Genomic DNA, 116,990 nt, shown 5'->3' with positions numbered 1-116,990 from the left:
CAGCGTCCGGTCAGCTCTATCGGAGCGTCCGGTCAACATTTTGACCGTTGAGATCAAACGTTCGCAGTTGAACGCAGGAGACACGTGGCCGCCATCGGGCGACCGGACGCTGAGGAGCAGCGTCCAGTCAGTTGGGCCGGAGTGTCTGGTCAGCCCGTGTTATGCCCAGTGAAGGGGTATAATGGCTCTATTTCGTGGGGGCTTCTATTTAAGCTCCATGGCCGGCTATAGCTCACAACCTTTGGCCATTTTCATTGATATAGCAACCTTGTGAGCTTAGCCAAAGCCCTCCCACTCATCTCCATCATTGATTCATCATCATAGTGAGATTGGGAGTGAATCCAAGTGCATTGCTTGAGTGTTTGCATCTAGAGGCACTTGGTGTTCGTGTTTTGCTATGGGATTTGCTTGTTACTCTTGGTGGTTACCGCCACCTAGATGGCTTGGAGCAGCGAGGATCATTGAGCGGAGGGTGGTGATTGTCTCTGGCTCCGATCGTGGTGATTGTGAGGGGTTCTTGACCTTTCCCTGGCAGAGCGCCAAAAGGTACTCTAGTGGATTGCTCGTGGCTTGTGTGATCCTCATCTTGTGTTGGTTGTGTGGCACCCTATTGAGGATTTGGCATGTGAAGCCAATTGGCGCGTGAACCTCCAAGTGAGTGAATCGCCACAACAAGGACTAGCTTACCAGCAAGCAAGTGAACCTCGGTAAAAATCATTGTGTTCATCATTGATTCCGAGGTGATTGGTCTTCATTGTTATTCATCCTTGTGATTGATTGGTTTCTTCATCTACATGGTGGTATAACCTTCTTGATCACTCTCTTTACATTACCAAACTAGTTGTCAAGCTCTTTAGTGTAGCTAGTTGTAAGAGCTTGCATACTTGGTTGGTGTGGCTCTTTAGTTAGCCTTTGAGAGCACATTAACATAGGGTAGTGTCATAGCTATTGTGTGAATAGATACTATCGAAACTAGAATTGTGGTAGGTGGCTTGCATTTTGAGTAGGCTAGCGCAACACTTGCTTCGCCTCATAATTGTCTAACCATTTTGTTAAGTGTTGTTGTAGAAATTTTTATTAGGCTATTCACCCCCCCTCTAGCCATTAGGACCTTTCAAGTGGTATCAGAGCCGAGGTCACCGTTATTTGAGGCTTAACAACCTTCGGTGTTAAAATGGCTCAAATCAACAACACCAAGAAGCCACCCCAATTTGATGGCTCAAATTATTCTTATTGGAAGTCAAAGATGACCACACATATCAAGTCAATCAATAGAAATGTGTGGAAGGTGGTAGAAACCAAAATTAAGATTGAGGATCTGGAAAATCCCACCGTGGCCGAAGAAGTGCTTCTCCAAAATAATGACATTGCTCTAAGTGCCATTCATGATGCAATTGATGTGAGAACATTTGAGCAAATCAAGAATATTGAGATGGCTCATGAAGCTTGGAAGAAATCAGAAGAATCATTTGAGGGCACTCAAGCCATGAATGGTGCAAAGGCATATATTCTCAAAGAGAAATTTGCAAGCTTCAAGATGAAGGAAGATGAGAGTGTGTCGGACATGTTTCATCAGATGGAAGTGATTGTCAATGATCTCAAAGCACTTGGTGAGAAGATAGAGGACAAGGACTTCTCCAATAAGTTCTTGAGATGTTTTCTCGCAAGATTTGGTATGTTGGTCACCTTACCAGTGAGGACCGGTTTGAACACAATGACACCAAACCAAATTTTGGGAGATATCATGACTGATGATGCATATAGAGATGATGATGAGAAGGAAGAAAAGAAGGAGAAGAAAGATGATAAGAAGGATGACAAGAAGAAGAGCATGGCATTCAAAGCCACATCATCAAAGGGCAAAGCTACGCAAGAGACATCAAGTGAAGAAGATGAATCTTGGGATGATGATGATGATGATGATGATGAGAAGATGGCTCTCTTTGTCAAAAGATTTGGCAAGTTCATGGTGAAGAAGGGCTACCGTGCAACAAGAAAGAAATCTTCATTCAAGAACAAAGAAGAGTCAAGAAGGTGCTTCAAGTGTGGAAGCAAAGATCATCTTGTTGCTCAATGTCCATACAATAGCGACAATGATGATGACAACAAGAAGAACAAGAAGAAGGACAAGAAGGAAAAGAAAGAGAAGAAGGACAAGATGGCATTCAAGAAAAAGAAGGGTGGTTCATATGTAGTCACTTGGGATAGTGATGCTTCCTCAAGTGATGATGATGATGATAGTGATGATCACAAGACCACCAAGAAGAAGGTTCTTGCAAGCATTGCCATCAATGAGAAGCCTTCTCTCTTCGAATCTTCATCATGCTTCATGGCTAAGGCCACTAAGGTATAATATTGTGATGATGAAAGTGATGAAGAACATGATGATGAAAATGACCATGAAAATGAAAATGATAGTGATAGTGATAGTGATAATGATGAACCTACTAAGGATGAATTATTTGACATGCTAGAAGATGCTAAAGAACACTTTGACATTAAGAGAAGAGAATGCAAGAGCTTGAATAAGGAGGTAAAATCCCTTAAGCAATCCCTTGATGAGCTCAAAGCAACTCATGAGAAGCTAGAGGAAGCCCATGAGAAGCTTGGCAAAGCTCACAAAAAGCTTGAAAAAGCTCATTCTTCTTCGCTTAAAGAGCTAAATAAAAAGAAGCATGTTGAAACTTGCAATGTAGGTTTAACTTGTGATATAATTGATGAATCACTATCTATGCCTATCATTGTTGCTACTACTAACCCTTCTTGTAGCACTTCCACTTCTACCTCATCTAGTAGTGATGGTCTCACTTGTGATGCCTCACTAGTGGTTGAGAATGAGAACCTCAAGAAGGAGGTCACTAAGCTCACTCACACCTTAGCTAAGGCTTATGGTGGTGAGGACCGCTTGCTTATGTGCTTGGGTAGCCAAAGAGCTTCTCTCTACAAAGAAGGATTGAGCTATATCCCCAAGAAAGGCAAGGCAGCCTTTGCTCCTCACAAGACTAGTTTTGTGAAGAACAATGGTCGGTTTTGCACTAGTTGCAAGCAAGTGGGTCACAAAGAGCAAGAATGCAAAAAACAAGAGCAAAAATACTAATGTATCCTCCATTAAGCTTGATTCATGCTATATGCTTACTAAGGGTACAAATGGTGTGAAGGCTAAGTTCATTGGTAAACCATGGATGGGCTCAAAGAAGAAAGCCATTTGAGTACCAAAGAGCTTAGTGACTAACCTTCAAGGACCCAAGCAAGTTTGGGTACCTAAAAGAATTGATCTTCTTTTGTAGGTCAATTACAAAGCCGGAGGAAGGCATTGGGTTCTTGATAGTGGGTGCACTCAACACATGACCGGTGATGCAAAAATGTTCAACTCAATCAACACCAATGGCAATGATGGTTATGATAGTATCACATTTGGTGACAATGGCAAAGGCAAGGTCAAAGGGCTTGGTAAGATTGCAATATCCAATGACATGAGTATATCCAATGTGTTGCTAGTAGAGAGCTTGAACTTCAATTTGCTATCCGTGGCATAATTGTGTGATCTTGGATTCAAATGCATATTTGGGGTAGATGATGTAGAGATCATAAGTGTAGATGGCTCTAACTTGATCTTCAAAGGCTTTAGATATGAGAATCTATACTTGGTTGATTTCAATGCTAGTGAAGCTAGATTATCTACATGCTTGTTCACTAAGTCTAGTATGAGTTGGTTATGGCATAGAAGGCTTGGTCATGTTGGAATAAAACAATTGAATAGATTGGTTAAACATGACTTAGTTAAAGGCTTGAAAGATGTTGTGTTTGAAAAGGATAAACTTTGTAGCTCTTGTCAAGCCGACAAACAAGTTGGAAACACCCATCCTAAGAAAAGCATGATGAGCACTAGTAAAGCATTTGAGTTATTGCACATGGATTTGTTTGGGCCAACACAATACACTAGTATCGGTGGAAACAAATATGGCTTTGTGATAGTGGATGATTACACTAGATACACATGGGTATTCTTTCTAGTGGACAAAAGTGATGTATTTACAACATTCAAATCATTTGTCAAGGGCATTCACAATGAGTTTGAAACAACCATCAAAAGAGTTAGAAGTGACAATGGTAGTGAATTCAAGAACACTAGAATTGATGAGTTATGTGATAGAATTAGACATCAATTCTCGGCCAAGTACACACCACAATCAAATGACCTTGTTGAAAGGAAGAATAGGACATTCATTGATATGGCAAGGTCTATGCTTAGTGAGTACAATATGAGTCAATCTTTTTGGGCTGAAGCTATCAACACGGCTTGCTATTGTAGCAACCATCTCTATTATCACAAATTGAAAGAGAAGACACCATATGAGCTCTTGAATGGTAGAAAGCCCAATATTGCATACTTTCGGGTCTTTGGTTGCAAATGCTATATCTTGACGAAAGGCATAAGATTGGGTAAGTTTGATAAGAAATGTGATGAAGGATTCGTACTTGGCTATTCCACTACAAGTAAAGCATATAGAGTATGGAATTTGGATAGTGGTACTCTTGAGGAAGTTCATAATGTTGAATATGATGAAACCAAGGGTTCACAAGTAGAGAATGAAAACATGGAAGATGTTAGGGGCATTCAACTTTCAAATGCCATGAAGAATATGGATATTGGTGAATTGAGGCCTAGGCAAGTGAATGATGATGAAGATGATCAAGTACAAGTGCTCTCCAACTCAAATGTGCAAGATGATACAAATCAAGCTAGTACAAGTGGATCTCATGACAATGAACAAGATCAAGTGGCTAGTACATCATCTCAACCCAATGATCTAGCAAGTGCAAGCAATCAAGTTCCATTGCTCCAACCAACAAGTATTGCAAGAGATCATCCTTTGAATACAATCATTGGTGATATTTCAAGAGGTGTGCAAACAAGATCAAGATTGGCATCATTTTGTGAACACTTCTCATTTGTGTCATTCATTAAACCAAAGAAGATAGATGAAGTATTGAAGGATGTTGATTGGGTAAATGCTATGCATTAAGAATTGAACAACTTCACAAGAAATCAAGTATGGCAGTTGATAGAAAGACCAAAGGGACACAATATGATTGGAACCAAATAGGTCTTTAGAAACAAGCAAGATCAAGATGGGATAGTAGTAAGAAACAAAGCAAGATTAGTAGCACAATGCTATACACAAGTTGAAGGTCTTGACTTTGGTGAAACATATGCCCCAGTTGCTAGATTGGAAGCAATTAGAATCTTGCTAGCCTATGCTTGTGCCCACAACATCAAGCTCTATCAAATGGATGTCAAGAGTGCATTTCTCAATGGTTATATCAATGAAGAAGTATATGTTGAGCAACCTCTCGGTTTTAAAGATGACAAGAAGCCCAACCATGTGTACAAGTTGAAGAAGGCATTGTATGGCTTGAAGCAAGCACCTAGAGCATGGTATGAGAGATTGAGGGATTTCCTACTCTCTAAAGGGTTCACAATGGGTAAGGTTGACACCACTCTTTTCATCAAGAAGATTGGAAAAGATCTATTTGTTTTGTAAATCTATGTAGATGATATCATATTTGGATCAACCAATCAAGACTTTTGTGATGAGTTTGGAAAGATGATGGATAATGAGTTTGAGATGTCCATGATTGGAGAGTTAAGTTACTTCCTTGGTCTTCAAATCAAGCAATTGAAGAATGGTACATTTGTAAGTCACAGCAAGTATATCAAGGATATGATCAAGAAATTTGGCATGTGTGATAGCAAAGTCATTAGCACACCAATGGGAACCAATGGCAACTTGGATAGTGATGCAAGTGGAAATATGGTGGATCAAAAGTTGTATCGGTCCATGATTGGAAGCGTACTCTATGTGACCGCATCAAGGCCGGATGTCATGTTTAGTGTATGCATGTGTGCAAGATTTCAAGCCTCACCAAGAGAAAGTCATTTGAAGGCTACAAAGAGGATATTGAGGTACTTGAAGCATACACCAAATGTTGGTTTATAGTATCCCAAAGGGGCAAAGTTTGAGCTAGTTGGTTACTCTGACTCGGATTATGCGGGATGCAAGGTTGAAAGGAAGAGCACCTCGGGCACATGTCAATTGTTGGGAAGATCACTTGTTTCATGGTCATCAAAGAAGCAAAATAGTGTTGCATTATCAACCACCGAAGCCGAATACATATCCACCGGTAGTTGTTGTGCACAAATACTTTGGATGAAGGCCACTTTGAGTGACTTTGGAATCAAGTTCAAGAAAGTGCCATTGCTATGTGACAATGAGAGTGCAATCAAGCTAACCAACAATCCGGTGCAACATGCAAGAACAAAGCACATTGATGTCCGCCATCATTTCATAAGAGATCACCAACAAAAAGGGGACATTTGCATTGAGAGTATAGGCACCGAAGATCAACTTGCCGATATATTCACCAAGCCATTGGAAGAGAAAAGGTTTTGCAAGCTAAGGAATGAGTTGAACATATTGGATTTCTCAAATATGTGTTGATGCACCCCCACTTATATGACATGCCTCTCCTTCGAGCTATTCAAGGTAAAAGTTGATTGACATGACATACATCTTTGCTAAGGACATGATTAGTGCATCTAGTCACATTTTTAATTTTATTAGGACCTTTCAAATGGTTCTATTTTATTAGGCTCATTCATGAAAATCAAATGATTTTGATGTCTATATGGTATCACTATTGCTTCTATGCTTGACTTGATCTAGTGGTAGCATATGACATGTTTATGGGCTTGTCAACCTAGTGTTTTATCTAGAAAATGAGCTCTAAGTGTTTAACTCAACATGGTACAAGATAACCCTTATTTGGAGGTGTGAAGAAGCTTGTCCTTGGATCAAACTGAGTTAAATATCTTTGGCAAATGATCTAGATTGGACCAAATTTAGAAAAAATTATTCTCACCTCATTGATTGACATTGATAATCTCGACCCTACAAGTAATACTATCTATATTTAGAATCTTTGTGGTCATTGATGACAAAGGAGGAGAGAAACAAAGATAGTAGCAAAGATAGTGAAAAAGGGGAAGAAATAGTGAAAAAGGGGAAGAAATATCATAAAGGGAGAGAAACATAAAGATATCTTGATATATGACATAGGGGGAGAGATATGACAAAGGAAAGGGATCAATTAGTAGGGGGAGCAAGCTCATGAACTTGGATGGTACATTTGAATGTGCATTTCATATGTTTGCTTGCATGGCACAAGAATTAAATTTAAACATCCATGCTTGTGTGATGTATGTTAGTTGTAAGATTGAATGATGAAATGAAATCACTAGATAACTTTCATTTCAAGTGTTGTTTCCAAGTGGTATCAAACTAACCATGGTGCTAAGGATGGTATATTGGTGCACTCCGATTGGTATCACGCTTTAAAGGTCCATCTTTTATACCTTAGCATCATTTGGTAGACATTGACTCCTATATTTCCTATCTAAGCATATGTGCAAGCTACAATCCAAACTCTTAGCACATATGTAGGGGGAGCAATTGTTACCATTTGGAGTTCATGAAACTTGTTCATATCCTTTTACACATGGTAAATATGCTTGGGCAAGCAACATGGATTCAATTGAATTTTATTTCATATCTTTGTATAAGGGTTGTCATCAATTACCAAAAAGGGGGAGATTGAAAGCTCTAGCTTGGTTTTGGTGAATTGATGAAATCCTAAGTGCTAACCTAGTTTATCAAGTGATCATGAGATAGGTAGCACACTCCAAGTGATGAAGCAAATGAAGATCATAGCATGATGATGATGATATCATGATGATGATCAAGTGCTTGGACTTGGAAAGAAGAAAGAGAAAAACAAAAAGCTCAAGGCAAAGGTATAAACCATAGGAGCTATTTTGTTTTGGTGATCAAGACACTTAGAGAGTGTGACCACATTTAGGTTTGATAGCCGTACTATTAAGAGGGGTGAAACTCGTATCGGAATATGGTTATCAAAGTGCCACTAGATGCTCTAACTCATTGCATATGCATTTAGGATCTAGTGGAATGCTAACACCCTTGAAATTGTTTGTGAAAATATGCTAACACATGTGCACAAGGTGATACACTTGGTGGTTGGCACATTTGAGCAAGGGTGGAGAAGTTAGAAGTGAAATAGAGTTGGTCGCAATGATACTGGCGTCAATCAACTGACCGGACGCTGGGTCGCTCTGCGACTGGACACTGAAGGGCTGCGTCCGATCGTGTTGTCGGTCAGCACAGTGATTAGGGTTAAGCACCGGACGCTGGGCTATGTCCGGTCAAGCATGACCGGACGTGTCCGGTCAGCAAAAACATGTTTTGGACCCTTACTGTAAATGACCGGACGCTGAGGGTCCAGCGTTCGGTCAGCTCTGTCGGAGCATCCGGTCAACATTTCGACCATTGAGATCAAACATTCATAGTTGAATGCAGGAGACACGTGGCCACCATCGGGCGACCGGACGCTGAGGAGCAGCGTCCGGTCAGTTGGACTGGAGTGTTCGGTCAGCCCGTGTTATGCCAAGTGAAGGGGTATAACGGCTCTATTTCATGGGGGCCTCTATTTAAGCCCCATGGTAGGCTATAGCTCACAACCTTTGGCCATTTTTATTGACATAGCAACCTTGTGAGCTTAGCCAAAGCCCTCCCACTCATCTCCATCATTGATTCATCGTCATAGTGAGATTGGGAGTGAATCCAAGTGCATTACTTGAGTGTTTGCATCTAGAGGCACTTGGTGTTCTTGTTTCGCTATGGGATTTGCTTGTTACTCTTGGTGGTTGCCGCCACCTAGATGGCTTGGAGCAGCGAGGATCATTGAGCGGAGGGTGGTGATTGTCTCTAGCTCCAATCGTGGTGATTGTGAGGGGTTCTTGACCTTTCCCTGGCGGAGCACTAAAAGGTACTCTAGTGGATTGCTCGTAGCTTGTGTGATCCTCATCTTGTGTTGGTTGTGTGGCACCCTATTGAGGGTTTGGCGTGTGAAGCCAATTGGCGCGTGAACCTCCAAGTGAGTGAATCGCCACAACAAGGACTAGCTTGCCGGCAAGCAAGTGAACCTCGGTAAAAATCATTGTGTTCATCATTGATTCCGAGGTGATTGGTCTTCATTGTTATTCATCCTTGCGATTGATTGGTTTCTTCATCTACATGGTGGTATAACCTTCTTGATCACTCTGTTTACATTACCGCAAACTAGTTGTCAAGCTCTTTAGTGTAGCTAGTTGTGAGAGCTTGCATACTTGGTTGGTGTGGCTCTTTAGTTAGCCTTTGAGAGCACATTAACATAGGGTAGTGTCATAGCTATTGTGTGAATAGATACTATTGAAACTAGAATTATGGTAGGTGGCTTGCATTTTGAGTAGGCTAGCGCAACATTTGCTTCGCCTCATAATTGTCTAACCATTTTGTTAAGTGTTGTTGTAGAAATTTTTATTAGGCTATTCACCCCCCTCTAGCCATTAGGACCTTTCAAGGTGGTGCGACCCCGCATGGCAGGAGAATCACAACGCTTGTCGGGAGTGGTGTTTGTTGATGCCGGGTCCAACACACCATCAAGGCAACCTCAACCTCTCATAATACGCGACTAGATGGGTACACAAATTTATTTTTTTATTCTAAGGCTCAACTCTGCATAATTTCTAATCATATTGTTTTTTTGCAGTCGGCGTCACATGGTGGCCAGCTGAAAGCTCTAGTTTGGTTTTGGTTAATTGATGAAACCCTAAGTGCTAACCTAGTTTATCAAAGTGATTATGAGATAGGTAGCATTACTCCAATTGATGAAGCAATGGCGAAGATCATGATGATGGTGATGGCATGGTGATGATCAAATGCTTGAACTTGAAAAGAAGAAAGAGAAAAACAGAAGGCTCAAGGCAAAGGTATAAATATTAGGAGCCATTTTATTTCGGTGATAAAGATACTTAGCGAGTGTGATCACATTTAGGTTAGATAGTCATACTATTAAGAGGGGTGAAACTCGTATTGAAATGTGGTTATCAAAGTGGCACTAGATGCTCTAACTTATTGCATATGCATCTAGGATCTAGTGGAGTGCTAACACCCTTGAAAGTATTTGTGAAAATATGCTAACACATGTGCACAAGGTGATACACTTGGTGGTTGGCATATTTGAGCAAGGGTTAGAAACTTCACCGGTGCCCTATACAGAAAAGACAGGGGTTCACAGAGTGACTGGACGCTGGTGGAGCAGTGACTGGACGCTAGGTTCAGAGTCCGGTCAGTAGCAGCAGTGAGCACGCATCTCGGTCTTGTGACCGGACGCTGACGTGAAGAGTGACTGGACGCTGGCTGTGTGCGTCCAGTCAGTGCTAACATATGCTGACGTGAGACGCACAGAGGAAACGTTGAGTGATCGAACGTCGTGTGAGTCCGATCGAGCATGATCGGACGCGTCCGGTCGTGGATTTCCATGAATGGTTGCTTACTAGAAATGACCGGACGCTGGGGGTCCAGCATTCGGTCACTTCACAACAACACATCCGGTCATCACTTGATCGTTGAGATCAGGCGATCAGTGTTTGAAGCCGATGACATGTGGCAAGCATCGGGCGACCGGACGCTAGGGTCCTACGTCTAGTCAAACTGACCGGAGCATCCGGTCACCCCGAGTTGTGCCCAGTGAAGGGGTACAACGACTCTATTTTGTGGGGGCTTCTATTTAAGCCCCATGGCCGGCTCAAGCTCACTCCCTTGGATATTTGCATTGACATAGCAACCTTGTGAGCTTAGCCAAAGCCCTCCCACTCATCTCCATCATTGTGAGATTGGGAGAGAATCCAAGTGCATTGCTTGAGTGATTGCATCTAGTGACACTTGGCATTCGTGTTTTACTGCGGGATTCACTTGTTACTCTTGGTGGTTGCCGCCACCTAGATGGCTTAGAGCAACGAGGATCATTGAGTGGAGGTTGGTGATTATCTTCGGCTCTGATCGTGGTGATTATGAGAGATCTTGTGCCTTCCCCGGCGGAGAGCCGAAAGGTAACTCTAGTGGATTGCTCATGTCATTGAGTTACCTCACTTGTGGGTAGGTTCTTGTGGTGTCCAATTGTGTGGATGAGGTTCGCGCAACACCTCTTAGCCACCGAACCACCAAGTGTTGGTCGACACAATAGGGACTAGCGTGCCGGTAAGCACGTGAACCTCAGGAGAAAAATTGGTTGTCTCTTGCCCTTTGGTATTCTCCCAGTGATTGATTTAGTATTCATCTTGTGATTGGTTCACTCCTCTACACAGCGGTATAATCACCCTACTCACTCATTTATATTCTTGCAAACTAGTTGTGACAAACTCTTTAGTGTAATTAGAATTGAGAGCTTGCTTTGTTATTTTAAGTTAATCTAGTGGAGCTCGTTAGAGTAGTAAGTTTGAGAGCTCTTAGTGAGTAGTAACATTGCAAGTTGTGTGCCTAGTAATCATTGCAACTAGAATTGTTGGATATGTGGCTTGCAACCCTTATAGAGCTAGAGCAAGTTTGCATTTCGCTATTTGTCATACTAATCAAATTGCTCTAGTTGATTTATAGATTTTTTTAAATAGGCTATTCACCCCCCTCTAGCCATATTAGGACCTGTCACCAGCCCTGCACCCAGTTCGTGGCATATGCTTTGGCCAACAAGGGGAAGGCGACGTCCGACATCGCCTACAACCTGGAGGACCCGCCCTCGGCGTACAACAACGAGTCCGTCCACAGCCGTCTCAAAGGATACACATCGATGCCAAGGCAGGTCCGTGGCCCAGAATACGATCCAAGCGCCCATGACCTTGATGGAGAAGTGGTCATGAGGGTGGAAGGAGACAAGAAGCATGGCCGGTTCTAGATTGGCGATGGCACCATCGATATGGCCAGTACTCCCACTCTCTCCTAGATTCGAGCACGGAGCACGGGTTCTAGTCCGGCGATACGCCCACGACAGGACTCTACACGGTTCCAGATGAACGCACTCCAGGTTATTTCTGTTTTATTCATCGTTCATTGATTTTTACATACTTTTGCATTGCATTGTAACATTGGGATGAAATATTGTAGGCTCAGCTAGAACAAGAAATATTGTTTGATTTAGTGCGTGATACTATTCCTGCTTCAAGCTTCAAGAAATATTTTACTTTTAAGATCATTTTCCTTCTATGGAAATAATATTTGGCATTCAAAATAGGCTTTCTCTCCCCCTAATACCAATATTAGATCTTTAATAGCATACTTCAAAAGATATCCCCTATCATGGGCTTAAAATGATTCAAATTTATATATCTCCGACTACAAGCGGAGGCACATTCATGTATGCTATGATAAAATTTTATGGGAGATATTCACGCATATGTTTAAACATTGGGGTTAGTATTCATTAAATGCAGCGAGCTAGAATACATAAAGTGGATTTAAGAATGTTCAGCACATATCATAGTTACAAAAACTATTTTATTGTCTAGCTTCTTTATTGTTTAGCCCAAAATTTTAATCCAAGTACTCATACATAAAAAATGGACCATATACTTGAAATATATAAAATACGCAACATTCAAACTCGCATGGAATTCCTTCTAGAATTTTCTAATTGCCATTAATGCAAAATTCCCCAAATGCTTTTTATTCATAAATCCCAAATCATCATAAGTGTGTTATCGACCAACTTAATTTACACTATAATCTAGCCCATTCAATTGGGTCACTTCTCCATTTAGCCAATTTCAGATTAACCAACTCCCCCTGATCTTTAGGCTATACTTGGCCTTAGTCCAATCTATTGTTTATGCATGCGATGCATTGAAAGCAAAATATTCTTTAGTTCAACAAGAACTATATAGACATAACGTGCTAGCTAGTCAATTTAATTATGAGGGAAGTGCAAAGGTAGCTACTAGCTATAACTATAGCTTCATTGGTTGTAGTAACCCTGCAGGTCTTTGATGCTCAGCTTTCACTCTTTGACAAGTGTCACACAAAGCCACATATTCTGCCACATCTCTCTTCAAACCATACCACCAATACTTTTCTTTGAGATCCAAGTACATCTTGGTACTTCCGGGATGTATAGAATAAGCAGACTCATGGGCCTCTTGCAGAATTGCATCACGGATAGCTTTTACTTCCGGTACACATATCCGTTTCCCAAACCAAAGAGTTCCATTCTCATCCATTCTGAATCCGGGTGCCTTTCCAAGCACTACATTCTCTGCTATCTCTTTAAGTTTTTCATCCTCCAATTGACCTTTGCGTATCTCCTGCTCCAGTGTAGGCTCTATTATCAATTCCATTGCATTAGTGACCAGGCTCAAGTTGAGATACTCCATTTCAGCACACAACTCTGCTGACATAGATGTTGTCTGAATTCCATTGGCATAGCTCTTTTTGCTAAGTGCATCAGCTACGACGTTTGCCTTTCCCGGGTGATAATGCACTTCCAAATCATAGTCTTTGATCAATTCCAACCAACGAAGTTGTCTTAAATTCAGATCTGATTGGGTGAAGATATACTTCAAACTCTTATGATCAGTATAGATATCACTCTTATGTCCAATCAGATAATGTCTCCAGATCTTCAAAGCATGAACCACAGCTGCCAATTCCAAGTCATGAGTAGGATAATTCAACTCATGCTTCCTTAGTTGTCTGGATGCATATGCAACCACTCTTCCTTCTTGCATAAGCACACATCCAAGACCCAAACGGGATGCATCACAATATATAGAGAAGTTCTTGTTTAAATCGGGCAAAATTAATACTGGAGCTGTAGTCAATCTCTTCTTTAGCTCTTCAAAGTTTGCCTAGCATTTATCCAACCATACATACTTAGCATTCTTTTCCAACAAAGCTGTCATAGGCTTGGCTAGCTTGGAAAAGCCTTCAATGAACCTTCGGTAATAACCAGCCAATCCCAAAAAGCTACGAATTTCACTTACTGTAGTTGGTGGTTTCCAATTCAGTACATCTTGTACTTTGCCTGGATCCACTGCTATTCCACCATTGGAGACAACATGACCCAGAAAAGAGACTTCCTTTAACCAAAACTCACACTTGCTCCGCTTAGCGTACAGCTTATGTTCTCTAAGCTTTTGCAAGACCATCCTTATGTATTCTGCATGTTCTTCTTCAGTCTTGGAGAATATTAGTATGTCATCTATGAATACTACCACAAATTTATCCAGAAACTCCATGAACACCTTATTCATCAAATACATGAAGTATGCAGGTGCATTGGTCAATCCAAAAGACATAACGGTGTACTCATATAATCCATACCGTGTAGTGAATGCTATCTTGGGTATATCTGAGTTCCGAATCTTAAGCTGATGATAACCAGATCGGAGATCAATCTTGGAGAACACATGAGCTCCTCTCAACTGATCAAACAAATCATCTATCCTAGGCAAAGGGTATTTATTCTTGATGGTAACCTCATTAAGTGAGCGGTAATCTACACACATCCGTTGACTACCATCCTTCTTATCCACAAAGATCACAGGTGCCCCCCAGGGGGAAGAACTGGGGCGTATGAAACCTTTTTCATGCAACTCTTTTAGTTGTTTCTTAAGCTCTTCTAATTCATTAACTCCCATTCTATATGGACGTTTAGCTATTGGTGCAGTTCCAGGTAATAATTCAATAATGAATTCAATGTCTCGGTCAGGTGGCATACCTGGCAAGTCATCGGGGAAGACATCCGGAAATTCCTCCACGACACGAACTTGTTCATTGATTTCACCATCTAGCTGATTCACTGTGGCTGTAGGCTGAGCTTGCACTACTACTTCTACACAGATTCTATCCCCATTGAGTGATGTCACAACCACAGATTTCTCCTGACACTGAATCACTGCCCGATGTTGTTTCATCCAATCCATTCCCAGGATAAGGTCAATTCCCGCTGTTCTCAACACAATAGGCTTCACCTTGAAGTCTACCCCCCTTAAGGAAATGCTAGTTGAGGGGCTCCAATAAGAAGCGGGCATACTACCTCCCGGGGAATTCACTAGTATTGGGTTTTTCATGGCACACAAAGGTATGCTATGCATTCTAACAAAAGCTTGGGAGATAAAAGAATGCGAAGCACCAGAATCAAAAAGTACGGTAGCAGAAATAGAGTTGACACTGAACGTACCCAACATGACCTTAGGCGTCTCCTGAGCCGCATCAGATGACACATAGTTCACCTTCGCTGTGAGAGGTGGTCGGGCGTTGAACTTCTGATTGTTGGCCTGGTTCTGAGGTGCTTGCTGGTTCTGCTTCTTAGGACACTGATGAGCATAGTGACCTACTTCTCCACATCGGTAACAGGCATTGGGATTGTTGGGTGCACCACTCTTCACAGGAGCGGCATTCCCTGGCGTGTTGCAGGATTGCTAGTCTGTTGCAGAGGACGCTGATTTCCAAACTGTTGCTGATACTGGGGGCGTTGTTGGAACTGGTTCCGCTGAGGATACTGACCACGGTTTCCCTGATGAGTTGGTCCTTGATTCCTCTGCTGGAAACCTTGCTGGGGATAAGCACGCGGGCGAGTGTTGCTTCTAGAAGCTTGCCCTTGGAGCCTTCTCTTCTTAGCTTCCATCTCCTTGCGCTTATCATCAATCACGATTGCGCGATTCACCAAAGACTGGAAGTTAGGATAAGTATTAGACATCAGCTGGAGGTGCAGTCCATCATAGAGTCCCTTGAGGAAACAGCGTTGCTTATCCTTGTCATCTGCCACATCATTAGGAGCGTAGCGAGATAGTTGTGCGAACTTGTCCCGATATTCCGCCACAGTCATTGATCCTTGCTTGAGAGATCTAAATTCTTCCTGCTTCAGTTCCACTAGTCCATCAGGAATATGGTAAGATCGGAAACTGTCCTTAAATTCCTGCCAAGTGATATCAGGAGCATTGTTGGGATGTCCAAACTGGAATGATTCCCACCAATCCTGAGCAGCTCCTTGGAGTTGCCCGGAAGCATACAACACTTTCTCCAGGTCGTTGCATTGTGCTATGTTCAGTTGTTTCTCCACAGCACACAACCAATCATCGGCCTCCATAGGGTCTGTGGCATGTGTGAACACCGGTGGACGACCTTTCATAAACTCTCCACGCTTATATCTAACCTGGACAGGCGGTGGACCTCTTGTAGGTTCATTGTCCAAGCACTGCATCATAGCTTGTATCAGCTGCGCTTGCATTCCCAAAATCTGCTCCATGGTCACAGGTGGTGGTGGTGGATTCATAAGAGCATCACACCCACGACCACGGCCTCTGCCTCTTCCTCCTCTTGCGGCCATCTGTTTTCCAACAAATGTGCAAAATTTAGAGATTTTTCCAATTATAGAGAGCTTACAAGAGATAAGAACAATGCTGAAAATTTTCTGGGCAAGATTTAATTTCAGTAGTTCAGTAAAACTGTTATAACTCAAGTTTACGAGATCCAACAGAGGTGCACCAAGATTCGTTAGAAAGCTTAGGACATCGGCTACAACTTCCATTTAGACCACTTTTACAGATTCGAACTCACACATAGTCAAAAATAGAGCTAAACCGAAACTGTTCTGAGTTCCAGACAGCGCAGGAACATCAACTTGTGCCAATTAGATCTCCCAAACCTGAATAGTTATTGACATGATTCCAAAGACACTTGAAAGATACAGAGGTCTAGTTATCTCCACAAAAATTTTAGAATTTTTATCATCCCAGATTTCGAGTTACCAGATAAAGAACACAGGCTGCTCCAGAAATCAGCACAGCAGAGATAAGATAAAATGATACTTCTGCATTAAGATTTCATTCTAAATTTAAAGTTTCAATCTAAGGAAGTTGTGGACATGCCCACAAACTTCCAGCAATCAAGCAAAATACCAACTCAACCAAGTTCACAAATCAAACATCTAATCATCCAAGTTCACAAGACCAACAAGACTAATTAAGGACACGAACTAACGACGTGATAATCTAGATCAAGGCACCTAACACCTATGGAGCGGTGTCAATCATGGTGAAGGAACGTCGCTTCTTCTTGTAGATGGAAGGCTGTCCCAGCTGTGCTCGAAGTTCATCCACTTGTTTCTACAGACGTCTCTGCGCCCTCTGAGATGCACGCAGTTCTCCTTTGACCTCATCATCCACTCCCTGCATAGCATGGACATGCTGCACCGTTGCCTCCAGAGTTGGGTCATTCTCTGGTGGAGCCAAAACTTGCCAAACACCCTCATGATCATTTCGAGGAAGGAACCTGAAGCGATCCTCCCTCATGGCCTCGAAGCGACGACCATGGTAGTGGATGTAGGCACTCTGTGCTGCATCCTCCATGCCATCCAAAGCATGGGCTCTCCTAGCAGGGGCACTGTGGATAGTCTCCACCTCATGTCCATTGATGATATCATTCCATGCGGTGACCACCAGCTCTACCTTCCAGAAGGTAGCCTCCAGTGAGTGCTTGTACTCGGCGCAGTGGTAGCTGATGGAGGCGTGCAAGTCGGGGAAGTAGTCGTCCAGCACGCGGGTGAGGAGAGTGTGGTAGTAGGCTGTCTCTGGAGCTGGCTTGAAGTAGTACTTGCACTTCCAGCCAATCTCATCGTCCTCCACAGGGGCAGCTGGGGCGGGTGCAGGTGTAGGGGAAGTAGCCGTCGACTCCTCAGGTGTAGCTACCACAGGGTAGACGGGCACGGCGACTGGTGTAGGAGTAGGTGTAGGCATCGGTGTAGCCATCTCCTCATCGTCGGAGATGATCACAATCTCCCTCTCCGCTGGTGGGGCACGCGGGGTGAACATGGCACGATAACCGGCGGTGCTGAGTCGAGTAGTCTTCGGATTATGAGACATCTATAGATTTAAAGTGAGATAGAAATTAGAATCAACAATTTTAAATAATAGATTAAGGTATGAAAAACATAAATGTTTTAATAAAATGACAAGGATAAGTCAGTAAGCAAGAAACCAGAGGAGCAAAGCTGCTAAAACGACCTTTTTCTAACTAGGCTTGCGTCCTACAGTCAACACGGCTTTGATACCAATTTGTCACACCCAATTTTAAGGATAAAATTGAATGCACTAAACTCGTGTGTGCCCAGGAATCAATCACACACACAAGCTGACAAATTACAAAAGTATCATCACAGTGTCTCATACATCAGAGTTATAATAGAACTTAGTCTCATACACCACAGCGGAATAATAAAATAGAATGAACTCTTGTGGCCGTCATCACAGGGAAGGTCAACTGGTTGACCACAAGCCTAATAATCCTCCGGGAAATCCTCATACCCGTTGTCATCTGTTACCCATCCGGGATTTTTATCCAAGTAAAGAAAATAAACAAGTGTAAGTACATTCCGTACTTAGCAAGCTAACATGGGGTTATGAAGCTCAAAAAGGATAGACTCTGGTTTACTGCAGTTAGCATTTTTAATAGGTCAAACTTTTATTCTCAAGTATTATCAAGTTATGCTTAAGCTCCCATTTAATTCCCATAAGAACATATAACGGGGTCAAGTTTACCATAATTCATCATAGAACAACTTAATTGATCATCATCAAGCATCCAGTTATTTTGTGAGTTTTCCGGGCCGCTCGTAACCGTGAGCACGGCTGTTATAACAGTTTGTTACCCTCTGCAGAGGTGGTGCACATTCACCGCGAGTCATGATCCCCATATGCCCGGGTTAATTACTCCCATGTCACTTCTAAGGTGAACGGGCAGGGTACACTATGAAGCCATTTCATAGGTTTCCCCAACAAGTTAGGGCCGCTAGGTTTCCTTGGCAGGCAGATGTAGGAACCCCCCTTTCCTATGGCATAAATCCATCGTGGCTATACTCATAGGAACAGAGGCAGCCCTATACCCAAAGTGGCAAGCCCCATTTGCGCCAAAAAGGTAACCTCTAACTAGTTAGGAAAGATCCTATTACTGAGCTAAAGTCAGAGCCATATGACTCTCCCGATTGCACTGTCAGTCCCAGCTTTTACCGACAGATAAGTCCTTATGGAGGGCCGGGAGCAACATGAACAAAGGTCATTTGCACTTTCGCCCTATGGAATAGTTGTTATAATTCATGTTACTCACTTTGTTCCATAGTATCATTCATCAATATGTATATCAAGTTCAGTTAGAGCACTAGCAATCTACCCATATGCATTTAACCCATAGGAGACAAGGAACAGGATAACAATCACTAGGATGTCCTTACGGGTATCAAAATTAGACACATGCAAATGAGTAATTGCTTAGAGTAAAATAGGACATCAAGGAAGGCCCATGTTATACTTGCCTTGGTTCACAAACTCGTGCTGGTCCTGCTGGTCGTCGAAGAGTTCTTGGTCTCCAACGTTTTCCTCACCGTCTGAACGCGACCAACACGGCAACATACAACATTCCAAAAGCATTCATGCAAAGCAAACACTCCTATCATTAGAACAGTACACCAACAGTATTGAAATCAAAATAAAATGTTTGTAAAACTAATCTACGTTTCGCTACGATCACGTTAACGCGAAGTTCATGAAAAACGGAGCTAAAATGCGAAAGTTATGATTAAAACGGGTTTTCCAATAGTCCTATATTTAATTAAATCTAATCATGAAATTAAAAAGTTCCAAACTTGACTATCAGTAGCGTCATCATGTAGCTTATGAAATTACGAAGCTAACGCGATTTGAATGGATCAATTCGGAGTTAAAACGACAATTATATAAGCGAAACAGTTCGAATGGCATTTCTGTAAATACTGAAAGCGTACTTTTGACTTAAACAGTGAAGTTTACGCTTTCTAAACGGGATTGCGCATTCGGGGAAATACGCTAAGGACGGCGGGTTAGGACTTAGAAAAATCCAGGGGCTCTTTAGCAAATTTACCCCCGAAGGGGTATCTTCTATTTCAGGCCGTTGATCGCGCGATGGGCGGCTAGGATTAGACGTGGGGGGGGGGGGGGGGTTGGCCAGCCGGAACAGAGTCGTCGGCGGCCAGGCGCCATGGCCGGCGGCAGTGGCCTTGCCAGAGCGCGCGGTTAGGGCCTATGGTCCACCAAAATGACCACCGAGGACACCCGTGAGATCGCGGGGGGGGGGGTAAGGGGGTTCGCGGCCATGCCGTTGCGGTGGCCGGAAACAGGGCTAGCGCGGTGGCCGCCATGGCCGGCGACCATGGAGCTCATGGCGCTCGTGGATTGGGCGCTATAAGCCATGAAACGCGAAAAGAAACGCATGGGGAGAGAGAGGGGACCACGGCGAGCTCACCACGGGCGCAAAATCGGAGGCGGAGACGGCTCAGAGACGACGGCGACGCGGACGGCGAGGATGGTGGTCGGCGGGGCTCCTCCGTGTGGCAGTTGCGGCCAGGACGAGGCGAAAATGGAGCGGGGGCAGCAGGGGGCGCGCGAGGGGGGGCTCGGCTGCCTTTTTGTAGCGGCCGAGGAGCGGGGGGGCGCGCCCACGATGCGCGAGTGGAGCGCGGGCGGTTGCTGCATGACCGCCGCTGCGGTTGCAGGACGCGCGGGAGGAAGGGGGCAGCTCCGACAGGTGGGCCCGGCTGGCAGCGGTTGGGCGCGGGGCGAAGGCAGTTGCTGGGCCGCGCGTATCTGGGCCGGCGGTTGCCTGGTGCGGGCGCAGGCGCAGCTGCTGGGCTGGGCGCGGCTGGGCCGACGCGGAGCGCGCGACTGGGCTGCTGGCGCGAAGCTGGGCCGAGCGGGAAAAGGGTGGACTGGGGCGCTGGCTGCGGTGCTGGGCCGCGGGGAAAGAAATGGCCATGGGGCCGAATGTGAGGAAGGGGAGGAGATGGAAGGAAATTTTCTTTTTCTTTTTATAAATAAAATTTTCAAACTTATTTTCAAAAGGTTTTTAAAATCTTTTAACATTTGAACAAAACCAACCGTCACAGAAAATAAATACGCAATAGCATGAATGCATCAACATGTTTCTATTCTTGTATTTTCTTTTAATTTCATAAAAGAAATATTATTTCCTAAATTTGAAATGCACATATAATTGCATATTTAAATCAAATTTACTATTTTAAAAAGAATTCAAATTTTAGGGTGTTACAGTTCCTCCTTAGCTCTTTCCACGGCATCAAGATGGCCTTCATCATTATAGTTTGTGGCTACCTGATGGAGATCCATAGCTGGATATAGCACTCGGAGTGTACCGAGTACATTTCGGACACAGACCTTGGCGGCTCCATGCACATAGCTCTTGAAGCAGTTGGGGATTTCTTTCACTATATCCATCCACCTTCTTTCACCATCTTCTGGCCTACGAAAGAGAAGGGCAAGTGGCTTCATAGCTTCCTAGAGCATGTTGTGCTTCGTCTGCGCCCTCTCCAGCTAGGCCTTCATGTCGATCATCGACTTTAGAGCCTACATCAGATCATGATCAACTCCTCACTTTATCAGCTTAGCTCGAGCGAGTTCTTCACTCACTCGTTCTGTTACCTCTTCAGCCTGATTGTGCTGAGTCCTTAGGGCTTCATTGAGATCCTTCACCTCACCCTCCAGTCGTCGAGTCTTGACCTGCTCGTCTGCAAAGAGGAACACTTATGATCATTATCATGATCACCAAGTACTACATTCAAGAGTTACAGGGAAGCTGTACACTTCTCTTACCTTTCAACTTAGTATCACAGAGATCGACCTTCTCTATCATCTTCAATAAAGATTCGAAGGCGTCGCTCTTCCTTTTCTCGGCAACCGCTTTCTAACGCTCGGCTTCACCAATCTGAGAACGAAGGATACAGAGGGCCCTTTCATGGTGCTTTTGTGCAGATTACCACTCAGCCTCCTTCTTGACCTACTCCTCCTTTAGTTTGGCGACCTCTGCCTAGATTTTTTGGACCTTGACGGAGGCCTTCAGCTCCGCACCCTAAGCGTATGACTGTTTCCAGAACAAGAATTTAGAAGATATCAACAGCCGGAAATGACAAAGTGCATTTACTTACCCTTAATTGGCCATCAAAGACAGAAGCCTGGTTCAGCAGTTCGGACTAGGACCTCATCAACCCGGTGAACTCCAGACTATACGCCTAGAGCTAGGTACCTAGTCAAGTAACTAGGACGACATCATCCTCCTCTACTTGTTGGGCGCTCATCATCGGCACATCTAGGGCAGGAGCACTCGACGCAGCGGTGCTTGGGTCAGCCTTCGCGCTCCGCACATCTTCATCAGCAGTGGCCTCCATAGGCTCTGGCCTAGGTAGATGGTGCGCTTCCTCATCAATAGGCACCACTACCTGTGGTTGCGGTGCCTCCACACCCTCTATAGTACCCGGCTATGCAGGTTGCTTTGCTTCTCCATCAATAGACGACGGACCCTATGCCTGTGGCTTTTCAGTGGACCTGGGTGGTGATATAGGCCCGCTTGCCTAGCCTTCTTCCATCCAGTCACTATCTGTACGCGGGTTCTCTTCAACCTGAGGCTCTTCACTCTGCGCCCGGGTACTCAGTGTCTTTTGTACCCTGGTATGAGTAGCGGTCAAGTGATGTCCTGGGAATAAAGTAACATACAGAGGAAACTTCAACACCTACTTAGCATTGGATTTCTTCTTCAGGGTGGGCATCCCTAGTGATACACCACTAGACGATCGACCCAGCTCTAGGCTCGATACTAATGCTGATAGTATTGAGTCCTCTTGATGACTCACAGTGCTCGCATCTTGTCCAAGTGCAATCCCGTCACCCTGAGTTGGCACTCAGGTGCTCAATAGGTCTGGTGGTGGCATTCTGCTAAGAGCGATTCAACGTCAACAAGTATATTGTAACACCCTAAAATTAGCTACTTTCTAAAAAGAGTAAAATGATTTCTGTTAATTGTTTTGTGCTCATAAAAATATAGGTAAAAGAAATTTTTCTTTAAATTAAAATCCAACGTAAGGGTAACAACATGTTTGCGCATACATGGCGTTGCATTGATATTTTTGTGATGAGTGGTTTGGAAAATAAATTCAAATCTCAATCTTTAAAATATTGCTTTCAAGTAGTGGTTTAAAAAGAATTTGAAAATTTGCAAAAACAAAAGTTAGACAAGATGCCTTATTTTTAAAATCTAAAGGCTTGGAAAAGGTTTTAAGACACGTTAGGACGATGCCTCTCTTTCCGGGAATCTTTCCGGCCTTTTTCGGGAATAAATTCATATTTCTTGGAGCTTTATCTTTTTCCTCGATCAATGCAAAAGTCTTTTTCGGGAGATAAACCACTTTGGTTGTGTTCCTTATTCTTCCATCTATCCCTAGGAATTTTTCTAGTATTTTTCAGAGCTCAGAGATATTTTTCGGAGCCTAAATAGTAATTTCTGATTTTCTATAATTATTTTAATTCCGAAAATCAATATTTACTAAAATATCTCGGATTTCCAAAATATCCAAACCCTGCATATATATATATATATATATATATATATATATATATATATATATATATGCCGGCGTAGCCCTCGATGCGAGGATTCCAGAAGTACAGCCTGTTTTTCGAGCCGCCACTCGTAGCCCCGCAGATCGGACGCCGAAGTTCTCCACAGCTAGGTTTCCGGCGAACCTTCGGCGAGCTTTTTCGGCCACCTTGGACGTCTCCGGCGAAAACCGTCACCACCACGAGATAGATCTCGTCGTTCTCTACGCCGTAATGTCCTTCTTTGCATCCATCCATCATCTATTGATCATATTCTCTTCGTATCTTTGTTTCCCGGCGAGGTATTCCGGCGAACTCCATTGACGCACACGAAGCTCCTTCGTTCTGGCCGTCCTAGCCCTTGGCCGCGTCACCCCATTCCGAAGCCCTACGCCTGGAGCCACGCCTGACCCCGTGGTCGCCTCGGGGTCGTGCCGCCATGCCCTAGGTCCCTTCTGCGCCTCCTGCTCCGAGCAGGCAGGGTAGGCTGCCGCCGGTGGCCATACCTTATGGGCTAGGGCTCCTGCCGTGGCCATACCGACGTGTTCGGCGCCGCCCCGCCGCTTTCTGGTCGCCTGACTGGCCTGCTGCAGCTCCCTGGACAGCGAGCCCCCTTGGACTTGGCCATGGAGACTACGATCTGCTACAGCCCGATGAAGAAGACAAGGTAGAAGATGTGCTTATTTACAGTTTTTGCCACCATACGAGATTAGCAATAGTTTATCTGTTTTAATTCCGTTTTAGGTGGTTCAAATTGCGTTAGTTTCTTGTCGTCGGGATCTACGCAGTAGAGTTATTAGTTTTTATATCACATGTTTATGAATTTATTTTATTAAAATATTAATTGTGTCTATAATTAATTAATCGCTGATTAATTAAAGTCGATTTAGGTTTTTGATTTCGATTTGATTGCGCGAGTTTCATCGTAATGTGTGGTACGTGTTAGCAGCGATGTTTAACATGTCTTACGTCTTGGAAATTTATAAGTTAAATATTAATCTGATTAACCTACAACCAATTAGTTTTCTAACTTAAAAGCAATATATATATATATATATATATGTTACACTTTAGTATTTAATAAATGATATTCATATGATTAATTATTAATATAAATGTATTCCTAAATTATAGTTTGATTAGTTTAAACACACCTTGCATATATTAAACTTGTTAGATGCTCTCACGTGCATTTTACTTTTGCAAAGTTAAAGTTTATTTTGGTTAAATAATACATGCACATCCGCTCCTTAATACATTATTAATTATTCCATTGATAAATCCTAAACTGATGTAATGCTTACATCATTTTGGTTTTCCTTTTAAAAATAATAAATGCAAGGGCTTATACGTGCTATATGTGTTTTGAATATATACTCTCACTTGTTATTATATCTTTGTAAGTCAAAATTTAATTTGCATAAATGATATCAAAATAACTATAATTAAGATATGAATAGTTTATCTTAGTTTTCTAAATCTAATAACTCAAGTATAAAATGACTTAACTCAATTTAGATATTTCTCTGAGATATCTTATACATGTTTTATAATCATTAAAATAAATAAAACATATCGATAGACGTTTTCGTTTCACCATAGGTCTGATTAGTGTGTCTTTCGCGTCTGTGTGATCGTAGTAACATGTAGATTAGATTTAAAACCTTTTCAATTGATTGGTGTATTGTTCTAATCTACTATGTTTGCTATGCATGTTTGTTCGGATGTTTGTGTGGTGTCCTGTGATCGTGTGTCCAGTCGGTGAGATATACGTGGTGATCAAGAAGAAGAAGAAAACGTTGAAGATTAAAGCTTACCGAAGGATCGGTATTTAAGGCAAGTATAGTTTGGGTTTTCTTTCTGTGACCATGATCTTGAAACCTGATTAATGAATATGCTATAAACATAAAAGATGACTTGTTAGCAACAATAGGAGGGTTAAATTTCCTCTCCACAAGGTCTCATTTGTAAGTGATCATCCGGGACTTACAGTACAGCTGTGAGGGCTATATGGCTCTGGTTTTAGCTCAGTATGAGGTCTTTTTCTAGCCGGCTTAGAGGATACTGTGAGTTGGGTATAGGACAGCCTCTGTCCTGTTGAGCCTAGCTATGGTAGCGGCCTTTTTTGGAAGGGGGGTTCCTATATCCGATGACCCTGCGGCCCTTCCCAGTTAGACGGAATCTTTGAAAGGCTTCATAGTGAACCCTGCTGGCCTTCCTTTGTAGAGGGTTAAGAGGCTCGCGACCTTGGGCGAAAGGGCAAATCACGACTCACAGTGAAAGTGTACACCTCTGAGCAGAGTTTAATAAACTGATATATCAGCCGTGCTCACGGTCACGAGCGGCCAAGGGATTATTACGCCAAAGATGAGCACTTGTTAAATCATGCTTAACTGAGTTATTTTGAGCTATTTATTATTCAATTATACTTGATCATGTGGTTATGGAATACACTACCTTGTTGCTATATTTGCGGAGTTCGACATGGACTCACCCTTGCAATTTCCCCCACACCTCAGGCTGGATGATAGTCTGTCAGAGACTTGAGAAGTTGGGCTTGTGGTCAACCAATTAGTTGGATCCAGTGGAGTGAAGTCTGCACCCAGAGATCAGAGTTGTCTATCCGTTGATTGCTTTCTAAGGTTATCTCTTTTGCTAAGTTCGCTATATATTAAGCATTGTGAATTGATACTGCCCCTTCATTTGTAGCTATATGTGAGGTTTGATTACTAGGGCTCATATATGGTGTGCATTCGGCTTTGTCCTTAAAACCAGGTGTTACAAGTGGTATCAGAGCAATGCTGACTATAGGATGCAAGCCTAGTAGAAACTGGTCGTTCGAAGGTTTACAAGTTACAGCAAAAATCATTGTTCTATAAACCTTGATATTTTCTTCCCTACTACATTCTTACCCTTGATATCCGTCCCCTCCTTGATGCTTCTTTAAAAGCTTTTTGTTCCCATCTACTCCTTGCTTTGATATGCTTTTAGAATCTTGTCTTACCACCTTCTCGCGCAATTTGAAGTTAAGCTATAGGAACTTTACCCATAATATGAAGAAGACGATAGTATCGCAAGTGTAAGTCAATGATTGAATTGTGCACCTTAATTGGTTGTTGGCTTGTCATTATGATTATGTTTTGTTTTGAATCTTTGTAATGAGTGCAATGATTTTGTGGGATTTTTCACAAATTCATTTAGTTTATAGGCATAAGACATAAGGATTAATGAATAGATAGTTGGGTTTTGGTTTTCTCCTGTTTTCCTATCCTATCTTTCTGGAGCAACCTGTCATCTTTGGTTTATATCTCTGTTTTTGGGCAATCAAAAATCATGGTAAACTTTTAGAGAATACTAGACTTCAACATGTTTCTCTGACCTCAAGAATCACCCTGATAGCTATTATGGTTATGAAGTTATGAAAATCATAAGAGGATGTATCTGTGCTGTTAGAAATCTGGAGCAGTCTGTGGTATTCTAGTCATAACGCAATTTTAGTTTGTGGAGTTCGACATGGACTCACCCTTGCAATTTCCCCCACACCTTAGGCTGGATGATAGTCTGTCAGAGACTTGAGAAGTTGGGCTTGTGGTCAACTAGTTAGTTGGATCCAGTGGAGTGAAGTCTGCACCCGGAGATCAGAGTTGTCTATCCATTGATTGCTTTCTAAGGTTATCTCTTTTGCTAAGTTTGCTATATATTAAGCATTATGAATTGATACTGCCCCTTTATTTGTAGCTATATGTGAGGTTTGATTACTAGGGCTCACATATGGTGTGCATTCGGCTTTGTCCTTAAAACTGGGTGTTACATATATCTATGTCAGAATTTAGTATAGAATTTTACTCGGAAAGAATACTTACTGTCTGACAGAATACGAGGTGTCTTCCTCCTCCTCTTCTGGCTGTTCCTCCATAGCGTCATGTGCAGTAGCTGTTCAAGACTTGGATTTAACACAAGGTAAAATTCAGACTACATAGAGATAGTTCAGACATCTCTTACCTGGTCTCAACGTGTAAGTTCAATAGGGCCACTTGGGCACCACCCCACTCGCACTAGCAGTCATATCGCCCTCCAACGACCGTTTCTGTTGGTGGCTCCATGCCTTGCACTTGGGTTAGCCTGGACTATAAAGTTGTCCGAGTTCCCCATAGAATCATTGTCGGCCTCTTGATCCACATGGATGGCGAAGGCAGTGCTTCATCCTTCTATTCCACAAATGCAGCTCTGCTTCCACCGACTCCCCCAAAGTCGACACGTGGGGGAAGAGCAGGCAGGTCATTGAAATTTTGCCCCAAATGCTGCATCAAAAGTTATTAACTTACAATAGTCAGTTTCCACAATATCAAGACACTTCAAAGTCACAAATGTCAGTATACTTATGGCAGCTGTTTGGATGTTCTTGGTCATGTTTAGGGAACTAGTACGGTATAACTAATACTGCCTGGAGTATATCTTGAATCCTCTCTAGGACCTCATCCTCTGTCAGTTCATTAGTTGTCACTCGGGCTGGATCCTTTGGCCCAATATATTCAAAGCCATAGTGTACCCTCTCTTTAAGCAGCTGCACTCGGCGCCTGATAAAGCTGGCGACTACTCTAACTCCATCTAGGCCTTGATCCTTCATGGCCGAGAGCTATTTGAGGAATGGACAAATTCCTTCAAGCTCTATCGCGTTCATTGCTTCCTTCTCCTAGCAAGCGTTGGGCACCGGTGTGGCGTTACTATAAACCTCCAATGATGGCCACATATTCCCTACATAAAACCACTCGGCTCTCCAATTCTTTATAGAATCGACCAGGGTATAGTGGAGATATTCTTTCTTCTTCCCCATCCAGAACTGAATACCGGCACCTCCCAAAACGCTTGGATTTGCTGCATCTGGATGCGGTTTTAGTTTAAAGAAATAGCGGAACAGAGTGATGGAAGGGGGATGTCAAGGAAAGTTTTATAGAGATGGACAAAGATTGATAAATGCAAGATGGAATTTGGGTTCAGATGGTTGAGGGCTATGCCATAGTAGTGCAAAAATCCATGCAGAAAGGGACAAGCTGGTAACCCTAACCCATGCTGTATGAATGGCACAAAAAGAATGATCTCACCAGGCTCAAGGTTTGGAATGTGGTGTTCTCTAGGCGCCTTCCATTCACCAAGCTTATGGCTCGGCAAATAGCCCTGCTCGTGGAGTTTCTTTAGGTGCTTTGGCTTCATGCTTGGCGTAGGCCAGATCTAGGCGATGACGGCCATCTCTGGCACTTCTAGCGCCCTCTTCTCAGTAGTCTTCTTGGTGGTGGCGCTTGAGTTCTTGCCCTTACCCATCAAATAGAGCCTTTTATAGAACTAGGGTTTGAGGTGGACCACGCTCTCAGCAGGCACGGGGGCTTAAGTAGAAAACGAAATGAAGCAGAGGAAGATGATGCTCAGAATTGGTTACCTTTTATACAGGATTCCCACTACCGTGTGGCTCGATAATCACACCAATGCATGCGGCGCTTCGGTTTCCCTATCATTTTAATGATGCCACGCGGAGTGATATGATGGTTGCACACCTTTTCATGATTTCCAACGTGTCACCCTACGTTCAGACTTATCCTTTGGGTTCTTACCTTCTGGGTACATACCATGATATGACCATTGACTACATGGCCACATTATGAACTACTCAGATGATTGATGCAGTATTCAGATAATCGCTTGACAGTATGAGTTAAACATCACAATACTCGGATGAAGATTTTTATTCAAAAACAGTTCAATGGATACAAGCATTGGATACAAGATCTTTTCAGAAAATAACAAAGTCAACACCTACTCGGCTATGACAGAGTACTCATACTCTAAGTGCTTCTCAGTAGATACTTTTGTACTCGATGCACCTAGATTCAAGAGGAGAAGCATAGTGCATCTGGGTAGATAACAGAAGTGTAGTATGTCCTAGCCTAAAACCTTGGGTAGGTTGTCCGACTACAAATATTTGTTGGCCGACTACCCTTGGGAGCATAGCTGCTATAGGGGGTAGCCTATTGGCTAGTATGTAGGATGAGCTATTTGCACATCTTGCCACCCAGCCAACGCCATCTATACACATTTGGGTAAGAGTATGACCCTTCATGGACAAACATCGATAGGCACGCTTGAAGAACTGACATGGGACTGCTGGAGATGCCACTCTACCAGCCGTCATAGGACTTATTCTAGTTGTAGCTCTAGGCTACTCTACTGTGCACAACTACGGGTTTAGCCTACCTCTAAACCCTATCACAAGAGTTCTTCTAGTCACTACAGCTCTTGGTTATACCAATCGAGTACTCCCGAGGGCTGGTCTACTTCGCTCACCACCATATTTGCAAGCTTCAAACTCTGACCTACTTTGCTTCTTCTATAGCTGAGATTCAAGTGCTTGCTAGGAGGGTTTTTATAGGCGTCTCGGTGGTGTCTATGGACCAGGTTCACACGGAATACATGAGCAAGCTACCGACTCCTACACAAGTTCACGTGCTACACTACATGGGTACAGTGCGTCCCTGAAAGTGCATCTAGCCCTTTAGTGGGTTTTGGATGATTGAATGACAACATGATTAAAGGTCTAACCCATTTGCTTTGTGTGGACAGGTAATGGGTTATCTCACAGGTACTTAATGAAAACCAAAATAATGTGTTGTTGTATAAATAATCTAGTTCAAGCACAAGACAATAATGCAAATGGAATTCATGCAAAGGCTTATTTATTGTGGGATTTCCATGTACTATGTGAAACCAAGCCCGGTAGAAATTAGTTGATGAGACATGATGGATTGCATATGGAATGGTCTCATATTTGAAGCTTGCTAAATTGAAATAAAAAAGATAACAATACAAATGAATGGATGATTCAACACAAGATGTGACTTGATGGGTTGAGATGGTGAAGATAGCAAGGAAAAGGCTTCGAGGTACTAAGTAAGGGTGAAGGGCAAGCGACGGCTTGGTAGTCGAAGAACCTAGCTAGGGTGAAGAAGAAAGTACTTGCATTTAGTTGAGGTACTAATCAAGCTATGATGGTCATATTGATGTGGAGGATCAAATCTATATTGGACAAAGTGTTAGAAGTGACTTGATGTATTTGGAGTTATTCATATTTAATGAATGGAATCAAGTCACATGCTCAAGATGGCTATGCTCAAGTGATAAAGATCAAAGTTGACATGTTGGCACCCTCACTTGATGAAGATTGGAATACACGACATCAATTCGAAAGAGATCAACTAAAGCAGTATAAATTCATTTTTCATTGGATCTTGAGTTTAATAGGTATGTCGTACTATTAAGAGGGATGCATCATGTTGATAGATAATGTTTTATAAGTGGTCAAGCCAACCCATGTGAGTTTTGAGTGTTTGAGAGACAAAGTAGCTAACCTGTTTCTTACTGGTCTGGCAATACCGGACATGTCCGGTATTTGCCCAGCAATGGTAATATTGTTGATCTCGGGTTGGTTCATTGGGAGTTCTGACGGACGGGAGTTCCAGCAACGGTCGGGAGTTCTGACGTCTCACGCTTAACTGACTTAGAGAGTTCACTATGGTGGTCATATCGGATGTGTCCGGTATGGACGGCCAGAGGCCAACGGCTAGTTTTCAAATGCCTTGAGGGTCGGGAGTTCCGACGTAAGTCGGGAGTTTCGGCATAAGTCAGGAGTTTCGACACCTCACATACTTTAACTCAGTTACCGTAGTTCTCAAATGTGTTGAGGGTCGGGAGTTCTGACGTGAGTCGGGAGTTCCGATGGTTGGGAGTTTTGGCATTCATCGAGAGTTCCGACGCCTCAAAATGTCACTGCAACTTAGTTACCGTTGGGGCAGTGTAAGTCATACCGGACGTGTCCGGTATGGCAACGGCTATAAAATGGATAGTTTTTCCAAGGGGGCTATAAATACCCCCAAGCCTCCACCTTTGGAGGCTGCTGATTCTGCTGATACACATACATGTTTTTGAGCCTTGCCAACTCTCCCAAACCCTCTCTTAGTGACTGTGTGATCCAAATTACCAAATCAATTAGTGGGTTGAGAGAAATTCAAAAAGAGAGCAATCCAACCACTTGAGCACTTGTGCATATTGTCTATTTCATGATTTGCATTTGTTACTCTTGGACTCTTCGGTCCTAGACGGTTAGGCGTCGCCGGAGAGAACCTGAGAGAATGTGGTGTGCCTCGAAAAGTTTATAACGGTCGATTCTGTTGCCTCAGAATCAACTAGTGGAAGGAGGAAAAGGAGTTGGAAAAGACTCTAGCTAGAGTGACCTTTGTGGTACTCTCTAGGGCTGACCTTCGCTGGGTCGCCCGCAGCCCCCTCAATGGAGAGTAGGACTCGAACGAGTCCGAACTTCGGTAAAACAAATATCGTGTCTTAATTCACATTTCATTTGATATTTGTGTTGCTCCAACTCTTGTGTAGGTTCTCTGTGTATACTATCATCTCTAGTAGATACCTACAGTTTGGTTTGAAGATAGAAATCAAAAGGAGCAAATTTGGGGCTGCTCTGCAGAAACCGTCCATACTAGACACGTCCGGTATTTCCTACCTGTGCTGAAAATATTTATTCTCTGTTCTAATCGTTTCCATTTTGGAAACTCCCTTTTCTAATTGTTTCCGCATTTAAAGGTGTTAATTTTTAGAAACACCTATTCACCCCCCCTCTAGGCGACATCCTAGGTCCATTTAGTCCCACTACACCTTTTTAGTGTACAGACAGTGTGGTAGAACCGTACGAAATAACACACTTACAGAGGCTCTTGTCTTCAACTAGACACCAAGCACCCCGAGAGCGAGCTACATTGGGTGGATTCTATCTAGCCCACCCTAAGGGAGTAAAAGGTCATAATGGCTAGAGGGGGTGAATAGCCTATTAAAAATTTTTACAACAACACTTAATAAACCGGTTAGACAATTATGAGGCAAAGCAAGTGTTGCACTAGCCTACTAAAAATACAAGCCACGTACCATAATTTTAGTTTATATAGTTTCTATCCACTCAATAGCTATGACACTACACTAAGTTAGTGTACTCTCAAAAGCTAACTAAAGAGCCACACTAACCAAACTAACAAGCTCTCACAACTAGCTACACTAAAGAGCTTGACAACTAGTTTGCAGTAATGTAAAGAGAGTGAGCAATTTGTTTATACCGCCGTGTCAAGGAAGGACCCAATCAATCATAAGAATGAATAACAATAAAGACCAATCACCTCAGAATCAAATGATGAACACAATGATTTTTTACCGAGGTTCACTTGCTTGCCGGCAAGCTACTCCTCGTTATGGTGATTCACTCACTTGGAGGTTCACGCGCTAATTGGTATCACACGCAAAACCCTCAATAGGGTGCCGCACAACCAACACAAGATGAGGATCACATAAGCCACGAGCAATTCACTAGAGTACCTTTTGGCTCTTCACCGAGAAAAGGTCAAGAACCCCTCACAATCACCACGATCAGAGCCAGAGACAATCACCACCCTCCGCTCGACGATCCTTGCTGCTCCAAGCCGTCTAGGTGGTGGCAACCACCAAGAGTAACAAGTGAATCCCACAGTGAAACATGAACAACAAGTGCCTCCAGATGCAAACAATCAAGCAATGCACTTGGATTCTCTCCCAATCTCACAAAGATGATGAATCAATGATGGAGATGAGTGGGAGGGCTTTGGCTAAACTCACAAGGTTGCTATGTCAACGCCAATGGCCAAGAGAGTGAGCTTAAGCCGGCCATGGGGCTTAAATAGAAGCCCCCATGAAATAGAGCCGTTGTACCCCTTCACTGGGCACAACACGGGGTGACCGGACGCTCCGGTCATATTGACCGGACGCTGGACCTCAGCGTCTGGTCACGCGATGCATGCCACATGTCCCCTCTCTTCAAATGTTGATCGCCTGATCTCAATGGTCAAGTGACGATCGGACGCAGCAGCTCAAAGTGACCGGACGCTGAACCCCAACGTCCGGTTGTTTCCAGTAAGCATCCAGAGATGACTTTTCACGACCGGATGCGTCTGCTTAAGCTCGACCAGACACACCCAGTGTCCGGTCACTCGGCGACTCCTCTGTCCACTGCCACATCAGTAGGATCGGACGCACCCTGTCAGTGTTCGGTCACTGAGTGATACAGCGTCCGGTCAGAGACTAATGCTACACGCCCTCTGTTGCCACTGACTGGACGCGCCGGTCCAACCGAGACCAGCGTCCGGTCACTTACAGTGACCTCCGTCTTTTCTATCTAGAGCACCCGCGCGCGCACCGGCGATGGCACTGGGCGGTCACGCCGGCCACCCTAGCCCCTCCCCACCCTCGATAGCGAGCCGATGCTCACCTAGATGCAAACGCGAAGCGGTGGGCGGTGAAGCGATGAACGGAGACGCGGTCTAGAGCTCCCTCCATGGCGGCGGACACCCTACGGCGGTGGCAGCCATGTTCCCGTGAGCCAAAGCACAAACGAAGCAAACGAACCAAAGGATGGGCATCAACAACTCACCCCAAAGCTACTTGTGGCAGTGGCTTGACTAGGGACAGACCGGGTGAGTCTGGCCACGCGCACACGACAAGCACCGCGATGGGCGACGGTGGCATGACCCTGTCAGCGGCGCTGGGAAGGCAGTAGCAATGCAAGTGGGGTGCACACATCGAGAAGGACTACGAGGTGAGTCTTGGGGTGCAACCAATTGGGCTCGGGAGGACCAGGTGGGTAATGCCCACGGCAACGGCGGCTAAGCCTTTAATGGCGCGACGGCGGACGTCTGGCTCCAAATTGAAGCTTGCCAATGCACGATTGGACACGGTGCGGGGTCGGTTGGCTAGTAGGCTTCAAGACAGAGTTAGGGGCGCACCGAATTGAATGGACAAGACCCAACCATGCTGGACTGATGGCGCGGCCTGGCTGGCCCAACAGCAGGAGAGGGAGAGGAAAGAGGGGATGGGGCTGGCTGCTTGTCCAAGCTTTGGCGGGACACGGCGGCCCCACTCGTGCAATCATTGTGAGCCAACGTAGCCAGGAGAGGGGGCATACCCGCGTGCAGGCGGTGGCAGCACAACAGTGTGGCCATGGCACCGTTAATGGCGAAACGACACGCGCGTGACCTTGCCAAGCCCACGTGCACGAATTTGTGACGACAACAACGCAGAGGCGCAGGCGGACATGATGGCAGCTTGCTGTGGCGCAGCGATGACAGCGCAGTGCAGCACGGTGATGGGACGGCGGCGCAGCAGCGCAGGTGGACGCGATGCAACATAAAGCAGCGGCAGTGGTCTGTCGAGGGTAGGCGGCCAGTGCATCGGGCCCGCCGAGCGTAGCGGTGCGCGGCGCGGGAGTGTCCGTGCTCTGCTCGTGCAACACGTGCCTAGCATGGCAGCGGCGATGCAGAGCCTACGTGGCAATGCGCGTGCATTGGGCGAGCCGGCGCTGTGACACCGAGTGCCGAGGCACGGTGACCGCGCCCGAAAACGTGTCATGCACGCTTTTTAAAGCGTCACAAAATCCAATTCGTTGATTCAAACGCTAAACCACCTTTTCTATACTCAAGAGGGCATGTTAGGCTCCTAAAACAAGCCCTAATACCCCATCACTTGTTAACCCAATTCTTCTACAAAAAATACCAAACTTAGCCATGTCAAACCATTTTTCGACTTAAGAAATTTGACTAAGTCTTGATCGGATTCGCGTCAATTTCAGTTTCCAAACTATTAGGTATGCTAGCTAGTGAATTCATTAATCGACCGTAGGTATTTCACCGTCATATACAAAGTTCATACTTCTAACTTTACTAAAGTTCCGTATATACATTCTATAGCGTTTTCGTTCAATAAAAATTCTCGAACATTCGTATTTAATAATTTCATATGCCACGAATGACCTTTCGTTATTCATTTCTGTTGGTCATTTTAAGTTACGTAAATTAATTTACACACTATATTATATACATTTACACACAAATATGATGCTCATGCAGCGTTTTAGTAAACGATTTAGAGTGTAACAACGAGGGTGTTACAGACAGCCTTTTCTCAGCACATGTGAAGTAACAGTACACTCGACAGCATCTTTGATGGCATATTCCTACAAATATTTTGAGCATCTTTTGAACCAACTGTACTTAGCTTCGCATGTGCCTTTCACACGTCTTACCTGCTTCTGTACAAGCAGTCAGGACAATAATTATTGCTAACACTCCCATTCTCGAGTATATTCTTTTCAAGATCCTTATCTCGAGTACAAGTACTCGGACACAGGCTCGGGGGCTACAGGGTACATATCTTCTACGAATGTTTTTTTTAAACCATCTAACTCTTTGTTTTACAAACAGCAAGAGGCTCGGGGGCTACGCTCTGAGTGCACTTTTCTGAAAAGTGCACGTCACCTGGAGGCTTTACAGAGCACCTCATGGCTTCACTCACGAAAACACTCAGACTACACTCGTTTCTACTCGGCAAGATCAGGAGAAACAAGAAGGCTTCCGAGTTCAACCATGACACGCTCAGGGGCTTGACGGACCAGGGTCCTAGGGGTTCCCCATGGGAGCACTACTTGGATGGGCACTGGGATGGGCCACGATCTGTTGAAGGACGCGAGACAAGGTGGCATGGACTTTAAGCTATTCCAGATCAACTTAGTCGGCTTACTATAAAGCTAGATTCTGTAACAGGACTATGACTCTTCTCTTATAACCGACTAGGACTAGATACGTATCCTTACCCTCTCCCATATATAAAGAGAGGTATGGTGCACTCCCTTATGACCCTAACAATCATACCAATCAATCCAACGTAAAAGGCTACACGCCGACTGGACGTAAAGGCTATTATTTGACAAGAGGGTCCGAACCAGTATAAATCGTTTGTCTCTTTGCGATTACTGTCGAGTTCTGCGTACGCCAAAGCCCTTAGAACATCGTCCCGAGTAACCCCGTGACGAGTTGCCGGTCATCAAACACCAACAAATCCTGATTCATAGTGTTGTCTAAAAAAATCTAACTTAATTTCTACTTGGTATTGAGTAATTATGGATGATAAATTTGAATACTTCTAGTACTTCAATGCTCTCGATCTTTCTATTTCAAGAAATATTTCTTCTGGAATTAGACAAAGTCTTATTTATCATCTCGTCTTCTATGACTTTTAATCACAAGCTTCAAGCTTATTGTATTTTTTATAGAGCAACATTATATCCCATATGGTCATGTAGCTTGAAAATTCAAATTTTAATATTTCTGACATTATGCAATCATAATGTAGAATATCTTCTAGAATTTCTCATTCCGTGAGTCCTATAAGACCTTTGGGATTTAGCTTCGTCACGTACTCATTCTTTGAGAGTAAAATTAGGAGTAATGCTTAAGGTCCACTCCACTTCAGTGGCAGTAGAATGTTCTACTAGAATTTAATAAATAACCATGTTATATAATTCTACCGTTCAGGGCAAGTTCAGGATATTCCTTCTTCATGAAGGTATGCATATATATCATTATAGCTAAGTCATGTGCATATAGGTTTACCACGTGTAAACAAGTAGCAAGGTGCAAAAAGATAGTGGATGGTTATGCAAAATATTCTTAGAAGCATCCTAGCATTATTTTAGGATTTAATCATGGTACATGCTAATTTTCAGAATTAATACAAATCATTCATTCATCCCCAAAATTCATTATGATAGGAAAACTAATTATGAGCCTTTCAAATGCGATAAGTCTAAGGTATGTAGGATTTAGAGAGCTCATATACCTTTTATCATGTTTCTAATGTAATCATTGCAATTACATGATATATATTTCATAATGTGTGATAAATAAATGCATTCAAAAGAGCATAAAAATATCACACGATATATATATATATATATATATATATATATATATATATACACACACACATATATACATAAACACGGAACAAATATATTGTAAATGCTTATAAACAGAAATATTTTTATTGTAAAAATGTAAACACTTTCTGCCGGAATTTCTATATGGCACGTAAGCGGCGGCTTCGGCAACGACGTGCGGGTCGAATGCCAGCAACGGCGTTAGGGTGTAGTGCCGTGAGGACCATTGCTAAATTCTGGCGAGATACCGGCGGCTTACGGAGTCCCAGTACCACCAATAGCGGAGGGGCGACAGTAAAATTCGGCAATTCCCGCCTCGTTGCACTTTTATAATATGCATGGTTGTGGGCAAATATGGCGCGCGGCGTGCCGCCTCCTCATCGAAAGCTAGCGAAGCCTTGCGTATATGCTGCGTACAACAGGCTGCGACGAACTGACGTGCCGGGAGCTGCGGGCAGCATACCGGTATGCGATCTAGGGGCCGGGGTTGGGATTCGATTCGGTCCCGTAAGATGGGTTGCCTGTGCAAGTTGAGCTAGCCGGTGGCATGCAAGCCACTCACAGCTTCAGCGATATGGATGTCCGATCGGTTCGGTTCTCTGAAAAGCTGCTGCCTGCCATGCATGTCGTCCATGCGAGGACAATTTCACATCACGGTTGTGTCGTGATTGGCTCCATGCCATGGCCTTCAAGGCATAAGAAAAACACGTAGATTGAACCACCAGGAACCTTCTCTGGTCCGACCTTTAGATCAAATTTATCAATATTTTTCTTTTACCTTGCTATGTTGATGCCGATCTGGTCTACTCCACTTGTCGCATAGGGCAGTTATCATACCACCTAGGGCGTTTGCCATTGTCGTAGAACTGCATGCTTGATGACGACCATCTGAGTGTTCGGCTGGCTGGTTGGCTTAGGACCTGTTTGGCAGGGCTCCTCTCCGGCTCCGGCTCCGGCTCCTCCAGAGGAGCCCTGCCAAACGATTTCTTGGAGGAGCCGTTTTTCAGTAGAAAACAGAGGAGCCGCTCAGGAGGAGCCGTGCCAAACAGGCTCTTATTTTCTCAGCTGGAGCAGTGTTTTTTCTCACAAGATTCCAGCATAAACAGTATTTTCCAGTATGAACAGTAAAAATTCAGTCCAGCCGAACACTCCCCATGCATGTCGATGCAGTGCAAATTGGTAGCAGGTAGAGATAGCAGACCCGCTCCGCTAACAATGTCGGCGATGTCGACGACGTCGAAGTAGTCGCCGTGAGATGTCGGCATAAGCGTCGGTGTCGAAGATCGGCGGCAAATTCAACGGCGATATCGATGTAGAGCTTTTCGTGCTGATAACGTGTTATAAAACATGTTGTCAGCGGTTGAGACCTTCCTCTCTCCGTCTCTCCACAATGGATGAAAGTAGAATACATAGATACAAGAGATAGGGAGACTATTTTTTATTCATCTCAATATTAGTAATTATAACATAGAGCTCCCGCGTATATATATAGTCATGCCAAGGTCTAGGAGTTTAATAAGAACCCACGTATAAACAGACTAGGATTACGATTCTTCCTTCTTCTTCTTTTATTGGAGAATAGAGTTCGTATATTTTACTACAACAACAACAAACCGTGTCTCGGGCCCTGTGCATTGTGAGCCGCTATTTGAGCCTCTAGCTGGCCCGTGTCATGACGACGTGGACACTCTCTGAGTCAACTTGTGCTAAGTGTCGTCACATCGTGTTGAGCAGTGACTCGGCGTCGTTTGCTTGGGTGGCTGGCACCAATGGACCTACACAGTTATAAATGACCACGACATGAAATCTATATTTATATTTGTATGTGGTTCGTATGTTGTTAATTTATATAATTCTTTTAAAAGAAATATGGTCAGAAAATAGAAATATTTGATTTAGGTAAAAAAGAGAGGAAGTGGTATTGGCCGGTTAGAAGCTGATCTGGCACTGGCAGGCTGGAGAGCAGTGGCCGGCCGGTGTGAGTGCGAGTGCGATGGATTCTCTCTCTTTCTCAGAGGCCGGTGCCCGGAGCCCGCCCTGCGACGAATAGCTAGCTAGGAAGCATATATTCCTGCTCTTACTCCGTGCCTCAACCCATGGCATCGCTTTCGCTTCCATCCATCCTAATTCGATTCACACCAATTAGTCTAGCTTCCTTTGATTTCTTTTTGCAAAATGAAAGGGAACGATGCTTCCACTATCACCGATTCTCTTTCTTCTTCTCTCCGCATAAACATATCCCTGGAACCGCCGGATCGGATGCTCACACCACAAGCTATCTAGCTAGCTACCTGGGGCTGCTCCAAATGCAAATAATGGTCTGCTGCTGCTGCTGGTGACTGGTGGTGAGTGGCGAGAGCTAGCTAGCTAGCTAGCATCATGTCGTCGTGGCTGCACTCCTCCGACCAGCGGCGGTCCTGGAAGCGCAGCTGGGCGGCGCGCGCCCTGTCGTCGTGCTCGCTGCCGCCGCCCGCCCTTCTGGCCTTCTTCGCCATCGTCGTCTTCTTCCTCGCCGTCTCCGGCTACGTGGACTACAAGGCCATCGAGCGCCGCGCCGAGATCGGCGCCCGCGTCTTCGCCGCGCCGCTCGCCCTCGCCGCCGCCTTCCTCCTCTTCGCCGCGCTCAGCGCGCTGGCGCCGCAGGTACTGGACCACCAGGAGGATGAGGCAAAGGGCGGCGCACCACTACCCATGGTCGTCGTCGTCGTCGCACGATGCGTCCTCGTCGTCGGCGGCGGCGCCGTGGGGCGTGGCGGTTGCGGTGGCCATACTGCTGCTCATGATGACGTTCCAGGAGTCCGTCCACTCCATGTGGTTCAGGCCGCTCTGGGACTCCGACTACTACGACCCCTAAGCTACGAATCCAATCCACAAACCCACTAGTTACATATATACCTTCCTCTTCTTCAATTCAGTTGCAAGCGCGTGTATGTTTGATGTACTACCTGCGATGTATAATACTACCACATGTTTATTTATATATACCTCTTCTGTTTCTGTATAATAATCGTGTATTTTTTTGTTGACCTTGATCATGCGTGTAGCCCTAGTCATAAGTCAGTGTGTTTCCTTAATGGCCACAAGCACATGGCAATCAACATTTGCGCCTGCTTAGCAAGCAGACTCCTTTTGGATAAAGGACACGTAACAGCAAGGGCAGAGGAAACAACAGTTGAGGACCACGAAGGTGAAAACAGGGAAGTCAGGTCACAAGGCCGTCGGAGGCGAAGAGGAAGACCAACCCACGAACATGATGAATGGACAAGGCGGCAGTGGAAACGCACAGACAACGAGCGGATGGCGGCGTGGCACCTGGACAGCTAGGGACGCGTGAGCATAGGCGGCGTAGGACAGGAACGACAGCTAGCGGCACGAAGGAGAACATGAGATTTTTAGGCCATGCGCAACTTTCTTTATTGAATTGACCATGCTTCTTTGGAAGCAACCGTGCGTGAACAGCTTCCTTTATTGAATTTTCTATCACATGGTAGATTATAGATCCAACAGTTGCATGAGTGGTGACGTGGCTGCATGAGGGAGTGGATTTGGTATACATACAGAGACAAGGAGAAGGAGAAGGAGAAGGAGAATGGACCTTGTCCAAAGCCAAGACAGAAATGGCAGCAACCGTTTTGTTAAACTAGACTGTGATGGAACATTCAATCAATTGAATCGGTCATGGTGGGGGAGGGGGGTGGTGATGCTTTGTGTTGAGACGAAGTTGGCTCTGTGGGCAGTTCCAGACGCGGGACCACTTGGAGAAAATGTTGGAGGCATTTCATGCTAAGGCTATAACATGTTTGCAAGCCCTACAACGAGTGACCAGCGGCTAACTCGAGATCGTGAAGGTCAATGTGGGGGCGTATGCCCTGATGATCAAATAAGCAGAAACGTTGTCAACCTTCAATCAGAGCTCGACGAGTGGGCTAATATGTAAGTTGAAAGAGTTGTTGGCAAACAATTTACAAAACTCTTTTAGCTGTTCATCTTCCTCGGGTATGTAATGTCGCAGCCCATGAATTATATGCCTGGGGATCTCATATGGGCCAGGGTAATACTATCATGATCTTAGACAATACTCCAAACCATATTCGAGTCCTTATAACCGAAGACTTGGCAACAGTTCATGAGCAATGGAAGTCTTCCGTGTTAAAAAAAATGTGTGCAACTATGGTTTTTCCGCAGAGGAACAACCTCTCATGTGGCAAAGCCATTATTGTCATGTTTTCACCACGCAAATACTGCATCTAAACTTATATTACCAAATTAGTCAGCTAGTCTAGCATAATTTTTGTTGCCACATTATCATGATAAGAGAGTTGCAAGCGAGTAGGGGCAATGGCAGGAACAACAATGGCTTTTTGTTGTTCCTCTGTAATCTGCTAATGCACTTCCAAACACATGTTGGGTCATACGATAGGTTGTTGCCTTTCCTTCAATTATACTATCGCTAGAACATATAGTGACCATAATTTTTCCATATGCATGTTTGTTGAAAAAGAAACTATATGACAACAACGTAGCGAGAAACAGGACATCACCACATAATAGACGGCCTTTTATTCTAACATATTATTAGCTAAACATATAGTCACTATTGTAGAGAAGTGAAACCATGTAATGCATTCTTAACAAGCCCATTACAAGGGTCAAGTATCCATCATTTCTTTTGAACTAAGCCCACATGTTGGCCCAACTTCGATTTCATATGATAGCTCCAAATATATTAGACCACAGAGCGTCTTCCCATCTATCAATCCATGGAGATTTTGTTTGGGTTGCGTATGTTTTTTATGATTATTTATTATAGCATTAGCAAACGTGTATGCCGTCATAATGAAGCCTAACCCTTATTGCATGGTCACATCAACAACTTGTATTCAAAGATCTACGTAATTCCTATATATATTAGAATTGGACTCCGTACAAAACAGTCGTGCACAATTCTAACTAGGATGACCATGAGTTAAATACGAATCAAGAGAGATGTAAGGCACTTTGGGAAGTCAAATAACGGACCAAAGAATACCTTAGCCCTTTTTAATACTCCTATTAGTTATATAGATTAGTCCGCCAGTGCTCCTATTAGGTATATAGATTAGTCTGCCAGAAATCTAGCATAGATTTATTGCACTTAACAATATTATTACTATAAATTTAGCATAGATATTTTCGGACGATATATAACTTTCGTCACCCGTCACCGTATTTCTTATAACGAGACGAGAAGAAGAGTTTTATTCAACTGTTATAAACTCAACAAGGTTTTCTCAAAGCAAAATAAGCTTGTGGGCCTACCAAAGCAATGTTGCTTTAATCGAATCGATCACGTTACACTGTGAGCATGGAGCCTTGTTGTCAAAGGGAAAATTTAATACTGTATCCAATTTAAACCATGCCAGATGGAATAGAATCTACTTGATTGTATATGGAAGGGAAACACCGGTGAGAGTTTTGTTTTTCTTTTATTTATTTATCTAAAAGTTTATGTGTGCCCCCTCTAGAACGACCTCTATGTCTATGCCAAATCGTTTGTCATTTTATATTCATGCAAACACTAACGCTGCTCTACTCTTATAAGCACGCACAATGTGGTTCTGCCGTGCCACACCACAATGGCAATCAAATCAATGTTGTTTAGTTTGTTCAATTTCAAGATAGGTGTCGATATTGCACCCACCATATTTTTTTTATTTTCTCAGTGTAATATACACTTTTTTCAATAAAAACAGAGCATGTTCGCTGTTAAAAGGATACCCTACCATGAGCTTTCTGCGAACGAGCCTGTGGTTCGGTTGGTGAGGCACGCTCGTTGGAGCGCCCACCGCCCGCGTTCGAGCGCTGCTCGACGCGGGTTTTCGCACCGGTTTTTCCCTAGTTTCCTTTGCAGGAATTGCAGCCTCAAGCGCCGATGCTCACAATGGTCAAGGTGTCGTACCCATCACGCTTGGAGTCTGATGATCTTCGAGTACCTCTGAGCCACGTGTCTTTAGGTATAGGTGTAGTTCTAGCTTGCGCACACGTACGTGTGGTGTGAGTACGTGCTTAAGTTCACATGCTACAGCCTGTACTCGGACTATTGGGCATTAAAAAAACATGAACTTTCTTATATTGGAGTATATATATCCGGCTAAGCAGAACTGCAGATCCACGGACGCTGAAGCCAGAGTTAGAAGCTGAAACCAGAGTTAGAAGCCGAAGCAGGGGCCTAGACGCAATTTATACAAGTGACGGTGGAGCTGCGTGCATTTGGCGCTGAACCATACATACCTTGTTGGCGTAGTTTGGCAGCAACTCCCCGCGTCCGCGCTCTCTTAAACCCCCAAAAACCAAAAAGTAAAAAATCCCCCTTTCTTCTCCCCCGACTCCCTCTTCCTTCTCTCTCGCCCGATAAGAACCCCTCCCCCCCAGCCGCCGCCGCCGCAGCCGCCGCCAGCGTCGCCGCGGTCGCTGCTTCTAGGGTTGCGCCTTCTCGCGCCGCCTCCGGAGCCTTCCCTGCTCCCCCACGATCCCCGCTGCCTCCACAAGCTTCCTTCACCTGCTCACTCCAACCGCTGCCGCCATGGCGGAGAAGCTCAGGGATCTGAGCCAGCCGATAGACGTGACGCTCCTCGACGCCACGGTCGCCGCCTTCTACGGCACCGGATCTAAAGAGGAGGTAATATCTTCCGCCCGCCTACCCGCCCGCCACCTCGCGGCTTACTTGCCCAGGAACGACTTTAGGGTTTACTTCGGTTGCTCGAGCTTCGAGTCTATCCGATCTCCACTTGCTAAATGCGAATGCTACCTGTTCTGCTAAACTAGGATACTTTAGTGTTTAGGGTTTTTCTTCTGTTGGTGATAAGGTTTAGCGTGCCATATGTTGTCCGTCTCTGAGACGGCGACGACGCCCTAGTCTTCTCCGTTCACACTTACGCTATCTAGGCCTTCAGAATGACTAAATGTTAGCGCAAACGTGAACAGTTGGGGTTTTCCCCTATTTGAGCTGTCTGGTCTTTTCTCATCACCAGAGGCCTAGCATTGTTAGTTTTGTCTATTTGTTTCTAGCTTTGTTGCTTTGGCATTGAAAACTAATAACTGTATCTGCTGCCTTTCATTTCAGAGGAGCGCCGCTGATCAGATACTACGTGATCTACAAAATAGCCCAGACATGTGGCTACAAGTTGTGCACATTCTGCAGAATTCCCAGAATCTCAACACCAAGTTCTTTGCACTGCAAGTAAGTTCGTCCACTCTGCTGGCTGTCGTTGTACATGGGGGTAGCTTGTGTCTCAAGGGGAGGATGGATGCTATGTTTATGCCCTGGTCGAATGGTTTAAAGTAATAAATGCAATTCAGATTTTCAGTTTAGCCTTCAACTTAAAAGGTTTGCTTGCATAGTCATATCTACAGGCTCATGTAACATTACCTTAGAATGCATGGCTGACCAAAAACGACACAAGGTTCAAAAGTATCGATGTCTGACATATTTTGGAACGTATACCGAGGTTGACATTATTTAGGTGGAAAATTCTTAAGGTCTTTCTATTCTGTGCCCTGTGCATATGAAACTGCCTTTTTACCATAACGGTCAGCCCCTCTTTCCGTTACTTCCATAATATGATTGCAACTATGTCAAGCTGCAAATGGAAATGCCTAATCAAGGTTATATGTATCAAGATTAGTTTCTCTGTTTATCACTGCGAGGTGCAGTTTTCTATATCTTCAGGATTATTTATAACTGTATTCCAAGAAAGGACAAAGTAGTTATGTCTTGATTTTTTGCATCTTTTTGTCTGTGGTCATAAGTAACATCTAACGTGTGGCAATAATTTGGCACATGAGGCATGCAACGAGGCTAAACATTCGTTGCATTGTAATACGAGCTAAATTCATAGAGTATCAATGATTTAAATAGAAGCCAGTTTGCGAGTGGGATAACCGCTAACAGCTGCACGTGCAGTCCAAGTGCTTAATCTTTAGCATGTGATGATTTTGTTACCAACATTCATGTAGGTACTTGAAAGTGTTATCAAGTACAGGTGGAATGCATTGCCTGTTGAACAACGTGATGGCATAAAGAATTACATATCCGATGTTATTGTGCAGGCAAGGATTAATATCTGTACTTTTTTTGTTAAAGTTTGATTATACACTTATCAATTAATAAATCTGATCCATTTAATCCTTTTTTTTTTGCACTACTGCCCTTTTTTGTACTATTGACAGCTTTCCAGCAATGAAGTTACCTTTCGGCAGGAGAGGCTTTACGTCAATAAACTCAATATTATTTTGGTGCAGGTAGGCTTTACATTTAGCTTTTCTTTTTCTTCACCTTGGCACCCAGTTCACCAGGTCATCTAAACCATGCACTGAATTTTGATGTTCTTGTTTCCAACATTGATATGAAGTTTTGTGTTTTGATATATTTGTTCTCATGGTGCTTCCTTGCAATGTAATAGGTCCTGAAACATGAGTGGCCTGCTAGATGGTCATCCTTCATACCTGATCTTGTTGCAGCTGCAAAGAGTAGTGAAACTATATGTGAAAATTGCATGGCTATATTGAAGGCAAGTTATTTTCTCTTTGTTTTCAATTTTGACATTTTCCTCGATTCTTTAATTTACATATTGGATTGGTTATGCTTATCCAATTTTTAACATGCAGCTTCTAAGCGAAGAAATTTTTGACTTCTCAAGAGGTGAAATGACACAACAAAAGATCAAAGAACTGAAGTCTTCACTTAATAGGTTGGGCTTGTTGTCAACTTATATATTTTCTTGGCAACCTTGGAGGTTCTGTTTGGTAGTTTATTCATGAATATATGTTTTAACAAAAAAAAAATGTTACTTGCCGTTTTGTATGCTTTAGGCAGTAATACTTCTGTTTTAACTTGTATCTTATTTTCTTTGTTCAGTGAGTTCCGGCTCATTCATGAGCTATGTTTGTATGTCCTATCTGCAACGCAAAGGCCAGAGCTCATCCGTGCTACATTGGCGACACTCCATGCTTTCTTATCATGGATCCCCGTTGGATTCATCTTCGAGTCACCGTTGGTATGTTGACGACTGAATTTTGTGAGTGACTGAGTGCCAACTGTGCCTACGTAAACGCTGGGCCTTACCTTTTCTTTTCTTATTTTTTTTTTATTTAGCTGGAAACATTACTGAAGTTCTTCCCTATGGCTGCTTATCGGAATCTTACACTTCAATGCCTAGCAGAGGTAAGGGACACCTAGGTTTTCTGTGTCTAATTTAGCCATAGTTTGTAATTTCAACAGACAAATGGGAAAATAATTTCTTTTATACAGTGTTTGGGAGCTCTGTATTGTGATATGTTACACTAGCCTGACGCTTCTGTTTGGGACCAATTGGAGAAGTTCTGTTTTTGAATTCTTTCTCTGATATATCTAGCTACCTTGCAGGTTGCAGCTCTTCAATTTGGTGATTTTTATAATGTGCAGTATGTGAAGATGTATACATTTTTCATGATTCAGTTGCAGGTAATTTCAAAGACATTTAATATTTTTCTTCTGTGCAAGTAATTCATTTCTCCACAGATTTAATTTATTGAAGTTTTTGTTCCTTTTGCATATAGGCTATTCTCCCTCCTGAAAAAATCCCAGACGCATATGCTAATGGTTCCACTGAAGAGCAGGTACACCTGAAACCATATTATCTGGTGTAGTGGTATATTCTAGGAGTCCATGATTCATGCTCCCCCTAATTTTATATCACTCTATGTTATATTAATAAACACACTTTGTTCATTTGTGCAGGCGTTTATACAAAATCTTGCACTCTTCTTCACATCCTTCTTTAAGGTAAGGTCTTTCTCCCCTGAATACTAGTACTTGTCTAGTATAAGATCAATTTAGAGTAATAGACAATTGTTTGTATGGATTTGTAGATTGTTCTCTAAGTTCTGTAACTAATATGCAATATGCCATACTTCAGATTCTACTTTATCAGCTTTTGATGCTTGTCATTTTAAGCACTAGGAAAAGAAAGAGATGATGTATATGAAGATACCCCATAAAAACAAACGAGTCTCCAATTGGTCTAACCCCTTCCCTTTTGTGCTAAATGCAGAATCACATGCGTATACTGGAAATAACTCAAGAAAATGCTGCTGCTTTGCTTATGGGTCTCGAGTACCTTATTGGAATTTCATATGTTGATGATACAGAGGTTTTTAAGGTAGGAATGCTGAAATATATTTGTCATAGAAATATGGTGTAAGACCACCTTATAACACTGGATAATTTACAGGCCTTCTTATGAAACTTTACAGGTCTGCTTGGATTACTGGAATGTGTTTGTCTTAGAGCTATTTGAAGCACACAATCAAATGGAACCTGCAGCAACTGTAAGCATGATGGGGCTTCAGGTGCTTTTATTTGATTTTTGTTTATCTTTTGGAACATTACCTGAATAAAATGAATAATGACTTTCTACTTTTCTTATCATACATTGTTGTGACATTTCTTTAGCATCCTTTTCCCTTTTTGTTCCTTTAGTTGCTCCTATATAGACTTCCTTTCTCGGGGATCTGTTTTTTTCTTTCTTTCTTTGATGCTCTCTAATTATAGTGTTTTGTTCTGAATTCTGAATCTCATTAAAACTATACTGTAGGCACAGATGGTTCCTGGAATGGTAGATGGGACTGGCACTGCTGTTCAACAGAGGAGACAGCTTTACTCTGGTCCACTCTCAAAACTACGGATGCTGATGATTTGTCGAATGGCAAAGCCTGAGGAAGTACTTATTGTTGAAGACGAAAATGGCAATATTGTACGTGAGACAATGAAAGACAACGATGTTCTTGTTCAGTACAAGGTTAGTAAAAGGATTGCCTTCCTACCACCCCGCCATTCATATGCCCTGTGCTTTATAAGCTTTGTAACCTTCTGACTGACGTGGAAATTACCTTTATTTTGAATAATATCAGATCATGAGGGAAACATTGATCTATTTATCTCATCTTGATCACGAGGATACAGAGCAACAGGTATGCTCACGGATACTTATGTTTAAGAACATATATGTAATTAATACTACAATATGCTTACCTTGCTCAGAAAATAATACTACATGAATGAAGCTTGTAACAATTAGTTAATTTCAAAAGTGGCTTGTGGCGCTTACATTGTAGTTAGTACTTTCATGGTTAGAAGGCCTGATTCACTGTAGCTGTGATGAAGGCGAATCAAGTCCACGGTTTAATAACGAACTGTCATAGTTCCGCTAGGCGCTCGCCTAGGCGCGACTAGGCGCGACTAGGCTCTAGTCGGAGGGTGTCCGCCTCGCCTATGGGGGTAGGCGGACCCCTAGGCGGCGGCGGCTCGTCGGCGGCGGCGGTGGTGGAGGAGCGCCTGGTGGAGGTCGTCGGTGGGGGAGGAGGAGCTGCGAGCGGCGGCGGGCGCTCGCGCGGGCTTGCGCGGGCGGCGGTGGTGGTGGAGGAGCGCCTGGCGGAGGTCGTCGGTGGGGGAGGAGGAGCTGCGAGCGGCGGCGGGCGCTCGCGCGGGCTTGCGCGGGCGGCGGTGGTGGTGGAGGAGCGCCTGGCGGAGGTCGTCGGTGGGGGAGGAGGAGCTGCGAGTGGCGGCGGCGCTCGCGCGGGCTTGCGCGGGCGGCAGGCGCTCGGGCGGGCGCAGGCGCGGGCGGCGGCGGTGTGGGAGGCGGCGTGGAGAAGGTGCGCTGGGCCGTTTTTAACGGTGGATAAGGTGGGTTGGGCCGTTTTTATGGGCTTTTCTTCTCTTTTCTCCCTGTTCCATGACCATTGGTCTTCTATTTTTTCTTTTCTTTTAAGTACTTAAGTATGTATTAATAAATTTAAGTATGTATTGGAAAACGCCTAGGAAAACGCCTAGGCGCGATTAATCCCGCCTAGGCGCTAGGCTGAGGGTCAGCGCCTAGATTCCGCCCAGCGCCTAGCTGAACTTTGCGAACTGTGTTAACTTGCCATAACAACAACTCAATTCCTATCGAATTCCTATAGTAAAATTCCTATAGGATAGAACGTACACAAGGAGTACACATTATATATGAATGAAACATATTCATTAACTTAAGCATGGTGAATAGCGGTTCTTGTTCTATTTTTGCTGTTTGTCAATTTAGTCCAGCACTTAGGGTAATTTATTCTGGAATTTCAGATGTTGAAGAAACTAAGCCAGCAATTAAATGGAGAAGACTGGAGTTGGAATAATCTTAATACTCTCTGTTGGGCTATTGGATCAATATCAGGCTCTATGGTAGAGGAGCAGGTTTGTATGTTGTTCTGTCCCTTTTCTTGCTTCTAAGAAACACTTTTGGAAGTATCAATCCTTAACTAATGGTAGATGTGGTGTGATGGAATTCTAAATTTTTCTCATGTGTCTGTTGCAGGAGAATAGATTTCTGGTTATGGTTATCCGTGATTTGCTAAACCTCTGTGAAATCACAAAGGGAAAAGACAATAAAGCTGTGATTGCAAGTAACATCATGTAATAAAGCATTTCTCTGCCATTTATCACATGTATATGATTATTAGCTATTATTTGGCTGATTTATGATGTAATTGTTAGGTATGTTGTTGGTCAGTATCCAAGATTTCTCAGAGCTCATTGGAAGTTTTTGAAAACCGTGGTCAACAAATTGTTTGAGTTCATGCATGAGATGCATCCTGGAGTTCAGGTCAGTGTTGCCTTTGCCTTCTTTGAGTTGGCAAAGGGGCATCTTTTTATTGTGGATGTAGTTTGGTCATCTTTCTATTTTTCTCAAATGCATGGTCATCATTTCTTGTTTGAATATGTGGTTGAACAAGTCATTTATCATCCTTCTGTTTGTATCTTGAGCTTATTTGGTAGTTGATGGCTTGATGCGTCTCCTGTCTTTTTGTATTTGGGCCTCCATTTGCATATGCACTTAAGTTAGTATTTTCGGTAATGTCTTCAGTGATTACCATGTGTGATATGTGCTGCTGTGGCTTGTCGCAGGATATGGCATGTGATACCTTCCTGAAAATTGTTCAAAAATGCAAGCGCAAATTTGTGACGCAACAGGTATGTTCAAGAATTTTCCCAAAGGGTCTATATGCTTGTACTTGATATTTCTTTTTTTAATTATTGTCTTAAAAGTGAACCCTTGTTGGTTCCCATCACGAACTACAAATGCTATTCATTCTATTTTCATGTTGTTTCACTAGTCTTAAATTCATGCATATCAATATCCTCCGTAGATCTTCGCCAGGTGCTGATTTTCACATTTGCACATTTTCTCCAGGTGGGCGAGAATGAACCATTTGTTTCTGAACTTCTGTCCAATCTTGCTACAACAATTGCTGATCTTGAGCCACATCAGATTCATACGTTTTACGAATCAGTATGTTGAACATGAATGAGAAAAAATTGGTCCAATAAAATAATCCATTATTACTAATTTTTTAAAAACATTTTCTGTGCTTACTGCTCAGGTTGGCCATATGATTCAAGCTGAATCTGACAACACTAAGAGGGATGAATACCTCAAGAGATTGATGAGCCTTCCTAATCAGGTTTCTTATTTTGTATTCTAGCATGCACTTTGGTTTTAGCTATTGTTTGTTCTTGAATACGATTTTAACTTGGTTGCACTTCGGTTTTATGATTTTACAGAAGTGGGCAGAAATAATTGGACAGGCAAGCCAAAGCATTGATATTCTGAAGAACCAAGATGTTATCAGATCAGTTCTCAACATCCTACAGGTAACAAAATGGAGTCCGAAAAAAGAATCTGATTTTACTCCTTTTGCCTTATTCTGTAAGTTTCATCAGTGCTGGTCAGAGATCGTTTTAAGTTGCACATGATGTCCTACAACTGTCAGGCATCTGAACTGCCCATGAAGTGTTTATTGGAGTCCAATACATCATCTCTAGTTTGGTGTTATTTGTGGGTGCTAGGCCAGAAAATGCATTTGCTCTTGCTAAATTCATTTGTCTTGTTGAGCCCCAACTTTTGAATGTAAATGGCTAATGTCACAGTTTTTGAAATCTTTGAATAATTTGGTTGCCCCACCATGTTTGGAATGATTTTTTTGATGCATTGGTGTGGCAGCTGATCTTTGTTGCAAAGTTGAGTTGTGGCTATTTCTGAATAGGTTCGATGATTCAATGAGCAATTATGTGCTCTGCTGGTTTACTTTGTTAATATCATGATTTTTCTCAAGTGATTTGGCATATCCTTTATTTAGACAACCAAGTGTTGATTGTTTCTAGTGGTAGCTCGACACCTGAACACATGATTCAAAAGTGTTTTTCAAGTCTACCATAGCGGTTTAATGACATTTTCACCAAACGCTAGTTAGAGACTGTCAACAACTTTCCATTGTTTGTTGCATTTTCTATTTAATTTGTGCTAACTGGAAACATTGGCCTTTGATTCTTTGGTTTCCTTTTACCCTTTGCATGTGTACTGGGGTACTGACATTACACTGTTATATGTGCTTGCAGACAAACACAAGTGTTGCGAGCTCCCTTGGGCCACACTTCTTCCCACAGATTTCGCTAATTTTCTTGGACATGCTAACAGTCTACAGGTATGTGTGCTGCATCATTTGTTATTAGTGTTTTAGCTTGCATATCCTAAGGTTAGATAACCAGGTCTGAAGAGCACTTGCATCATTGCATGTACCCTTTACCTAGAACACTTATGTGGCTAAAATCACATCGTGTAGTTATGTGATTGCTCTGCTCTGGGCAAGACCCCGATAGTTATGGTGCTGGATGGCTAGCTTTATCGATTACATTCTGCTAGGCTTAGTTTGCTGAAAGATAATAGTTCCCCATACATCTTACTCACTGTGCCTCCCCTTTTTGTTGTGATAGCACTGGTGCCTTCGTCTCCTTATTTCTTCAAGGCTAACGGTTCACTAGCTAATGGTCACTAATGGTCCCTCTCCTTTCTGCCATGCATTTTCTTCATATCAGAATGTACAGCGAGCTTGTATCAAGCACGATTGCTGAAGGAGGACCCTTTGCCTCGAGGACATCATTTGTAAAACTCTTGAGGTATGGACTATTGATTTTTGTACTTTAAAAAAAATATTATTTCCTTTCAGGTGATCTCTGCTGTGGGTGTGGGGGTACCTGTAGAAAGGTCTTGCTGTGATTACATTGGTTACCTTGCCTAATGGCTATATAGGATGACATAAGGAAGTTAGAGATATGTGAACAAGTAACCCATTTTTTAGAAATAACCTCTTTGCTGTCACTACTTTGTTTTTTACGTAGATGTCCCTGAAATGAAAACATGATTCGAATATCTCATTGACTAAGTTAATTTGTATTTGTGACAGATCTGTCAAGAGGGAAACCCTAAAGTTGATCGAGACTTTTGTGGACAAGGCAGAAGATTTACCACATATAGGAAAGCAGTTTGTTCCACCAATGATGGATCCCGTCCTTGGTGATTATGCTAGAAATGTACCTGATGCAAGGGAGTCTGAAGTTCTGTCGTTGTTTGCAACAATCATTAACAAGTATGCCTGCTCTTTGTTCATTCTGTGTCATGGTCTCATGTTTTTTTTGAACGTAATGTCATGGTCACATGTCAAGTTTTTTTATTTTCAAACTAAGCTTGTCCAACACCGGTTGAGATGGTTTGGATATGTCCAACGGAGACCTCCAGAGGCACCAGTGCGTAGTGGAATCCTAAGCCAGGATAGTAACGTGAAGAGAGGCAGAGGAAGACCGAAGTTGACTTGGGTAGAGGCAATAAAAGGAGACTTGAAAGGATGGAATATACCCAAAGACTTAGCCTTAGATAGGAGTGCTTGGAAAACTGCTATTCACGTGCCTGAACCTTGATTGCTTCTGCTGGGTTTCAACTCTAGCCTACCCCAACTTGTTTGGGACTTAAAAGGCTTTGTTGTTGTTTTTGTTGTTGTTGTAAGCTGTACCTGACTATTAAAATTGATTCCTCTTAAAAAAAGTCATGTTGGATGTCAAGAGCCACAATCTAATTCATGTATTTCTATTCTTGGCTATTTCTCATTAATTGTACCTTTGCATTAATTCTAAGAGTTAAATTTTTTCCTGCAGGTACAAAGGGGAAATGCTTGAGGATGTGCCTCGTATATTTGAGGCTGTTTTCCAGTGCACTCTTGAGGTAGGAATACTATTACTAAGTTGCTTTTGTTACTGATTTTGTTTTCAAGTACACCTTTACGTAGCATTTAGTTGTTTATTCTCTCTCTTACCAGATGATTACTAAGAACTTCGAAGATTATCCTGAGCACCGCCTCAAATTTTTTTCTTTGCTTCGTGCAATTGGTACTGATTGCTTCCAAGCATTAATCCAGCTTTCAAGTCCGGTTAGTAGTAACCCCTTTTATTTTGAGGTCTTGATGTGAATTTATGATGTGAGATATTGTCAACTTAAACTCTTATGTTATTTATGGTTATCATTTGACTTTCTGTTTCAGCAATTGAAGCTTGTGATCGATTCGATTAATTGGGCATTCAGACATACAGAGAGAAATATTGCAGAGACTGGCCTTAGTCTATTGTTGGAAATTTTGAAAAAATTTCAGGTAGGAAAACATATTCCATCCAATGCTGTCATCATATAGCTATATGGAAGCTAACTATCCCATGTGATCTGTTTGCAGGCTTCAGGATTCCAAAATCAATTCTACAAAACCTACTTTTTAACAATTGAGCAAGAGATTTTTGCAGTTCTCACAGACACGTTCCACAAACCTGGTTTCAAGCTTCATGTTTTGGTGCTACAACACTTATTTTGTGTGGTATGCTTATATTCATCCTCCCTGTAACCAATCATTTTATTTGTTCATCAAATTATTGGATTTGCTAATATGTAGGCTGATGGTCTAACGGAGCCTCTATGGGATGCTTCTTCAGTACCATATCAATATACAGATAATGCCATGTTTGTTCGAGATTACACCATAAAACTATTAGGAACATCATTCCCTAACATGACAGTAACCGAGGTACGATTGCAGCCACACTGCTTGGGTTGTGCCATGAGTCACCACACACCTAACGAGATTCCTTGGACAGGTGACCAAGTTTGTAGATGGCCTTCTTAGTTCAAAACATGATCTTCCAAGTTTCAAAAACCATATTAGAGACTTCCTGGTGCAGTCGAAGGAGTTCTCAGCTCAGGTAACCTCCTCAGTTTCGCTTGCCATAACCTTTATCCTGATTATATGCATTTGAGGCAAAACCAAAAGAGATAAATAGGGATGTGACAGACTACCACAACTAGGCTCTAGGAATAAGGATGCATTTCTTGCTTACCATATACTATGGTTTTTATGTGCTTGTGGAGCGGATAGGCCCTTAGTTCCACCAGCAGATTAGCGATGAATTTCGATCCTGCTCCCTTTTTGTTTACACAGGTGATTTTGTGCAAATTGTCTTGTGATTCACATTTGCGGTTGCTTGTCTTGTGATATCAGGATAACAAGGATCTATACGCGGAAGAGGCTGCCGCCCAAAGAGAACGGGAGCGCCAACGGATGCTTGCCATTCCGGGGCTCATTGCCCCTAGCGAATTGCAAGACGAGATGGTAGATTCGTAGTGTTCCCTTGTTGATTCAGCTTTCTCTAATGTAGCTTCCTGTTTGTTGGTCCGGCCTCGGAATACCTCTGGAGCCCTTGACTTCCAAGTGCCCGAGTTTTCTTCCAGGGTGGTGAAAGAAGGTGCCTGCTGTAATTTTATTTTTGGTTACCTCCACATGATGCTGATTCCAAGATTTGTGGTAGTAGACTTGGGAACGGACTAGTCAGTTTTGCCGCAGGAGGTGTCTGGGACTGCTGCTGGGTCTCAGCAGCTGTGCTTGACTGGATGTGTTAGCAGCGGCTCTTGTGCTTTGCCCATGATATATCGTGGTACAGCATTGTATGCTTCTTTAGTTGAAGTTTATAGATGGATGGCGATTTCTGTATCTGGACACTATCCAATCTGATAGGAACCGTGTTATATCTGTACTATTCTGTGAGATATCTCATACCCATTCCCCACACCTCTTCCCTTTTTTTTGGGTGCATTTGAATGTGTAGATTTCCTGTCTCAAGGTTCGGTTTGGTCGTGTACGTGTGCCTCAGCCAATTGTCTGAAGCACATCTGAAAAAGGCATCACTGAAGGAATGTATGTTTTTTGGGGGAGTTAATAGATGGCTACTGTTTTATTTTGTTAGCACCCTGGTGCGGTGGCTGTGGTGATCTTGTTTGTGATAATATAATATAAATGTAATTGATTATGTATAGGAGGAATCAGCAGGTGTAGTTGATGGGATCCTGTCCTTGCACTTGCTGTCATAGGGACAAGGTTAGGGATGGATTTGTGTGGTTACCACCAGCTCCCTATAGTCCACCGCGCTGCTTTCAGTGAACTCGATTCAATGGGAGGGGCTGCAGCACACCTGACCTCATAAAGTCTTAGCCATGATGATTGAAGCACCGCAGCATACGTTTGATTCAGCCCACTCAAATGGTAATAAACGGTACTTTTTAGTTTCTCTCACAGCAAATCAGCATAAGCTAAATTTCAGCAAACCGAACAAGGCCAACGTCTTTGACACCCCTGCGTCTTCCTCAGTCGCAGTCGCAGTCGCGGATGGAGTAAGTAAACGGTAAGAAGTTCAGTTAATAACAAGTTTACCCTAAAAAATGTCGTGTGTTTAAACGCTGAGGCAGTTCAGCCCTGGAAAGCAAATTCAGGGGAGACAATGCCCAGAGCAAAAAAGCAATTGGGGGATTTTTTTTTTAACACAGGTGCTGCTGGAGCGATGAAGTAGCCAATATTAAGCAAACAATAATTAATAATTGAATAAAATGGAAGACAATCGTATGTATCAGTTCCTGTATGTATGTGCATACGTAAGTTGCTGCTGCTACATATAGGGCCTGTTTGGCATGGCTCTGGAGCTGAACTCCAGCAACTCCAACCAATTTTCCAGCCAAACACCCCAGCTCCAAAACTCCATGGAGCTGTCAACTCTATGGAGCTGTAGTGCAAATGGAGGTGGAATTTTGGAGTACCTCTTTTGCAGCTCTAGAACCACCCAATATGAACCTCCTCATGGAGTTAGTGGGTAATTACCCACCAATACCACTGATTACACAGAAAAACGGTTCGTTCTTTTCCTCCCAACACACCCCGCGCCACATCTCCCTCCTACGCCTCCTTCGATCCGCACTTGCTCTGTTCTGGCGCCCGACCCCCGCCGCCGCTAGGGTTTGCCCACCGCCACCCACATCGGCGGTCGCCATCCATCCCCGCCGCTGGCTGTCCGAGCCCCGCCGGACTTCTTGGCGAGCAGAGGCGAGGGCGGATGTACTAATTGGCTACTGACACCTACATCCTCAACGCCGCGGAGGAGGCCGGGCTGGAGCTGCCCTTCTCGTGCCGCGCCGGGTCGTACTCCGCGTGCGCGGGGAAGCTAGCGTCCGGCGAGGTGGACCAGTCGGAGGGCTCGTTCCTGGACGACGCGCCGGGTCGTACATCCTCGACGCGCGGGGAAGCAGCAGGGTGCGGCCGCACGAGCATGGATTGGGAGTGAACCGGGGCCTGACTGCATCCTTGATCACCGCGCGGCCTCTGCACGCGCACGTGGAATCGCGAGGCTGCTTTTGCCTGCCTGCCTTGGAGGGGAGTCCGTGCAATGCCGACGCCCGAGCGTTGTCCTGCGGTGGCCGGTCGTGTCGTGTGAGCAGCACTCAAACAGTTGGGATTGCAGTGCGCGCCGCCCGTTCGACGAAATGCGCCACCGCCCATGTCTGATGGAGCCTTTGCTGCTTCAACGTCGTCAGACAAATCGCCGCGTGAAGTGTGAACTTGAACTTGGTTTGTCAGTCGCCACGGCACGTGTGCCACAACTCCGCGGGCATCTTACTCGATGTTCAGAGAGATTATGAAGTTCAGAGATGGACGCCACAAAACAAAGTTCAGAATTCCTTGTGTTTGTCTGTTTGATACTCCTATATACTCTCTACTGATCGATGGAGGTTGCAGTCCAAATATCTACTAATTGGCTATTGATTGTTTATCTATACTACTCATTATGTGTTGAACAAATTGGATTAATCGATGTTCAGTGACTTGGGATGACTAGGCTTGAAGTGTATTATTAGTAATTATTTTGGAATTTACTGTATGTATTTTCATTTCATATTTGTGAGAAGTTAAGTCATTCATTTTGTCTAAAGAACGGTGTATTTATTCAAACCAGAGGTAAGAATGGCAATCTATCCTCAAACTCCTCTTTTGTGGAGCTGGGGACACCCTCCTAGCCAAACACCTCCATCAGACAGCTCCAACTCTATCCAGAGCTGGCTCCACCTGGAGTTCTGGAGTGGAGCAGCTCCACTCAGAGTTGGAGTCATGCCAAACAGGGCCATAGTTTGGGTGTATAGTATCCGATGGATCAATATAATTTAATTATAATTACATATATGTATGGAATCCAATAAGAAAACAATTGACGGACAATAAGCTAATTAAGCTAGAGGTAGGTATAGCAGCTAGCGGGAGGATGCGGAGTTGCTGGGTTGGTGATGGATGAATAGCTAGCTAGGCGATGTGGTCCGGCGCCAATGAAGAGTCGTCGTCGTCGTCATCGACCTGGAGCTTGTCGAGGAGGTCGTGTGGCGTGTGCGCGTCGACGATGATGCTGCGTTCGGCGGGGGTGACGAATCCTTCGTGGACGGCCTTGTCGACGAAGGCGAGCAGGGGGTCGTAGTAGCCGTCCACGTTGAGGAGGCCAACCGGCTTGCTGTGGATGCCGAGCTGCGCCCACGCGATCACCTCCAGGAGCTCCTCCAGCGTCCCGTACCCACCTGCGATTATTGTTACTCCTCCTTCCGTTCAAAAAACAAAAGGATCCTCGTACGTCTCTCAGAATTTAAATAAATAATTTTGAATTTGAATGTGACCAGCGGATTCATATACCAAAAAGAAAAAGGTTTGGTTGGTATATATTCGGGTGGGTGTAGCCGTGCAGCTAGGTAGCGGGCTGGTGAGAGGCGATGGCGACGCGTGCGGACCGGGATCCCTCCGTTTGGTTGATCGACGACTAGCTGAAGAAGAAGCAACTAAGCAACAGTGACGGACGGACGGAGAAATTAAACCTGGGAGCGCGATGAACGCGTCGGAGTGGCGCGCCATCTCGGCCTTGCGCTGGTGCATCCCGGCGACGGGCTTGAGCTCCCCGGGCGTCTCCCCGATGAGCTCCAGCGGCAGCACCGCCTTGGGCACCACCCCGAGCACGTGGCCCCCGCCGTCGTGGACGGCGCGGGAGACGAGGCCCATCAGCCCCACGCTGCCGCCGCCGTACACCAGGTCCATGCCGCGCTCCACCAGCTGCTGCCCGAGCTGCACCGCCGCCGCCTGGTACGACGACCGCTTCCCGGGGCTGCTCCCGCAGAACACGCACACCCGACGGAACTTCTTCTTCTTCTTCTCTTTCTCCGCCGCTGCTGCTGCCGCTGCCGCCGGCACAGGCACCGGCGCCTGCTGCTCGTGCTCCTGATCCATCTTCGATTCAATCCTTACGTACTGATGCTTCGATCTTCCTCTCACTGCACGAAAGCACGCAAAGGGACGCGCGCTTATATAAAGAGAGAGAGAGAGAGAGAGAGAGAGCGAGCGAGACACGTGCGCCACACTTGCTACTCCTCCTCCTAGTCCTAGATAGCAGCAGTACCAATTCTATCCGGCCGGCTATCCCATCTCCTGCTGCTTCCTTCATTCTCGGAGCCACTGGCAAGCAGAAGCAGGGAAAGGATTGCATTGATAAGGAAATCAGGATAAGGGGATAGAGAGGATGGAATGGATGGGACGAACTTGACGCTCAGGACGTCCATTTTCCCATCCCATTCCATCAATCATCCATCCACGGCATGGCACTGGTACTCGCACTCCCGCCATGTGGGACCATCTCCCCGTCCCTGTCCGTCCCGTTCCCGTCATTTTTTTTTGTGTCTGCCTTAAATTTATTTATTTATTATCCGACGTTCAGGTTTTCTTTAATTACATGATACAATGCAAACATTCAAAATGCAAGCTTTATGGACGCACACTGAACCGGCAAATCTCCAATATTGATGAAGTCATCATAGGTGCCTCACTGTCGACGGTAAGGTCGCCTGCATCTTCAAAGACTGCCGACAAATTCTCGAGATTGACAAAGTAACCATAGACGGCTCGCTATCGAAGGGAACATCGTCTGCATCTTCGAAGACTAGACCGACAAATCTTCGAGATTGACGATGTTACCACAGACGTCTCGCTGTCGAAATTAATGAAACGTCCCCTACATACTCACTCCTATGAACGTGTACGTACACTCTATCTCTATAAACATATCTAAGAGACTGAGTTGGCAGATGTTGAGTGATGAAGTCACCACGTACATCTTGTTGTGTCGAGGGGCACAAGCACTCGCGTTAACTGAACAATCACAAATTTCTTAGTGTCAAGGGGTACTCGACTTTTACCGAAAAAATAACGCTGCAAAATCTAAGAAAAATACGAACATCTGTGTTAAATTGATGATTTAAGCCTAGGCGAGCAGTTTCCACCACAAAAAATCTAACCAGTTGAGTTAATTATATGCTCTCACATAATATAATCCTTTTATTTACTTTAGGCACACTATACCAAATATTCCTACTACTGTCAAAAGGTCGAAGATTAATTAATTAAAACCACGTTTCGTATGAAAAAAAATCGTAATCACCATGCATGTCATTGTGTGTGTATACTCCTATATATTACTTAATTTAGACCACAAGGAATAATGGAGCGAGTGCCTAGGAGGTCAACAAACACCAAATGGCACAGCGCTTATGATGGTACCTATAGGACGTAAGGGATGACCTCAGTCCTCAGCTTCCTTACTAGAATTTCCACAAGGAATTAATCAAAACAAAAGTACTACTTGTTTCGAACTCCAAATTGAGAAAAATAAGAATAAGATAGAAATATAATAATACGATCGAAACACCTAGCTAGATTCTATAATGAGACTGTAGAATCCAACTGTCTATTTGGAGATTATTACCACTCTATACAACGACAATAATCTAATGTCCAGACGCTCGTAGTTTTTTTTAATCTAGAATCCAAATTCCACATCGCTATATATGTACGATCACTATAAGAATAAGATAAGATCCGATTCGCTTGAACTTATCAGCTGACTTATCCGATTCGCTCGAACTTATCAGCCGGCTTATTCGATTCGCTTGAACTTATCAGCCGGCTTATCGGAGCTGGTATTAAAGCCGATTGATAAGTCGGCCTTGGCTGATTTGTTATGAGAGAAAAATATTGTAGATTCTAGCTGATAAGCCGGAGCATGGCATGACTTTTCTGGTAATTACTGTCCTGCCTGCCTCTTGCATTGTTTGAGATAGATCGCAACAAGTTGCTCCAAGGCAGGCAGGCAAGCAGGCTAAGACTGGACTCACAGTCACATAAACACTAGGTCCTTTTCTTGTTGTTTTTGGTTTTACTACTCGGCTTAATTTTTTGACAGCACAAAAATACTATATTCATCTTGGAAAGAGTGCAATTTTAAGTTTGATCAGAGTCAAACTAACTTCAGTTCGACTGAGTTTATAAAACGATATCAACATTTAACATTCGAAATAGGTATATTATGATAAAAGCATGAATATATTTTTTACATAAATTTAGTCAAACTTAACTGAGCACTTTTTTTTTTGGAATTGCTTTACTTTTGGGAACGGCAGATTAAAGTATAGTGTCCTCTCTGTTTTTTTTTTCAAATACATGTGTATACTATGTTAGTTTGATCTCCATTGGATCAGCGCCCTGATCGGGGGCGTCCAATCGCTCTATGGTTGGTGGGCCCCTGTCGCACAGTACCATAAATGGAGGTGGAGGCCGGGGCTCTAGCTACGAGGTTGACCTGAGCCGCCGTAACCCTCCGACAAAGAAACCCTAAAGCTAACCGATCAAGAGACGGTGCTGCCAGCAACGGGAAGCCACCACCGACTTCACTGTCACCTCTGCAGTGCCACCACCGGGACGCTGTACCTCGCCTCGTCGTCGGGACTGCGACTGCACTTCATCTCCGGTCACTGCCGGCACACTAGCTACCAAGGTACACCAACGAGCTGTTCATACCCGCTAGATCTGCACCTAGAGGTTTAGAACTTTCCTTCTCCTTGTCCTAAAAAGATGAAAAATCTTACTTTCTCACGAGTCAAAAGATCACAAGTTTGTCTAAATATTCAAAAACAAGGTATTAATACCTTTTTTGAGATGGAGCGAGTACATTTGGTGAGCTCCCAATAAAGAGAACGTTTCCTGCACCACACTGACAACTTAGCTACTTGTAGACCTTCGCCCCGTTCGTTTGTGCTTGTTTGGCTGATAAGTTATGACTGAAAGTACTGTTAATTGATTTGATGTGAGAAAAAAATACTATTCGTTGGTTGAAAAAATACGGCTTATAAGTCAAACAAGCCCAAACAAACAGGGCGCTTGAAACAGGCCTTAGCTGCACGGTAATTGGTTGGTAGGGTGTAAATCACCCCGAACCCTGTAGCAGCAAGACAGATAATAACCATAGGGTGATGAGCCACACGTTCCCGCTTTGGCTCCCACTTGGGCTCCACATGCAGGGACCTCTTGCTGCAAAGCCTGCATGGGAAGTAGGGGGCACTCAATTTGAATAAGCAGTATATGTTATGGCATGACGGAACTGTGTGATTGCAGTCTGCTCGTAAGTGCACTTACTGTTCCATCCTCTCAGGCGCCTTGACATTCACACCTTCACAAAGTACAGGGTTACGCCACTGGCCCTGCAACACATGATCATTATTATGTAGAGTTGCAGTTCACTGATTATTTCAGTGATAAGGGTGAGCCATCCTAATTCCAACCATATTGGATTCTCCAGAGTATAAACACGTTACAATCCATTTATCTGGTTGAGTAAAGCATTGCCCCAGCTTGCACATGTGCACAGGTTCCACAGATATTTAAAGGAGGCAAGGAGCTCATGAGCGAGGCAAGGAGCTCATGAGCAATCAAGAATCACCTGATTGGCATTGCAAATTTAACTAATTGAATCTATCATCAGATAAACCATTGGGGCTAGCTAGGGGCATGAGTACTGTGCACAGGTCTGTGGATTAATTCTTCATATATAGGGCAGTGTACGATTTTGCAGTTCATAGCTGAGATTAAAGCATCTATTTAATCCACTAGTCAATCAAATAGGATCGAGTTTTGCAGTAACAGAGTGAGCAGGGCTAAATTTGACACAAATGTTCACCTATAATATAATGTGTTTCTCCCATTCGAACAAGGCAAACTAGCCTAAACTGGCTACTTGTGGAGATCAATCAAACCGTAACAGCACCCACCATACAAATCCGACCTGCGCGGCAATTTGTTTATAGATGATGAAAACCTAACCTAACCTAACCTAACCGCACCGACCGTACAAATCCGATCCGCGGCGCGTACGAATCATAGGGAGCTCGCCCTTCCCTTACCGGCTTGTGCGCCGTACCCGTAGAGGATCCAAGCAGCCGGGATGAAAAACCTGAACGACCACCGCGAAGCACCGCCGCCGCCGCCATCGAGCTGACCTCCTCCCTCATCGCGACTTCTTGCCCTTACGGTAATACGGTCTCTCTCTGTTTTTCGATCGCAACCCGTGGTTATTTAGATAGTTTTATTTAAATATATTTGGTTTTCTTCCTAGCAAAAACAACCCTGTTGGATTCCGAATGGGTCCACTAGCTACACACGGGTGGGCCAAGCCGACTAGTTAAGGGCTCGTTGGGTTTGATGGCCCTCGAATAATTTAGGGTTGAAACGATTCGTTAATCTTGTCTTATCTTATCTTATACTTTTATAAAGTAAAACCCCACTACTTATTTATCTCAACATATAAGCTATCAAACTAGGCAATGAACTATCACATACAATTAAAATCCACTAAGTAAAACCCACTGATTAGTTATCTCAAGATACAATCTGTCTAGTTAGGCAAGCTATCACAAATAATTAAAATCTACTAGCACATACACTATAATGTCCACGTCAGTAAGATACATAACCATTTTGTTGTCTATATCATACCATGCAATTCACTAATCCGTAATTCCCGCAGCAACGCACGTGGTATTGTTTCTAGTTTATATAATCTTGATACTGGGTTCAATCCTTGTAAATCAAATGGACCCTAAGGTGGATCGAATCTAGGGGTATCCCATGATTTGGCATGGCATACAAGACTTAAAAAGATTATTTGAAAACCAACTAGATCAAAACTCGTATAGCCAATTATAAAAACCAATATGTAAACTGATTAGACAGAGATTTTATTTGTAATCCTGTCCCCAGATTATACAAGAAGAGGCAAGGAGCACGCCCCTACTTTATCCTAGCATACATAGCACAAGCAATACAAACTCTCATATACATTGTATATGGGTCATCCCAATCTGAGTCAGTGTCGACGGTCATTAACATCAATCATAAACCGTAAATATAACCTGCATATATATTTAATTCCATCACCAAACATATGTCTAAGGGTTTAAACTAATAAATTTCACAAGTTTTGGTGAATATGTGTTTACGGGAGGATTTATCCAGAAAACCGTCAAGGAGGACCTATTCGTCAAAGCAAATCACGTTTATCCGCAGCGAAACCGACGTGGGAAGACTCTAGAACACTCCGAAAGGCAACCCACCGAAGCAGACATCGAGGGGCTGACATGTCATCCTCTCCTTCGAATGTCGATTCTTTACCGCCTCCTAGATTGCATCTACGCCGTTTATTCAAGTCGGTTTAATACGAGGATCCAGAATTGATGCTTCGGCCTATATATAACAGCCCTTACCCCCTCCCTAGAGCCATCCTAAAACCCTAATTCATATTCTCCTCATCAGGATCAGAGTCAGCTATCAAGAGAAGATTAGTCCTTCATAGGATCTAGTCTTATAAATAATAGTGAGATGTAGAGTGAGGGAAGAGTTTGGAGGAAGTGCCGGCCTGTCGGTGTTCTCTTTACGGCTTGTACCTTGGCGGATCCAAGTTCTATCTGAGCGTCTCTGAGATTTCTCTGTTAATCAACTTCTAATTTAAGTTAGCAGCTTATTTATATTGTTCTTCAGGTTCACGACTCTTTTAAGTGCTTTATTCCTGCTCTAGAGGGAGTAAAGTATTAATTGTAAGTGTAAGCGTGGTGCTTAGACTTAGGTTAATCATGGATGCATCCTGCATTCTGGACCGATGGTAGCTCGCGAGGGTGACTCTTATAGCATCGTTGAATCCTTTGTAGTCCACCTCGTGTGTGTAGGACAAGTATGACCTAGTTGCGAAGGGAAAGCATCATCTGTTGATGTCTTTCCCTAGTAATATCCTCAGTTGAATAGTAGAAGACATAACTTACCGAAGTCAGAATAAGAGAACCGTAGTTATCCTCTCTACGCTATTGTTTATCCTAACCTTGTTATCATCCTTAATTACGTTAGATTGTAGTTAGTCTCACATGTTTCTCTGTGGATACGATACTTGGAATATTTTTGGGTGAAAGTTACAGCGGTATCCGTGCGTTTACGAATTTATCTGTGTACGTTAATAAATATCAATAGCCAGTATAATCTTTGTGTATCGTATGCTATTTCTTTGATCCACTCCAGTGTGATACATAGAATCACTCGTTGGTGGTAGGAAAGACCAAGGGAAAGTAGACAAATGCAATAGTTAAAGGAGGTTCAGTAGAGTTATTTAATTTCTTGCTCTATTCGTCTCTAGAAGAATTTACTTTTATGTTTAATTTATCTTAGGCTTGATTAAATCTATAGAAAACAGTTTATAATGACAAATAGTTTATCATATAAAAATATATCCATGAAGAATACAATGCTACTTATAATTATAAAATATTGATACATTTTTTACAAAACTGTTCTTTGTTTGACATCCACCAGTCAGGCACTTTTGTCCATCCCTAGACCCGTAAGCCAGACAAGCTTTCTAGTCAGTGAACCAAACATGCTCTTAATCAAAATTAATATGGTATAAATCAATAAAAAGCTTCAAATAGAGTCATTTTCTTCTGGGTGGAGTATATAGGGAGGGGCGTCCTTGTCGAGGGCACGACAAGGAAGGAAGAAAAGGAGAAGATTGAATGAACATGACGATAACAAGGGTTGCCCGTGGCATAAAAACGAGACTCTGAGGGAAGAGATGAGCAAACGTAAAGAAAAAAATAGCTAACCGCTCGATAGGGACCACGGTAAAAAAAAAGATTTGAGAACCACTTTAGTTTAAGGGCTTGAACATAAACCTATTAAACTTGTGTTATTTAACTAAAACTTTAAGTCCAGTCTCTTTCATTGTCAATAAATGAGGTGTAATATAGGAAAAAAGTGATGATGTGGCACCTATTGACCAAGAAAGAGAAGAATTTTTTTCATTAGGATGAAATAAGTGTGGCTCGGTTATCAACATCTTAGAAACGGAATGACACCACACCAAGGGAGATTCATTTCATCCTCAGGTAGGTGAGGCAATCTCGTTTGGAGTTCAGTCGCATTTGGCTATCCGCTCCCTCCCCACCTTCGACAAAAAGATGGCACCTCGCTTCCAATCCGACAGCGAGCCGACAACGACGACTTGATGCAACAAGGGAGTTCTCGAGGGGCGGAACTCCGAGGTCCATGGATGGTTGACAAAAGAAGGGTGATTCCATTTGCTAAGAGGTCCGTGTAGGCCACTAGAGATCCTTGCATTTGGTCGCGCAACAGTATAGCCGTATAGCCCTTTTTTTGTAATATTGCTGGTTGCACGGTCAATCTCGCTTGTGTCTCGCTAGTGAGATTGTGTCGATCTGTAACGTTTAAAACTCCTGCATTCTTAATGAAATACAAGCTAGACCCGATAGTGAAAAAAAATCGCCGGCCATATTCAGCCATGCCGCACCGCCATGAACAATGTTGATCGGGATATGAATTCTGGAGGTAGTAGCGGCTTGGATTTCCCCTACAGGAATCCACTCCCTAAATCCATGATTTGTTATAGATCTTTGCATTTTAGGCACGGAATAACATCTGAGATCACGAATTTGGTTAGCATAGGGGAAAGAAGAGAAAAAGATTCATAGAATAGGGAGCGCTGCTATCGACTTTGTATGTTTGGGCTTTATAATGCATCAGTGTGATAAATCAGTCTTATACTCATCACATTTCTTGGAATAGTGGCAGAGATATAGTTAAACCTAGTTGTCATCAGTTCTTTCTATCGTTCTGAGCATTGCCGATTGTGCTCATTGTGGTCGAGTTCAGAGTCGAACCCAATAAGCTAGGGAGGGTACCAGGCGGTGTTTGATCTACGTAATTTCTCTGTAAACAGAGGTGTATCCATGATATTGTTAAGGTCGTCAGACTTCCAATAGTAGAGGTCAGCTTGTGTGCTCAAGGATCAAGCTAAATATGTTGTCAAAAAAAAGAAGAAGAGCAAGCTAAATATTATTTGAAGTGGCTACATAATTCACATGGTACATCTGATCATAACACCGACTACACAACACTTTAATGATATGATTAGACTGTCTCCAACGGCGTACCCAAACGCAAAAATGCGTTATGCACAGTATTTTTAGGTACCAAAACACTTCTCCAACGGAGGACCGAGACACGATACCCATTCTGGGTCCTCGGCGATTCGGCAGGCAAATCTACGTTTCGAAGAGAGACGACGCAAATGGTGGGCCCATAGGATCCGCGGCGGAGCACGGCCAGCGGGCTCGAGGGGGCAGCCCTCGCGATGAAGCCGACTCGCCGAAGTTCTGGGCGCCGCCGTCGTGCTGCCCGTCTCCCTCCACGCTCCCCCCTCCTTCTCCTCCTCTGCTCTCTCTTCTTCCCTCCCTCTTCTCTGCTCGCCGGGGTCGAGCACCACCAAGCCTGCCGCTGCCACCCTTCCGCCATCGCGCCGCTGCTCTGCTCGCCTCCTTACTCGCCCAGCGCCTCCGCTCTCGCCTTGCCTTGCTCTGCGCCGCCGCGGCAAGCGCCGCCACAGCCCCCCTGCCCCGGCCGTCTCGCGCCGGAGCTCCGACCAGCCACGCCCGTCGTCGTCCGCCACGCCCTTGCCTTGCTCCGCTTGCCCTGCAGCCGCCCTGTGCCACGCCGCTGCTAGCAACGCCGCCGTCGGCTCTGCTCCTCCTTCTCTCCTCCCTTTTCTCTTTTTTCCCTCTCTCTTCCTGTCGGTGTTTCAGACCGGGGGGTCCTCAACCAACCAGTAAATATGAACTGCGTGCCCCTAATCCCGGATGGTGATGCAAAGAGACACAAGGTTTATACTGGTTTAGGCAATCGATGCCCTACGTCCAGTCTGAGAGATCGATCTTGTATTCTTTGCACCGAAGTGCTTGTAGTAGGGGGTTACAAGCTAGGGAGAGAGGGAGCTAGTCCTAGGTCTCGACAAGGTGTCGTGTGGGCCGCTTGAGACGTTGCTCTCAGGCGGCTGGGATGTGTGCGTGTGTGTGTGTGTTACAAGGCGTTCTTCTCTCCTTGTCCCCCCTCTAAGTGGCCCAAGTCCTCTCCTTTTATAGTTGAAGGGAGGACAAGGACAATACATGCGTTAACTATGCGGCGTCGTGCCAACAGGGGCGGCATGTCCGAGCCCTGTGGCCTGTTCCTGTGGCGGCGTGGTCGTCGGAGTGGTCCGTCCTTGGAGCACTGGGGCGGCGTGCTAGTCCCATCCGATCCTGTGCGTCGTGAGAGCCCTGGGACTGCCTCGGAGTGGGTGCGGCGGAGGACGTGCAAACCGCTGTGGACGGACTGTGTACGAGGCCGAGGCTTGGTCGGTGCCGAGGCTGCACCGCAATGGGGGGTCTCGGCGGGCACGAACCCCAAGATAGACGAGGCCTTGGTGCACAGTGCCGAGGCCTCGAGTTGGCGGTTGATCTGGTGCATCGGCTTGGAGGCGGTGATGACCCGGGACAAGTTGTCCGTGCGATGTTGATTTCGAGGCGGGGATCGCGGGACACAGTGTAGTGTGGGCGCTGATCGTGGGCGCAGCGTCAGAACACAGTGGCCGGTAATCCCCGCCGTGCCCTGTCCCAGCCGGTATGACGCTGATGCGACCTCAGGTCCCGTCGGCCATTCTGTGGCGTCGAGCCCTCGTCCGGCGGAGATTGCGGGAGTGGTTGAAGTATTAATGAGACATGACGTGCTGTCGGGAAGGTCGGCCGAGGCGGGGGGGGGGGGGGGGGGGGGGGGCGACGGGCCGCGGACGAACCGGCCTCGAGCGATACGGAGAATGAGGCCTCGCGCGAGACGGAGATCGGACTCCTTGCCGAGGCCTTCCGCGAGAGGCCTCGCGCGACACGGAGAATGCACCCCCTGCCGAGGCCTTCCGTGGGGAGCCTCGCGCGAGGCGGAGATTGCGTCAGGACGCCGAGACCTCCTGCGTGAGGCTCGAGGCGAAGCGGAGGGCCTGGTGGGCTCGGTCGTGGCGGGTGAGGGGCCCACGGCTTACCTTCTTGGTTTGTTTTTTTATGGGACTTAAGTGACCACTTTGATGTTCGCTCGGGGTACCCCGTTCTACGGTACCCGACACTTCCGCTCTCTCTCTCTCTCGCTTTTGCACGGATTGGGATTTGGGGCTTCATCTGTTGGAGAGGTCGAGGAATGGGTAAGTAGCTTTTTTCACTGCGCGTTACCTAAACTGTGAAATATGTATCAGATTGAGGTCACGCTGTTGGAGTCAGTCTTAGTCTATGAAACTGTGTAAAAAAACTATGCATCGAGAGCGACTGCTTCCTGCATCGTTTCAAACATGTAAAGCTAATGTGACAATATTATAATTTGTGAGATAAAACTGTACACTAAGAGCAAGTATAGTAAGATGACAATCAGTCTGATCACTTGTTGGTTTCAGCCATGGCTTATCAGTCAGCCAACAGTGTTTTCCTCTCATAACAAATCAGCACCAGCCGATTTATCAGTCCAGAAACCAACCAGCTAACAGGCTAAATAAGTGAGTTGTACGCTAAGGTAGAGAGAGAAAAGAAATGGGCTATAAGCGACGTAGAAACTAAGAAATAATGTAAGAGAGACAAGTAGATCATGCATTAATTATGAATAACGACGGTAAAGATTTATACAGCAAGCAACGGACGGTATCAGTAGCCTTGCTCTAAAACTACTCTAAATTTTAGTTTAGGGTCTTGATGGTTGCTCTGTCCCCGTGTTGCTGATGCCCAAGGTCGTGCACTGCTTTCTTCCCCGTTTCCAAGAAGGAACCCTCTTGTGTCGCGGGGTAGCGCACAGTACAGTACAGTACAGTACATGGTGCTGGCTGCTGGGTTGCAGGCCGGTCCAGCGGTGACTGGCAGGCGAGAAGGAACGCGTCCCGTCGTGGCACCCTGCATCCAGTCCACGTACGCCCCCAGCTAGCTGTCCCGTCTCCGCTCGCCACTGCGTTCCGCCGTCACATCGCCACCCCGCTCCCCCACCCTCTCCTCTCCTCGCTGCTCCCAGCAACCGCCAACCAGGACGGGTAACCCGCGACAGCATCAGGCTCTCGCCGCGTGCCCCCCAGAGCCTCCATCCGGGCCGTCCGCTCCCGCCACCGCCTCGGGAGCCGCGTCCCTTCCCACTACCACCGCATTCCCCCTTCAGTTGCAGCACTGCACCAGCAAAACCCCGAGCCCGAGACGAGACCCCTCCTCCATCGTGGCCTCCGCCATCAATAATCCCGGACGACCATTCCATCGCTCTTCTCTGCTGCCCACCCAAGAAACACGCAGCGGAAGGAGCGCGTCCAGGATCCGATCCATGGGGCGCGGCCGGCCCAGGAAGCGACTGCGGTCCCGCGGGGACGACGAGGCAGCGAGGGATGAGGGCGACGACGACCCAGCCCTCTTTCCCGTTGGCGCCGAAGTGGAGGTGCGCAGCGACGACCCCGGCTTCGTCGGCTCCTACTACGAGGCCACCGTCGAGGGGTACCAGCACAGCGACCTCAGCTACGTGGTGGCCTACTCCAAGCTCAGCCGCAGGGACGGCGGGGACTCGCCGCTGCGGGAGGTCGCCGCCTCCACCAACGTGCGCCCGCGCCCGCCCCACAGGCCGCCGCCGCGGCGGGGGTTCGCCATGCACGACATGGTCGACGCGTTCCACAACGGCGGCTGGTGGGCCGGCGTCGTCGTCAGTGCCGTGGCGGTGCCGCCACCGGAGGCGGACACCGCGCAGCGGCCACGCAGGGTGTACAAGGTCTGCTTCCCGACGTCGCGGGAGCTGCTCGACTTCGAGGAGACGGCGCTGCGGCCGAGCCGCGTGTTCCTGGACGACTGCTGGGTCCCAGCTGCTGCTGCAAAGGCGGTAAGCGATCTGCCTATTCGATCCGTGCATGTTTGGGTTGGATTGGACTAGTGCTAAATACTAATTATTTTTTTCACTGATCCCATATTTTAATTTTTGCAACGACAACGACTATAAATGTCAAAACTTTTACGCAAAGATTATATTTTTAATGTTATTTTACTTAAATAAACTGGTTAAAATTTGGGGTCCTGGAAATGGACATGTATTTTCTCAGCATTTTGGATATGAACATGGATTGTATTTATATAATAAGTGCTACTAGATGTGAATTTCATAATGCACTCCAGAAAATAAAAATGCCACTTCTTTACAATTGTTAGCTACTATATTATACTGAGCCATTTGGGCCTATATGAAATGGACTTGTTAATTGAATGCTTGAAATGGATGAATCAAAGAGATGAATTAAAATTAATGGATACTGGGTTGTAATCCTAGATTGCAAGCTCAAGTAACTATGGTGAATGCCCAACTGTGCATTCTAATGCTCTTGCTTTGTGCAGAAGAATGGAACACCACTATTCAGAGAGGGAAGCCAAGTTGAAGTGAGTCGCTCCACAAAAACGTTCGGCAAATACTGGAGTCCAGCTACTGTTCTCAAAGTAATTGGCGCATCGAGTTTCTTAGTACAATACAGAGATGTCAAAGAGGATGGTGAACTTGTTACTGAGATTCTAGACTCTCAATATATCCGGCCAACAAGAGACATGGTAGCTGGTGGTCTGGTGTTATTTTGGAGGTTTTGGATATTGAATCAACCAAGAAGTATGTCGTGAAAATCAAGAGTCACGAGGCAGATAAGGATGATGCCGAATGTACTGATTTGTTGACTGTTGACCATACGCAGCTGAGGCCGCACTATGACTGGTACCACGGAAAGTGGGTGCGCTGCTCGTCAGAGGTACACATAATTTATCTTTTCTGTTTTTTTGAGTGTTTGTAAGCTCTGGTTGAAGTTCTTCTGCACATGGATGGTGTCCTTTTTTTATGTAACTACTGGAATGTTTGTAATGACATTATTTCACTTTTAACAAAACTCTCTTTCACAAAAAAAAAGGGTTTGTTGTCGACTGTGGTTAGTTTTTCCAAAGTCTGTACTTTCACTATGTGACTCTCAATATTAGATTCCTTGGAATATTATTTGTTTGCTCAAAATTTGTTCATTTTTGTGCACTGTTTTTGACATGACCATGCCATATTGATTATTCTCATTAATTGGTTCAGTTTAGCAATGAGCATGATATTAGTATTCCAGGTCTTCATGCTTACAAGAATAAAAAAGACCTCTTTAACGCAATTGTTGGAATAATTGATTCTTTTAGTCATGGTTATTGTACTTTATTATTTTCTTCGTTCATTTATAAAGACCACATAAATTCGTTATAGTCAAACCAACATATATAAATTATGGACGTTCAGATTCCTAAATCTATGCTGTACTGGTGTTTTTGTAATCTTTTGGCTTGTATCAACATTTTGATCAAGATTATAATTTATCACCATAATGATGTGTTGTCTTTCCCATTTCAGAAACCTGTTAATAAGGGGCCTCAATCAACATCTCGAAAAAGGCCAGCTTCTGCTGTCTTGGCAATGGCATCATGTAACGATAGTGTTGATATTGCTAGCATGGCACCATGTGTTGACAATGACAGCATCAGCTATGAATCTGGCTCACATCTTGTGGAAAAGGTAAATAAAGATGTAGTATCGGAACCATTTTGGTCTGACTTGGTGTCCAATGAAAATGATCCTACCAAGCATAAGGCAAGCACTTGTCCTGAAAAAGTGGTGAAGCAACAAGGTATAATATTGTCATTTAAGTCCTACTTGCCTACCAAGCGTAAGACAAGCAGTTATCCAGAAAAAGTGGTGAAGCGACAAGGTACAATGTTGTCATTCGAGTCCCACTTGGCACTTCCTTCACAATCATCAGCAACAGGGTTTGGCAATTTCAAATATGATCCTAAACTTTATCTAAGTGATCAACTTGAACGACGCTCTTCTCAGATGTTGGCCAAGCCCTCTGCACCACAGACTGGACAGCTGCAAGCTTCCTTGTTTGGATCATTCGGGACATTAAGGCCTCTTCCTCTCCCACAGACCCCATCTTTTATAATACCATCACATACCATAGAATTTGGCAGCGTTGTAGGATCAAACAAAGCATTAGCTTATCAGGAAAAGCAATCAACTGATGGATGTTGTGATGGTATGGCTGGCGTTAACCAGAGCACCAATTTTGGGTCATTTACTGCATTCAAGAATTTTTCAGCTCATGAGGAACATGGAATGCCGAAACAGGATCATACTTCAGCCATGGTGAGGGATGCAGCTGAAGGTATCCAATCCATCGAGAATTCAGAAATAGTACAATTGTCTTCTATCGGTATGAGCAACTGTACTGAAGCACGACCTGATGATACATTGATTGCACCAAAAGGTGCCATGGTGAGGTATGCAGCTGAAGGTAGCAAATCCATTGAGAATTCAGAAATAACACAGTTGTCTTCTATTGGTACGAGCAACTCTACTGAAGCAGAACCTGGTGATACATTGATTGCACCAAAAGGTGCCATGCTGAGGTATGCAGCTGAAGGTGGCCAGTCCACCGAGAATTCAGAAATAACACAGTTGTCTTCTATTGGTACGAGCAACTCTACTGAAGCACAACCTGGTGATACAGTGATCGCACCAAAAGGTTCTGAGGGTACGCCAATGTCCAAGTTTGTTCCAAGCAGAACACACGGCTCTAGTGACTCCTTGCTGCAGGGATCTCGTGATGTCCAGGAGAGCATCGTAGCTGAACAGCCTTCAGATTCCTTGGATGTTGAGGAAATTCCATTCGTGAAGACCTCCCCGTTGTGGGCACAGATTGAGGCAATGGAAGTTTTCCGTAAGGTGCCGCAACGACCAAACTTTCACAAGTGCCAGCAGCACGTTCCAGAGCTCCGTGAAGGAATGGCATTGGGTCTGATGCTCTGTTTCGCCAATCTGGCAGAGAGCGTAAAAAGGCTATGCATTGAGGATGATGATGCAGTGTTCGAAGAGAAGATGAAGGGCGTTTCTTTGCTGGAAGCTGATGGGTTCGACGTGGAGCACCTGCGATCACGCCTGGAAACATTGCTGCGCATAAAGAAGGGGCGTGCCAATCTGCAGGGCACAGTTAACGATCTGGAGGAGAAGTTCTCTCACGAAGAGACTCAGAGGCGCACACAGATCGGTGTGCTAAATATGACTGCCCGTCAGCTTGAACTGCAGGTTTGTCTCTTCCGCCGCATGATGCAGTCTGCTATTTCACAGGAGCTAAGTGATGCCTCGGAGATCTCGAGGCTGAAAACAGAAGTTAGCAAGCTCGAGCAGCGCTTCAGCAGCGCTAACGCATCACTGTGGTGAGGCACACCACCTGCGTCACATGCTTATTAGTGCTATCTAGGGCTGTCTTTTGGTGTATTTTGCCGAAACTGGCGAAACTTATGCTGGTTATGATTCTGGGATGTTACTGCATCTGCGTTCAGCAAGTGGAGAACTCTTAAGACATCTTGTGTAAGTAGTTGGTAGGGCTGCCTTGATGGGTATGGGAACTCAGCAGCTGATGAGCCTTATGCCAGGAGCCCAGGAGCATATGATTCTGGTATGTTACTGCACACCTGCCAGCCTACTAGGCAGCGGAGAGCTCCCTGGCCATTTGTGTGTAATAATGTAGTTGGTAGGACTGCCCTGGTATGGCGGCATGAACCGAAGAACCTTGTTCTATCTGTTTTGTTTCTGGGATATCACTGCACCTGTGCTTTATGTGAAGTACCATATCATCATACATGTATTCTAGGCTCGTCGTGTTTTGCTTGTTTGGTGCCTGGACAATCTGGGAAGGTTGCAGGGCTTGTGCTGGTAACTGAATGATCTTGAATGACATGTACTGTTAACTGAATGATCTTGAATGACATGTGCTGTTAACTGAGTGATCCTTCGGTTTTGAAAAAAGGTGAATGACCTTGAATGACATGTGCTGTAAACTGAATGATCTTGAATGACATGTGCTGTTAACTGAGTGATCCTTCTGTTCTGAAAAAAGTGAATGATCTTGAATGGCATGTGCTGTTAGCTGAATGAGAATGATCCTTCTGTTCTAAAAGAAAAGAGTGCATGATCTTGAATGACATGTCGTGTTGCTTTAAGCTTGAATGCTTGATGACTCCATCTCCACCTTCTAGTAGAAGGTTTATTTTTCTTATATATGCATACAGCAGCAACAATTGTCTTAAAACAATTCGTTCATTGCGATTCCATTTGCGTTGACTTTTTTTTTTATAGAAAACTCTCCCCATCATATTCAGGCATTATAAGAGTTACAAACACCATCAGGTGGAGCTAGAAACCAAACATGTCTACCCATCTGACTATAAATTGAGCTGAGGAAGCTCCTAAGCAGGAGCGGATTTGGGCCTAGGGCCACGGCCCTAGGCGTGGCCCAAAGAACCCCTTATAGTAGGTTTCTGGCCTGGCCCTAGGCGGTTGGGCTAAATATTGTAGCCTTACAGCCCAGTCCAAAGGAGAGAAGAGCCGAGAGGCATGCGATTTGCGTGACTCTGTAGTCCGACCCTAGCCGCTGGGCGGCGGCGCCATTCTCCGCCCCCCCGCCGGATGCCGCCCTCCTCCACGGATCCACCCCGCTTGAGTCTGGGCGCAGCCGCGCGCAGGACGTACTAGCTGCACTAGACGGGGGCGCGGTGACCGGTCCGGTGGTGCTAGCAGCGGCAACCGGAAGGCCCAAGTGTCAGCAGGCCAGCATCTCGGCGTTGGCGTGGGCAAGCAGCAGCCTGCGCCCTGCAAGCCGCACACACGCACGCAGCTCTGTGTTGCTTGCCAATTGCACTGAATGAAGATATTGTAGCCTCCCCTGATTGCTAAATTCCCATTCTCAAATCTCCAATCTAAGTTTTTGGTACCACGTACCAGCTGTGCTGCCATTTGTTCCTTACCAAGCAAGCAGCTGAATGGAGATATTTTTATTGTGTATGCCAATTTTTGTTCAAACAGATGGAGGTACTAGAAAAGATGAAGATAGTTTATATCATTTCTAAGGATTGAAGTCTCGGATAAAAAGTTACATCCATTGTCTAAAACTTTATGTTTCCATCAACTATCGCACTGTTTGTTTGTGCTTGTTTGATTATAAGCCGTACTTTTTCAGCCAACGAACAGTATTTTTCTCTCACACCAAATCAGCCAACAGTACTTTCAGCCAAACAAGCCTAAACGAACTTGACGTATTTTGTGGATTTAAGTATACACTAGTTTTGTTATCTATCAGTAGTAATAGACCTGGTGTAGACGCTATCTTGACCCGGTGCTAGTATCTACGCTTTTGTAGCGGCCCTAGGCGTCAGAATTGACGAGCTCCGCCACTGCTCCTAAGAGCAAGGCTAATAATACAGTCGGCTTGCTGGCTGTAAGGTTTTTTGTAGCATTCTCTCAGCCCACTCATATAGTAGTTAGCCCTTTACAGTTAATACATGGCCCACTTGTCTCTCTCACACATTTTCTTGGTTCTTGTGCCCAAGCCGGCTGTAAGCTTACAGCCCGTTTCTCCTCTCTCTCCTCCCCTCTCTCCTCCACCTCAGCATTTAGTCGGCTTACAGCCTGCTATTATACTTGCTCTAAGAACAACCCGCCTGCATCTCCTGCAGCCGCAGCCGCAGCCACCATGTTTGAGTTCTTTGAGGTTGCCGCGTCAACATTAATTAATTTTTGCATAATAACCTGGGATCCACCTCGGGCCCTGTGGGCTGCGGGTTACTCGGACTCGGTAGCATCATCTCCAGCTCTGAAATAAACAAAACAATGCGCTTGGACAGGATGGCAGCCCACAGGGAGACAAAGCCGGGCGCGGTGGACCAAGGCCGACCAAACAACTTGAGGCAAGTTTCAACGGCCCGGCCCACCAGCAGAGGACAAACCAGATTCGACTCCTCCAACTCCGCTGAGGTCTCGCCCCCGAATTCGCATTCGCACTCGCACTCGCACGGTCACGGCCATGGATTCCGGCGTGCCTGCCCCTGCCTCCGCCCCTGCCGCCGCACCCGCGGCGGCCAAAGACAAGCTGTGCCGGCGGTGCAAGACGTGCTACGATCCCTCGGCCAACACGCGCCTCTCCTGCAGGTTCCACCCTTCCTTCTTCGTCTGCCGTCGACACGACGACCAGAAGAGGTGCCTGCCTACCCTACCCTACCCTGCCCTGCCCTACACCCTGCTCGCCTATGATCTGATTCATCTAGGTAGTACAGGTACTACGAGCTCCGCGACGGCGACCCTCCCTACGCCGCCAAGTTCTACGACTGCTGCGGCGCCGAGGACCCCGACGCTCCCGGATGCACCACAGACCTGCACCGTTCCTACGACGACGCCCAGGGCTAGCAAGCAACCCTCCTTCCTCTTCCATTCCACCATCCGTTTTGTTCTTCTACACCACAGGCCTCATCTTAATCTCCATCTCATCTACCGTTTGCTTTTGCCTCCCCTCCCAATCCGGAGATCAGGAGAGCGGCTGCTTCAGCCATCGAATTAAACCATCTTGTACAATAAATAAACTTGCAAAATAACCCGTGCTTGACTTGAACCATCCATCCATATAGTCTAATCTAATTAACCACAAATTCGAGCGAATCAAATCCATGTGTTTCGATTTAGGACTTGCCGACTTGGTGGTATCTGGCATCATTACCATCTGCTCTTGTGTGCACTTATATATGCCATGCCTTGGGAAAACCTGGTTGGTTGCATTCAGAGCATATATAGGAGAATACAGATGGCATGCCATTTCTGAATCCTGAATTCCCGCATCATCAACATGGCATGTTTTGCCCACACAACAAATCTGTGTATACTGCATACTCTGGAATCTGGATCAAGAGGAAACATCCGATTTTCATGAGTACATGAACCTCCGGATGCCCCCAAATCTGTGCAACTTGCATGAGCAGACCTAATCTTATAAACCCTCTTATGTTACAAACCGTTGGCAGAGTGCCAGTGCTTACAATCTGGGTTACAAATTTCTTTCTTCTCTTCATGGTCACGTGGTGGTCTGAGTGTAGTCAAATATGCTCAAACTCAGCGTGCCACTAAGCCCTAGCAATGAAATGACGCATAACGAGCTCATCAAGCACGCTCCATAATCCATAGCAATGAAATGATGCATAATGAGCTCATCAGGCACGCTCCATTGGTGCCTCTGTAACTGTGCGATGAAAAATGATTATGGTATGCACAAACATCACAACCTTGCTGTCTGATGTCATTGACCCCCCTGTTTCCTTATAGCTTCTAAATTAGCTTTAGCAGTGAACATTACTAGACAGGGAACGGTCCAGCTAAGCCCTGCCTCTCATGTGGCGTTGGTGAAGAGGAAAAAAAACTTCCTTTCTTTCAGTAAGTGCATTGCTACCTTTATATGAATGGCATTGCTGGCATTGACAATAGGGCAGCATGTTGCACCTCCTCCTCCCCCCCCCCCCCCCCCCCCCCCCCCCCCCCCCCCGACTTGGGGTATTTTAAGATGCTTGGCTTGGACAGACTTTGGAGGTACTCCATAGTATTGCAGCCTGTTCGTTTCGTCGTAAACGATCGTGGATTATTTACTGCTGGCTGATTTGATTTGAGAGAAAAATACTGTTTCAGCTTATAATCCACGATCGTATACGAGCAAGCGAACAGGCTGTTGGTTGTTAGGAAAGTTGTTTCCTTGCTCCACAACGATTTACCAGCTTCAGTGAGCTGACTTACCTTCTCCCTAAACTGATATTTAGGTAGAGAATATACTAATACAGATGTTGCCTACTGAAACTTTCCCCTTTCCAATTCATTTAGGATTGTCGGTTTCAGAAGTCCAACAAAGTTGAACGGTGCTAGTTTACTGAAAGTGAAAGCTGACAAGGAAACTATAGCAGTAGTAGCACACAAGAGAGCAAGTACTACAGTACATATTGACACCAAGCAGAACAGTCCTCCACTAGCGTTATGAAAAGAAGTCGTCAATTGCCTGAAAGTTGCAGCCCAGCTTCTTTTGAGGCAAGGCAACCACCAAATGGTAGCGCATATTCTGAGCAATCTCCCAGAAATTCTGAGGCGCAGAGGTGACAAAGCTCTGAACTGAACAATACGGAGTCTCTGTTAGCCTGTGATGGATCTGACACGGTAACATCATACGGTAGTTTACAAGTAAACCTAGCTAGTGAATATTCCTATACTCCGTAATGTTGTATCTGTTGAGGAGAGTCACAGTTTTGAGGTCGCCTGCTTTTGGAGAGCTCTCTCTTTGGACCTGAAGCATGAGTACATGCTGTCAAAACTGAATTGCCTCTCAGAGCAGTTAGTGGGCAATTACTTGGTCGCTGAACAGCGTGGCGTGTTCCGTACAAGTTTAACCTGGTGCTAGTACTGTGAATGAAGAGCATGAACTGCGAGCATCGATTGGCTGACCAGAAATGAGCAGTTAATACTGACTTGATTAATAATCCCGTACACAGTACAATGCGGTTAATGGGTGCTGTAACATAACATTTCTGTTACGGCAACCCCAGGAATGACCATTTCATTTTCAATTTTTCACCATCAGTATTCAGTAAGCAACACAGAAATTGAAGGCAGGCTCTAGAGCAGATGCGGTGTGCCTGATGGGTTTAATTTGGTAAAAATTGTAATCTAATACAACAAGGAAGGAATGGCAATGAGAGCGAAGAAGCAGTAGTCAGACTCTCAGAGCTAGCGTGGCTGCCAGGTAGGAGGCGGCGAGCATCTTCCCCAGCTGCACCTGCGCCGGCGTGGTAAGATGCGTGTAGTCGCTGGCGACGGGCAGGCCCTTGGCGTCCACGTACTTGACGTTGTGGAGGCTGACCCTCCTCTGCGCCTCCCTGACGATGTCGACGAACTTGCCCTGCCCCGTGGCGAGCCCGACCTGGATGACGAGCAGGTCCGGCATGCCGAGGTCCCGCCTGACGTCGCGGACGAAGGCCTCCATGCGGGACGTGTAGACGTCGGCGTCCTGGCGCCTGATGGTGTCGGCCTCGCCCTGGTACCAGAGCAGCGCGGCGAGCCTGGGCCTGGGCCCGTTGGCCGTCTGCTGCATGGCGGCCCTTGCGCGCGCGAGCATGCGGTCGTACAGCGGCGTGCCGCGGGACCAGTTGGCGATGGGCGTGGCGCCCTGCGCGCAGGGGACGAGCCCCACGACGGCGGGGCGGCGGCGGCCGGAGCGCCAGGACCGCAGGAGCGCGTGCGCGAAGGGCATCCCGGGGCCGACCCCGAGCACGTTGTGCAGGTCGATGCCGGCGTGCAGCGGCTCCCGGGCCTCCTCCCAGCGAAGGGACGGGGAGAGGCGGAGGATGCGCGGGGAGGGCGCGCAGTCGGGCGGCACCACGCCGTCCCAGGTGCCGCTGGTGGCGCCGCCGCGGCCGCCCATGTTGGACTGCCCCGCAAGGAGGAACACCAGCGTCGGGCTGGAGGCGGAGGCAGTGGCTGCCTCCTCTGCCCCTGCGGCGGCCAGGAAGAGGAGGAAAGGCAGCAGCACGAGCATTGGGAGTGCTGAGAGCAGTTGCGCCATTGCCGCTCGCTGTCACTACTATCACTCACAGGGACGGACGGACCAGTTGGTGTTGGCTGCTGTGTGGAGTGAGATTTAAGTAGGGAGAGGACAGCTACCGCGGCCACTGTAACTACTGGTACTGTACCCTACGGTGGCGGTGGCGGTGGTAGGGAAGGGAGGCGCCGACGCTACGCTAGCTACAGCATAGAGCTGCTGCTGCGGTGAATTAATTATTTCTCCTCATCCGGTCATCCTCTTGCATTGCCATTGCCATTGCAGCATAGGCAGCCATGGAATTGGCATCAAATGGCGGAGCGGAGGTGCATGCATTCTATGCAGTGGGGCGCCACGGCAACGCGCGTGGGTCACGGATTTCCTTTGTCTGCCACATATCCATCCCCACACCACCCCCTGGTCACTGGTCACTCACGCGCGCATCGGCATCGGCGGCGGCCGCATGTATGCATTCCCATTCCCACGCATCCATCCATCCATCCTGGCGTAAAGCTGTGCCCTTTCCGTTTGTCTGCCTCTGCTCCATTGCGTAGACGACCAAGCATGACCTGCGAAGATATCGTATTCTCTGGGCCTGGCCCATAGGTCGATATGCCCACACACAACACAAAAAGGGACTGTTCCAACTTGTCTGTTCATCTTTGTTTCCTCATTCGCGAGACGACACAATCCCGGCATCGTCACCCGCAACGCGTTTTGTAGGCTGTCCTGTATTTACGTGGGGCCGACATACTCCCCAAACTAAGCTTTACTTATCTATGAGGCTGTTCGGCTGGCTCTTTCATTCACGAAATCACTGTTCATGTCATGCTAGAACAGTATTTTTTTCTCACAACAATTAGCCGGAACAATATTTTTCATTCCTGCCAGAACAGTATCTCGCACGATGACGGCCGGGCCAAGCTCTAGCGGCGCAGCCTAGGCGCCGGCGACCATATGCCTCTGGCGCGAGCAAATCCAGGTACAGGACAAATATGCTGAAGTAGTTCAAGAAATAATGCAATATATGCCGCATCCTAAGTCAGCAACATGCAGTGATGTCTGTCTCAATTCAAGATGCATCTTGATCCTCGTATTGCAGCTGAACGGAGCAGCACGGCTGGAGCTTCAGGGCACTATGTAGTTACCATAACTTGCAGTTCAAACACTGTCGAAGCCATAACCCTGGTGGGAAGCCAGAAGCGTTGTCAACAACTTGGAAATAGGTATATGATATGAGTCCCTCATGCTGCAAACACGAAACAGGGACTTATTGGCAGCTAAAAATTAAAGGAGGAAATGAGTTAGGCCATAAATCGAGTGCACTTTGGTAGATGTCAGAAACTGTTTTTTGTGTTCAGTGGCAAGGAATATATTTCAAAAGTCATATGAACTACGCAAATAAATTGCTGCAAGACAGAAGCAAAATAAATGGAGAAGACCTTGTTGTAGTGTTATGTATAGGTAATAAGAGGCCCACAACAACAAACAGCAGTTCATTGGCCTCAAGAAATGGTTCGTCTGAATGTGAAGAAACCTATTCAAAATTGTGTCAGCTGGAATTGTAAAATAGGAAGCAAATTTGCTACTTCGATGGTCTCCAGCCTATTTCGACTTAATTCTCGTATGAATCGAAGACAGAATTCACCGAAAGAAATGGGTTTGAAATACAAAATTGTTCAGGTTCTGTCCAAGCCTAATGGAAAAGGTTGATCGAAGCAACTTTTGTATCTGAGCACTCCTACAGTATTGAATAGGTCCATTTTGAATCCACTGTAAACAAAAGCAAGTAGGAAACATAACTTGCAGTTTGGAACTTGTGAATCTCTCTTCTCAAAGCACCCTCTAGCAAGCCAGGTCCGCGGCCGTTTCTTCCAAACTCAGTTGTGACATAAGAGCAACTCCAATAGTTTCCCATCCCTCCTCCCCATCCTTCATTTTTTGGCAAATTGAGAAAAAACAACCTCCAACAGTTTCCCATCCCTCCTCCCCATCTTTGGCAAGTTCGGAAAAACGTCTCTCCAGCGCGCATATATGCGCGCTGGATACGACTCCGCATCCGGGGCTCTTCGTTTCTTAGCGGGGCTCTTCGTTCGCTTAGCGGGGCTCTTCGTTCGCTTAGCGGGTCTCTTCGTTTTGTTAACGGGTTTTTTTTATTTTACCAAGTCAAAAATGCCAAACTCTTGGAGATGGATTGTTTTTTTACTTGGCATATAATTTTGGGAGTTGGCAAATCACAAGATTTACCAAGTAAAATTTGACAAACTCTTGGAGATGCTCTAAGTCAACACCGGCGCCCCATATCACTGAAAAAAATAGTATCATTAAATTATAGAATAAATCTAAAAAAATATAAGCACCCATATTAAAATGAGAATTTAAATCTGAGTGGGTGTTGTTAAATCTTAAAAATGCGAGTATCTATGTCAAATAAAAAACTTAACCCGGATAAACAGAGATCACCATAGGAAAACTAACTGGTTGAGTTACATGCAGTTCGTCCACCATTTTTTTCTGTCACATATAAACATTTTGTCAGGTGCTGGAACTAAAACTTTTTGTCCTTTTGAGGATGGATCTTGGAGCATCAGTTTGTGCTGAAAATAGGTGGACAGGTAATGTTGCAAAATGTCAACGGCATGCGATGTGCCAAATGTTGTCCTAGTGCGGCCACAGCACGCGGTGCCAGGTACCCAAATGCCCTTTCCAGATCACATCCACGATCCACCCATGACCCATCTAGATCATCGGACTCGGACCATAAGCTGATGTAAAATAAAAAGGAAGCAGCGGGCCGATTCTAGAAAGCCACTTTCTTGTATGTCAGCCCGGTAAATGGGCTGGGCCGTGTTTAGTGCAGCCGAATTGGCGCCGGCAGAAACACTGTAGCAACACTATAGCTACAGTGCCATTTCGTTTTTATTTGATAATAATTGTTCAATTGTTGATTAAATAGGCTCAAAACGTTTGTCTCGCAAAGTACAACCAAACTGTGCAATTAGTTTTTAATTTCATCAACATATAGTACTCCATGCATGTACCGTAAGTTTGATGTGACGGGGAATCTTCTTTTTGCATAGTACCAAATTCTGGAATTGGGAAGCAACTAAACATGGCCCTGGTCCAGAGAACTCATATGGCCCCACAAAATGATTTCGGTATTCAATTGGGAGAGAGCTCTTTTACCAATCGAACATCTTACCCTCTTAGCTCTCTCGAAATCATTTAAATTATCTCACTGCTCGGTTAAAAGTGATTTTCAAGGTGGTCTTATCTCTCTTAACTTATTGAAAATATGATAAATACTACTCCGCCCCCCTTAAAAAGAGTCGCTATAGGACTCGTGCTGATCAAACTTTTTTTTAGCTTGTCTAGAATTTTAGAAAATATTAGCAGCATTCATATCTCCAAATAAGTTTAATATAAAAATGCATTCAACGATCTATCATCTATCTAATGATCCCAATTATGTACCATAAATGTTAATATTTTCTTATATATATGGTCAAAGTTAAAAATATTTGACTTTTTGGAAAGTGAGAACGGCACTTTTTATAGGGCAAAGGGAGTACTTAATAAGGTTTTGAGGCCGTTAAAAATCATAGAGATGGAATGAGACATAAAGAGCCCAAATAAAATGTTTAGAGGCTGTGAAAATATATCTACAAGATTCATAAAATTAGATTTACCTCTAGAGGAGAGGAAAAGGTATTCAGGAAAAAAAATCTAAAAATTATTCCAAAATATTCTACGATGTCCATATGTGTTTGAAAAATACTCTACCACAAAAATATAACATGCAACCAGCAAGAACGCAACATAAGTTTAAGACTATGCTGGTTCCATATCGTGTGTTTGTTATAGGGAAGTTTTCAAAACGTATCTAGACTTTGAATGGATTGTTTTGGGAATTTTTTTATTTGTTAACTTTTTTTCTTCATTTTCTTAGCGCTAAATATAATTCTTGAAAGCTTTCGAAGTAGATAGTTTCTTGATCTGTCAATTTTGACGAAACCTAAAATTTGTTGATTTGCAGTAAATCGAGAATTACATTTTTTTTATTAATATAGAGGGAGTAGATGAGGCGCTTGGCGATTGACTTGTAAAGTAATGGAACGAAGGACGTCTTCACATGAAGGATCTTTGTTAAAGTTGAATTGGCGGACAGGGGTACCCATCCCTCTGAGAATGTCAGTGATTGGGGGCTCCCACCCACTGGCCCACTGGCCCTGCTTGTCGTTTGACCTCGGTCGCTCTCTTTCGCTTGCCTTGCAATTGCAAACCAGACGGGGCCAGAAGGCTCCTCGATCTTCTCCTCGTCCAAGAGAAGAGAATTCAAAATCTTTGTCGGCCAGAGCCAGACGGGGCAGAAGATCACCAGTCAGACCAAACCCAGAACAATGGTGCTCCTCCTCCTGCTCCTCGTCGCCGTCGCCTCGTCCTCCCTATCCCAGGAGGGCGTCGTCGTCGCCGACGTGCCGCCGTCCAACAAGCTGATCTTCATCCTGGCGGGGCAGTCCAACATGGCCGGGCGCGGCGGGGTGGTGGCGAACCGCTGGGACGGCGTGGTGCCGGGCGACTGCGCGCCGTCCCCCGCGGTGCTCCGCCTCTCGCCCGACCTGCGCTGGGAGGAGGCGCGGGAGCCGCTGCACGCCGGCATCGACGCCGACCACCACGCCGTCGGGGTGGGGCCCGGGATGGCGTTCGCCAACGCGCTGCTGCGGTCGGGCCACGCGGGGAGCCCCGTGGTGGGGCTCGTCCCCTGCGCCGTGGGAGGCACGCGGATGGCGGAGTGGGGCAAGGGCACCGAGCTCTACGCCGAGATGCTGCGCCGGGCCAGGGTCGCCGTCGAGACCGGGGGACGCATCGGGGCGCTGCTGTGGTACCAGGGGGAGAGCGACACCGTCAGGTGGTCCGACGCCACCGAGTACGGCCGCCGGATGGGCATGCTCGTCCGCGACCTCCGCGCCGATCTCGGCATCCCGCACCTCCTCGTCATCCAGGTAATAAATAAACTTGCATTCCATTACATTGTTACTAGTTAGTAATATGTGATCCATAATCCATCCATGGCTTTGCCTCGGTTGGTAGGAGTACCTAGGTAGAGATTGCTTGCTTGCTTGCTGCTACTACCTGGTATTTGCCTATCTGCTCTGCTCTCCTATACTAGTCCATTTGGTTATGGTTGGTGACGATTGCAACAACACAATTGGATCCGTCTCAGCAGCACCCCACCACTAACTACAACTACACAAAGGCAAGGCTCTGTTCGTGCCCTTGCCCACGGAGCACGGTTGGTATGGTACTCATTCCCGTTCTCACAAGCAAAGCAAGCAAATTCAGTACCCGCCGGAGCCGGTGACTTCACATCCCATTCCATCACCGGACCACCGACCACACACCACCTCAACGACTCATTCCGCTCCAAGCGAAAGCCACGTACTGGACCAGTTTGCATTGTCAAGCCACAGTAATTGCTGTACCTGGTTCAGGCATTATTACTGTGGCCCTTGCTCATTGCATTTAATCCCTGCCTTATTGCAAGTACACCACGAAGCTTACAGAAAAGGTTGTTGTTAGCCTACAAATGCAGCATTCCGACATCTTTCGTCGCCTTCATCATTAGCCTCAAGTATTGTTGAGTGTTCGTCATTTTGGGGAGCGGCGGTGCCATTTCTATTTTCTGTACAGAGAAGCACACGCTCGTGTTCGCACTTCACACCACCTCGCTTCTGTACAGAAATGAATATCATCTGCTGAGAAAGATACCCTACTCAAAGCAAAGATGGTGGGGCTATTAACCATTTTGCTCCAATCCATGAAGCAAGCATGCCTTCTGATGCTTGCACTTGAACTGAATGGTCTACCAACCAACCGTAGTTTTCAATTCGTAGACCCAACGACTAACTGATAATGACGAACAGAAACAGTATGCCGCACCGCACTAATTCCTTTTTTCTCTGTTCCTCCACATGTTTCAGGTAGGGTTAGCATCAGGCCTAGGACAGTATACTCAAGTCGTACGGGATGCTCAGAAAGGGATCAAACTTCGCAACGTCAGATTCGTTGATGCAATGGGGTTGCCATTGCAAGATGGCCATCTGCATCTAAGCACCCAAGCTCAAGTCCAGCTAGGACATATGTTGGCTCAGTCCTATTTGAATTATGGTACATCCCAACTCTAGTTCTCTATCTACTTCTTTCTTCAGAAAATAAGATAGAAACTCCAAAACTTTTGCTCCCACCTCTAGTCAATTAATTCCCTATTTGGACGATTCATTGAGAACCCATTCTTATAATTGTTATTGTATCAAATCAAATTGTTATAGACTTACAGAGCTAGCTCAGTGCAATATCTTCATTATCGCAACTCAGAGCCATCATTGTCTTCCTTTAGTTCTTGGTAATGATACTATGATAATCACTACGCTCTGGAAAGCCTGGAGGTATGCAATGGAAAATAATCTAGTTCGTGGAACTGAATTGGGATCTGTATCATTGAAGTTGAGTGCTAGATAAGAGTGGCATTACTTCTAGAGTGATATTAGCTGTGGGAACCGGAATGGCCTGGTAAAATGGTGCAAAACAAGATTACGAAACCAATCAAATGCTTAGAATTGGAATAGTCGAGAAATTAGGTCTTGAGCTTAATTTGAATACGGGGAAGCGAGTGCTCTGTCCTCCAGTGTACCGGAAACACCTTTTGATTTGTGGCGGCAAAGCTGTAGGAAGTTTCGGACCATTGTAGCTTGCCTTTCTGAATTTGCTGCGCGAATGGGGGTCCTTGCCTTGTCTCTGATGTACCGCTTCCGAGAACACTGCATGTGAGTCGAGTCTAGCCATGTTCTAGTTAAAGCAGTAACTTTTAGAGCAGGCCACGGACACTGAGTCTGTTAAGCTTTATTCTATGGTCAATCAAATTTAGCATCATATTTATTTGCCCTTTTTCTTTTTGTGGGGTGATAGGACATGCGAATTCTCGAACCCCTAAACCATGGTGGCTACAAATCATTTGGTATTTTGCTTCATTTTTATTTGAACGGAGCATGCACATTGGCACATGTACCCTGTTCGTATGCAATCAGGTGAGATGAAGAAGAAACCCAAAGGATTTTGTGCACAAGCATAGTTTTATACCAACACACAGGCATGTGAATTGTGATGCCGCTACAAGACTTAGGCCCTGTTTGGTTCCAAATAAGTCACCTACTTATAAGTTAAAAAGTGAAAAAAGTGACTTATTTTACCAAACACCACCATCTTATAAGTCACCCCAACTTATAAGTTTTAAGTTGGTTCACCCCTGCTTAAAACTTATAAGTCACCCTTTTTCGCGTGGGGCCCACACCTTTAATGAGCTTATAAGTCATCTACAACCAAACAGGCATAACTTATAAGTCACTGATTTTCAGTCACCTGACTTAATAAGTCACCTGACTTATGGAAACCAAACAGGGCCTTATTCTCGGTATCAGGCAGGTGGTACATACAAGGCACGGTATACACACAAGATTTTTTGTTAAGTCCCATTGTCTGACTAGTTATTATTATATTATACCCTGTAAAGGAACAGAGCCTAACGTTGGAGTTGGTTGGGGCATGTCTGAAAGCTTGTTCTTTTTCTCTTTGTTGTTTTCCGAGGGGGGACAGGGAGTATGCAAGCTCAGGGGAAAAATGAAAAAAGTTTGGAAGACATTGCCTGCGTCCGTCAATTAGCTTCAGGTTGTCTGTGAACGTGAGCGTGACATGACCTGCTGCTGGTCGCGCTTCCGATGCATGCTGAAGCTCTCGGTGACGGTTCGGCCCATGAACTTTCCCGCTTTGCCAAGCCCACTTCCCACGGCGCCGATTCCGGAGCCCACCAGGCCCACGCCGCCAACCACGCCGGAGCCCACCAGCGAGGCGGCGCCGCCCAGCGCGTCCATGGTGCCGCCGATCAGCCCGGCCTCCTTGAGCCGCTTCCTCTCCTCCATGGCTTTCTTCTCCATCTCCATGGCTTGCACCTGCTCCTCTCTCGTCAACGGGTGGTACACGACCTGATGAAGTGATGAACAGAGCAGGTTTGGATGAGAATCAGATGCAGCTTGTTTTATGTCAGGAGGCACCAACAGCTGAGCTGACCTTGAGGTGCAGTGTCCCTCTACCCTTGTTGTCCTTCACTTTTAGTGAATCTAGTGACTGCAGCACATTCAGGGTGATCTCCGTTGGGTTCTCAGGTTCAAGGCTGTTCACTGCCAGTTTAGCCACACCCATTTTCTTGTCTTGCTGAAGAGTGTCCTCATCGTAAATCTGAAAAAAAAAGCTCACCACCGGCGTCAGGGCATTCTTTTGTTTCTGTTTTGTTTTGTTGCTAAACAAATACTACAAAGTCACAAACTCTTGGAGTTGAAGCAAAAGAAGAAGAGATGAAGACCTCAAATATAACTTCCTGTGTTTCCTTGTCTTCCACAATCAAATGAAATGTCTCGTTCCATTCAGGATTAAGGTTATGATCGACGACCTTCGTTTTCACCTTCAGCATGGGACGGATGTACAATACCACGTAAGGATCTGATTTTCCAATCATCTCCATATTAACCAAACAAGTTGCTTTTACTACTGTCACTGCAAGTCTGCCCTGAGGTTTCAGCTCCATCTCACTGAAGAAAATGCAAACAAATACTTCACTGAGATCAGAATCCAGCAGTATTGAGATCTAAGAATAAATTCTTCATGGCTACTTTTATGTTATCAAATCCTGAGTTCAGTAAACCCTCAGGGTGGGCCTGTTTGGATGAAGGGGAATGTTCTAGGAGTTTATAGGATTCAGTTTCACATTTGTACTGATAAATCCTAAGGATTTACTTCCTAAAGTCCCATTTCCAAACAGGACCTTAGGGTTACAAACTAACCTTGTATCAACATTGACTCCAAGTGGAACCACAATCCTGTGTGGCCACTGAAGCATGTCAGTAACAATTGAATTCACAGTATCCTGCATTTGGAGATACAAAAGCTATGGTCAATTCACAACACCAACCAATAAAAATCTTTAAATCTTATAGCCCCCCTTTTTTTTTACATCAATCATATCAGAAAGCCCTGGAATAGCAGTAAGGCTTCCTCCCACAGCCTTGAGGGTGTACTGTATTTTCGGCTTTGGCTGAAGCAATATAAAGGTCACAAAATGAATACATCAGAGACCATAATATGATGATGCCATAGGGTAAAAATTCCAGGAATCCACATGGATTACATGCCTCTGCAAGGAGAGCCACCACAACGGCAGAGATGCAGGGGACCTCTTCAGAAAGCTGAAATATAGTACGTACGACCGTGAATACCTGGAGATCCTTGAGCTGAAAATATGTAGGTTCATGTAAAAGTTAACATTACTCAATAGTACACCGGAACGGTCGCGGTGCTCCAAACAATGTATGGCTGAACAAACTAGAATCATGTGAAACCTGAATGGGCAATGAAGCAAAAATGGAATCAACAGCTAGGATTATGCTTGGATCTCCACCCCACCGAAAATCAATGTCCATGATGATCTGGCCTGGCTGGAGGTTTTGGATACGAATACCTTCATAAATAAAAGATAAAAGTAAATTTAAACTCCTCCAAGTCTATATCGCATCACAAAGTAGAGTGCTACACAACACTGTGCTTATCTGTATTTGAGGAAAACAAAAACATTACCCTTATCGGAAATTGATTATTGTGTCGCATTTCCCGGATGGCATGATAGGTAATATCCTTATGTATCTGGATCTAGTCGATTTCTTAACATGATGGATAGGAGCTGTGCTCAAACCAGTAATCTAATGACATAAGGCAATGCTCTAATCATATTTTTCTCTCAGTAAGTTATAGTTGTTTAGTTACTTGATTGCACTTACATAGGTTCAAGATTCAAGAAAGGATCCTGCATATGTAAACATCTTGTAACAAATGAATGCCATTTTGAATTATTTACCTAATCTATGTAGACAAGATGAGCATGATGAGAATGCTATGAATTGCTTCATATGTTTAGGTTAGAGAGCAACCTTCTATCTTTGGTGGCACATTTCCAAGGAAAAATCTGCTAAACTTGAGTGATTTTATTCCCGGAGGGCGGTAATCATCGAGTAGTGGTTCAACAGATTCCTTGACAACCAACGTCGCAGCCTAATACCAAGTAGAAGAGATAAATTGTCATAAAGCTAGGTTCAACAGTCCCAAGTGCGAAATGAATTGGAAATTTGGCTGTTGGTGAATCGATGTAAGGCCCCGTTTAGATCCAAAAATTTTTGGATTTTGGCTCACTGTAGCATTTCGTTTGTATTTGGTAATTAGTGTCTAATTATGGACTAATTAGGTTTAAAAGTTTCGTCTCGCGATTTCTCGACCAACTGTGTAATTAGTTTTTTTTTCGTCTACATTTAGTACTCCATGCATGTGTCGCAAGATTCGATGTGACGAGTACTGCGCAAAATTTTTTGGAATCTAAACGGGGCCTAAGTAAAATGAATGAAATTATTTTGTACCGAGTTCCTTTTTTTATACCTGTGCTATAAAAGGCCAGAGTTTGCTTAGGTGTTTGTTCAACCACTTTACCTGTAGAGCAACAAAATTCATGTCCAATAAGTTCTGAAACATATGTAGTAACACATATTATTTCAGGCTTTGACCTTTGCGCATATGAACAGAAGGTTTATAATTGCAGTTATAGCAGAAGACAAGATTTTTAAAACTGTTTTACTTCAAAGAGAATTGCATTAGCCCAACAAAAAAATGTCCACACTCTACAGAAAAACCTCTTTGACGGGTCAACATGAAAATAGCAACAAAGTCAAACAGTTTCAATGGATGGATCGATGACAGATAGATCAACCAAAGGCGTACTTAAAAAAATAATAATAAAGTAGCCATCAAGGATGCAAAGGATTGAAGCAAACTCTTCTTATTTTTTTTTAATCTCAGAACATAAGTTTATTAAATATTTTTTTTCATAAGAAAGAACATAGGTGCAGTTGCTTGTCACCTGCTCGAACTGTTGAAATGACACCCATTCAGGAAAATTGTCACCACATAGTTTTTTCAGATCGTCTCTTGAGAGTGAGCCAAGGATCTTGATGTCAGCTGCCTGTTGAGGAGACATATGAACATATACCGGGTTATATATCGCCAAATTTTCAAAGCAGCATGAAATTAGCGCGACATAAAATTTGGATTGACGACGAAGGGCACCCAAAGAGCAAATAACCGTTTTGAAGCATGTGTACAGATATACTAGTGGGTTGGGTATGAAATCAAATGAATGAATACTACTTCAATTCCCCGATAGATTGCCAACAAATAAACAACCAACCGTGCAGTAGGTACCTTGGCGACGCGCTTGGTGGTGCGGCGGCGCATCATCCTGCTCCAGGCGGCCATGAGCGCCACGCCCAGCAGCAGCCCCGCCACCATCCCGGAGACGAGACCCATCGTCGATCGTCGTCTCTGTCGGCTGGCTGCGGGGGCTGCCTGCTGCAGGCGCAGCGTGCCGGCCGGCACCGATCGAGCGAGGCGAGATGTAGTACAGCGCAAGGGCGGAGGGTGCAATGCCTGCTCTGTGTCTATCGCTTGCGGATAATTTATTTATTTGTAGTATAAGTCGACGGGGTGAAGCGATCGAGGGAAGGAGATGATGAGGTGAAGTAGTTGTCGGCTTCGAAACCACAAGAAATTGCAATCGCATTGCTTACTTACTACTACAGTAAGTATTGCTTGCTAGTATCCCGCCTATAATATATAACTGCTTGCTGCATGGGAAACTACTCCAGTACAGTGAGTTGAATTTCTCTCGAAAGAGATTTGGTTTCACATTTTTCATATATAACTGCTTGCTGCATGGGAAACTACTCCAGTACAGTGAGTTGAATTTCTTTCGAAAGAGATTTGGTTTCACATTTTTCTTGTTGCTTTTGCTTTTGTTAGAGCTCTGTACAAGCACGTACCCGATACGATCTTATTATAATATAACTTCCTTGGAGCCCCATATACGATTGACCACGCTGGGATCAAGGTCGACCGGTAAGATGAATCCTCATGCCTACATGAAGCGGACTTGCCAGCACCACGAAATCCGAACCGGGCGCTAGCGTCGCGTGCAGCGAGCGAACGAGCGCCTCAGCAACGTCGGATCTGCAAGCGAGCGCCCCCCCGGGACGTCGCTCGTGACGTCAGACCGCGCGCGAGGTCCGGTCGTGCCGCCCCCGCTTCTCACGCGCATCTCATGTGCAAACACCCGATATACTTTTAAAGCATACAGATACAACACTTGCAACATACAAATTAAAAAAGACAGATAAAACACTTAAAACATGCTACACTTACAAAAACATCGGAAAAATACTTGAAAACCATTGCAAACAAACACAATATCCAGATAAAACACTTGCAATATATGCAACATCCAAATAAAAACACTTGTAACGTACAACTGAAAAAATAGATGAAACATTTGTAACAACCCAAAAATCCATACACCTAAAAATATCAACTATAATTTTTTTTGAACTCTCATGTGATGATGAGTGTCATGTATAGAAACCCAACCTAAGAAATGCATTAGGTCTGACCCAACCAAGACAACACATAAGCATAGCATGTTATTTGTTGATTATGATTATTTAATTTCTAACAAAATAAAATGTTGCATACAATGTTAACTTAAATTGTGACTTGGATTCTCATTTGCTTTATGTTATGCTTAACAATTCCATTAAAGTAATAAACCATAAAGTTATTATTAAACAAAATCCCCTAAACTCCAATGAATAAGTTATCTCAGTTTTAAATTCAAATTCTAAACCAAATTTGAATTCAAACAATGGAAAAGAAATGAAAAAAAGAAAAAAGAAAAGGAGAAGAAGGCCTCCCAGCCAGCTGCTCGGTCCAACCCGCGCGACCAACTACCGGCCCAGCCCTCCACTTCTCCCCCTCCGCTGGCCCGCGCGCGTGCAGTAGCAGGCCGGCCCCAACTCGCGCGCAACAGCCCAGCTCGTGGCCCAGCGCGTCGCCCACGCCCGCGCGCCTTGCTGCCTTCGCCAGCAGCCGCTGCCACTTGGCCCCACGCGTCAGCCACACGTCGCCCACGCCCGCGCGTTTCCCCGTCTCACTTGCAGCCGCTGCCGCTGGACCCCGCATGTCAGCCCTCCTGTTCTTCTTCTCCATGCCGCGCTCAACCGCCGCGCGACCAAGAGTCGACAGCGGTGGCAGGGGCGGGCCAGGGGTCATGCCCGGGGCATGGTCCTGTCTCCCCCTTGGCGCATCGCCCACGCGACCTCCGCGCCAACCACCCCACGCCGCAATGCCGTTTGATGCCCACGGTGCATCACCAACCGTCCGCCCGTCCGCCGAAGATGGAGCTCAGAGCTCCGGCTATAAAAGCCCCAGCCCCAGAGCCCTAGCGCTCGTCCCGACGCCCCGCCGCCACCTTGGTGGCCGTCCACAGCCCACCTAAGCCAAGAGGGAGAAGAGGAAGAAGAGGGGGAAATGCCGAAGCCGCTGTGGGGGAGGAGACCGCCGGAGCCGAGAGCGACGCCGTCGTCTACATCACCGACGCGGTTCGGCACGGCACTGCACGGCTACCGGAGCTACACGGCCTCGAATCGACACGGCATCACCATCCATTCTTCCATGCCACCAACGGTGAGCCCCCCCCTTCCGGTCTCTCTCTGCCGCCGAACCTCACCGTCGACCATGGCGCTCCACACCTGGAGCGCCTAGGCCAGCGCCTTATCTCCGGCCACTAGGAACACACGCACCCACGCACACCCCGCGACCATGCCGTGACCACCCCGCGGGAGCCCCCTTGATCACCCGTGTGCATCGCCGTCGTCACCCTATCGCCATGGCCGCTGGAGCCCCCACCGGCCACCGGGAAACCGAAGCCCCGCCTTGAGCTCGGGACACCCTCGCCGCGTCCACATGAAGCCGTAGAAGCCTCATCTGCCCAGCACTAGCCACTGGAGGGCCTGCGTGCGTGGCCTCGCCATCGGCGAGCACTGCCGAGCCGCCGGCCGCCGTGGCCAACGCACTGGAGGACCTCGACACCCACTTAGACCTCAGGATCATGACCGCCGTGGCCCGAAAAAGCTTTCCCCCTCCCCAATCGGACACCAGCACTGCAACGGAGGCTCACTGGGCACTCGCTGCCGACGGGAGCACCGCCGTGAAAGAAAACAAGGGAACACCCCCTCGCTGGCCACCCATGCGTGAGCTCGGTGCACGTGAGCCGAGCCAAGGAGAAGAGACGGTGGACTTGGTCCACCATGCGCCCTGCCGTAAGTCCATGGACCATGAGCGCTGGTCCACCGTGAGCCACACGGTGTGAGCCGCGCTGTGGGCGAAGCCCAATAAGAGCCCACGACCCTGACGTGGCGGCGTCACAGCGTGCCATGTGTCCGGCCCAGCCCGGACTAGACCGGCCCAACCCGAAGCCCAACCGGCCCAGTTCGGACCCGGCCCGTATTGACCGTTGACTGGTCAACATTGACCGTTGACCTGGCCCCATAGGTCAGCGACACAGTGTTGCTGGACCCCCACGTCAGACGATGACGTCATGCTAGCGTCGTAATGACGTCACACGGGACCCACATGTCAGTAGTAACACAGCCGAGGTGACGTCATGCTGACGTCACGATGACATCAGCTGCTGACGTCAGCAGCCCTGGACCCACACGTCAGTGACCCTGACCGTTGATCGAAGACCATTGACCATTGACTTGCTGTTGACTTTGACCGGGCCCACCTGTCAGTGACCCAATGGTCTCTGGCCCCACCTGTCGGTGTGGATGACGTTGATGATGTCATGTCGACGTTAGCTAGGCCCCACCTGTCAGCTCGGAACCATGATGCCAACGTCATGCTGACGTCATGCGGACGTCAGCAAGCCACGTGGACCAACCACAGCGTGACACGTGTCAGCCCAGGATTAATTCAGCCTTTTCCATTTTTAGAAATGATTTAAACTTCGGAAATTCATAACTAATTCATATGACCTCAGAAAAATACGAAACCAGGACCAAAATTCATCTAAAATCAAGATCTACGCAATGAACCCATGTTTGAGTACATTTGGCTCTTTTGAATTTTTATTGCTTCTATGTGCTATTCTATAGACGTCGCTAATGCGACTATAATACGATCGTTCGTAGACTCGGAGGAGAACCTGATGGACAAGGATCGTGAGTACTGTGAGGAGTACGGAGACGACTACACTGAAGGTGCCACATCCCATCCAATCTCGTAGCACCTATTACGCATGGCTAATGTAGAACTGCTATTGCTTTACTTTACTGATATAATCATACTATGATAGGACTTGCATGGTAGTATGTTTTCTTGATGGCCTTTACCTTGACGCAACCATACCCCTGCATACCCTGCTATTAGGTTAGACACACGCTTACTGCTATATTTTATTTGCTTGTACTTCTACTACGCTTATACTACATTAATGCGTGGTGTATTCTGGACTACGGGGAGAGTTCTGCGTGTGTGACTTGGGTGTGTGGAGGGTGAGGGTTGTGTCGACCAAGTTGGAGTATATGATGAGCCTGGGGCAAGTCTTGCCGTGGGGTGCTACCTGGGCACCCCTAGAATAGATACCTATGGTGGGTAAATAGTATATGAGGTGGTCCTGGGTGTGAACCTGTGATGGGAGGAGCCCGGGATGGAGGTGCTGTGGTGGCATGGTAAATGGAAACCCTGATGAAGACATTCTAGCTTGGTCAACCCTAAGGACTTACTAGTACTCAGATTCACCGGGAAGCCTTACGTACCACTCGCCCTATATGGTGTGGGACGGCCGGACTACTCGGTAGGATATTGCCACTACTGCTAGGTTGATAGTGGACAGTGCAAGGGAGGTACGGGGCGCGGAGGAATCCCCCACACCCTTCCGAGACTTCATGGAGACCTTGTGGACCTGGCTCATGACTCACAGTTTCAGCCACCCCTAACTAGACTTGGGGTGTACCAGGGCTGAATGGTAGAGTGGCATTATCCTAGGCTAGCAAGCGGCCGGAATCAGCCCAGTTGACGACGGTCAGCGAGGAAGGCAGATCTTGTGGTTATGTAAAACCTCTACAGAGTGTATGGTTGATCGATCCTGGGTTTTGCTTAAACTAGATAGAGATATGAGTCCTTTTCTTCCCCCCTGGAAGTGATTGTTCGGTCGTAGCCAGGGGCTACGGGCCTTGAGACAGTGCCGAGAGGGAGTTGGCCTGTCGACTGAGCGATGGTATAGTATGGTGATGGTGTGAAGATGGTGGTATGTCGATTCCTAGGATCGAAACCTGGCTCTGGAATGGAAAATGGGGTGGGATGGGTGTGTGAATGGTGTTAAAACTTGACCAACTGTTAATAAATACTGATATGCTGATACATAGGAAACCCCAGCCTTATAGATTCCTTTTGATTATATCCAACTTGCATCCAATTTCCACAAAGCAATGCTCATAGGGTTGGGAGTGGCCAGTACAAATTGTACTGATAAATTTTGGCATACAGGTTCTGTTGAGGAGTATAGCTCCAAGGAGTTTGACGGTTGAGGGGTTCGTGCCTACGCTCGAGTTTGGCGATCTTATCATCAAGCTGTTCTGAATGAATGCTACTTTTGATTCCGCCAATGCGGCGACGTAATAATTTATATAATTCCGCACTATTTGTACTCTGATATTATCGTTGTATGGATGTGATATTTGACTGGAATTTGGGTAATATGATCTACCATGGTCTTATTACACTTCACCTCTGTGGATTTCCCTTCGTGGAAATTGGGGTTGTTTCAGTTGGTATCAGAGCCATACTTGACCATAGGACGAAACCCTCAGAAATGGATGATAGAATAGGACGTGGACAACCCTTCTTTCGGTTATATACTAACCCTGCATTTACTTTTATGCAAGGCTTATCTATTTATTGACCTGCTAACACATGTCCCCTTGAAACATGCAGATGGCAACGAACGTCAACTGGTTGCCTCTAGGACCACTACCTCTGGACCACGCCAAGCTTACCTTTGACCTATATGAGCTCGGGGGTTTTGCACAGACCCTCTATCGAGTTCTCATCACGTTAGGTGTCCCCGACGAGCTTGTCAAGGTCACCTGCACCGGGAAGCCAGCTCAGGAAGGAGGAATCGAAGGACCGATTATCACCTTAGTCGAGTTCTTAGCTAGCACTACCTTACCTTCTGTCCTAGCTTCCACCGAGTTGACTATAGAGGACACCATCGAGGAGGGACTACGAGCTATCTCACACAAGGTACTTCGTAGAGTGATGAGGGACCACTACGAGCACCTAAAGACGACAGAGTTCCATCTACTTCCCCAGGCCCTCGACCTCAGCCTTACCCCTAGTGAGTAGAGTTTCATAGCCGATAGAGTTATCCTTGCTGAGGAGGACAGATGCCTTTGCGTCTCAGCTATTCACCTACTGGAGCAGGATAGGTATGTGACCCAGCTGGAGCAGAGGAGACGTCAGGACCAGGCCCTTCGGTGGGAGTACCAAGAGCGAGACTCGTAGGGAGCATAGGAGTGAGCTAGTCTACTTGAGATAGTTGCCAAGCTACAGGACGAGCTCAACCGCTGTGAAGAAATCCATAGAGCCGAGGTCGATGACTTATAGGATAAAGCCGCCGACCTAGGCAACAGGAACTGCTACCTCAACAGTAAGGTCTTGGAGTTGCAGAGAGAGTTGGACGACAAGAAGGCCGAGTTCAACCGTAGAGGAGACAGAGAGAGATCCAAGGGGATTGACATGCTGAAGATCCAGTCTCGAAACAAGACCATGACTCAAGATCTAGAAGAGTTCAGAAAGAAGGCCATTCGCAACCAGGGTCACCTGATCGAGGCACTCAGGCAGAACGAGTACCTACAGGACAAGTGTGAGAGGACTCGACAGGCCTGGTAGAAGTCCGATAGGAAGCGCCTCAGGGAGATGAAGGGTATGTGGGATCAGCTACCCAAGGAGATTCGCAGCAAGACGAAGCCTAGGGTAGAGGAGTTTGAGTTAGCCCCGACTCACCTCAACCTAGACGCCTGTCCTACCCTACCTAGAGCTAAGCCTGTAACACCTTGGGTGTTAGCCTTGCATAACTTGACTTGCATAGCATGAGCATGATCATAAATCATTCATATATAAGCTTTAACACTTGAAACATTTGATTGAAACATATGCAACATTCTTATTATTTCATGTTCCCATGTGTATGTGCATATGATCATGAGTGTAAACATGTAGATGATTGTGTGACCTTGCAAATAGCTTAAACATGTTTAGTATATCATCATGAACAACTTTGGTATTTATGGCTAGGGCTAATTAGGTCATTATGTCATAGTTTAAGTATGTACCATCTTTTGAATGTAGCTTGTTTGACCAAGTTTGAACTAGGTGTTAGAGACCTTGCATGGAGGAGATCACTAAAGCAAAGTTGTAGTATTTGACATAAGGAACAACTTTTATTTTTGGGTCATTGACTGATTTAGCTTCTAACATGCTTGAATTGGTCCCACAAAAATCAGAAGAATCAAGATTTCAACACTTAACAAAATTTTTCTAAGTCTTGTTCACTGACAGTCTGACAACCTGACTTTGGAATGAAATAACTCGAGTTTGGTTGAGTGTTGGAGCATGATCCTTTAATAACAATTGGAGATGGTACTTAGGGCTACAATTTTCGTTTAAAAGCATTCACTGAATCACCCTGTATCGACGGCAAATTCAACTCGAAATCACGTCGTCATGCTCGGTTTTGGCTTAACTGACGAACTGAATGGAGAGCTTCAGTGGCCGACCGGTTCAGGCCTTGGCCGCCGCGTGGACGCGAGGTTGGCCGCGCGTCGCCAGTGCCCTGCCCAGCGTGGCAGAGCCTGGCCAGAGAGCGCATTTAAGTCGCCTGCGCTCGCCCGCGCCCACCCGCACTCAGCCTAGCTCTCCCGTCGCCTCGCCTCGGCCTCATTTCCTCGCCGCAGCAGCAGCCAAGCTCTTCCCCGCCTCCGCCGTCGCCATAGCCGCGCCAAGCCTCGCTGAGCCGCCCATTCGTCACCACAGCAGCACCACCGTCTTCCCATCAACTCCCTGCGTCTCCCCATTGCCGCTGTTCCAGCTTGGTAAGCCACCGCAACACGCGCGAGCTCACCGGAGCTCCGCCGCTAGCCCCGTCACCGTGGCCATGTCGCCACCGACCACCCTAGGCCGCGATAGGGCGTTAGCTAGGTCCGCCGTAGCTCGGTGATGCTCGGCGTAGCATTCGATCGAGTTGTCATAGCCTCCACCAGTGCCTCGCCATCGTCCAGCACCACCGCTCCACCATGGCCACCGCCGTCGTTACTAGCGTCGATGATAGGGCCGGGCAAGTAGTGCAAACGAGGCGCCTCGTCGAGTAGAACGTCTGGTGAAGATGTCACCGTGGCGAACTCACCGCCGTTGAGTTCTAGCCGCACCCATAGAGTATCGCCGCTGGCTCTGTTTCTGTCTCAATGACATGTGGGGTCCCCTGACCAGCGGGTCCCACCGGTCAGCGACTCTGTAGATGAAAGCTAGCTCATTTGATTCCAGTTTTTGAATTCTTTTGTGATTTTTGTATCTTCAGTTTGGTAGCTTCAAAAATTGTGAAATAAATTTATTAGTGTTCCTTAGGAAGTTTAGTATTTAGGAAAAATATGTTCTTAACATTTGTAGTAGAAATTTTTGGAGATTTAAATAGAAATTTGAAATGTGCTTTTGAATGCATGCAAATTTGTTTATTTTATATCTAGAGTTCCTGTGCTCCAAAAATTATGAAATTTTTGTGGTAAGCTATTCTTGTCATATATGAAATATGGTAAAAATTTGAGGATTAGTGCGTTTGTAGATTTATAGTTATAGATTTTTCTTTTATGAATAGTTAATCCTTGTATGATTTTTTATAAATTATTTATGAATCCAAAATTCATGAAATTTGTTGGAGGTAATCCTAGTACCATATGGATGCTAAGAAAAATAGGAAATCTGTTGCTTGACACCTTTCAATAGGGTTTTCTATTTATGCTATTTCAAGCCTTGCTGCCTTACCATTTTTGTATAGGATGTGCTACTTGGCAAAATAGCATGAAACTTTTACAGTAGTCCTTTGATAGCATTAGTAAGGCACTGTAAATTTTTTCAGAATTTTTGATGCACATTTGATATATGTTTATTATTTAACCTATGTATCCAAATAAAATAATAAAGGCATATAAAGAAATAGTTTAGGCTTCACCATTATATTTTCTTGGATGTATTTGGTATGCTTAAACTGTTGATAGACTTCGTGTTGTCAAACATTGAATGATTACATGAAGTAGAAGTATTGTTACACTGTAATGCGAATTAGATTAGTTTCCGGACAGATTCTGTAGTTGGATAAGTTGCATGATAGGGATGATGTTTGCTGTAAAAATGCTTAATAACAAAGTTGTAGATAATTTGATAAGCTTTCCAGAAAGTCTAAGATTACTGTATTTGGATTAGTAGAACTCCAGTTATGAGTGAAACAAGTAGCTGTTGTTTTGTGGTATAGTCGATGCATTGTGGAAGTAGTTAATTAAATAATCGAGAAGAGATATGCACCTACTCAATAAACATGATGCACTTGTTAACATATATGCATTCGTAATACTTATGCCATATTCATGCATCTAGGATCGGAGGAAGAGATAACGTTGCTAGAATTCGAAGAAGCTGAGGAAGGGGACCAGTAGGAGAATCCGCAAGCCGCAGCTCCCGAAGGCGTGGAGCAGAATCTTGAAGAGCTTCCGGAGTGCCCAGACCACCGCCCTACTTTCTTTCTGCGAGGCAAGCCCCAGAGCATTCTAAGTCTCCCAATATTTTACAAATGTTACTTAAGTACTTATGATTGATGCATTAGGTTATAAGAGTTGAATGGAACCACTTGATGCAGATAAATTCCTTGTCCAGATATTACACCTTTAACCGGTATAGGTCCAGGATTGAATATATGCTTAGCCATACTTAGACCGGTAGAAGTCGGGTGATGTCCTGTCACCTGCGAGATATAGGTGGATACCGGAGCACGGTTGGCTATATTTGCTATCATGGAACAGAATCATGGGGTAAAAGAAAATCGAGATCGGACAGGAAGTCGATAGAGAAGCAACAAGACATGGAGGTCTTGGGTGCGGATCTATCCCCATCTGTGTCGATTAAGGACCGTACCATTATTGGCGCTTCTGATAAGATTGAACGCATGCCTCTCACTTAGTTGGCCGGATAACTCGTTTCGACCGCAAAGCCGAGTAATTCAACTCAGGCTGAGACCCATTCTGTTGTGCGCTCCTTCCGGGGAACGATCAGACTAAGCCCAAGGGCAGGCTAGGCCTGAACGTCCTAGCATCTGGTGTTCTAGATTGTGCGGCGCGGTATGGACTCACGAAATATGTACCTGAGTTGTACTAAAGGTGACCTAAGGCTATTGTGGCTGGTAGACCTGGGTTTGTGTTAGGAATAAATTCCCAGCTGGTTAAAATCGATTCGAATTGCCGTCTCTCCCGGATAGTGAGAAACTTGGCTAGTCCCAATATCGTAGTAACTATGTTATGAAACATGATGGTTCGGATGAATATAGAATTACAATACCTGCTATGGTTACTATTGTATGCTTTTAAATTGATATACCACATGTTTGGCACAGGATAGTTGCTAATCTAGAAATGGATAGTTATAATTAACTTAATAAAGGAATCGTAATTATACGATGAGTCAATTGTCTTTATGCAAAATATTGTCAAGTTACATCCACTTATACAGCCTTGCATAATCCTTGGAGTCAATTTATTTCTGGTTCATGACGGGTAAGTCTAGCTGAGTACCTTCTCGTACTCAGGGTTTTTTTTCATTGTTGCAGATGGCACTGTGTATCACGGTTATTGCAAGAGTTGCTTCTATCCTGCCGTGGATGAGGAGTAAGCCTTGGGTAGGCTTCTTTTTTAATTCCTATCCTTGCTTTTGTGGACCATGATCCTACTTGGCACTGTATCAAACTATATTGGAAACTTTATTTTTGAACTTAATTGCTTCTGCTTTATTCTATCAAACTTGGTTTGTAATAACTTTTATTCATACTCTGATGATGAAATGTATCTGTGAACTTTATGTAATATGTGGCATGTATGTTGAATCCTGTACGATCTTGGTTGTTGTAAATCGTTTATCGAGACCCGTCGTGGTACTCGACGGACTACCGGGTTTATATGGGTTCAAGTATGACAGTGCGACCGCTTGCGGGCTGCCATTGTACATGTACTCTTATAAATTGGTCGGTTCTACGACAGCTGGCATCAGAGCAAGATTCAACATTAATTGTCACAAGTGTATTTAAAACAAAAGTTTTTGTTTTCCAAAAACCCTTCTCTAGCAACTAATAGTTATATAATAGGTATTTGAAATCTAAAGTGTGCCAATGATCACTTTCCTTATGCCCAAATTAAGGACTATTAGGTGGCTATTTAAGTACTAACATGGGGTTTTTTACTTCGTCGTCCATACGGCGTGCTATTGTATGGATACCATTTACTTGAGTGGTAATGTATGGATCAAATGCCTCTACGCCAAGGTAAGATGATGAGTGTATGACCGCAAGAGGTGAGCGTGCGGTCGGGGAGAGTTAGCTTTGGTATGGCTATGTATGCATGATTGCATGTGTATATGGTACGTATTTAATTGTGGGTTTAAATTTTTGTCGGGTAGATTGATACGGAAGTATATATATGGGTATACATATATGGAAGTATTTACAATTATATTCTGCATATTTCATTATGGGTTTAGGGCTGAAATGGAATTCTATGCAGGTACACTAACAACGAAACGTGTAGCTCGACTAGTTACGCTATTTATGAGAGAACGAATGTATGCCATCGTGTCTACCGATTAGAAATAAATTTTTCCTAAGTTTGTGAGGACGTACAGAACGAGCATGCATCATGATAATTACCATTCACATAACTACATTGTTTCTCCCCTTATAAAATTCTTACTCGGTTAAGTAACTCTTATCCATTATGGCATTGTCTCACCAAGTGGTACATGTTAATGGTGCAGATGGCACGCACAAAGCAGACCGCTCGCAAGTCCACTGGAGGTAGAGCTCCCAGCCGTCAGCTTGCTCCATGTACCCAACAACGTCATACGTTTCTTGGAGAGTTTGGGATGCTTACATTCTTGTGGAGAGTGCTTAGCTATGTAGGCTATACTGATGGAATGGAGCCCCGCTACTTCTGGGCGAATGAGCAGTTGGGAGAAGGTCTCTTGGTTACTGTGGAGGCCATTGTTTGTCCCTGAGGTGATGATTCTGAGTGGACAGGTTGGTGTTATGAGTCAACTGGTAGGACTGCTGAAGAAGCAGCTGGCAGGGCAGCCTTTGGGATCCTGAGGGATATCATGGATCGTTTTCCTCAGGAGCTAGCAGCCGCTTTGGTTGGAGTCTTTCCGAGGGGCAACCCCTCCACTGACTCATGGCAGTAGGCAAGAGGAAGATCTTTGGAGATTGGTGTAGCAGAAGGGTAGAACAGTGATAACCCTGCCATGAGCGCCATGTTCGCAGTGATGAGAGTGTTAGATGGAGTAGAAGGTAGCCTCAGACGTGTGTCTGGTGCTCTTGGTCATGCCCACGAGGATCGACATCAGCTTCAGAGGGAGCACGACACCGAGATTGAGAGGCTCAATGTAGAGATGGCTCGGTTAACTCACTAGAGGAATACAGCCTGGTCCAGGGAAGATGTTCTGAGAGCTCGACAATTTGAGCTGGGGCAGCAGCTGGCCAATGTGGAAGAATACAACGATCACCTACACGAGGAGGTTCATCTGCTGAATAACTAGCTCCACCCTTATGTTCCACCTGGAGCCGCAGAGATGGATCTAGAAGAGGACGAGGAAGAAGAAGAAGTGGAGCCTGAAGAAGAAGTGGAGCCTGAGGAAGGAGATGATCCTACGTCTAACCTCGATAGTGATCATGATGAGGATTAGATCGCTTAGTACTTAGTGGAAGGCCAATGTATCACCTTTATTTATGTAATGGACCTGTAGTTCGAATTTGGCATTAGTAATCAGACTATCATGTAATATCGTTAATCGCACGACTATCGCATGTTTGGTTGAACATCAATGCAATTCCAGTCCTTTGTTGGTGATCACGATTTAAATTTGCATGCGTTATGAGCGCGATAAGTGGTCAAATTGGTGATGTCATGTTGTGAGAATGAATTGTTATGCCTCTGTTGTTGTTGTGAATTTGAGAAATTTCCCCAGTAATTTCAGTTTGGCATGATTATGGTTCATCTGCAATCTCTTGGCATCAACCAATAATCGCTTATTGTTGCAACTTCGTAGATGACGCGCACCCGTGCTGGAGCTGGTGGCAGCCAGGATGGCAACCATGATGACTTGCCACCCCCACCGCCGCCGTCTGCTCAGGAGTTCTTTACCTAGTTCCTAGGAAGCCAAAGGACAATGGAGGAAGCTTTGTGCCTCATCGCGCAAAACACCGCTCGTGGCCACCCACATCAACCAGGGGCCGAGCCAAATCAGCACAGTACATTCAAGGAGTTTCTGGATACGAAGCCTCCAATCTTCAAGGTGGCTGAGGAACCACTGCAGGCTGACGAGTGGCTAAATACCATTGAGCAGAAATTTTGTCTACTGAGGGTCACAGAGCATCTGAAAGCTGAGTATGCTTCTCATCAATTGCAAGGACCAGCAGGGATCTGGTGGACACATTTCCTGTCGTCTTTGCCTGCTAATGCATGAGTTACCTAGGAACAGTTCAAGCTAGCTTTTAGGGGACATCATATTCCCTCGGGCTTGATGCGCATGAAAGCCGCCGAATTTATGAGGCTCACTCAAGGGACAAAGACTCTCACAGAATATATGCACACATTCAACAACTTGTCCAGATATGCTCTAGGTTTTGTGGATACTAAGGAGAAAAAGATAGAGAGCTTCAAACAGGGTCTGGGTACTAAACTGATGAAGACTATGGCAAATTCTAGGTGTGCCACGTACAATGAGTTTATTAGTGATGCCTTGACCCAAGAAAACCACAACAACAGGCATGCAGTTGCTAAGGGTCGCAAGAGGGCATATGAGGCCGGTGCATCCAGATCCTTCTAGTCAAAAGTGCCTATCATAGCTAGGCCACAATTCCGTCCACCTACACCCAAGTTTAGGCCTCCACCATCTAAAGCTCAGAATAACAGGCCACAAAAACCATTCCGTAAGGCATTCACTATTGCCTTACCAAAAGGAAATGGCAGTCAGGACAGCTCCACCGGATTCAGAAGTAATCGACCATGTTTCAACTGCAACCAACTAGGTCATTGGTCCAAGGAATGCCCCCACCCCAAGAAGAATGGCAACCAAAATTAGAACAATCAGAGGCAGGCGAATGCCAGGGCACGTCAGGGACACGTGCATTATACAGCTGTTGAAGAAGTGCCCACCGGAGAAGTTGTCACGGCTGGTATGTTTCTTGTCAACAAGCATCCCGCCGTTGTTTTATTTGATTCGGGAGCTTCTCATTCATTTATGAGTTAAGCATTTGCATCTAGACATGATTAAGAAATAATTGAAGTAAGCAAAGGGGGGTATAACATAAGTTCAGTAGGGGAACTGTTACTACCAAAAAGATAGTAAAAAATGTACTCATCTCTATATAAGGGAGGGAGTACACAACATATTTGATAATATTGCCCGGGTTATCGATAAGTGTAATCTTAGGCATGAATTGGATGAAGGATCATGGTGTTCTTATTGACACTAGCACTCGTACTATTATGTTGAGAGAACCCACGGGAGGGAATGCTTTTCTAGTACCACTCTCCCGCGATTTCGAACCCCAACATTTAGCTTGTGCTATCCAAACCACCACAATATGTGATTTCCTAGTGGTTTGTGAGTTTCTGGATGTATTTCTAGAGGAATTACTAGGTCAACCACCGGATAGGGACGTGGAACTTAAGATTGAATTAGTGCCAGGTACGGCACCCATATCAAGAAGGCCCTATAGAATGCCACCCAACGAGTTAGCGGAACTTAAGTTTCAATTGCAAGATCTATTGGACAAGGGTCTTATCCAACCTAGCTCATCTCCGTGGGGATGTCTAGCCTTGTTTGTGAAAAAGAAGGACAAGTCACTGAGAATGTGTATAGATTATAGACCACTCAATGCTGTGACCATCAAGAACAAATATCCGTTGCCCCGCATCGACATCTTGTTCGATCAGCTAGCGAAGGCAAAGGTATTCTCCAAAATTGACTTGAGATCAAGTTACCATCAGATAAAGATCAGACCGGAGGATATCCCTAAAACTGCTTTCTCTACTAGGTACGGCTTATATGAGTGTTTGGTTATGTCTTTCGGACTAACAAATGCTCCAGCCTACTTCATGTACCTGATGAACTCGGTATTCATGCCCGAGCTCGACAAGTTCGTGGTCGTGTTTATCGATGATATATTGATTTATTCAGAAAATGAGTCAGATCATGAAGAGCATCTGAGGATTGTCCTATCCAGATTGAGGGAGCATAAGCTATATGCAAAATTTAGCAAGTGTGAATTTTGGTTGAGCAAAGTACCTTTCTTAGGTCACATCTTATCAAGAGATGGAATCTCTGTAGACCCATCAAAAGTACAAGAGGTCCTGGATTGGAAAGCCCCAACTTCAGTTCATGAAGTTCAGAGTTTTCTAGAGCTAGCAGGATATTATCGTCGTTTCATTCCAAATTTCTCAAAGATAGCTAAGCCTATGACCAGACTACTTCAGAAAGATGAGAAGTACAATTGGACACTAGAATGTGAAGCAGCTTTTCATACCCTCAGAACTTTGTTGACTACAACACCTGTGCTGGCATAACCAGATATTCAAAAGCCTTTCGATGTATTTTGTGATGCATTAGGCATAGGTTTGGGATGTGTGCTTATGCAAGAAGGGAGAGTTATTGCATATGCTTCTCGGCAATTGAGGAAACATGAAGTCAACTACCCTACACATGATTTGGAACTTGCAGCAGTTGTTCACGCATTAAAGATATGGCGACATTATTTGTTGGGCAATATATGTCATATATATACTGACCACAAAAGTCTCAAGTATATCTTTACCCAGCCAGAACTGAACATGAGACAACGAAGATGGTTGGAATTGATTAAGGACTACAATTTAGAAGTGCATTACCATCCGGGTAAAGCAAATGTAGTAGCCGATGCACTTAGTCGAAAGTCCCATTGCAACACTGTGGAAGCATTGTTGGAAGATGGGTTTAACTTGTTACATCCTGCTGTACTACACAATATCACGATCAGTTGTTCACTTGAGAGCAAAATCATAGAGCTACAGCAGACGGATGTAGGAATAAGTCACATCAAGAGAAAAATGCAAGAGCAAGAAACCAAACATTTTAGATTGGACAAAAGAGGTGTATTATGGTTTGAGGACCGACTGGTGGTACCAAAAGATCATGAGCTAAGGAATCAAATTTTAGATGAAGCTCACTCATCCAAATTGTCTATCCATCCGGGTAGTAGTAAGATGTATCAAGATTTAAAAACCCGTTTTTGGTGGACTAAGATGAAGAAAGAGATCGCAGCCTATGTTGCTAGGTGTGATAACTGCAGTAGAGTAAAAGCTGTCCATATGAAATCTGCCAGACTACTTCAGCCATTGCCTATTCCAGGATGGAAATGGGAGGAGATCAGCATGGACTTTATCACAGGCCTTCCAATGACGCCACAAGGTCACGATTCAATATGGGTCATTGTTGATCGTCTCACCAAGTCAGCACACTTTATACCCGTGAACACACGGTATATAGTTGGAAAATACGCTGAGATATATGTTTCCCAAATCGTGAGACTGCATGGAGTACCCAGGACTATAATCTTAGATCGAGGACCACAGTTCATAGCTCGTTTCTGGGAGCACTTACACCAGGCTTTGGGAACCAAGCTAATCAGAAGTTCGGCATACCATCCGCAAACTTCAGGACAAACAGAGTGAGTGAACCAAATCCTAGAAGATTTACTTAGAGCTTGTGTTATATCTTCAAAGGGTTCATGGGAGAAATGGTTACCTTTAGCTGAATTCTCCTATAACAACAGTTATCAAGCGAGTATCAAGATGGCTCCATTTGAAGCCTTGTATGACAGAAAATGTAGAACTCCATTGAATTGGATTGAGCCCGGTGAAAGGAGATACTTTGGTATTGACTTTGTCAATGAAGCCAAAGAGCAAGTATGTATCATCCAACAACATATGAAGGCAGCTCAATCAAGACAAAAGAGTTATGCCGACAGAAGAAGAAGACCACTGACTTTTGAAGTGGGTGACTATGTATACTTGAGAGTATCACCCATGAAAGGTGTGAAGAGATTTGGGATGAAAAAGAAGCTTTCACCAAGATATGTAGGGCCATACAAAATTTTGGAACGAAAAGGAAATGTTGCATATAAGTTACCACTTCCACCAGAGATGAGTGCAATATTTGATGTGTTCCATGTTTCTCAGTTGAAGAAATGTCTTTGAGTACCTGAAGAAGCTATTGCACCCACCAACGTGCAGCTTCAATTGGATTTGACCTATGAAGAAAAGCCAATTCGAGTATTAGAGGAGATGGAGAGAGTGACAAGGAGTAAGATTATTAAGTTCTATAAGGTGGTGTGGAACAATCATAGTGAACAAGATGCTACGTGGGAAAGAGAAGATTATCTACGAGAAGTTTATCCCGCCTTTTTCCAAGAATGGTAGGTCTTGCAAATCTCGGGACGAGATTTTTATAAGAGGGAGGGGCTGTAACACCTCGGGTGTTAGCCTTGCATAACTTGACTTGCACAGCATGAGCATGATCATAAAGCATTCATATATAAGCTTTGACACTTGAAACATTTGATTGAAACATATGCAACATTCTTATTATTTCATGTTCCCATGTGTATGTGCATATGATCATGAGTGTAAACATGTAGATGATTGTGTGACCTTGCAAATAGCTTAAACATGTTTAGTATATCATCATGAACAACTTTGGTATTTATGGCTAGGGCTAATTAGGTCATTATGTCATAGTTTAAGTATGTACCATCTTTTGAATGTAGCTTGTTTGACCAAGTTTGAACTAGGTGTTAGAGACCTTGCATGGAGGAGATCACAAAAGCAAAGTTGTAGTATTTGACATAAGGAACAACTTTTATTTTTGGGTCATTGACTGATTTAGCTTCTAACATGCTTGAATTGGTCCCACAAAAATCAGAAGAATCAAGATTTCAACACTTAACAAAATTTTTCTAAGTCTTGTTCACTGACAGTCTGACAACCTGACTTTGGAATGAAATAACTCGAGTTTGGTTGAGTGTTGGAGCATGATCCTTTAATAACAATTGGAGATGGTACTTAGGGCTACAATTTTCGTTTAAAAAGCATTCACTGAATCACCCTGTATCGATGGCAAATTCAACTCGAAATCACGTCGTCAGGCTCGATTTTGGCTTAACTAACGAACTGAATGGAGAGCTTCAGTGGCCGATCGGTTCAGGCCTTGGCCGCCGCGTGGACGCGAGGTTGGCTGCACGTCGCCGGCGCCCTACCCAGCGCGGCAGAGCCTGGCCAGAGAGTGCGTTTAAGTCGCCTGCGCTCACCCGCACCCACCCGCACTCAGCCCAGCTCTCCCGTCGCCTCGCCTCGGCCTCATTTCCTCGCCGCAGCAGCAGCCAAGCTCTTCCCCGCCTCCGCCGTCGCCATAGCCGCACCAAGCCTCGCTGAGCCGCCCATTCGTCACCACAGCAGCACCACCGTCTTCCCAGCAACTCCCTGCGTCTCCCCATTGCCGCTGTTCCAGCTTGGTAAGCCACCGCAACGCGCGCGAGCTCGCCGGAGCTCCGCCGCTAGCCCCGTCACCGTGGCCACGTCGCCACCGACCACCCCAGGCCGCGATAGGGCGTTAGCTAGGTCCGCCGTAGCTCGGTGATGCTCGGCGTAGCATTCGATCGAGTTGCCGTAGCCTCCACCAGCGCCTCGCCGTCATCCAGCGCCACCGCTCCGCCATGGCCGCCGCCGTCGTCACTAGCGTCGATGATAGGGCCGGGCAAGTAGTGCAAACGAGGCGCCTCGTCGAGTAGAACGTCTGGTGAAGATGTCACCGCCGGTGAACTCACCGCTGTTGAGTTCTAGCCGCGCCCGTAGAGTATCGCCGCCGGCTCTGTTTCCGTCTCAATGACATGTGGGGCCCCCAGACCAGCGGGTCCCACCGGTCAGCGACTCTATAGTTGAAAGCTAGCTCATTTGATTCCAATTTTTGAATTCTTTTGTGATTTTTGTATCTTCAGTTTGGTAGCTTCAAAAATTATGAAATAAATTTGTTAGTGTTCCTTAGGAAGTGTAGTATTTAGGAAAAATATGTTCTTAACATTTGCAGTAGAAATGTTTGGAGATTTAAATAGAAATTTGAAATGTGCTTTTGAATGCATGCAAATTTGTTTATTTTATATCTAGAGTTCCTGTGCTCCAAAAATTATGAAATTTTTGTGGTAGGCTATTCTTGTCATATATGAAATATGGTAAAAATTTGAGGATCAGTACATGTGTAGATTTGTAGTTATAGATTTTTCTTTTATGAATAGTTAATCCTTGTATGAATTTTTATAAATTATTTATGAATCCAAAATTCATGAAATTTGTTGGAGGTAATCCTAGTACCATATGGATGCTAAGAAAAATAGGAAATCTATTGCTTGACACTTTTCAATAAGGTTTTCTATTTATGCTATTTCAAGCCTTGCTGCCTTACCATTTTTGTATAGGATGTGCTACTTGGCAAAATAGCATGAAACTTTTACAGTAGTCCTTTGATAGCATTATTAAGGCACTGTAAATTTTTTTAGAATTTTTGATGCACATTTGATATATGTTTATTATTTAACCTATGTATCCAAATAAAATAATAAAGGCATATAAAGAAATAGTTTAGGCTTCACCATTATATTTTCTTGGATGTATTTGGTATGCTTAAACTGTTGATAGACTTCGTGTTGTCAAACATTGAATGATTACATGAAGTAGAAGTATTGTTACATTGTAATGCGAATTAGATTAGTTTCCGGACAGATTCTGTAGTTGGATAAGTTGCATGATAGGGATGATGTTTGCTGTAAAAATGCTTAATAACAAAGTTGTAGATAATTTGATAAGCTTTCCAGAAAGTCTAAGATTACTGTATTTGGATTAGTAGAACTCCAGTTATGAGCGAAACAAGTAGCTGTTGTTTTGTGGTATAGTCGATGCATTGTGGAAGTAGTTAATTAAATAATCGAGAAGAGATATGCACCTACTCAATAAACATGATGCACTTGTTAACAGCTCCTGAAGGCGTGGAGCAGAATCCTGAAGAGCTTCCAGAGTGCCCAGACCACCGCCCTACTTCCTTTCTACGAGGCAAGCCCCAGAGCATTCTACGTCTCCCAGTATTTTACAAATGTTATTTAAGTACTTATGATTGATGCATTAGGTTATAAGAGTTGAATGGAACCACTTGATGCATATAAATTCCTTGTCCAGATATTACACCTTTAACAGGTATAGGTCCAGGATCGAATATATGCTTAGCCATGCTTAGACCGGTAGAAGTCGGGTGATGTCCTGTCACCTACGAGATATAGGTGGATACTGGAGCACGGTTGGCTATATTTGCTATCGTGGAACAGAACCATGGGGTAAAAGAAAATCGAGACCGGACAGGAAGTCGATAGAGAAGCAACAAGACATGGAGGTCTTGGGTGTGGATCTATCCCCGTCTGTGTCGATTAAGGACCGTACCATTGTTGGCGCTTCTGACAAGATTGAATGCATGCCTCTCACTTAGCTGGCCGGATAACTCGTTCCGACCGCGAAGCCGAGTAATTCAACTCAGGCCAGGACCCGTTCTGTTGTGCGCTCCTTCCGGGGAGCGATCAGACTGAGCCCAAGGGTAGGCTAGGCCTGAACGTCCTAGCATCTGTGTTCCAGATTGTGCGGCATGGTACGGACCCACGAAATGTGTACCTGAGTTGTACCAAAGGTGACCTAAGGCTATCATGGCTGGTAGACCTGGGTTTGTGTTAGGAATAAATTCCCAGCTGGTTGAAATCGATTCGAATCGCTGTCTCTCCCGGATAGTGAGAAACTTGGCTAGTCCCAACATCATAGTAACTATGTTATGAAACATGATGGTTCGGATGAATATGGAATTATAATACCTGCTATGGTTACTATTGTATGCTTTTAAATTGATATACCACATGTTTGGCACAGGATAGTTGCTAATCTAGAAATGGATAGTTATAATTAACTTAATAAAGGAATCATAATTATACGATGAGTCAATTGCCTTTATGCAAAATGTTGTCAAGTTACGTCCACTTATACAGCCTTGCATAATCCTTGGAGTCAATTTATTTCTGGTTCATGACGGGTAAGTCTAGCTGAGTACCTTCTCGTACTCAGGGTTTTTTTTCCATTGTTGCAGATGGCACTGTGTATCACGGTTATTGCAAGAGTTGCTTCTATCCCGCCGTGGATGAGGAGTAAGCCTTGGGCAGGCTTCTTTATTAATTCCTATCCTTGCTTTTGTGGACCGTGATCCTACTTGGCACTGTATCAAACTATGTTGGAAACTTTATTTTCGAACTTAATTGCTTCCGCTTTATTCTATCAAACTCGGTTTGTAATAACTTTTATTCGTACTCTGATGATGAAATGTATCTGTGAACTTTATGTAATATGTGGCATGTATGTTGAATCCTGTACGATCTTGGTTGTTGTAAATCATTTATCGAGACCCGTCGTGGTACTCGACGGACTACCGGGTTTATATGAGTTCAAGTATGACAGTGCGACCGCTTGCGGGCTGCCATTGTACCTGTACTCTTATAAATTGGTCGGTTCTGCGATAAAGCCTACTGAGGAGCTCGCCGAGGCCTTGAAGTACGTGTCCTGACTTCACAAGTCTGATGAGGAGATCGAGATCAAGAACAGTCGTATCCCAGCTGCGGTATACGAGTTAGAGTAGAATGACCCTGCGTGGTCATGAGTCATGTCAGTAGCTTTTGTAAGTTGTACCCCATGATGTACCCCTTATGAGATGTATTATGAGACATTATGCGTAGTACGATTCTCGCACGTCTTTAAGTGTAGCTACTGGAGATGATGCTATGTAATAAAACCCATGTAATGAATGTTTTGGATCTTATTGCATCTTATGGATCTTATTGCTTCTTTGTAATGAGTGTTGGATAGTGTAAATGTTTTTCTTTAAATCGTCAAAAATCATGTAATCATATTGAATTATAAGCACTTTTGGCACAAGCACTAAATTCTCTATGATCCGTGTTGCAGATGCCGAACCACCGATCTAATCGCCTAATGAACCGTGGACATGCGCCCACCCCTAAACCAATTGAACCAAATGGGGGACATGGTGGCAACAACCGTGGCCATGGCCGTGGCCGTGGACATGGAGGGATACCCTTCCACCTGGAGAATACTCCACCGCTAGAGGAGAACATTCCACCACCACCACCACCGAACCTGGTAGAAGTGATGGCACAATAGACCCAGCTTCTTGTAGCTCTTGTTGAAGGAGCGAACCATCGCTAGGGAGGTCAGCAGAATGACTTCCAAAGGAAGCCAGAAGGATTTCTAAAGCTAAGGCCACCTACCTATGATGGCACCGACCCTGACCTGCTTGTAGCCGATGACTGGCTCAAGGAGATGGAGAAGAAGCTTGATCTCACTACTTTCACTGATGATGAGTGTATTGGAGCAGCCACACACCAGCTCACGGGTGCAGCACGTGCCTGGTGGGACAGTTTCAGTGACTCCCATGAGGACCCTGCCAACATCTCGTGGGATGAGTTCGCTGAAGCATTCACTGAGTACCACATTCCCAAGGGTGTCATGGAGGCCAAAGCTGAGGAGTTCTACAACATCAAGATGGGAAAGGACAGGGTGACTGAGTACACTACTTGTTTCACCAACCTTCTCCGCTATGCACCTCCCTATGTTGTGAACTCTGAGAAGGAGAAGCTGTACTATTATCGCAAGGGACTTAACCCACACATCAAGCTGAAGTTTGGCGGTATTGAGAGTAACACATTACGTGCTCTGGTGGATCGCTGCATCTAGATTGAGAAGGACCATGCTGAAGCTAGAGAAGAGTATAGGGAGAGGAAGCGTAAGCCTGAGGAGTCCTTCCATGGACGTGATCGCAAGAGGTTCCGCAGAGATGCACCCTCTAGGGAGCACTCTCACCACAACAAGGATGACAACCCTAGATCGAGTAGGGGTAGTGGAGGCTACAACGCCAAATACTCCCGCCCTGCTCAGGATTGTTACACCCGAGACCGTTATGCTCAGGACCGCAACACTCAGGACTGTTCCAACCGTCCCTGCTTAGCGAATGAACGCCCAGCACAGAACTGATCCACACCAAGCACTAGAAACTAGAAGGCACCCATGCCAACCCCTACAGGCGGTGCGCCTTTCACCTGCTTCGCTTGTGGCCAACCGGGTCACAAAGCCGCTGAGTGCCCTCAAAACTCAGCTGCTCAGAAGTCTCAGTTTAAGGGATCTGCTACTCGTGGACGTCTCAACCATCTGGACACTAAGGAAGCATAGACTGCCCCTGACATTGTGTACGGTATGTTTTTAGTTAATGGCAATACTGCATCAGTTCTATTTGACTCTGGAGCAACTTGTTCATATATATCATCCAAGTTTACACGAGAGCATGACCTGCCTGTAACCCCACGTGAAAAGCCTATCATCACCAGTTCACCGTTAGGAGACCTAAAATGCACCCACATCTGTAAGGGAGTGAGTCTTACCATTGAGGGTCTTGTCTTTAAAGCCGACCTAACCCTTTTACCTTCCACTAGCCTAGATGTCATCCTAGGTATGGATTGGTTAACCATTCACCAAGGTATCATATCATGTTCACCTAGATACGTCCAAGTAACCCACCCATCAGGCCAAGTCATTAGATGTGAACCCCAGTCTGGAAAGTCCACCTCTATCCTATGTGCCCTTAAAGCAAGTTTAGAATCACAAAAAGAGGAGAAGACAGTTCATGATGTGCCAGTAGTCAGAGACTATCCCGATGTATTCCCTGAAGAATTACCGGGTATGCCACCAGACCGTGATGTAGAGTTCATCATTGATCTATTACCGGGAACGGGACCCATTGCCAAGAGACCCTATCGCATGTCAGTTGATGAACTGGCTGAGCTCAAGAAACAGCTTGATGAGCTTATCTCGAAGGGATATATCAGACCTAGTGCTTCACCCTAGGGATCCCCTGTTCTGTTTGTCAAGAAGAAGGATGGTTCAATGAGAATGTGCATTGATTACCGGAACTTGAACGCAATCACCATCAAGAACAAGTACCCCCTACCAAGAATTGATGATCTGCTTGATCAGCTTCGAGGTGCCAAGTATTTCTCCAAGATTGATCTCAGATCTGGCTATCATCAGATGAAGATTCGAGAAAGTGATGTTCCGAAGACAACTTTTGTGACTAGGTATGAGCAGTTTGAGTTCACTGTGGTGTCCTTTGGACTCACGAATGCTCCCACATACTTCATGAACATGATGAATAAGGTTTTCATGGATGAACTGGATAAGTTTGTGGTGGTATTCATTGATGACATCCTTGTCTATTTACCCACCGCTGAAGAACATGAACATCATATGAGAACTGTGCTCGAGAAATTAGCCCAACATCAGCTCTACGCAAAGTTCAGCAAATGTGAGTTTTGGCTACAGGAAGTTGCCTTCCTAGGCCATGTACTATCAGCTGAAGGTGTCGCAGTAGACCCAGCCAAGATTGAAGCTATGAAAGAGTGGGATCAACCCCGTAATGTGACAGAAGTCAGAAGTTTGTTGGGATTGGCTGGATATTATTGCCGATTCATTGAGAATTTCTCCAAGATAGCCCGTCCAATGACCAATCTTCTAAAGAAGACCAAGGAGTTTGAATGGATGCCTGAGTGCGAACAAAGCTTCTAGGAATTGAAACAGAAGCTTACCACAACTCCTGTGTTAGCATTGCCTGATATCAGCAAAGAATTTGTGGTCTATTGTGATGCATCGCGTCAAGGACTTGGTTGTGTATCGATGCAAGATGGAAGAGTGATAGCTTATGCTTCTCGATAGTTGAAAGAACACGAGAACCGTTACCCTACTCATGATCTTGAGTTAGCAGCAGTTGTACATGCCTTGAAAATCTGGAGGCACTACTTGATAGGCAACAAGTGCGATATCTACACCGATCATAAAAGCTTGAAGTACTTTTTCACTCAAGAAGATCTAAATATGAGGCAACGCCGATGGCTAGAGTTGATCAAGGACTACGACCTGGAAATTCACTATCATCTAGGAAAAGCTAATGTAGTCACAGATGCCCTCAGCCGTAAGAGCTACTGTCACACTTTGATCACTGAATCCGTACCACCTGAGCTCAAGGAAGAGATTGATGATTTCCAACTTGAGATACTACCGCACGGCTTGTTGAATGAGCTCTGCATACAGTATGATCTCATAGAACGCATCCGTCAAGCTCAGAAAGATTGTGAAGAAATCGAATATCTCCGTGGTCTGATGAAACTAGGCTATAAGACCAACCACCATGAAGATGAACAAGGAACCATCTGGTTCAAGAATAGAATCTGTGTTCCATCTGACCCAGTGCTACAAGAGGAAATTTTGTTAGAAGCTCACGATTCTAAGTACTGTATCCACCCTGGAGGTTCAAAAATGTATCAAGATTTGAAGAAACACTTT

At 45.0% G+C, this 116,990-nt stretch overlaps 7 protein-coding genes and 2 pseudogenes across 9 annotated transcripts; 5 read left to right on the top strand and 4 right to left on the bottom strand.

Annotated features, from left to right (window-relative positions):
- Positions 1 to 39,404: 39,404 nt before the first annotated feature.
- On the top strand, positions 39,405 to 41,249 carry LOC136518672 (uncharacterized; annotated as a pseudogene).
- A 2,271-nt stretch (positions 41,250 to 43,520) lies between these two features.
- LOC136516398 (protein EXPORTIN 1A-like) lies at positions 43,521 to 55,169 on the top strand. 2 transcript variants are annotated; one of them, XM_066509786.1, is made up of 32 exons: positions 43,521 to 43,863; positions 44,308 to 44,424; positions 45,201 to 45,293; positions 45,414 to 45,485; positions 45,647 to 45,754; positions 45,852 to 45,934; positions 46,102 to 46,240; positions 46,339 to 46,407; positions 46,609 to 46,686; positions 46,782 to 46,841; positions 46,963 to 47,007; positions 47,276 to 47,383; positions 47,478 to 47,552; positions 47,819 to 48,022; positions 48,135 to 48,194; positions 49,339 to 49,449; positions 49,571 to 49,668; positions 49,750 to 49,858; positions 50,161 to 50,226; positions 50,447 to 50,545; positions 50,637 to 50,717; positions 50,818 to 50,907; positions 51,652 to 51,737; positions 52,129 to 52,209; positions 52,497 to 52,679; positions 53,242 to 53,308; positions 53,403 to 53,513; positions 53,625 to 53,732; positions 53,811 to 53,948; positions 54,024 to 54,155; positions 54,226 to 54,330; positions 54,627 to 55,169. In XM_066509786.1, the coding sequence occupies exons 1-32, from the start codon at positions 43,768 to 43,770 to the stop codon at positions 54,747 to 54,749; spliced, it is 3,195 nt and encodes a 1,064-aa protein (XP_066365883.1). In that variant the 5' UTR covers positions 43,521 to 43,767; the 3' UTR covers positions 54,750 to 55,169. The 2 variants fall into 2 exon arrangements, with proteins under 2 accessions (XP_066365883.1, XP_066365882.1); XM_066509785.1 differs by having other exon boundaries at positions 47,478 to 47,573.
- Positions 55,170 to 57,570: 2,401 nt separating this feature from the next.
- LOC136517171 (probable cytokinin riboside 5'-monophosphate phosphoribohydrolase LOGL5) lies at positions 57,571 to 58,921 on the bottom strand. Its single transcript, XM_066510695.1, has 2 exons — positions 58,301 to 58,921; positions 57,571 to 58,009 (listed from the first exon to the last, which is right to left on the bottom strand). Exons 1-2 carry the CDS (start codon positions 58,704 to 58,706, stop codon positions 57,744 to 57,746), a joined length of 672 nt encoding a protein of 223 aa, XP_066366792.1. The 5' UTR covers positions 58,707 to 58,921; the 3' UTR covers positions 57,571 to 57,743.
- Positions 58,922 to 61,030: 2,109 nt separating this feature from the next.
- Positions 61,031 to 62,843, bottom strand: LOC136515014 (uncharacterized). Of its 2 annotated transcripts, XM_066508711.1 has the most exons (5): positions 62,705 to 62,843; positions 61,941 to 62,005; positions 61,769 to 61,844; positions 61,454 to 61,508; positions 61,031 to 61,371 (listed from the first exon to the last, which is right to left on the bottom strand). In XM_066508711.1, exons 1-5 carry the CDS (start codon positions 62,810 to 62,812, stop codon positions 61,349 to 61,351), a joined length of 327 nt encoding a protein of 108 aa, XP_066364808.1. In that variant the 5' UTR covers positions 62,813 to 62,843; the 3' UTR covers positions 61,031 to 61,348. The 2 variants fall into 2 exon arrangements, 1 of the variants encoding a protein (XP_066364808.1); XR_010773928.1 differs by having other exon boundaries at positions 61,454 to 61,844.
- A 7,164-nt stretch (positions 62,844 to 70,007) lies between these two features.
- Positions 70,008 to 73,949, top strand: LOC136515097 (DUF724 domain-containing protein 3-like; annotated as a pseudogene).
- Positions 73,950 to 76,523: 2,574 nt separating this feature from the next.
- On the top strand, positions 76,524 to 77,995 carry LOC136518737 (uncharacterized). The gene is made up of 2 exons (XM_066512428.1): positions 76,524 to 76,763; positions 76,841 to 77,995. The coding sequence occupies exons 1-2, from the start codon at positions 76,591 to 76,593 to the stop codon at positions 76,968 to 76,970; spliced, it is 303 nt and encodes a 100-aa protein (XP_066368525.1). The 5' UTR covers positions 76,524 to 76,590; the 3' UTR covers positions 76,971 to 77,995.
- Positions 77,996 to 79,040: 1,045 nt separating this feature from the next.
- On the bottom strand, positions 79,041 to 80,646 carry LOC136518558 (probable carbohydrate esterase At4g34215). Its single transcript, XM_066512232.1, has one exon. The coding sequence runs from the start codon at positions 80,149 to 80,151 to the stop codon at positions 79,303 to 79,305; it is 849 nt and encodes a 282-aa protein (XP_066368329.1). The 5' UTR covers positions 80,152 to 80,646; the 3' UTR covers positions 79,041 to 79,302.
- A 3,725-nt stretch (positions 80,647 to 84,371) lies between these two features.
- LOC136517757 (probable carbohydrate esterase At4g34215) lies at positions 84,372 to 86,470 on the top strand. The gene is made up of 2 exons (XM_066511399.1): positions 84,372 to 85,130; positions 86,109 to 86,470. Exons 1-2 carry the CDS (start codon positions 84,528 to 84,530, stop codon positions 86,310 to 86,312), a joined length of 807 nt encoding a protein of 268 aa, XP_066367496.1. The 5' UTR covers positions 84,372 to 84,527; the 3' UTR covers positions 86,313 to 86,470.
- Positions 86,471 to 87,623: 1,153 nt separating this feature from the next.
- LOC136517758 (calcium-dependent lipid-binding protein-like) lies at positions 87,624 to 91,587 on the bottom strand. The gene is made up of 11 exons (XM_066511400.1): positions 91,477 to 91,587; positions 91,136 to 91,237; positions 90,658 to 90,708; positions 90,159 to 90,279; positions 89,574 to 89,692; positions 89,367 to 89,465; positions 89,189 to 89,269; positions 89,019 to 89,101; positions 88,541 to 88,766; positions 88,249 to 88,416; positions 87,624 to 88,163 (listed from the first exon to the last, which is right to left on the bottom strand). Exons 1-11 carry the CDS (start codon positions 91,579 to 91,581, stop codon positions 87,846 to 87,848), a joined length of 1,473 nt encoding a protein of 490 aa, XP_066367497.1. The 5' UTR covers positions 91,582 to 91,587; the 3' UTR covers positions 87,624 to 87,845.
- Between the last annotated feature and the right edge of the window lie 25,403 nt (positions 91,588 to 116,990).

This window comes from Miscanthus floridulus, chromosome 17 (assembly GCF_019320115.1).
Source record: "Miscanthus floridulus cultivar M001 chromosome 17, ASM1932011v1, whole genome shotgun sequence".
NCBI lineage: Eukaryota > Viridiplantae > Streptophyta > Magnoliopsida > Poales > Poaceae > Miscanthus > Miscanthus floridulus.
The sequence above is the reverse complement of the archived record's forward strand: the minus strand, read 5'-3'. Positions and strand labels throughout refer to the sequence as shown.

Excerpts from the sequence above, each read along its gene's own strand:
- LOC136516398 (XM_066509785.1), top strand. The coding sequence starts at position 43,768 with ATGGCGGAGAAGCTCAGGGATCTGAGCCAGCCGATAGACGTGACGCTC. Across the intron at positions 44,425-45,200 it reads CCAAGTTCTTTGCACTGCAA|GTACTTGAAAGTGTTATCAA; the intron begins GTAAGTTCGTCC and ends ACATTCATGTAG. Across the intron at positions 50,227-50,446 it reads GCAAATTTGTGACGCAACAG|GTGGGCGAGAATGAACCATT; the intron begins GTATGTTCAAGA and ends CATTTTCTCCAG.
- LOC136517171 (XM_066510695.1), bottom strand. The coding sequence starts at position 58,706 with ATGGATCAGGAGCACGAGCAGCAGGCGCCGGTGCCTGTGCCGGCGGCA. Across the intron at positions 58,010-58,300 it reads CGCGTTCATCGCGCTCCCAG|GTGGGTACGGGACGCTGGAG; the intron begins GTTTAATTTCTC and ends CAATAATCGCAG.
- LOC136515014 (XM_066508711.1), bottom strand. The coding sequence starts at position 62,812 with ATGAGGGAGGAGGTCAGCTCGATGGCGGCGGCGGCGGTGCTTCGCGGT. Across the intron at positions 62,006-62,704 it reads CGGGTACGGCGCACAAGCCG|GGCCAGTGGCGTAACCCTGT; the intron begins GTAAGGGAAGGG and ends CATGTGTTGCAG. Across the intron at positions 61,509-61,768 it reads GTGTGGCTCATCACCCTATG|GAAACGTTCTCTTTATTGGG; the intron begins GTTATTATCTGT and ends AGTGTGGTGCAG.
- LOC136518737 (XM_066512428.1), top strand. The coding sequence starts at position 76,591 with ATGGATTCCGGCGTGCCTGCCCCTGCCTCCGCCCCTGCCGCCGCACCC. Across the intron at positions 76,764-76,840 it reads CGACACGACGACCAGAAGAG|GTACTACGAGCTCCGCGACG; the intron begins GTGCCTGCCTAC and ends TAGGTAGTACAG.
- LOC136518558 (XM_066512232.1), bottom strand. The coding sequence starts at position 80,151 with ATGGCGCAACTGCTCTCAGCACTCCCAATGCTCGTGCTGCTGCCTTTC.
- LOC136517757 (XM_066511399.1), top strand. The coding sequence starts at position 84,528 with ATGGTGCTCCTCCTCCTGCTCCTCGTCGCCGTCGCCTCGTCCTCCCTA. Across the intron at positions 85,131-86,108 it reads CGCACCTCCTCGTCATCCAG|GTAGGGTTAGCATCAGGCCT; the intron begins GTAATAAATAAA and ends CACATGTTTCAG.
- LOC136517758 (XM_066511400.1), bottom strand. The coding sequence starts at position 91,581 with ATGGGTCTCGTCTCCGGGATGGTGGCGGGGCTGCTGCTGGGCGTGGCG. Across the intron at positions 89,693-90,158 it reads TGTGCCACCAAAGATAGAAG|GTATTCGTATCCAAAACCTC; the intron begins GTTGCTCTCTAA and ends TTATTTATGAAG. Across the intron at positions 88,417-88,540 it reads CACAGGAAGTTATATTTGAG|ATTTACGATGAGGACACTCT; the intron begins GTCTTCATCTCT and ends TTTTTTTTTCAG.